Here is a 125,072-nt window from a genome sequence, read left to right as displayed (position 1 = left end):
CTGTGACCTAGAATGTGATCTATTCTAGAGATGGTTCCTTGGGCTAGCCTCAAACTTCCAGCAAGCTTCTTGCCTCAGCCTCCCAAGTGTTAGCATTACAAGCTTCATTTCACTGTGTAGCAAGAATGACCTTAAACTTCTGATCCTTCTGCTTCCAACTCCTGAGTGCTGGGCTAACAAGCATTCACAACCATGCCTTGTTTGTATGGTGCTAGGGATCAACCCAGGGCCTTGTGCTTGCCAGGCAAGCACTCTACCACCTCAGCTTCACCCCCAGTCCCTCGGGGGAGGGGGGGCGGGGGTGGACAAAAGACAAGTGTGTTCAGCCTGGGCTTCCTTGCAGCAGTGGGCTCAGGCTGCACTAGGTCATAGAGAAATTTCAAATGCATGTAAAATCTGAGGAAATAGCATTTGTAAGTGGAATAGAATAAAGCAGGCTTATAAACATCAGACCTAGAATAGCAGCCATGGCTACATAGAGTAACCCTGTTTCAAAAAAGAAATAAACAAATAAATATTTTTTTAAAAATGCCAGTGGCAGCCGGGCGGTGGTGGCACACACCTTTAATTCCAGCACTCGGGAGGCAGAGCCAGGCATATCTCTGTGAGTTCGAGGCCAGCCTGGGCTACCAAGTGAGTTCCACGAAAGAGCAAAGCTACACAGAGAAACCCTGTCTCGAAAAAAACCAAAAAAAAAAAAAAAAAATACAGTACTTTTGCCGGGTGGTGGTGGCGCACGCCTTTAATCCCAGCACTTGGGAGGCAGAGCCAGGCGGATCTCTGTGGGTTCGAGGCCAGCCTGGGCTACCAAGTGAGTTCCAGGAAAGGCGCAAAGCTACACAGAGAAACCCTGTCTCGAAAAACCAAAAAAAAAAAAAAAAAAAAAAAAAAAAAATGCCAGTGGCGACTCTTGGCACACATCTCTGACCACACTGGGTCTTGTGACCTGTGGAAGGAGCCCTTTTCCCAGGGGAGTCCCAGTTCCTCAGTCACAGTTGTGACCTTCCTCCATCCTCAGGCCCTTGGTGGTCTGAGACCTTGCACCACCAAATTTTAGCTCAAAACCATCTGCTCCTCCTCTCAGGCATGGTGAGATGTGTCAGATGCAAACACCAGCAAAGCAAAGGCATGGTGGTTCAAGTCCCAAGTGAGCGCGTGCCAAAGCAAGCCGAGGAAGACTCTAGAAGCGGTCTAACTCTGAAAGATACAAGCCGGAGAGGTTGAAGAGAGGGCTCTGTGGTTACAGCCACAAAAGCTTAATGACCCAAATTCGGATCCCCAGAAGACCACGTAAAGGACCGAATGGGTATGGCACTGCCTGTTATTCCAGCTTTGAAAGGCAAGAGACAAGAGATGTCCAGAACAAGCTGGCCTGAAAGACTAGGCTTCTCAACCAGCTCTGGGTTGGAGTGAGAGACCCTGCCTCAGTGAACAGGTGGAAGACTCAGGGAGGGTGATTCTTGACGTCCACCTCAGGCCTCCCCATGCCCGTGCACCCACACGTGCGAGTATCCTCACATGTCCACAAACCTGTGCGCACAGAAATTAATCTTAAAATTACAGAATGTTCAAGCTTTTGTCGAGAGATGCAGCGAGATAGGAGAGAAAGTGACAGAAGATTCTAGAAGCTAAGAAAAATGCACGCTGGAATAGAATGGTTTCCAGAGCAGTTAATACCAAACAGGGCAGTAAAGCTTAGCCTTAAAGAAAACTCTTCTTTGAGACAAGGTGTAGTTAATAAAGTTCAGACTGGCCTTGAACCCACGACCCTCTAGCCCCAGCCTCCCAAGGACTGAAATTACAGGTGCACGCAGCAGTCATTCTCTCGGTTTTCCTGCCCCTCACTCGTGAGCCCACTAGAACCTTATTTTTATTCTTACTGTGTGGTAGTTTGAATGCGATTTCCTCCCATAAGTTCATAGGAAGTGGCACTATTAGGAGCTGTGGCTTTGTTGGAGTAGGTGTGGCCTTGTTAGAGGAAGATAGAAGAAAGGAGCTGTGGAATTTGCCTCCATGACTAAGGAAATCAGCTGAGGCCAGGCTTGTGTCGGAGTGTCCCTGAATGGGGGCCTAGAGGAGCCATTGTGTGAAGCTGTGAAGGTGAAACCTGGATTGCCTTGGAAACCCCAAGATATTGGAGGTACTAAGGAGAGCTGCTAACAGAGAGTGGAACCAGCTCAAAACAAAGAAGTATGTTGCAGTCAACAAAGCTGAAAGGTGTTGGAGATTTGAAGAGCATTTTGACATCAGACATGGAGATGCAAAATTTGGAGTTTGCCCAGCTGGTTTTCAGCCTTGCTTTGGTCCAATATTCCCTCACTATGTTCTCTTTCCTATATTTTGGAATGGTAGTGTATATACTGTGGCATTATATGTTGGAAGTTTTGTTTTTTAAATTTTTATTTTATAGGGGATTACAGATAAGAGTTTGTATGAGTTTCAGAAGAGACTTTCAACTTTGGACTTTTAAACATTGTTGAGACTGTGATAGACTATGGGGACTTTTGAAGTTGAACTAAATTGCATTATGATATTGTTACAAGCTTACAGGAGCCAGGGAGTGGAATGTGGTAGTTTGAATGTAATTGGCCCCCACAATCTCAAGGAGTGGCACTATTAGGAGGTGTGGCTTTGTTGGAGTAGGTATGACTTTGGTGAAGTGGGTCACTGTGAAGGGGGGCTTTGAGGTCTCATATATGCTCAAGATACCACCCAGTGTCTCAGACCACTTCCTGTTGCCTGTGGGTCACGATGTAAAAACTCTCAGCTACCTCTCCAGCACCATGTCTGCTTGTATGCTGCCTTGCCATGACAGTAATGGACTAAAACTCTGAACTTTGGTAAGCAAGCCACCCCAATTAAATGTTTTCCTTTATAAGAGTTGCTGTGGTTATGGTGTCTCTTCACAGCAATAAAAACCCTAACTAAGACATACTGTATATTTTTTTTCTTTTTAAAAAAAATTATTGGCCGGGCGGTGGTGGCGCACGCCTTTAATCCCAGCACTCGGGAGGCAGAGCCAGGCGGATCTCTGTGAGTTCGAGGCCAGCCTGGACTACCAAGTGAGTTCCAGGAAAGGCGCAAAGCTACACAGAGAAACCCTGTCTCGAAAAAAAAAAAAAATTATTGGATGGGTGGTAGTGTAGCAAGCTTTCTGGTTGGACTATCTTTGGGCTACCAGCCTGCAAATAATGACCTGGAAATTTATTATTAATTATGAAAGCTTGGCCTTAGCTTAGGCTTTTTCCCAACTAGCTCTTATAACTTAATTAACCCATATTTTTTAATCTACATTCTGCCACATGGCTTGGTTACCTCTTCAAGTACACCACTTCTGACTTGCTCAGAGTCTGCTGGTAAAATCTTGAGCCTAGATTCCTCCTCCCATTTTCTCTCTCTCTCTCTCTCTCTCTCTCTCTCTCTCTCTCTCTCTCTCTCTGCCTGGAAGTCCTGCCTACTCTCTCATATTGACCAAATAGCTATTGACCATTTAGTTCTTGATCTACATAATGAGTTGCAAGACAGCCAGGGCTACACAGAGAAGCCCTGTCTCTAAAAACTAAGAACATGGCCCACAGATTCAACTAAGCAGGGCTCACAGGGGCTCATAGAGACTGAAGTAACAAACACAGACCTTGCATGGGTCTTAGCTAGGTCCTCTGCGTATGCATTATGGTTGTATAGCTTGGTGTTCTTGTGGGACTCCTAACAACGGGAGTGGGGGGAGTCTCTGGCTCTTTTGCCTACCCTTGGGATCCTTTTCCTCCTACTGGGTTGCCATGTTCAGCTGTGATATGAGAGTTTGTGCCTAGGCTTATTATATCTTACTAGGCCATGTTTGGTAGATAGCCCTGGGAGGCCTGCTGTTTTTTTGTTTTTTGTTTTTTAAGGAAAGCAGAGGAAGAGTTGATCTGGGGGAGAGGGAAATTGGGGTGAGGTACTGGGAAGAGTGGAGGGAAGGGATACTGTGGTTGGGATGTAATGTATGAGAGAAGAATAAAAGTTAAAAATGTTCATTTTTAAATTAAAAATATTATGTCTAAAGATTTGTTTATTTACTTTAAAATGTTTATTCATTTATTTTTGTTTAAGCTGCATTGTGGTGGATCTATGCTTGGCCCCCTCAACCCTATATCTAGGATCTCACAATGTAGGCTTGGTTGGCCTAGAACTCACAGAGATCTGCCTCTTGAACACAGAGATTAACGAAGTACTCCACCATATCCAGCTCTTTTTAATTTAATTTTACTTATATAATAATTGTTATTGTTTTTAATTATATATATATGTTTTGCCTGCATATGTGTCTGTGTACCACTTGTGTGCCTAGCACCCTCAGAGACCAGAAGAGGATATAAGGCCCCCCAGAACTAGAGTCACAGAGGATTGTGAGCCACCCTGTGGGTCCTGGAACAGAGTCCAGGTCCTGGGTCCTCAGCAAGAGCAGCCAGTGCTCTCAACTGCTCGGCCATCTCTTCAGCCCTTCCATTTTTTTTTTCATCCAAAGGAAAACTCAAGGACAATTTTGTTAGGATTTAAAAGAAAAGCCTCAGGGCAGGTGAGCTGTAAATCTCAGCAGAGGACCAGAGCACAGTTCCCAGCATCTTCACAGGGTAGCTCACAGCTACCTGTGACTCCAGCTCCAGAGGACCTAACGCCCCCTTCTGACCTGAGGGCACTTACACATATGTGAACACACACAGATAAAAAAAGTTTAAAAATCTTTAAAAAGAAACACATAGATATTTTAAAACCAAAAGCTCTGAGGACAGAGCTTCCTGCCTGTCACCTCTTTCCTCTGTCCCCACGGGCATCGTGACACGGAAGGCTCTGTCACCTGCTTTGCTTGAGCTGTCCACCGGACACAGCCCAGACTTACCTGAGGGAGCGTCCTTTGAGGGGTTGTCTCAATCAGTTGGCCTGTGGCATGTCTGTGGGAGCAGCTCAGTGGTAGACTATTCGCCTGGCACACACAAAGTCCTGGCCTTTGTCTCCTGCACCACACAAACCAGGCACTGGGAGGTGGTGGCAAAAGGGTCAGGAGTTCAAGGCCATTCTTGGCTACATATTGAGTTCCAGGCCAACCTGGACTACTAGAGACTGTCTCAAAAAAAAGTGGCATGGAGGGGCTGGAGCGGAGGGGCTGGAGCACTCATTTGCTGTTCTTGCAGAGGATCCAAGTTCAATTATTCCTAGCACCCACATGGTAGCTCACAATCATCTGTGTCCACTGTATTTATTTTTGTGCACATCCATGAGTGTGTGTGTAACGATTCTTTTTCTGTCCTGGTGGCCAGCTCCCAAATAATGACACGGAGACTTCTTATTAATTGTGAAAGTTCAGCCTATAGCTTAGGCTTGTTCCTAACTAGCTCTTATGACTTAAATTAACCCATTTATATTAATCTACATTCTATCACATGGTGTTATCTCTCTTCCATCTTGCACCTCTTCTTTCCTCTCTATGTCTCCTGGCATCTCCTCTGCACCTAGATTCTCCTCCTCTTCCTATCTCATCCCGGAAATCCCACCTACACCTCCTGCCTAGCTATTGGTCGTTCAGCTTTTTTTTTTCCCAAGATTTATTTATTTATTACGTATACAGTGTTCTGCCTGCACACCAGGAAAGAGCACCAGATCTTATTGTAAATGGTTGTGAGCCACCATGTGGTTGCTGGGAATTGAACTCAGGACCTCTTTCCTCTGTCCCCACGGGCATTGTGACAAGGAAGGCTGTCACCTGCTTTGCAGTCATTGCTCGTAACCTCTGAGCCATCTCTCCAGCCTAGGTCATTCAGCTTTTTATTACATCAAACACAGCACATACATCTTCACACAGTGTACAAATTTCCCCTTTTGTCTAAATAAAAAGGAAAGGTTTTAACTTTAACACAGTAAAACTATATACAATAAGAACAATTATCGGTGTGTGCAAACTTGTACAACCACTGTGGAAATCAGTATGATAGTTTCTCAGAAAATTGGGAATTGATCTACCTCAAGACCCAGGCATACCACTCTTGGGCATATACCCAAGGAATGCTCAATCATACCACAGGGACACATGCTCAACTATGTTCATATCAGCATTATTCATAACATCCAGAACCTGGAAACAACCTAGATACCCGTCAACTGAAGAATGGATTAAGGAAATGTGGTACATATACACAATGGAGTACTTACTACTCAGCAGAGAAAAACAATGACATCATGAAATTTGCAGGCAAATGAATGGAACTAGAAAATATCATCCTGAGTGAGGTAACCCAGACTCAGAAGGACAAACATGGTATGGACTCACTCATAAGTAGATACTAGATATAAAGCAAAGGACAACCAGACCGCAACCCACAGATCCAGGGAGGCTACCTAGCAGGGAGGACCCTAGGATGACTGTGGCTTATAATAAGTTTTGGTTTTGCCCAATCAGTGGGCAAGCTTTAGTGAAACATTTCACTATTAGGGTAAGAATTTGTACCATATCAAGCTGATGAAAGGATATGCTGGCTGTACTTTCAGGAGGGAAGGCTAAAATTTTTTTAGATTATGGATTAACCTATAGAAAAATGTCTGCTGTAAATCAAACAGTGAAGGGGAAGATGAATAGGAATCTCACTTACACAACTTAAGTAAAACCTAGCTCTCTGAACAGATGAAGATAGGTTTCTTCTGTATCCCAGAATCTAATCAATATTTATATGTATAATTCAGCTATTATTTGGCTTAAAAGGGCTTACTGAGAAATTTTATCATTTTTACTATTTTCTACAGAGAAAATATTTTCCAGTTTCAAATAACTCTGGACTTAAGAATTATAACCTGTTTTTATGTTAAAAAAATTTAAGTGGAAAATGCTGAAGGACTACTGAACTCAATATTGTATTTACATACCTATATCTGTATAGAATAATGATTATAAATGTTTGTTTAAAAAGGTGGAAAAAACCCAAAAAACAAAGAAGAAAAAAAACCATGATGTAGAGGGATCTAGCTTGAACAATGGACACCCACTTTCACCCACCACCACTTGCAGCAAATATGAAGCCCTCAGTGAATATTTTCAAATGAATGTAGGATGGTTCCATAATTAAATGAAGACTGCAGACAGATTTGCTTGTGTGTTTAGAGACAGGGTCTCCTGCAGCCCTGAGCCGGCCTGGAACTAGAGACCAAGTTTACCTTGGACTCCCTCTACCTCCTGAATTATGGGATTAAAGGTGTGTTTTTTTAAAAAAAGAACAATTATCAAGTAGGGATTACATTCACAATGACCAGTCCATTTGATTTGGCAAATTCAGAGAAACTACTCTGTTATCTATCCTATCTTGGTGAGTCCAAAGTTTGGTATCTAATTCACTTTCTATCCTAACTTGTATTACCAACCCAAAACTATCTTTTTAGACCTCTAAAACATTTTCTTAGATAAACAATTTAAGCTTCTATGTCTCTCAACCTTACACATTTTATACCTCTTTTGTGAGTTTCTTTTCTGAATCTGGTAACAAAGAAAACTGTAACTATAATTATCTCATCCTCAATTCCATCATAGACTCAAGAAGGATATAATATTGCCTGAGTAAACAGAAAGTGCAGCATAAACTACTTCTAAAACTATAGAAATGACAAAAACAGCTTGCTGCCTGAATAGTCATCCAAGGTTCCTCTGCAACGTTGGGACATCCATCTTTGGCCTACAGACCTACAATATCTGACAGACTTTTCTGTGAATCAGGAATTTTGAAGGACTGTCCTACCTTGTCTTGGCAAAGTTCTGCAGTTGTCGTGTGTGTGTGTGTGTGTGTGTGTGTGTGTGTGTGTGTGTGTGTGTCCTGCTCATCCAGTTTGAACAGCATACTGTCAGTAGTCCAGGCAAGGGCAGTTTCTTGCCCAAATGACTAGCTTTGCCACAATAAAAGCAAACTCCATATGGAGTTTCTTCCATGCCCATCATCCTCTTTTAAACTAAATTGATGCTGCCAGGAGCAGATGTGTCTCATCGTCATGAAAAGCCTTAGGTTATTAAGACATCTTAAATGCCATATTATGTAGGTCTCTGAAGTGTTTAAAGACCACCTGTCTTTCTAAAATATATCTCTGTTTAACCTTGAAAACATATGTAACATGACTGCAAGTTTGATTACTGTAGATGACTAACTGCTAACCTGTATTTCTTAATTATACGTTACATTTTTAAATAAGCTGCATAGGTACAATACCTTAAACAAGAGTAGAAATATATGTATAGTATGCCAAAATAACTTTAAATTTGTATCAGTATACAAAAATATCTTAAACAAGAGTAGAAACATATATAGAGTACAGTCTAAGGGGGGTGTGTGTGTGTGTGTGTGTGTGTGTGTGTGTGTGTGTGTGTCTTTTCCTTCTGAGCCATCTCACTGGCCTTGTCTTCATTTCCTGAAGTGGTGAAACTGAGGCTGACAAGGGACAGCACGCTGACACCCTAGCCTCTGCTCTGATGTCTTCACAAGTTTCTCTGGGACAGCAACCAAGGCCAACCTTCCCTTCACTGGGTGCTGGGGAGAAGGGACAGAGGAAACCAGAGTGGAGTCATTGACCTGAAGGTGGCCGGCAGGGAAGGGCACTGTCACAGGACGTCTGCACTCTCTGGTAGGAGCCCCAGGGAACAGGAAGAGCCCCATGGATTCCGAGTTCCTTTCCCCACGTCCATGGGCAGCCTTGGTTTTGTTATGCTTGTGACGTCTCCGCTGTCCTCATTGAACCTGGTGACGCTGGCTGAACAAATACTACCTCCACTATTGACTCAAAACGTGTACAGGGACTCAAAGTTCAAGTCCAGGGGCACCTGAGGCTTTGAGGGGGAGGGGGAAGCACCGAGTTCTGGGATTACAACATTCTTTATTATGGGACAGAGTTCCCTCAAAACTATGTCCCATAGCCAGGTTTCCAAAAATCGTATGCACTTGGATGGAAACCTGTTGGGCGCTGCCGATGGGAAAGGAGGCTGGGAAAACCGACCATGTAGCGGCTGTGCTCTTGGCAAGAGAGTAGGGGTTTTGAGGATTCCCTGTTGTCTGTCTATATTAAGTGGGATAATTAGGGTTAGGATGTGGCTTGGCCTACCATGTGTAAGACCTTGTCTATCAGCACTAGTACTGCAAAAAAAAAAAATAAATAACAAAATATGAGGGCTGTGGTAGCTCAGTGATAGAGTACCTGCCTAGCATGCATTAGTCTACTTAACTTATTCTTTTCATTGTCCTCAAACTTGATATGTGGCCAATGACAACCTTGAACTTCATGCTGGGATCACAAGTATGCATCCCCACATCTGCTTTATGTGGTGCAGGGGATGGAACCTGGGACTTCAAGCATGCTAGACAAGCACTCCAACACCGAGCTACATCATCAGCCCTGGTTTGTTTCTTCAGATTTTTTATTTTAAAAAAATATGTGTGGAAGGGTATGTACACATGAATGCAGGTGCCTGAGGAAGGCCAGAAGAGGGCCTCAGGTCTCCAGAAACTGGAGTTATAGGTGATTGTGACCCCCCTCTTGATATGGGTGCTGGGAATCAAGCTTCCTAGGCAAGAACAGTGTGACAATGACTCTTAGCTGTTCAGTCATTTTCTCCAACTCTGTTGTTGTTGTTGTTTGTTTGTTTTGATTTTTTGAGACAAGGTTTCTCTGTGTAGCAGTCCTGAATGTCCTGGAACTCACCTTGTAGACCAGGCTGGCCTTGAACTCACAGAGATCCGCCTGCCTCTGCCTCCCAAATGCTGGGATTAAAGGCATGCACCACCACCGCCCGGCTTTATTTTTATTTTATTTTATTTTATTATTTTGAGACAAGTTCATCTGTAGCCCAGGCTGACCTCCAATTCATATGTGATCCTCCTGCCTCAGTCTCCCAAGTGCTGGGATTATAAATGTGAGCCACCACAGAGGGCAAACGTGTCTGTCGTGAGCAGCTGGCACAGTCTATGTGATTAAAACTGAGGAAGAATGTTAAAAAAAAAAATAAGCAGAAGAGCTTGAGAAAAGTTGTTCTAGCTTTGGGGCCAGTCCCTGAGATATTTTCAGCGCTCAGGGAGTTTAGGTTAGGGCCCAAAGCTCTCCCGAAGCTCTCCCAGGGGCAGGAGTGCTCGCTCGCTGGCAGCTGGGGGGTGGGGGGTGGGGTCGGTTCGGAGCCGTGTTCTTTAAGCTTTTATTAATAGCCACCTCGGGAGCTACAGTCCCTAGGAGCAGAGTCATAGTGGGGGCAAAGGAAGGAAAATGAGGTTCCCATAGCATAAACCAGTTGCAGGCGGTTCTGACTCATTACAGTACCTCCCCAGGGCACAGGTACACTAAGTAAAAGGCGCCCGGGCGCTCCCATTGACGAAGTCCCCGCCCTGCTCCTGCCCCGCCTGGCCTGCAGGTGGCACCGAGGCGGCGGCAGGGAGGGCCCACGGTCAAGGCCACAGAGCCTCCCCGACAGACAGACAGGGCACAGGGCCAATCCAGACGGACGCAAGGGAGGAAGTGTCCTTGGGGAGGGGACTGGTTAGCGCTGGGGTTCTAGGGAGAGGAGGAAGGGCATTTAAGGTGAGTGTGACAGTCCACACTGTAAAGGAGCTTTACGTAGGGAGCGGCAAGAGGTGACGCTAGAGCCATCAGGGCAGATGCAACAGGTGCAGGGCCTGGACTCCTGCCTTCTAGGTCGGAGAAAAGCGGCCTTCTCCAGGCAAGCCTCAACAACAACAATAATAACAATAATGATAATAGTAATGCCAATGAAATTAAGAAGTTCTTCCCCCTTCACCACTTTCGGCCGGGTGGACGGGAGAAAGTGTTTCCAGATAGCACCTCGGTTGGTGCCACCCACATGTCACACTTGTCATATGCTTCCACGCCCAGAAACCGGTGCTCAGAGAAGGGTGCTTAAGAAGGCCCATGGCATGTGCATGTGGATGTCCCTAAATGTCCTTCGGAGGCCGGTTTAGTTAAGTCACAGCAGAACTGTGCAGCCAAGTGAAAGACCCCAGTCATCTCCGAGTCACTTCACATAAACTAAGTAAAACCGGCAAAGTTACATGCAGCAATCGCCTGGGCTTTTAAAACAATAGGGAGTTGGGGGCGCGGTGAGACACAGCCACGGTTAACCATAGTCGGGGGCGGGATCAAAGGGGAACTTTCATTTTCTCTTCTGAACCCTTCCGTAGCACCATAGGGAAAGATGGAGGCAAACAAGGCTCTTCCATGACCAGGCGTGCTTGACTTCAATCTTCTTTCTTCAGTGCATTTTTGGAGCGGTTGCTATAGCAGGGCCTGGACCCGCAGCCGGGGAGGGCGCCCCACCTGGCGGGTAGAGCGCCCTGCCTGGTCTGGCCCGGCTTCTTCGCAAGGCACCCGCAGAGCACCTGCCACCTTCTTGAGTGTTGCCAGGCGGTCCCTCTGCAGAGGGCCACTCTGCACCAGGTTCCAATCTCTTCTCTCCCGGCACCTATTAGTTCTAGGCGTCCAAAGAGTAATTCTATTCTATTGCTTTTTGGTGCTGAAATCGATGATCTTACACAGGACCGTGAGCTACACCCCAGATCCTAATTGTCATGTAAATGAGACTTTAAAAAAAAAAAACAGATGATTTTATACCTGGGAGCCTACGAGTGTGTTGGCCTCTGGAGTCAACCTGCCCTAGGATGACAAACATATGTCACTCAGGCTTGGGACTTGGGCTTCTTCACTCGGTGATGTTAGGCAAGCCATTCCATTCCTTTCTCCGCCAAGCTCCTGTCTTGTTTTTGTTTGGTTGGTTAGTTAGTGGGTGGGTTTAAAAGAAACAACAAAAAAACGAGATCGGAGCATGAACAGCAGGGGTGCAGAGAAGTTTATATGCCTGTGCGTATATATCGCGAGTGTAAGCCAGGCATGATGCAAAGAGTTTTTGTGGGCTAACCTAATGAGTTAGCCCCTTTTGCAGAAGAAGAAACAGGCTTGCAAGGTGAGGAATGTTGTCCTAGGACGGCTGTTGGCAAGCTCGGGTGCTAGCCTCAGTTTCCTCACGGGACTCCTCCCCGTAGCCCCGCCCCGTCCAGGCCCCGCCCCGTCCCGCCCGCGCCGCAGCCGGGCCCAGCTCAGCCAATCACCCGCGGCGCGCGTCCGTACGCTTGGCCTCGCCCGCCCGGACTCGGACTCGGCTCGCTCATTCCGCTGCCGGCGTCCTCAGACTCGGTAAGGCAGCGCTTGAGTAGCGCTGCGGCACCGCCCTGGGCCGGGCGCGCGGGTGTCACCTATGGGAGCGCGGAGGGGTCAGAGAGACTGTGCCCACAGGGTTCGCGGGAGCTGCGCGTTGGAGAGGCTGAGGGCACCCCCTCCCCCGCGAAGTGACCGGTCTGGGGATCCCCGGGTGGGAGGAAGGATGCTTGATCCCCGGACTGGGCAAGATGCCTTCGCCAGGGACGCGTGGGGCCTCGGCTCCTGGTGTCCCTCCCCACGGTGGAGTCTCTCTGCGCGTGGGTTTGGGGTCCTCAGTGCACCATGACGGATGCTCAGGATTAGGCATGACTCCTTGGTCCCTGTCCAGTAGGGACGTCAACTCCCTTTCCCGCCCCATCCCACTCCCCACTCCGCGGGTGGCTTGGAGCCAGCCCTTTTCCAGCCCCATCCCACTCGTCACTCTGCAGGTGGATTGGGCCCGGGGGTCCGCGAGGGTCGGGCGCGGCAGCCGGAAGGATGCTCGGCCTTGGGACTTGGCAGGTGGCCGGCGCCCCCTCCCCGCACGGGTCCCTGCAGTGCAGCCGTCGGGACACGCCCTTGGCGCAGAGACTCAAGTGTTGAGCACCCCTCACTCTCTGTTTTGCGCGGGGTTCAAGGGCAGGTGGGTGTCCAGAGACTGCCCAAGGTCGCGCAGGGACTGGAGCCCGGGAGGGTGGGGGTGTCACGTGACCCGGCCTGGGCGAACTTGGCCAGGGACAGCCCGACGGCGCGGTCTGGGCAGCCCCGAGATCCGCTTGGCTGTGTTCTACCAGCCGGTTTTTCTTCATCTTCATATTGTGAATCCGGGCCTGGCTTTCGTTAATGCCACAGAAAAGAGATGAATGCTCACTTTTTGAAGGAGTTAAAAAGTTCCTAGGGTGAACCAGGCTAGACAGAGATCAAGATCAGTACTCTCAACTCCGGCGGACTCGCAGCGCCTTTCTGTCCCGTGCATTCATATAGTTTTCCAAGAACAAATTTTAGTCGGAAACTGTTAACTTTGAAAGTTCGTAAATAAAATGAAAGTGAGTTTAGAAGCCTTTGGGAACGCGTATTTAGTTACAGCATTTCCTCGCACAGGCGTCTGGTTTCTGGTCATTCCTGATATTCAAGCATGTTTATCTCTGTCAAAACCACAAGCCAAATGAGTAAAATACAGCTTTGGCCTTTTATTTGTGCCAGCAAGCATACATTTCCCCCACCCCGTTTCTAGTCAGTCGACTCTGGGCTCAGTGAAGACATAAACCTGAGGACTTCGGTGCGGGGACAGTGCAGGGCAGTAGGCAGGACTGCACCATCCGCATTCAGTGTCTCGCTGGACTGTCTTTGCTGCAGCACCAAAGCTCTTTTGTCATGTAAATTACTATGTCGCCTTGTTAGATTTAACCTCACACTTGAATTTTCTCTTTTATCTATTACTTTTTTTTTTTCCTTTGAGATTGGGTCTCATGTAGCACAGGCTGGCCTCGAACCCCTTGATCTCCTTCCTGCCTTCCCCCCCCACCCCCAAGTGCTGTGATTTCAGGCGTGTACTACCACTCCCGGCTTTGAACTCCGTCTTAACCGTCTCTGGAATCAAACCCGGGTCAGGTTTTGTATCAAAATTGGCCGAAGCGGCTTCTTGCACAAGACAAAACCCTTTCGAGTTTGAGCTAGAAAGCCACCTGACTGCAGATGAGGGAGGGAAACGCCTCCCTCCCGCCGCTGCGCTTGGCCGGGACCCAGTGGTCACCGAACGGGCAGGCCTGGCTCTCCCGGGATTTGGGGGCGCTGGCCGGAGTTTACCCAACCTTGATTCCTCTTGCCCATTTTGCCCATTCATAAAAGCGCTGTAATTTTTACTTTTTTTTTTTTTTTTTTTTTTTTGGCTTGGGATTGTCGGTGAAACCTTTTGAGGCAGAGTGTCCGCAGGCTGTTTTGTTGCAAGCGACATCTGTTGTGGGACAAAGCGGTCGGTGGCCCGGGGCGGCGCTCTGGGATGGCAGCGGCGACGCGCGCCGGCTAGCTCCGGAAGGCCTGCGTGGGCTCGGCCGGTGGAACAGGATCCGAGCGCCCCGGACGCGCCAGCACGGGGGCGGGGCTCCCGTAACCTTTCCCCTACTTTTCTCAGCCGCCACGTGACCCCCGCCGCGGTGGGGGAAGGGGCGGGGCGGGAAGCCGCGGTTGCTAGTGCCCTTCCCTTCTCGAGCTCCTTGAACTTGCTGTCTTGGTCTCCAGGCGCCTAGAGGCCCGGGACGCTCCTGTACTTTGACCGTTTGCAGGTTTTGTTTTGTCGGAAAATATGTTTAGTCACTCTGCATAGATATTTACGGCTAGGCCAGAGTTTTATGGCTGGTGGAAGCCTGCACTTGAATTACGTTAGAATAAATGGTAGTCTAAGGTGAATCTCTTTTAAAAGTGTGTTTAGCAGATGTCCAGTTCCCTGAGGAGGGAGGATCGCTTGAATCCGGGAGTTGAGGGGACGGCTTGGGAACATGCAAAGATCCATCCCCAGAAAGAAAGGGGTGGGGGGATTGCTAAGCCAGAGGCGCGCCTAGCAGGCTGAAAAAAAGGATTACTGCACACTTGAATTAATGCCAATTTGAGCTTTTATTGCAAGAATTTTTGTTGTTAGGAAAATAAGCCTGCTGCCAAACCTGACGACCTGAGAGGGATTCAATCCCTGAATTTACAGAGTGAAAATTATCCCAACTTCCACACACGTGCTATAGTGTATAGTGTGTGTATGTTCCACTACCATAAATAAATGTGATACACATTTTTGTTTAAGTAAAAAGCAATACCATCATATTGTGCCAAGCTGAAAAGGCGAAAATAGGGGGTGCCATGTGATCGCTTTCCTACTTGGTAGCTGGTGCAGAGGCCACACCTGTGAGCAGTTTCTTTAGGACTGTGATGGTGTGTGCACCATATAGCACTTGGGAGGTGGGTAAAGGAGAGCAGGGTTTAAGGCCAGCTGCACTAGCAGGGCGTGGGATTCCTGAGTGGGATACGCAAGAACTTGCTTCTAAACCCAACCTAGGCTATGCAGAGTTTGGGTTTTGTTTTGTTTTGTTTTACCTAACATAAGGAGTAAGTTCTGCTTGTTGATTTCAAATATGTTACCTTTTGTACCCTTCACCTTGAACCCCATGCAAATATTGAGGCGGACATTGGGTCCCCGTAGGCTCTGGGCTAAGGCCAGCTTTGCCCTGTTTAGGTAACGTGGCAGCCAGTTTCCGAGAAATGCCCACCTTTGCCCTTTTTGTGCGAGTTGTTCTGACCTTCAGGAATGTTTTTCTGAAGTTAATAACAGAGGGCATGCTGCCCGTTGAGGGGCCCAACACCTGGGTAACTGCCACTTGGAAGGTTGGGAAACACGGTGGCTGCTGACCTTACCTCTGAGGAGTGTCAACCCATGTTGCACACAGACCCATTTAGATAAGAGGGAAGTTTGATATGGTTGAAAATATCTTTACTCCCATTGGGTTTTTTTTTTTGGGGGGGGGGGTGCTAAGGCAGGAAGATTGCCATGAATTCCAGGGCTATATAGCAGGACCTTCTCTCAAAAAAATAAAATTAAACAAAACAAACCCAAAACAGCAAAGCTAGGCTTAGCTATCCATGCCTATAATCCCAGCTCTTAGGAGATGGAGACAGAAATTTAGGAGTTCAAGATCAGCCTCAGTGACATACCCAGTTTGGGGCTAGCCTGGACTACATAACAAAACAAGGACATAAAAAATACTATGTTATGCACTGGTGTTGGTAGCTTGTGGCACTTAGGAATGCGGGATCATCTGGACTCTGTCCCCTTGTCCAAGTGTGGTCGGAGCTGAGTCTGTTACTTCTGCCCCTTAAGTCCCTCCAGAATTCAGCTTCCTCTCTGTCTCCCTGACCCTGTGCAGGCGTACATGTACTTGCTGAAGGAAGGACAGAGGTTGGGGCACCCTTCCCCCACTGGACTGATCCAACCTACTGATATTAAGAGGGTGGGGGTCCTTTGGGAGTTTCACTGGTTGTACCCTAGAAGTTCATGCCTGGGAGGCAGAGTTCAGAGGAATTGGTTGGGCCCCTGCCTCAGTGCCTCTTCCCCCATGCTCTGTACCTGATACCAGCATCCTACCCCCACCCCGGCCACTAGCTGCAGTGACCTCATCCACACCCACCTATATGGCTTCCTTTGGGGTTCCCTTGGCTTTGGGTTAAACCATAAATAGAGAACTCAGCATGCCTTGTTATGATGCCCTGAAGGGACATTCATATGCAAGGGACAGTGAGTGACTCCCTACACCTCTACCCACCTTGAAACAAGAGTCTCACTATGTAGTCCTGGCTAGCCTGAAACTCACTGTGTAGACCTTGCTATCTGGCTGACCTGGAACTTCTGATCCTCTTGCCTCGACCTCAGCCCTTTGTGAAACGGATTGGTTTATTAAAGCGTTCATCCCCAGCTTCCCAGCAGCTGCCCATGGACATGCTCTGAGGATGGCCTACCCCTGGAGATTTGTTGAGCACAGCCCATTCATTGTGTCCTGTGGGTCAGTGAAGGCATTCTGAGAAGAAATGAATGAACTGTCCAGGTTAGTCAGAAGAGAGGCTAAGTACCCTGTGCTGACATTGAGGCGTTGACGTAGGTGGGGTGTGGAGGAAAAGCGAGAACAGACATCTACTTTCTTGAGCACAGGCTCCTGCTGGGATGGCAGAGTGTGGCCTTGAATTAAAGAGCAGGTGCAGGCTGCCCACTCTGGTGTCCTTCAGTTAGTGGGAGCTGGGGTGTTGTGTAGTGCCTTGTGCTAATGAACAGTGTATAAGAGTGATGTTGGTCAGTGACAGATGGAGCTGGAAGTGAACCCACATCTGTGTCGTAGCCACTTTCTGAGCTAGGCCCAAGTCTCCTGTGTCACAGAGCAGGGCTCTTAGTGGTGACCCCCACCCCCGTTCATGCAGACTGAGACTGCCTGTGACAAGATGTGAGCATGCCTGGGTGTTCATTTCTTCCTCTGTAGCAGCTCTGATGCCTGCCCTCCTGTGTCCCCCGACTCCCATGAGACTCCACTAAGGAGTTAGAACTCAGTCTCAGCACTCAGGCAGCAGAGGCAGGCAGAGTTCTTAAGTTTGAGGCTGGCCTTGTCTTCTGTGAATGTGACCTATGCACAATCTTGAACTTCATGATGCTTAAAAAAGAAAAAAAGATTTATTATATTTTGTTTTTGAGACAGGGTCACACTTTGTAGTTCTAGCTGGCCTGGAATTCGCTATGTAGGCCATGCTGGTCTTGAACTCACAGAGATCCACCTGCCTCTGCTTCCCTAGTGCTGGGATTAAAGTGTGCCACCACACATGATTTTTTTTTAACTTTTTAAATTTGTGTGTGTGTGTGTGTGTGTGTGTGTGTGTGTGTGTGTGTGTGTGTGTGTGGTGTGTCTGCATATGTGCACATGAGTGCAGGTGCCTCTGGAGACATCAGCTGCCCTGGGGCAGGAGACAGGTGGTTTAAGCTGCCTGACGTGGGAGCTGGAAGCCAAGCTCGATCCTCTGAAGAGCAGCAAGTACTCTGAGCCTCCTTCAGCCTTGTCCCTGATAAGTGAAAACACTATAGAACGTGAATGTAGGAGGTTAAATTTGGATCTTTCCCTGGGGCTGATGGAGTGAAATACCATCTTCTCTGTGACTCTGGTGATTTCAGTGTGACCCCAGGCCCTTCACAGGACATTATTGCTAAGGTACAACATTCAGTAGATTGGATTGAGTCAACATGTTTTATTTTTCCTTCCATTTTATTTATTTATTTTGAGACTGGCTGCAAGGTCGTTTGGTGGGGTGTGGGATTCAGCACAGGGGAAGCCCTCAAGAGTGCAGGTCCAGGGGACCACAATTTGTACCCCGAGTCATCAGGGATGACTCAGTCTCAGCTTCCATGTCTTCAAATCCATCTTCCTTAAACTTGAAGCCCCACGCCTTTGAGATGTGGGTCCTCTGATGTCCAGGGAACTCAGCCCCTCAAAGGGGCTCATTCACACCTCCCTTACTCTGAAGCTTGATGAGCATGGACATGCTGACCTAGTCAATGTGAACCCTGGCCGCTGTGCCTGGGGACTTCTCAAAGGCATCCCACATACCTATCTGGAGCTGAGGTTGGGGACATCAGCGGCATGAATATCCGCCAGAAACCTGTTCCCAGGGTCTCTTAGGGCAACATATACATTTGACAAGCTTCTTTAGCTACCAGAAGGAGGGGTGCCATTTGCAGCCGTTGGGTGACAGCCCCACCATTCTTAAAGAAGTAGAGCTGGAGTCAGGAAAGGTATGTAAGTATAGGCTTAAGCTCAAGAGTTAGGAGGAGAGGCACTCAGTAGGAAGTGAGACAAGACACATCTGAGAGCATGGAGAGCTGCTGGGAGCCCTGTTTGCATCTAACTCTTTTTTTTTTTTTTGTGAGACTTATTTTCTGGAGATGGTGACCCATGCTATAATCCCAGGACTCTATAGGCAAAGGAAGGCAGCTCTCTGTGAGTTTGAAGCCAACTTGGTATGTACAGTTAGTTCCAGGCCAACCAGGGCTACATCATGAGGACTTGTCTTTAAAAAGGATTGATTTTATGTTGTGTGTGTGTGTGTGTGTGTGTGTGTGTGTGTGTGTGTGTGTGAACCACTTGAGTGCAGTGACCTCTGAGTCTAGAAGAGAAGGTTGAAGACACTAGAGCTGGAGTTAGAGGTGTGTGAGCTACCCCGCGTGGGTGCTGGAAACTGAACTCCAGTCTTCTGCAAGCAGCACACATTCTTAACCCCTAAGCCATGTCTCCAGACCCATTCTGGAGGGGGTCTGTGGCATGTGACCCCTGCCCCTGTAAATCGGGACATTTGTAGATCATGTGACTCCTGTAAATCGGGACATTTGTAGGAAGAGTTTCCAGATGTCAGGATTGCGGCTGGACAGGTTTTCCGGTTGTCGCTGTGTTCTGCGTTGCTCGTATTGCAGCTGTCGGGTTGCTGAGGGGACAAACATGCACAGGATGTGCAGGGCAGCCCCAGAGGTTATGGGACATTTGTGGGAACAGTGTCTTGGTATGAGAAGTTTTATCTTCTTGAGCTGATAGATGCTTGCCCCTTCCTGCAGTCAGAGCTCAGGCTGGCATTCTGTTCTGGCCATATTGGATCCAGGTGCTGTGTTTCAGAATGGTTGGGCTGTACTGTTAGCCTTGTCAACATGTGTTTCCTTTGTTGTTGAACAAATTTTACATGTATTTTTTGTGGTGTAGCAGGTGTGCACATGTGTGTGCACGTGTGTGTGCACGTGTGTGTGTGTGTGTGTGTGTGTGTGTGTATGCACAAGTGCATGCACTTCTGTGCCACCTGTAAGGAGGTCAGAGGACAGTTGGGGGGAATTGGTTCTCTCCATGTCCTGTGTGGGTCTCTTGAGGACTGAACTCATGTTGTCTGGCCTGGCAGCAAGAGGTTTCTCCTGCTGAACCGTCTCATTGGTCTCCTTTATTATTTTTATTGCTGTTTTGTTTTGTATTTTTTAAAAGATTTATTTACTTACTATGTATACAGTGTTCTGCCTGCGTGCCAGATCTCATTACAGATGGTTGTGAGCCACCATGTGGTTGCTGGGAATTGAACTCAGGACCTCTGGAAGAGCAGCCAGTGCTCTTAACCGCTGAGCCATCTCTCCAGCCCTTGTTTTGTATTTTTTGAGACAGAGTCTTTTTGTTTGTTTGTTTGTTTGTTTGTTTTGTTTTTCGAGACAGGGTTTCTCTGTGTAGCTTTGCGCCTTTCCTGGAACTCGCTTTGGAGACCAGGCTGGCCTCGAACTCACAGAGATCCACCTGGCTCTGCCTCCCGAGTGCTGGGATTAAAGGTGTGCGCCACCACCACCCGGCGAGACAGAGTCTTATATATGCATGCTGTCCTCAAACTCACTGTGTAGCTGAGGGCAGTCTTAAACTTCTGATCATTCTGCCACCACCTCTTGAGTGCTGGGATTTCAGGGGTGTGCCACCAACCCTGCTTTAGTGGTGTGCCACCAACCCTGCTTTAGTGGTGCTGGAGATGTGCAGTCACCAGGACTTCCGGCAGGCTAGGCCAGCACTCTGTCAGCTGAACCACATCCCCAGCCCTGGTTATTTTCTTTATAAAAGAGTATCCTTTGGTGGCTTTCCCTAAATCCATTTTGCCAAAGTCACATTTCTCTGATTACCAATTCTTAATGACATGGTGCAGTATAAAGCCTAAATCTGAGTTTCCTTTACTTTTACATTGCCTTTCTTTTTGAGACAGGGACTCACTATGTAGCTCTGGCTGGCTGGGAACTGGAGATAGAGACCAGGCTGGTCTCAAATGTACAGAGATCCTCCTGCCTCTGTCTCCTGGGATTACAGGTGAGCAGCACCACATTCAGCTTTTATTTATTTATTTATTTATTTATTTATTTATTTATTTATTTATTTATTTATTTTTTATTGAGATAGGGTCTCGGGTAGCCTAGGCTGGCTGTGTAACCAAGGATGCCTTTGACTTTATGATCCTCTTGCCTTCGCCTCCCAAGTGCCGGAGTTAGAAGTGTTCACCATCATGTCCAGCTTGAATTTTTACAGCGTGTGATAGGTGGGAGTTGTGTTGTTTCTGAGGGTGTAGGTTGAATGATGACTGAAAATTTATTTTTTTTACCATCGAAATACTAAGCAGGCTTGACACTGCTTACATTTTGAGATCAGATGGCATGGCCATAAACCTAAATTTGTTTTTCTAACCTGACCTGAACTGTTTTGTCTAGCCCATCAATGTGAGTGGCATATGGTGATGTGCCTTACTGTGGGAAGTCCACCTTTGGCCAACTTTTATAATGCTAGGGAATGCTCAGCCATGAATTCGAGGTACAGCTTTTCACCGTGAAGGTTCCTTGCTGTGTTTAATCTATGACCACACATGTCCCAAGTGAAAAAAGCTGTTGAAATCTGGTAGCCAAAGTGACAGAATTTCCAAGGTGGAGTCTTTGAAGGGGACAGAGGTTAGTGTCTTGGTCTGGAGATCGAATCCGTTCTCATAAGGCGCACTAAGTCAGTGCCTGGGGCCCTGCCTTCTCCTCTCCACATGCTCACTTCCACTCTTGTCCAGGCTCCCACCAGTCCAATGACTTCTCCTGTCAAAGGACATAGCATAATGCCCTCACCAGGAGGGAGTGACCCTGAATTCCCCAGCCTCTGGAACTGTGAGGCATGTAAATCTCTTTATAAAGTGCCCACCCTCGGCTGTTCTGTTACAACAACTGAAATGTGCTAAGATGTCCCTTTGTACCCCAAACCCACCAAAAGCACAAGGTACGCATGTCCCGTTCTAAAGTCACTTCCATCCCTGATACATCAGTCATACTGAGGTTTGTAAATCTCTTTTTTATTTTTGATGTGCATGCATTTGATATGTGCATGTAGTCCAGAGGCCCGCAGCCAGTGTGGTCTTCAATTATTCTCCAACCTTTTTGAGACAGAATTTCTCTGTGTAGCTCTGGCTGGCCTAGAACTTGCTCTGTAGATCAGGCTGGCCTCAAACCCACAGAGATCCACCTGCCACTGCCTCGTGAGTGCTGGGGTTAAAGGCATGTGCCACCAAGCTCAGCCTCTCCAAGTTGGAGCCATTTCTGTTTAGCAGAGCAAAGCATTCCTAGGAGTTACGGGTGATAAGAGACCCCACTAGCAGCAACTTTGGGGTCTGTCCAGGGGCAGGGCCCAGCGCGCATCAGCCTGGTGAGGGATGCTTGCCATGTTCCTAGATGCCCTACCTGGAATCCTGCTAAGCTGCCTCTTCCTGTGGGTAATGCTTTCTCTAAGGATTTCCAGCAGTTGTTTACTGCTAGGCGAGATGGACAGCTGGTGAGGGATTAGAGCTGGAGGCAGAGCTTGCTCTTGTGCACCGTGAATTGTGCAGTCCTGGTGGGCAGCTAGGCCACACTGATAGAGTTAGCGCTGGCCCATTTGTAATAACTGAATTTCCCTGCTGGCTGCCACCTATTATTTTGGGTACAGCAATGACCTAAGCCAATGTGTGTTGCAACTGCAGGAATCTTAAGCTGGCCTTTGCTGTCACAGCCACCACTGAGCTTTAGTAAGTAAGGACATGCCCGTTGGCGCTGGGCCTAGACGTGATTCCTGCTCTGCTGTTGGCTGGCTGTGACCTTAAGCAAGCTTCGGATGTCTAAGTCTTGTTTTCCTCGGTAGTGAATGGGGACAGTCATGGGTTCATTTCTTAGAGTTGTAGTGAGAATTTAATGAGTGGATAGAGGTAAAACAAATTGATAAGAAAATTATGGCAGGGGCCTAGTGTGATGGCCCATGCCTTTGATCCTACTTGGTAGGCAGAGGAAAGTTGATCTTTGTGAGTTCCAGGCCGGGCAGGGCTACACAGGCCCTGTCAAAAAAAACAAAAGAAAAAGGCAGGGGCCGAGGATACGGCTCAGTCAGTAAAGCACTTGCTGTGCAAGCCTGAGGACCTGAGTCTGGATCCCCAGCAGCCACCTAAAAAGCCAGGAGCAGTGGTGCACATCTGTCATTCGAACACTGGAGAGGCAGAGACAGGAAGATCCCTGGGGCCCACTGGCTAGCCAGCCTAGCCAAATTGGTGATCTCTGGGTTCAGTGAGAGACCCTGTCTCAAACAATAAGGTAGAGAGTGATAGACACCAATTTGGACACATGTATTCACACACATTAACACACACACACACACAATAGGCATTGTTTGGTGTGTGCCAGGTAGGTAGGCGAATGGGTATCCCACTTTTTCTTTGCCATGGAAAACATGAAACGAGCCTGCCTGCCATCTCTGCCGGTGTACTGTGAGTCACTGCTCTGCCTGTTATCCTTCCTACCTGTCTACCAGCCTATCTGACTCCCATCTGTGTACTGCGGAGCGTGTTGAAATACTCCCTGGAACACAGAACCTATTTGCATAATTCAGTTGCTCGGAAGCCTGTCATCCCTGGGCAAGTCTGACTGTTTGATTTATATGATGGACACGATTTCCACATTGCAGTTTCTCTGGCATGTGCCAGTTTCTGGCGGTGTGCTGGGCCTCTTGAACTTTCCCCTCCTTTCCTAGCTGGCTGCCTGCCTAAACTCCGCGGCCTCAGGGAACTACAGGGAGAGCGGGAGAGCGGGGATGCTAAGAGGGCCTGGTCTGGGAAGGGAAGTTGGTTGTCTCTCAGGGGTGGCAGCTTGGTGGCATGGCCAGTGTTAGGGCTCACGGGCTGACCTCAGAGGTGAGATGTTTTTGATGTAGAGGGGTTGGCTATGGAGAAAGCGAGCCCAGTGGGCACATCCCATCAACAAAGCACAGAGCCATTTATGTAGTGAAGGACTGGGGCTCGACCCAAGCCACGTTATTAAAATGAAGACAGTCTTAAGTCAGCAAGATGCCTCAATGGGTAGAGTGCTTTCTGTGCATGCCTCTGAGATCAGCCCCCAGATCCCATGTACACGTAGGAGTAGAGAAGCAGCTCCACAAAGTTGTCCTCTGGCCTCCACACATGCTCAGTAGCATGCACGCGCACACACACACACACACACACACACACACACACTAATAAATAAAACTTTAAAAATGAAGACAGTTTTGTCAGTGACAAGTGACATGCAGTCCACAGGGTCCTCAGGATTCAATCAAGAGCATAGTAAGATCGGTGTCTTGGAAAAGCTTTCAGCTTATTAGGGAATGATTAAACACAGCTTGGAAGGGGAAGCCCTCTACCAGAACTCACAGTTGAGTGACTGAGTGTGTCTTGAGGCATCACTGTGATTTGGGAATGTGAAGTCAGTAGCTGGTCAAAACCGGGCCCCGATGGAGGGGTGTGTTTAGCTAAATGTAATGAAAGGTGAGTACAGGAATGACCCAAGAGGGCTTGAAGAGATGGATCAGTCTGTAAAATGCTTGCCTTGCAAGCACAAGGACCTGAGAAAGGTCAGGCATGGCAGTGTATACTTGTAATCCCAGCTTTGGAGAGGTAGACACAGGAGTTTGCCACCAGCCAGCCTAGCCTAATTAGCGAGCCCCAGGTCAGTGAGAGAAAACAATGTTCGTGGCCCCTGAGGAACAACACCCAAGGTCGATCTATGGCTGACACATACACACACACACACACACACACACACACACACACACACACACATCACCCGAGGTCGATCTATGGCACACACACACAGGCACTCACGCACACACCAATCAGCAGCGGGTAAAGATTGGAACCATTGAGTCTAGTGCAGGTGGAGGTACAGAATCACAGGCTTGGAGGCAGATACACACCAGACCTGACATGTGAGGTTGGTGGTTTTCAGTGCAGGCATCCTGTTCTGCATTTTGGTGTGCCAGGAGCGGATTACAGTAAGGGCTTAGTGCTCTGATGCAGCCCTCCTTGGGAGTCCCTCCCCAGCAGTGGGGCTGGTATATAAATGGTGTAGGGCCTGAGTGTGGGGGCACCTGCACGTTCCCAGACAAGAAGGTTGGCAGGTGGGAGTGGGCAGTCACCACACTAACACTGTCACTTGGGGCAGGGGCAGGAGCCCAGGCTCCACACCCACTTCTCAGAAATACTTTTGTCCTCTCTCTGACACCAGATACCACAACTCAGCCCTACACCGTCAGGATTTTTTGCCTCTGGCATGGTGCATGCCTCTCTAGACATCTTCCTGGCACCTGGGAGGTTCCTGCCACAGCAGCCACCTGCAGTTTTGCCCTGAGCCAGTTTGAGGACACAGGGCAAGAAGCCACCTTGTGTTAGGAACAATCCCGGAGGGGCCTTTCCTTTGTGCCTGGCCAGACCTGCTTCTGGGGTAGGGCAGTCAGTGTGTTTACCTAGAGGGTGTGTCCCGGGTAAGTTTTTCTCCCTGGTTTAGAATTCTAGTCCAAAGGCTAACAGTAGGTAGGTGTGGTTTTGTATACTGTAACCCCAGTATGAGGATAGCCACGAGTTCAAGGCCAGCCTGGTGTAGATACAAGTTGTTCTTGCTGAACAACTTGGGAGGAACAGTGAATGGCAGAGGGGGAAGTCCAAGCCCTCTTTCCTCCCATCTATACACTTTCCTTTCCAGTATATGTTCTTGTGGCTGTCTTTGAACTTGGGACACAGGGGCATGCCCTGCGGTGCAGTTACTTCCCTGTGGTCCTGTGTGTAGACCTTGTGTCCAGGGACACTACCTCTCCACCCTGGGCTGCGATGGATCAGAGGAGCCCCACGTGGGCCAGCCCCCAGGGGAAATGTACAAAGCAGAGCTTCGCAGGACACTTGGGACATCTCTGTGAGTGGCAGTAGAACCTGGAGAATTGGGAGGAGCCGTGGAAGACTGGGTCTGTGCCCCGGCAAGGGAGGGTGTGGGTTTGGGGGGGGGGGGGGCGATGGTGGGCTGACATCCTCCGTGGGTTGTGTTGCCTGGATGAATAAAACACAAGAGGGGAAGCAGTTAAGGCAGGTGTGGTCCGTGCATGCCCCACTGAGGCAGGCCTAGTCGGAGAGAGGCAGATAGAGAGGGCGCAGCTCGAGAGAAGGTGGGCTGATGTCCAGTCTGCAGGTTTGGCCTTGAAGGTGGGCTTGTAACACCTGGTCATGTGTGTAACACCTGGTCATGTGCACGGGTTGTAGAGGTCTGCTCAGGGACGAGGCTGGCTGGCTCCCAAGGCCCAGAGAGCCAAGAAGAACCTTCCATCAGTGCAGACAGAGGTCAGGGGCTGGAGACCATAGCAGATGATGTGGTAGGCCAGGCTTGAGCCACTGGTGACCTGAGGCGGGAAGAAGGAGGGACTGGACGTGTGGGTAGTACTGGGAACCAGTGTTTTAGTGCACACTGTATGGAGACATGGCAGCGGCCTCCAGCCATCATGGAGGCCAGCCATGCCGTCTTTGCAGCAGCCTTGGAATGGAGGAGGAGGCTGCCCAGGGTCAGTGGCCTGTGTCCAGGCAGAGCTGGCCTGCCAGATAGAATGGCTGGGCCAGCTGGTCCTGAGGGCCATTTATATAGTACGTCAGGGTCCCCAGCTGCACAGACGCAAGGACACAGCCTTAGTGCCCGGGTTAGGCAGGGTGTGATGGCCGGAAGGGCTCCTGGGAAGGGAGAGCTGAGGGCAGGGTAGTGGGAGTCCTCAGTATCCGGGCTACGGTGCTTTGCAGAGAGCCACCTCGGGAACAGACTGGCCTTCTGTGGGCAGGGGGACACCAAAGCTGAATACACTTGGTGAAAGCGGGGGACCTGTGGGTGAGTCAGTCAGGGAGAGGCCTGTCCCCAGGCCTTGCATCTGAGACAGGAACACATTTCTAGAGAAAGAAGAAGGGCTCCTGGTGGGCAGAGAGTTTGAGCACGCTTCCTTATGAGGAGGCCAAGGTGAGGTGAGTGGGGCAGCCAGGCTCCGGGGAACTGAGGTGGGGACACAAGGGTCAATACGGCCATATCTGTAGACCACTTGTACACCAAGTCTTACATGTACAAACACACACACACACACACACACACACACACAGCACACACACGGTGTTAGGTAGCCTGTGGCTGCTCAGACATGAATGTGAAAGAGAAGCCCAGAGTTGCAGGGGAGATGTGGTGTGACAAGAGTGTCCTGTGTGTATGAAGGTCTGCCTGTGCCTCGTGTGTGCAGCGCCCTTGGAACCGAGAAGGCAGCACCGGATCCCCTGGAGTTGGAGTGAGCCACACCACTGGGGTCCTCTGTAAGAACAGTGTGCACCTGCCGCGCCACCTCTCCACTCCTTCCACGTTGTAGTCTTATTTTTTAAATATTTTTTATCATTCTAAATTGTGTGTCTATGTGTGGTTATGTGCGTGTGAATGAAGGTGTCCCCAAGTCCAGAGCTGTCCAGTCTCCCTGGAGCCAGAGTTACAGACAAGTTCTGAGACACTTGATGTGGGTGCTGGGAACAGAACTCTAGTCCTCTGCAAGAGCAGTGTGCATGTTCTTAACCACTGAGCCACCTCTCCAGTCCCCCCCCCCCCCCCCCGCTGTATTCTTAATTAAAAGGGCCAGATAGCCGTAAGTCTGTGTCACCAACCAGTCATTTCATTGCAGGGGCGGGTACATAGACGAGGTTCTGTACTCAGCTGTATGTGTTGTGTTTTATGACTTTGAACATTTGAGGGGGTGTTGGGTTATGGCCGAGATCATGGAGGCTTTGGGGGACACTTCCAAGGTCGTTGGATTTATGAATGTTTTGCTCTCCTCCATGGGACTTGGTATACCCCCCGCCCCTTCTCCTCAAGCATCGGTTGGTTTTTCATCCCTCCAGCTTCTCTGGTCACCCCTGCACAGCCGCTTTGGGCTGTCTGCGTGTTGGATGGCCCTGCCAGGTGCTCCCAGGACTCCCAGCCCCACAGACAGGTCCCCTCGCAGCCACTCTTGAGGGTGGACTTGCCTTTGGTGTTTTACAGAGAGCTCTTTATTCTCCCACAGTGGCTTCAAAAGGGAGGTGAGGAAGGACACAAGGGTGTCCAGCCCACAGCCTGTGGGGCACATGCAGCAGAGGATATGAAAATAGCCCGACATAAATCACAAAATTACACGTGTGTCACAGCACATGAGTAGAGGTCAGAGGAGTTGGCCGACCCTGTGGGTCCTGGGGTTGAACAGACAGGCTTGGCAGCAAACACCTTTGCCCACTGAGCATCTTGGCCCAGAATTTTTTTTTCTGTTTACTTTTTATTTTTTGTAACTTGATTTTTGTAGATAGTAATGTCCTGTTGAAAGTCAAAATATGGCTGGAGAGTTAGCTCAGAGGTTAAGAGCACTGGCTGCTCTTCCAGAGGTCCTGAGTTCAGTTCCCAGCAACCACATGATGGCTCACAACCATCTATAGTGAGATCTGGTGCCCTCTTCTGACGTGCAGGCAGAACACTGTATTCATAATAAATAAATCTTGAAGAAAAAAAAAAGTCAAAATGTGAGACACCCTGAGGAGAAAGGCCCTGTTTACCGGGAATACTGACTCAGCCAGGGGCGAGGAGGACCTCCCCCTATCTGGCCTGGGATCAGGTGGACTAAGTAGAGCTATGGTGACTGAGTTGGGACTCACTGTGACTGCTGTTTCTGGGGTGACAAAGCCTCCCAGAGACATCTGTGCCCACCTGAAAAGTAGGGAGCTGCAGGTGGCAGTCTCGGCCAGGTGTGGGGTGTGGTCTCCTGCCCAGGAAGAGGACGGCAGGACCAGCATGCAGCCCGTGAGGGGCCAGTATCAGCTCAAGACCAAGTTCTCAGCACAAAGGAGATTTATTTGCTCCAGAGGGACAAAGGGCGGGGAATCAGAGACAAAGACAGGAAACAGAGGACCAGGGAGAGGAGACAAGTGGGGAGAGGGGTACTTGTCCAAGGGGACAGGGCACACAAAGGGCCCATAGGCAAATGGCAGTTTATAAAGGTCAAAGGAGAAACCCTGTGTTAGGATGAGGTGTTTAATTTTGATTGGGCATGTTACTTAGGGGGGCTACAAGGGGGCTTTTGATTGCTGGACTTCAATACTTAGACAGCTGGACCTTGGTAGTCAGGCTCAGGAGGAGGACGTGACCAACTAAGGGAATAGACTTGCTTTAGGAGTGTAATCTAACAGTTTTTAGCAAGGCAGAGGGAATGGGGAGACGAACAAGGCCCGCCAGAGCCATGTTTGCCACGGCCGAGCTGGCCAGAGTCCCCTCAGCCTGACAAAAGGTGCAGTTCAGTCTTGTCAGGTCTCAGAGAGTGGTGTATGTAACAAAACTTGCCCTGGAGACACAACACACGGGTGTACTCACTCTCCCACAGCAGACCACCAAAATCCAACTTGGTGGACCAGTGGCTTTATTGGGGTGACTTAAGGAGCAGAAATGACTCAAAGACAGTTGTATCACCAATACTCACCCAGCATGGTGACAGTCCACAAAAGCTGGGAACCTGGAGCTCACTGTGCCTTTTCTAGGTGCCTCAGTTCTAAACTTCCAGTCAGCTTGGGTGATTTCCGCTTCTTGCAGGCAGCTGGTCTGGTCTCAGAGTCTTCCTTGCAGCTGGGCTCGTCTGGGCTCAACTGAGTCTTCAGAGCAGCTCTGTTGTGCTAGTCTCCGAGGGACTCTGAGCCTTTGTTGCTCACTCTGGCAGGGAGGAGCCTAGTGCATCTGGTCGGTTTCAGGGACTTCCTGAAGGTACTGTGAGTTGTTAACCTTCCCACTTAAGGAGCTTCCCTGCAGGATGGAATGTTTTGGAGGAAACTGTTACACAAGTGAGCATATGATGGGAGTGGGGGCTTCCGTTGCAGCAGCTGTCTCCCATTCTCCTTGGCTGCCTGCTTCATCCTCCTGTCTCTACTTCATCTCCTACAGGAGTCTGCTGTGCAGTACCTGGATGGAGCAGGTGCTTCCTGTCCCAGGAGGCAAGGGCACTCAGGACTTAGCACCCATGAGAGCTCTGGGACATGGAGGGGACAGCTGCATTAGATACATTAAGAGTTGTGGGGAGATCTCAGATGTGTGCAGAAAAAGAGCCTAACAGAAATGACCTGCATGTAGTCACTGTCTACTTTCCCTGGCTCTCAAGAAGCCTTTGCATGCCCCTCCCCATCCCTGTCCTCGGTGCCATGAAATCTGCAAGTGTGTGTGTGTGTGTGTGTGTGTGTGTGTGTGTGTGTGTATGTGTGTGTATGTGTGTGTGTGGTATTTATATTGTGTGTGTGTTGTGTGCATGTAGGCAAGAGTCTACCTTGGTTGTCATTCCTGTACCGCTCACCTTACTGGTTTTGAGGCACGGTCTCTCTTTGGCCTGGGCAGATACTTTGGCAGGCAGGCTGGCTAGTGAGTCCAAGGGATCCTCCTGTCTTTGCCTCCCCAGTCTGGGATTACGAGAGTGCTCCACCATGCCTGGCTTTTTATGTAGATTGAATTTAGGTTTTCGTATTGGTGCAGTGGGCACTTTACTGACTAAGCTGTCTGCAGATATTTGGTATCAACCCTACTATGTTAGATGATCTCTTAAAAAAAAGCATTTCCTTAGTTCTGGAGGGTGGCGTTCGTTCTGAATGGAACCTTGGTGGGTATGTTAGGGTCCTGGAGAAGTCCCACAAAGACTATTGCATGTACCAGGTCTCCTTGTCCTTGCTGTCAGGGGTGTTGGAGATTGATTGTCCTTTTTTTGAGGCTCTCTCAGAAAATGCTTATTTAGTCTCAGGAAACTGAAATTGAGGCCTGATCTCTTGAGAGAAGACTGAGCAACCTGTTATGGCGTCTGCTCAGTCCTCTCAGGGAACAGTGATCGGATGGGCTTCTAGATTCCAGTTGTGTATTTGGCCAGGGAAGGATTAGATGCTTGAGTGTTAACTAGACAACATTTGTGTTTTGTGAGAGGACGTTTTCTTTTCTTCAGTTTTTTTTTCTTTGTGAATGTGCATTTATTTATGCTCATATGTGTGCATGTGCATATGGAGGTCAGAGGTTAACTGCAAGCATTATTTCTTAGCAGCTGTCTACTTTTTTCACTTAAAAATTTTAGTTTATTATTACTGTATGTGTATGGTGTGTGTGTGTGTGTGTGTGTGTGTGTGTGTGTGTTTGAAGGGCAGAGGACAGCTTTTGGAAGTCAGTTCTTTCCTTTCCCCTTTTTTTCTTTAATTAAAAAAATGTTTAGGCCGGGCGGTGGTGGCGCACGCCTTTAATCCCAGCACTCGGGAGGCAGAGCCAGGCGGATCTCTATGAGTTCGAGGCCAGCCTGGTCTCCAAAGCGAGTTCCAGGAAAGGCGCAAAGCTACACAGAGAAACCCTGTCTCGAAAAACAAAAAAACAACAAAAAAAAATGTTTAGGATGTGTGTATTTATGTGTGTGTATACACCACATGAGTGCAGTGCCCACAGAGGCCAGAAGAGGGTATCAGATCTCCTGGAACTAGAGTTACAGGTGGTTGTGAGCTGCTTAATGTGGGTGTTGGGAACTGAACTTGAATCTTCTGAAAGAGCAGCAAGCAATCTTGCTCGCCAAGCCATCTCTCCAGCCTCTGAGATAGTATTTTTGAGGAACAGTCTCATTGAGGTGTGTCCTAACTAGTTTTATGTCAGTTTGACACCGACTAGAGTCATCTGAAAGGAAGGAACCTCAGTTGAGGAAGTGCCTCCATAAGGTCCAGTTGTAAGGCATTTTCTTAATTAGTGATTAATGCGGGAAGGCCCAGCCCACGGTGGGTGGTGCCATCCCTGGGCTGGTGGTCCTGGATTCTATAAGAAAGCAGGCTGAGCAAGCCTTGGGGAGCAAGCCAGTCATCAGCACTTCTCCATCAGCTGCTGCCTCCAGGTGCCTGCCCTGCTTTGAGTTCCTGTCAGGACTTCTTTGGATGATGAACAGTGATGTGGAAGTGTAAGCCAAACCCTCTCCTCCCCAGCTTGTTTTGGTCTTGGCATTTCATCACGGCAATAGTAACCCTGAGTAAGACAATGTATAATTCACATAAGCAGTTCACCTATCTGCTATTTTGGAGATTTTTAATTTATTCATAACAATGTGCCACTATCATTCTACTACTCAGTTTGGGAACATTTTTTTTTGTTTTGTTTTGTTTTGTTTTTCAAGACAGGGTTTCTCTGTGTAGCTTTGCGCCTTTCCTGGAACTCACTTGGTAGCCCAAGCTGGCCTCGAACTCACAGAGATCCGCCTGGCTCTGCCTCCCGAGTGCTGGGATTAAAGGCGTGCACCACCACCACCCAGCCAGTTTGGGAACATTTTTATCAACCCCCAAAGAAACACCCCTTCTTAGCCTTCATCCCCTTCCCAGGCTCTCTCAGTCGCTGGCAGCTCCGATCTTTCTATTTCTATAGATTTTTCTGTTCTGGACATTTTGTGTCAATGGAGTGAGATGACATTTGGCTTCTTGGGCTTCGTGTTGTGCTCTTGGCTTTTTTTTTTTTTTTTAATGAGACAGGATCTCATGTAGCTCAGGCTGACTTCTAGCTTGCTCTCAAGCCAAGGATGATTTCAACATCTGATCCCCCTGCTTCCCTGTCTCAAGTGCTGTGATGATAGGCATGTGCCACCATGCCTGGTTTATGTGGTACTGGGCTTGGAACCCTGGGCCTTGTGTATTCGAGGTGAACCCTCTGCACACTGAGCCATGTCCCCAGACCCTGATGTCATGGTTTCATCCATGTCGCCGCGTGTGTTGGTGCCACTTTGCTTGTTAGGACCGAGTCATGGTCTGATGTGTGAGTATGTCGCAGTTGGCCTACGCTTCTCCTCCTGTGGAGGGCCCTGGCTGAAGTCTCCTCTCCTGCCGTGGAACACCTGGCTGTTTTGTCATGAACGAGGCTGCTGTGGACATGCCTGTATAGGTTTTAGTGTGGACTTGTTCGAGTTATCCTGGCCAAGGAGAGGAGTTGCTGGGTTCCATGGCTTTTACATTTTTGCTTTGTTTTGTTGAGATACGGTCTTTTTGTGTAGCCCAGGTTGGCCTTGAACACACTGCCTTGAAGGAGCTTTATGCTTAGCCTGTCTTCTGGAATGACCTGACCCCGTCACATTTCTATGGCAGCAGTGGGTGAAGCACGTGATTTCTCAGTGTCCTCCACACCTGTCACTCACGGTTTGCATTCCAGCTGTTCCTGGGGTGGCTCTCCAGCACCTGTCACTCACGGTTTGCATTCCAGCTTTTCCTGGGGGTGGCACGTGCTGTGATTTGGTCTGTACTTCCTTCCTGGTGGCTTCTGGGAACACTCTGACCATCTGAAGTAGCCTGTGAAGCCAACATGGAGGCTGAGGCTGACTCATCTGGCACCAGTACCTGCTGCGTGGTTTAAAGCAGTGAACCTGCGTTGTGAACCGCTTTGCAAGCCCACAAAGCAGCCGGAATGCCTGCTATGGTGAACCTGTCAGAACAAACCAGGCCTTCATCAAGTTTAGGCAATCTTTTTGTCTCTTTGTAATGGGACTTCATGGAGACCAGACTGGTAACTCCCTGTGTAACCAAGGGTGACTTTGAACTCCTGACCCTCTTGCCTCTACCTTCCTGCTGCTGGGTTTCTAGGCTTGTGCCACCACACCTGGCAGGTTCAGGTGGTTCTGAACATTAAACTCAGGTCACGTGGCAGGGACATTTCACCCTGGAAAGGACACTGTAAGTATCCCCCGGCCTCATGATTGTCCTGAGACTAGGTTTAGTTTCTGGGCAAACCTGGGGTTCATGCCTTTGGATAGAATTGACTGCAGCACGGTGTTTAATCTGCTGTTGACAGCTCCTCGTGGGCTGTGGAGATGACTCAGTGGGTGAAGTGCTTGCTGAGCAGCTTGAGGACCTGAGTTTGAGCCCAGCATCCTGTAAAATGCTGAGTATAACAGCGCTGGGCCAGTAATTCCAGCTCTGGGCTTGGCAAATGGTAGGAACAGGATACGTGGACTCAGGGATCACGCTGCCTAGCCAGTCAGCACTCTCCAGGTCCGGTGAGACACCCCACCTCCAAACAATAAAGTTGAAGGTGACAGAGGAAGGTAGCTGGTGTTGAACTCAGGCCTTGATGCACAGATGGGTACAAACACCTGGGAAGATGTGTGCACACACATAGGCACAACAGAAAAGTTTACATCAAAATAGTCCCCTTGTGTTTTAAAATTTCATTAATGTATTTATTGAGTTTGTTTTTGTTTTTGCAACAAGGTCTGTCTGTAGCCCAGCCTGGAATTCAGTGTTTAACCCAGGCTGGTTTTGAACTTGAAACAATATGGCTGGTTCACCTTTGAGGTCATGTAAACAATTGGCAGGGTGGTGGCCAGTCACAGAATCCTGTTTGCCCAGATTGATGCCTGTGGTGTGGGGTTCGTGTCTGTACTACCAGCCTCATGAGTGCTGCAGATACGGGAAGCTTAACCTGGGGCTGGCTCTGTAGTCAATAGGGTACCTGCCTAGCATGCCCTGCCTTCATCCCGGGCAGTGGATAACGCAAGTACAGGGGCTCCTGTCTGTAATCCCAGCACTTCAGAAGCAGTGGAGGAGGATCTGAAGTTCAAGGGAATTCCAGATTCGAGCCTCCTCACCCCACCAGAGCTGCGTTCTGTGCCTCACTCAGGCTGTGTATGTGTCTGCCCAAGCACAGGTCAGTAGTCTTGTTGTTTTCTCAGGTGGGGTCTGTGCCTTCATCACGGCCAGGCCCTGTCACGGTTTTCAAGGACGTAAACACACTGGGGCGTAGCTTGGGCTCTAAGTTATCTTCAGTACCAGGTTGTGTTGTCCCCTCAACCTTTTAGAGGTCAGTACAGAGCCCAAAGGCCAGTTTCCAGTTGTGTTGCCCCCCAGCACTGTCCTCATGCTTCCCACATCCACCTGTCCCTGGCTGCTCCACCTAGGTGTCCTTTGTGACACTGACATTTCCAACGCAGCAGGTCCACAGGTGAATTGTCAGCTGCCTGCCCCCCTCCCCCAGGAAGTGGCTCCGCAGAGCACATAGTTCAAGGCTGGAGGGCCCCTTTTATCAGCATGTCCAGCCCATGGGACTCAGACCTGTTGAGTGGGTGTCGTCTTGTCTTCATCCCTGATGGCACCGCACTGGGCCAGGGCTGTCCGCTCTCCTCTCCAGGATGGTGTGCTGAGCTTCAGGGTCTCCTGTTCGGCACCTCATTTTCCTGCATCCTAACTGCCACGGAGGTTTGCCTTCTCTCTATGCCACAGGAGGGCAGAGGGGCCATTTCTACCAGGGTCTAAGTTCTCACCTCACTGGTACATGGGAAGCAGCCAGCAAATACTTGTTGAATGTACAAGTGATTGACAGTTGACAGGGTTTCATTCTGCAACTCAGGCTGATAGATCAATCTGGCCTCCAGCTTGTGGCAATCCTTCTGCCTCATCCTCCTGAGGTCCATGCCACCACACCTAGCTTTGGTTAGTATCTTTGAACTGTATTGATATATATTGATTAAAATTGTTTTTGCATTGCTGGGGATGGAACCCAGGGCCTCACAGATGTTAAACAAATGTTCTACTATTGAGCTACATCCCCAATTCTACTTGTTAATGTCATGTAGCCCAGGCTAGCCTCTAGCTTTCAGTATAGCCAAGGATAACTTTGAGCTCCGGATCTTCTTGCCTCCATCTCCTGAGTGCTGGGATTACAGGCATGTGCCACCACACACAGTATTGTGCATCGTACTCAAGGCTTGTGCAAGCTCAGTGGGCACTCTCTACCTGAGCTACAGCCCCAGAACCCTGTTTGCTGGGTTTTTTTTAATACACATTATTTGGGCTGGAGAGATAGCTCAGTGGTTAAGAGCACTAGCTGCTCTTCCAAAGGACCTGAATTCAATTTCCAGCACCCACATGGCAGCTCATAGCTGTCTGTAACTCCAGTTCCAGGGGGTCCAACACTTTCATACAGGCAAACCAATGTACATGAAATAAGAATAAATAAATCATTTAAAAAATACACATTTAAAATTTGGGGGTTTTGTCTGAGTGTTTTGCCTGCATGCATGTATGTGTACCATATGCATGCAGTGCCTAGGGAAGCCAGAAGAGGGTGTAGGATCCTTCAGAACTGGAGTTACAGATGGTTGTGAGTCACCATTTAAATGCTAGGAACCAAACACAGGTCCTCTGTAAGAGCAGTAAGTGCTCTTAACCGCTGAACCATCTCTCTAGTCCTGTTACCTGTTGGTTTTGACAGGTTTATCAGACCTTGTGGGCCTCAGTGGGAAAGTTATTATGTGATGAGAGCACACCCATAAATTAGATCTTATTATGGTTCTGAATAGTTTTTACCATATATAGTTTTTACTTAGTGCTTTGTAACAAACAGCTTTGGACAACAGAGGGGTTGCACACCTTCAGAAGAGGGGACTCCTCAGGCAGCTGCTGGAGGAATGAGGGAACCAAGAAGGGAGGAGGTGACATTTCTGTTGAGTGTGAGAGTGGGTTGAAAGCTGTTGGCTTAGACAGACCACAGGAGTAAGTGAAGAAGTGAGGGGAAGAGCACATTGTAGATCCCTCTTGTTTTATTATGTATGCGTATTAGATTGTTCTATGTGTATGTGCATGTGAGTGCAGTACCCACAGAGGCCAGATGAGGGCATCAGATCTCTTGGAGCTGGAGTTACAGGCAGTAGCGAGCTGCTTGACTTGAGTTCTAGGAATAGAACACCAGGCCTCTGCAGGAGCAGGAAACACTCTTCCTGGCCATCTCTCCAGCCTAGCTCCTCTTTGTGTGTTATGTGTGTGGCTAGTCACTGAGACAGATTCTGGAGATTTCTAAGATTTCATGTAGTGCATGGGACAGGGCAAACTAGTGCAGAGGAGACCATGTTTTGTGCAGGAACAACTAAGGCCTGATACATGGATGCCTTAGGCCAGTTTGACTTTAGGAATGGCCTCAGAGGATCAGGACCAGTTAGGGTTTGTGCAGCTTGTGGGATGTTAGTGGAGTCTTTTTTTTCCCCTAAGTTTTTTGTTTTGTTTTGTTTTGTTATGTTTGAGACAATTTCTCTGTGTGTAGCCCTGGCTGTCCTGGAACTCACTCTGTAGACCAGGCTGGTCTTGAACTCAGAAATCCTCCTGCCTCTGCCTCTTGAGTGCTGGGATTAAAGGCATGTGCCACCACCACAACCCAGTGTAAAAAGTATTTTTATTTATTCTGGGGGGCAGGGGGCGGGGGCAGGGCGTGCGCACCACAGTGTGTATGTGAAAGCCAGAGGACAGCTTTGTGGGATTGGCCCTCTCCTTCCACCTTTACTTGGGTTCTGGGGTTGAATTCACATTGTCAGTCTTTGGAGGGAAGGGCTTTTCCAACTGAGCCATCTCACCACCCGTCTGGAGTCTTTGTAGCACTCTCTGAAGTTGGAGGGGTAGTAGTCCTGCCTGAAGGTCAGGGTTCAGGGCTGCTGGGGACTCTCTTGTTGCTACTTCCGGTGTTTTCATGACAGTTCTGGGGATGGGCTGTAAGAATAGTCATCTCTGCCGTGCAGGTCAATCCATGGCTGCCAGTGTCCTTTGTCATGCTGGCTGAGGATGCCTTTTGGGGGCATGGTTCTGTGGGATGGGCAGAGGGCGTGGGATGGTGGTGACATGGGCCCACACCATCACCCTAGGCCTGTATGGATCTGGACAGGTGAGAAGTGTGGAGTGAGGAACAGCACTGTATCTGCTGGAGACGCGTGTGGGTCTGTTAAGGCACAGGGTTAAATTTGGAGGACCTCCTTCTACTGGAGGCATGTCCCTGGTTTCTGTCAGGCTGGTGTCAGGCTTCTCTAAGCCATCTCTGTCCCTGCTCCAGGTGCCTATTCAAGATGGCAGAGGCTCATCAAGCTGTGGCCTTCCAGTTCACTGTCACCCCCGATGGCATCGACCTCCGCCTGAGCCATGAAGCCCTCAAACAGATATGCTTGTCGGGACTGCATTCCTGGAAGAAGAAGTTCATCCGATTCAAGGTTGGTTGGCTGGTCTCTGCAGTGCTTGCTGGGATTCAAGGTTGGTTGGCTGGTCTCCGCAGTGCTTGCTGGGATGTCCAGTGTATCTCCTTGGGTCCCACTGAGGACGAAATTGTGTCTTCAGTGGGTCTCTGAGAGAGCAGAGGTCTCCATGCTGGCTAAGGCTTGTGGGGGACACTTACATAGAATGGGCTCATAGCTCCTTATTGTTGGGTTTTTAGAGGTTTTTTAGTTTATTTTTATTTAATGTTCTTTGGTATTTTGCCTGCCTATGGGAGGGTATCAGATACCCTGGGACTGGAGTTACAGACAGGTGTGAGCACATGTACCGCATGTGTGTGTCTGGTGCCCAAGGAGGTCAGAAGAGGGTGTTGGATCCCCTGGAACTGGAGTTGCAGATGGCTGTGAGCCATCAAGTGGGTGCTGGAAAATGAACTTGGGTTCTCTGTGTGGGGCCAGGGCTGGAATCCAGAGCCTTGCCCATGATGGGCAAGTGATGAATTGCTGAGTTATAACCCCAGCCCAATTTTACTTCTTTTAAAAATCCCAGAAAGAGTAAATGCAGGTTTGGAGCAGTTGCAAACAGCCCCTCGTCACCAGGGCCTGCTCCTCCAGCCTGCTGGGTACCTCAGAGGAAGGTGCCACTGCCAGAAGCTGGGGCTGTGGCAGATGCGTCTCCAGGACCAGGCACAGCACAGGTGTCCCTGGGTCTCAGTGGCAGCTTCTGGGGCTCAGTGACTAATGTTCTGTGAACCAGGGTGCAGGAAGGTACTACCTACAGGAAAACCCAAGTCTGAGAGCTGGCCAAACTTACACAGGGTGAGCAGTATAGGGTAAGTGGCACGTGGCTGAACCCCAATACCTTTTTCGTGGAAGGCAGTGCCTTCACTCTGAGGAGGAGGGCTGGCCAGGGCCACCACTGCTGCAAGGACCTTGGCTTCCATGTGGATTCAGAACCAGGAGGTTCAGTGGGCAAGAGCCCAGCCTCACTTTTACTTATACTTTTTCTTGTTTTTTTGAGACAGGGTTTGTCTGTGTGGCTCTGGCTGTCCTGGAACTCACTCTGTAGACTAGGCTGGCCTTGAACTCAGAGATCTCCCTGCATCTGCCTTCCCAGTGCTGGGATTAAAGGCATGTGCCACAATGGCTGCTTATTTACTTGTTTTTAACTCTAATGAATTACTTACTTACTTATTTATGCTCGTATTTTTGAGATAGGGTCTCATTCTAGCCCAAGCTGGCCTTGAATTTAAGACAGTCATCCTGCCTCAGCCTCCAAAGTGCTGGGATGACAGGGGTAACATCATACTGGCCTCTGAGAACCTTTTGGTTTTTGTGACACAGGATCTCATGTAATCCAGGGTGGCCTCCAACAGAGTGTGTAGTGAGGGATAGTTTTGAATTCCTGCCCCTCCTGCCCCTACCTCCTGAGTGTGGAGATCACAGGTATAGGATTTTATTATTCTTAAAAAAAATTTTTTTGTTTTATTTTTAAATTATATATATCACTGTGCATCTGTGTATGGGTGGGTGTATGTTAGTTGCAGGTACCTGCAGAGACCAGAGGCATTGAATCCCCTGGAGCTGGAGTTACTGGTTGTTACTAGTTACCTGACATGGATGTTGGGAATCGAACTCAGGTCCTCTGCAAGTACAAGTGCCGCTAACTACCTAGCCATCTCTAGCTCCAAGAATGTGCTTTTAATTGAAAGAGTTTTCTTCTTTGTTTTGTTTGCCTATGTGTATGATGTGTGTGTGTGTGTGTGTGTGTGTGTGTGTGTGTGTGTGTGTGTGTGCGCGCACTTGGAGGCCCAACCTTTACATTGTGTGTCTTCATCTATAGCTCTCTACTTCATATATTCAGACAGTCTCACTGAAATCTGAACTTACTGATTCTGGCTGGTCTAGAGCCTGGCTGATCTAGAGCCTGGCTGGTCTAGAGCCTGGCTGGTCTAGAGCCTGGCTGGTCTAGAGCCTGGCTGGTCTAGAGCCTGGCTGGTCTAGAGCCTGGCTGGTCTAGAGCCTGCTGGTCTAGAGCCTGGCTGGTCTAGAGCCTGCTGGTCTAGAGCCTGGCTGGTCTAGAGCCTGGCTGGTCTAGAGCCTGGCTGGTCTAGCTAGCCAGCTTGCCTCTGGAGTGCTGGGTTACAGGGGGCACCGTTCCTGTCTAGCTTTTACGTTATTCTAGAACTCCGAATGCCGGTCCTTCCTCCAGCTTGTGGCGAGTGCTTTACCCAGTGAGCTCTCTCCCCAGCCTTGTTTTACTTTTTTGAGATCGAATCTGACCCCGTAACCCAGGCTGGTCTGTAACTTAAGGCAGTTTTCCTGTTCGCCTCTCAGGTGCTGGGAAGACATGTGAGTCCCCACACCTTGCTCGGAGAATTGTTGTTCTTGTTGTTGTTATTATTATTGTTGAGTTAGGGTCTCACTGTATAGCTCTGGCTACCCTGAAACTCACTATGGAGACCAGGCTGGCCTCAAACTCACAGAGCTCTGTCTGCCTCTGCTTCCCAAGTGCTGGGGCTAAATGTGTGTATCTATTAAGAATTAATTTATTATGCTGGGCATGGTGGTCCACCCCTCTAATCCCAGCATTCAGGAGGCAGAGGCCAGCCTGGTATACACAGTGAGTTCCAGTACAGCCAGAGCTATTTTAAAAAAATAAAACACAAAAACAGCAACAAAATAGATTAATGTACTATAAGTTTCAAACAGCCAACAGAGAAGAGAGAAGACAGCACTCCGCATCGCTTTTCTGCCCGTTTCCAGAGCCAGCAAAGTCTGGCCAGCTCTGATTCACACAAGCCTTCTCCCACTAACCTCTTTTTTCAGAGAGAGGGTTTCTCCGTAGCCTTGGCTGTCCTGGAACTCACTCTGTACACCAGGCTGGAGATCCGCCTGCCTCTGCCTCCCAAGTGCTGGGATGAAAGGTGTGTGTCACCACCACCCAGCTAACCCCTTTTTGTTAGACAGATTTTTGAGTTGGGTGGGCGAGACTGCAGCCCAGCCCGATGACCTGACTTTGACCCAAAGTCCCCAAGATGGAAGGTGAGAACTGACCCTCACAAGGTGTCTCTGACCTCCACATGTGCACCATGGTGTCCTTTTATCCACCCGTGTACAATAAATACATGTAAAGGAAAACTTTAATTTAAACTTAATTCTGCTGGGTAAGGGTTATTTTACAGCAATCCCAGTGGTGTGAGGGCTCCTGTAAGCACATCTTGATTTGGACAGTGCAAAGAGAATTTGGGAGCTGGGCTCCCTGACTGCCAGACAGTGGCAGACTGGGAGTGGGACCTTATGGTGCCCAGGCTGTTAGTCCTGATATGAGACCTGTGTGGTAAGTCAGGCCTAGTGATCCTGCTGACCAGGGGTCCCTCTGGGGAATCTCCCAGGGTACACTGGGGCTCAGAAGTTGGGAAAGAAGAAACTGCATAAAGGTGAGGCGGTCGTGGCTTCAGGAAGAGTCTCAGCTACTGGGTACTTGGTCCTTGGTGGCCCGTATGCCACACCTTCTCCCTGCTGCCTGCTGTCCCAGCTGCCTGTTGCCACAGGGCTGCTGCAGGGCAGGGACGGTGGCCTCGAGAGGGTGCTGCTTACAGCTCATGTATCTTTCCAGAATGGCATCATCACTGGTGTGTTCCCGGCGAGTCCCTCCAGCTGGCTTATCGTGGTGGTGGGTGTGATATCATCCATGCATGCCAAAGTGGACCCCTCCCTGGGCATGATCGCAAAGATCAATCGGACCCTGGACACCACGTGAGTAATCCCCCCTCCCAATCTTGGTAGGAAGATGACAGTACCCTGTAGACTGTCCTTGCTTTGGGATCTTCACTATTCTGACCCGGTGTTAAGTCCCTTGGAAGTCTTTAGACACAGATGCCCTGGAGATATGGCTAAGAATGGCAGGGGCCTGGGGTACCTGCCTTCCACAAGGTGTCTGTCTCCCTAAGGTCAAGCTGTGGCAGTAGGTGGAGCCCATGGTGGCCTCAGAGGGCATCTCTGCCCCAGAAGATGGCTTCCAGTGTGGCCGTTCCACCGGAATTAGTCTATCCAGTGATCTGGTCCCCTGAACTGACTGTCATTGGTTGTTTAGGGACACTTCAGCCCTTGGCCCCTTTCGAGTAGCTTAGATCCCCCAGGGAGGTCCTTTATACCTTGACTTTGAGTTTTAGTGTATTCTGGGAACTTGAAAGTAGTTGTCATCCTGTTTAGAGGCAAGGCCTGGCCAGCTTCGGGCTTTCCTTTCCTTTTTTAATTTTTTTTTTTTTTTTTGGTTTTTTCAAGACAGGGTTTCTCTTTGTAGCTTTGCGCCTTTCCTGGATCTCGCTCTGTAGACCAGGCTGGCCTCGAACTCACAGAGATCCGCCTGCCTCTGCCTCCCGAGTGCTGGGATTAAAGGCGTGCGCCACCACCGCCCGGCTAATTTTTTTTTTTAAGATAGGGTCTCACTGTATAGCTCCAGCTGGCCTGGCTCTGTAGACCAGGCTGACCTTGAACTCACAGAGATCTACCTGCCTTTGTCTCCCAAGAGTTGGGATTAAAAGTGTGCCCCACCACACCCAACATTTTTTTTAAGTTTATTTATTCATTTTTATGTATGTGAGTATTTTGCCTGCATGTATGTATGTATGTGTACCATGTGTGCCTGGTGCCCTCAGAGGCCAGAGGAAGCCGTTGGATCCCTTGAAACAGGAGTTACAGGCAGTTGTAGCTGCCTCATATGGGTGTTGGGAACTGAACTCGGGTCCTCTGCAAGAGTAACAAGTGCTCTTAACCATTGAACCATCTCTCCAGTCCCATAAGACTTGGCTTTAAAAAGGGGTCCTTTGGCCGGGCGGTGGTGGCGCACGCCTTTAATCCCAGCACTCGGGAGGCAGAGCCAGGCGGATCTCTGTGAGTTCGAGGCCAGCCTGGTCTCCAAAGCGAGTTCCAGGAAAGGCGCAAAGCTACACAGAGAAACCCTGTCTCGAAAAAAACCAAAAAAAAAAAAAAAAAAAAAAAAAAAAAAAGGGTCCTTTGTATCTGGGGCCTCCTGCTGGATGCTGGACCTGCCCTAGAAGGTAGCTAGGGAACATTCTATGCACTTCTCGCCTTTTCTGGGATGGCATAGAGGCCTGGGCCTCGTGCATGCCAGCCTAACTTAGCACTGAACCACACCTCGGTCTCAGGTCACCTCTGGTGGCAGTTATTCCAGGCAGCTTCCAACAGGTCCCTGACACCATCCAGGATGAAGGATGTTAGACCCTCTCAGTGTGGAATGACTGGACACAGGACACCATGCCTCGGTTACCTTGTGCGTTATGACTCCTGCATTTAGACACATTTTTTTTTCTTTTGTTTTTTCTGAGACAGGGTCTTAAGTATCCCAGGCTGGTCTCAAGCTGCTATGTAACATAGGATGACCTTGAACTCTTAATGACCTTAACCCTCCTGCCTCTCCTGGGACTGCAGGCATTTACTACCACACTGGGTTCAAACGGGTTGTTTCAGAGTTGTCCTGTGCCGTGTGTCCTTCACAACATGTCCGTCAGTGGGTTTGTAACTGAGGAGAAATAGCCACAAGGTCCTTGCTACATACTTGGCTTTGTTTTCTGGCCAGGAGTGGTGAAGGCTCAGTACAGTGTTGAGGGTCAGGGCTAAACTCATCCGAGAGAGTGTGAGTTCAGTACAGTGTTGAGGGTCAGGGCTAAACTCATCCGAGAGAGTGTGAGTTCAGTACAGTGTTGAGGGTCAGGGCTAAACTCATCCGAGAGAGTGTGAGTTCAGTACAGTGTTGAGGGTCAGGGCTAAACTCATCCGAGAGAGTGTGAGTTCAGTACAGTGTTGAGGGTCAGGGTCAGGGCTAAACTCATCGAGAGTGTGAGTTCAGTACAGTGTTGAGGGTCAGGGTCAGGGCTAAACTCATCTGAGTGTGAGTTCAGTACAGTGTTGAGGGTCAGGGTCAGGGCTAAACTCATCGAGAGTGTGAGTTCAGTACAGTGTTGAGGGTCAGGGTCAGGGTCAGGGCTAAACTCATCCGAGAGAGTGTGAGTTCAGTACAGTGTTGAGGGTCAGGGTGTGAGTTCAGTACAGTGTTGAGGGTCAAGGCTAAACTCCCCTGAGAGTGTGAGTTCAGTACAGTGTTGAGGGTCAGGGCTAAACTCATCCGAGAGAGTGTGAATTCAGTACAGTGTTGAGGGTCAGGGTGTGAGTTCAGTACAGTGTTGAGGGTCAGGGTCAGGGTCAGGGCTAAACTCATCCGAGAGAGTGTGAGTTCAGTACAGTGTTGAGGGTCAGGGTGTGAGTTCAGTACAGTGTTGAGGGTCAGGGTCAGGGCTAAACTCCTCTGAGAGTGTGAGTTCAGTACAGTGTTGAGGGTCAGGGCTAAACTCCTCTGAGAGTGTGAGTTCAGTACAGTGTTGAGGGTCAGGGCTAAACTCATCCGAGTGTGAGTTCAGTACAGTGTTGAGGGTCAGGGCTAAACTCATCGAGAGTGTGAGTTCAGCGCCTTTGGAGGCAGTTGAGGGTGTTGGGCCCCCTGGAACTGGGGTTACAGGTTGTTATGAGCCACTTGACCACGTATGCTGGGAACAGACCTTGAACTCAGGTCCTCTGGAAGACCAGCAAGTCCTCTAACCACTGTGCCGTCTCTCCAGCCCAGCTCTGGACCTTTCTGATCTTGCTTTCCTGGTTGTTCCGATGTAGAGACTGTACACTAGAAAGGATTGCAAAAGCCAACTGACAAAAGAGTGACCCCAGGGGACGCTCACAGCTGGAGGAGGTGGTTTCTGCTGACTCAAAGCCATGCACAGATTTAACCCAACAGTGTGGGTGTGTTTAGGACAGCTTGGGTAGGTGCTCCGGAATCCTGGGCCTCCATGCCCTGCCCTCTGATTGAGACACCCAGGAGTTACAGGGAAGCCAGCCAACTCCTCAGCCTCCAGCCCTCCAGGCAGCATTGGTCATGCCTTTGTAAGCAACCGCAGGAGACCAGATAGAAATGCCCGTTCAGGCATCCTGCCAAGTGCCTTGTCTGCCTGGGGCCTGGAGCATCCGTGGGGGCTAGGTTATCCGAAGCAGCTGGTCACTGCAGACTGGACCTGTGCTGTCCTCCTCTAGGTCCTGAGAGGTGAGGGAAGCCCTGCCAGCAGCTCGGCGTGCTGCCCTGTGTGTTGAGCAGGGCCAACAGTTCTGCTTTGCTCTTAACATGGGCTGTGCCTCAAAGCCGGATTGCACACAGCCATGCCAGCTACTAAAACCTTGTTTAATCTCAGTCTTTATAAGATTTGTTTCTTTGTCCCTCGGGATCTATTTTCGTCAACTGGGTCATCTCTGACCCAAATTTAGAAAGGCCAGGTGAAGGGTCAGAGTCCTGCAGCCTGGAAGGGTGTTCTGGAACCATCTTCCCATTGAGGATGGAGTTCCTGTGTCCCTAGGCTGTGATTCTGTTTGATTAGATCTGAAAAGAAGATGAAAGAGGTTAGAGACATAGCTGAACTTTGGATTGCTTCTTTATTTTTTTTTTTTCTATTTTGGTTTTTGAGACTGGATCTCTCTATGTAGCCCGAGATATCATGAAACTTGCTGTGTAGACCAGGCTAGCCTTGCAAACTTAGAGAAATCTGTCTGCCTCTGCCTCTGCATGCCACACCATGCCCAGCTTGGATTATTTTAAAAATTTTATTCTATGTGTATGCGTGTTTGACCTGCATGTATGTCTACGTACCATATGTGTACCTGGTGCCTTCGGAGGTCAAAAGAGGGCGTCAGATCCCCTGGAACTAGAATTGAAAATGGAACCCAGGCCCTCTGGAAGAGCAGCTCTTAACTGCTGAGCCATCCCTCCAGCCCCTTGAATGCTAGGTTTGACCAACTATGGGAAAATACATTTACCTCAGAAGAAACTTGTCTCAGTTACTATTACATGATGTTAAGTTAATGTTTTCTAAGATCAGAACTTTTATGGTTCTGTATGCAATTGTTTTGATTGTTTGGGGACTCTTAGTTTTTTTAAATAGACTACCTTTTATTCATTCCTTGACAGTTCCATACATGTCAGCAGTGTATCTTGATCGCATCCGTTCCAACTCTCCACACCCACTCTTTTTTTTTCAATCCACTGAGTCTAAATAGTGCCCCTGCTGGAGTGTCCACTGATCCAGCTGGCTGGACGTTGGTCCACGGCCTCAGTGAGTCCTCGTGTGCAGCAGTATCGTATCCAGAAGACAGCGTTTCTCAGCCCTCCTCCCCACCCTCCTGCTTTGCGTAATTTCACCCCTTCTTCCTTGATGTCTCTTGAGCCTTGAAGAGGAGGGGGCTAGTTTTTATTTTTGCCACTGTTTTTTAATTTCCAAAACAACTAAAAATAACCCCACAAAAATAGCTGTATTTTTGCCTTGGTTTTTCTTTCATAATCAGTGACCTTGTTTTTTTAAGTATTTAAGATCTTTTAAGTTTTTTTTAATTAGCTTTATTTTTATTTACGTGTATTTTTTTTTTTTTTTTTTTTTTTTTTGGTTTTTCGAGACAGGGTTTCTCTGTGTAGCTTTGCGCCTTTCCTGGATCTTGCTCTGTAGACCAGGCTGGCCTCGAACTCACAAAGATCCGCCTGCCTCTGCCTCCTGAGTGCTGGGATTAAAGGCGTGCGCCACCACTGCCCGGCTATTTACGTGTATTTTTTTGTTTTTGTTTTTGAGGCAAGGTATGTAGACCAGGCTGATCTTGAATTCACAGAGATCCACCTGCCTTTGCCTCCAGGGTGCTGAGACAAACAACATCTAAATATATTTGAGGACTGGGGGTGTGGCTCAGGGGTTGAGACCCTGCTTAGCATGCATGAAGCCCTGAGTTCAGTTGTGGGCATAGCAAAACACCAAGCGATGGCGAGGGAAAGCGTTATAATCAGAAGAAAATGGGCCGGGATCTCTGTGAGCAGCAGGTGGCAGTCCCCACCCACGGGAAGCAGTTGCCATTGTGAGCAGGTCTCCGCCCCCCCCCCCGGGGGGGCCTCTCCACTGTTCCCCTGAGACTGAGACTGGAGGGAATTGTGTTGTTCAGGATTGCTCAGGTCACTAGCAGGTCTCCGGCCTCTTCCTTGGGGATGGAAGGCTCACTGTGCTGCCCAGGCTGGTCTGCGGCCTCTGCTTCCAGAGCCCCAGGACAAGAGGCCACTCTGCTGCACCCAGCCAAGGCTGGCCCATTTTGAGAGGGTTAGAGACTGCCACAAGCACTAGGAGAGTTGGTGGGTCCCTCAGGCTTCCTTTTCTAATGACCCCAGCTCTGCTTTGGGGCGCTGCAGCCTACTCTCTCCTGTCCCTGGAAAGGTGCTTGGCCCCACTGCTTGGAGGTAGTTGCCGTGGCTACCTTCCCACACTGACGCCTTAGCTACCTGTCTGGTCCATCCCCACAGTGGCCGCATGTCAAGCCAGACGAAGAACATCGTGAGTGGCATCCTCTTCGGCACAGGGCTCTGGGTAGCGGTCATCATGACCATGCGCTACTCACTGAAGGTGCTGCTCTCCTACCATGGCTGGATGTTCGCAGAACACGGCAAAATGAGCCGGAGCACCAGGATCTGGATGGTAACTACCTGCCGCTAGCTAGGGGACCCGCGGTGCTGACATCACTAGAGGAGGACCCTTGCCTTGTTAGACCTCTCCTCCTTTGCTCCTTGCTGTGTGACCTGTCCCCAGACTCTGGCTGTGGGAGAGCTGCAGCTCACCTTGACGATCACGTGGAGCTGAGGGCTGCTTGCTAATGGTTTCTGGGAGTTCTGCCATCTCTGTTCACCTCTGTTCAGCCTGTAGTTCAGGCTGGACACTGAGACTACATGCCACCCGCCAGGTCTTTGTAGCCTTGGGGCCACTTTGCCGTCAGACGCTTTTGCTGGCCAGATCACCTGATTTACCCTAACCTTTCAGTGCTCTCCATTTCACCCTGACCCTAAGGCCGCGCTCCCTCATTAAAGGAAGAGGCTTATGCCGTATGCACGAGAGCTGTCAGGTTTTAACTAGTTGTGCAGGGTTTTTGTTTGTTTGTTTATTGTTTTTTGGTTTTTGAGACGAGGTCTCAGGTCACCCTGGCTGGCCTTGAATTTACTATGTAGCCAAGGATGACCTTGAGTTTCTGGTTCTCCTGACTCCAGCTCAGGCATGAACCACCATGTCTGGTTTTTTATGAGATGCTGGTGATCAAACCCAGAGTTTTGTGGTAGCTTAACTTGGTGAGCTGTCTGCCCACTGAGCCATATCCAGAGCCAGCTAGTTGTCTTTATAAGCTCAGTTTTCTGGCGTGGGGGTGAGGGGTGGCTGTCCAGAGTGGAGATCACTCCTGGGGCCTCCTCTTTGGCATCCAACACCCCCTCCACTGTGTGGCTGTTACATGTGCCCCCACCCACACACGGCCACCACTCTCGGCTTCTGGTCTTGAGTTCTGTTTTTTGGGTTTTTTTTTTTTTGTTTTGTTTTACGTGAATGTTTTTTTATTTTTTATTTATTTATTTTTTTTATTTTTTGGTTTTTTCAAGACAGGGTTTCTCTGTGTAGCTTTGCGCCTTTCCTGGTACTCGCTTTGGAGACCAGGCTGGCCTCGAACTCACAGAGATCCACCTGCCTCTGCCTCCTGAGTGCTGGGATTAAAGGCATGTGCCACCACCGCCCATTCACGTGAATGTTTTTATAAGTAGAATGCTTAATACCATAATAATGTTATACAAATTTAATATACGTAAGTATAAAGTATCTAACAAAAATCTTTTTTTTTTTGAGTTTTGTTTTTTTATAAAGAAACTAATTTTCTGCTCCCAAGGTTTGTAGATGATTTTAATGAATTTGGTTCTAGTGAAATTGTCTTTTGAATTGCTTCTCTCTGGGGCTCCTTCTTGGTGTGTTGGAGGAATGGATCAGCTTGACCTTGACCTACAGGCCAGCATACTCTCCATCACCTCCACTTGTGATCGTCTCCTCCAGGGCCCCCTTGCTATCCACCACACACTCCACTCTTTCCCAAACCAGCTTCCACCTTGTCTGTGAGTTTTCTAATGTCTAGAGTAACAGAACTTAACACCTAGGTAGAGACAGTTCCCCACGGGCTTAAACGGCCCTCGTGGCTGATGTTGAGCTGAGTCCCAGCACTCTTGAGCTCTGAGAATCATCACTGTCTACACCTTGAACCCTTAGAGATGCCCTGGTTTCTGTCAGCAGGAGACAGCTGCCTTCTTTTTTTTTTTTTTTGGTGTTTCAAGACAGGGTTTCTCTGTGTAGTTTTGGTGCCTGTCCTAGATCTCGCTCTGTAGACCAGGCTGGCCTCGAACTCACAGAGATCCACCTGGCTCTGTCTCCCGAGTAAAGGCGTGCGCCACCACCGCCCAGCCAGCTGCCTTCTATATACCTGGCCTGCATCAGCCTTTGTGGAGGCTGTGGGAGGTGGCTCACTCTCCATGCTGCTTGGCCGGATGGGCAGGGATACACTGCCACTCCTGGGGGTGTCTTGAGGACTAGGTGCCTCAGCTGACCTTATTTCCTATATCCAGAGCCTGCACCAGCCTCAAACCAAGAACCTTCTAGGAGAAGGCTGTCAGCTTCAGGGCTCCTAGCCAGGGGTGGCAGTCGGCAGCCACACCTGAAGCCGCTACCAGACCTGGTTTTTGTTCAGCCCAGTTTTTAACCTGATGTTGTAGGTCACCATAGATACTCAGCAGGTCACATGCAGGTGAACCCTGGCTTTGACTCTTTAACACAGCCTCCTCTTTGAAATGTAACTTGTATCTTCAGGCTATGGTCAAGGTCTTCTCAGGCCGAAAGCCCATGCTGTACAGCTTCCAGACATCTCTGCCGCGCCTGCCTGTCCCAGCCGTCAAAGACACTGTGAGCAGGGTAGGTATGACTCACCCTTGTGCTGAGATGCCCGAGTCCTTTAGATTGATATGTCTGTCTAATTGTTACTGTAAATTATAGTCCTTACTCTTTATTAGTTCTCAGCAGCCTCTCCTGTAGGGTTAGTGTAATAATGCCACCCCATCTCAGAGTCCTTGCATTGGCTAGACAAGACCATTGAGCCAAGGCTGCAGCCCTTTGATACATAGTTTCTGCGTACAAGGTCTTGATAGGTAACGCACACTGACCTTGAACTCTTAAATTTTCTTTTAAGATTTGTTTTTTTTTTTTTGCTTTATGTGTATGAGTGTTTGACTTTGTGTAGATATGTACACTGTATGCATACACTATATATATGTATGCAGTGCTCAAAGAGGCCAGAAGAGAGTGTTGGATCCCTTGGAGCTGGAGTTACAAACAATTGTGAACCACTAAGTGGGTGCTGGCAATAGAACCCCGGTCCTCTGCAAGAGCAGCCAGTGCTCTTAACTGCCAAGCTATCCCTCCAGCCCCATGACCTTGAACTCTTGATCCTCTTAGTCTCCTGATGCTGGGATGGTAGACATGCTTTACCATACATGGCTTGATGTTGTTTTTCTCTGGCACATTAATCACATCTTCAATGTTTAAATTTGCCATATCCCACCTGTTGGGGAATGTTTACTTTTTAATCTTATTGAGATGCAGTTTAACACCATAGGATTCCCTTGTGCATGGCTCAGTAGTTTGAGTGCATCCATTATTTTTAACTGTGGCAAATACATACAACACCCACATTTATTATTTTTTTATTTTATTTTATTTATTTATTTATTTTTGGTTTTTCGAGACAGGTTTCTATGTGTAGCTTTGCGCCTTTCCTGGGACTCACTTGGTAGCCCAGGCTGGCCTTGAACTCACAGAGATCCGCCTGACTCTGCCTCCCGAGTGCTGGGATTAAAGGCGTGTGCCACCACCGCCCGGCTATTATTTTTTTAAAGGCTGGACATGGTGACATATGCCATTAATCCCAGCACTCGGGAGGCAGAGATGGTCAGATGTCTGTGAGTTTGAGGCCAGCCTGGTCTGCATATTAGTTCTAGACCAGCCAGGGCTACACAGTGAAACCCTGTCTCAAAAAAAAAAAAAATTGGAGGAGGAAAATGGGTTAAGGGGATGGTTTAGTCAGTAAAATGCTTGTCTTGCAAGCACAAAATCCTGAATTTGATTCATCAGAACCAATATAAAAATACCCGGTTTGTGGCACACATTTGTAATCCCAGTACTGGGAAGTGGAGACAGGAGGATCCCTGTGACTCACTGCCCAGTGTGACTAGCCTGATTGCTAAACTCCAGGCTGCTGAAAGACCCACTTCCAAGGGGGTGGATGGTGTTTGTAAGGATGGCACCGAGGGCCTGTGTCTTCCAAATTCCTCCACACATGTGTGCATATCCTTGCATGTGCATGCATGCACGCATACACACACACACAGAAACATTTTAACTGTTTCAAGTGTAAGTTCATTAGCACTAATTATATCTAGGACATTGTGCAATTGTGACCACCAAGGATTGTCAAGCCTTTTTATGGCCTCAAGCAGAAACTGTAGCCATTAGGCAATAGCTCATATGCTGCCTGCCCCGGGTCTGCCAACCTCTATTCCACTTTCTGTTTCTAGTTTTGCCGAGTCAGGGAATATTACCTGACTGGGGTTATGTAATGTGTGACTCTTGTGGGGTTCCCCCCACACACTAGCATTTATTTTTCTTTGAGGCAGGATCTTACTGTGTACCTCAGGATAGCCTCAAACTTGTAATCCTCCTGACTTAGCTTCCCCAAGAAGGGTGATTTTAAGACTCCTCTCTGTCCCAGCATGCTTCTTCCCTTTTTGTGGCTGATAACGCTCATTGTGTGGGTAGATCCTGTGGGCTGTGTTGTAAGCAGGGAAGCTGGGGATGTCCATGCAGATGTTCTTATCTGGCTGTCTGTTGCTGCTTCTTGATAGCAGGTGTCCACAGGTGGGATTTTGTGTCACAGAGTAGCAGAGAGTGGTTCTGTGTTGAACCTGACCTGCTGTAAAACAGCCATACCTTGATGTGTTCCAGCCTGCAATTCGAGAGGACACCCATGTTTTTGTGCCTCCTGCCCGATTTTCAGAACTGTAAATCGAAAACATCTTGGCTTCCGGGTTTGGATCCTGGCTTAGTGATTTAGTCCCTGTTGACCTTGGCAGGTTTCTTTCCATCTCTGTTCTCCCGGAATGGGAAGAATGAGACTTCGCATCCCAGCCACCTGGCTGCTGTGGTGCGGTGCTCACGCCAGAGTGTCCAGAGCCCCTGTCCGCCTTTTGAGACAGGATCTCACATTGCTCAGACTGGTCTTGAACTCCCTAGACTTTCCTGTGTAGCTGAGGATGACCCTGAACTTGTGATTCTTCTGCCTCTACCCCTGAGTGCTGGGGTTGCAGGCTGATCCTACTATACTCAGTTTTATGCAGTGCTGGGGCCCAAATCCAGGACTCCGTGTGTGCTCGGCAGGTGATCTGCCAAAGCCCGGGAGAGTGCAACATTTCTGTTCCGTCAGTGTTAGGCTTGGAGTAAGCCTCAGACCGCAGCAGCTGGCCCTGCGGAGGAACGGCCCCTCCTCTCATTGTGCAAAACAGGTCCTAGAGAGCACTGCTGTCCCCAAGCTGGAGTTTTTTATTGGTTTGTTTGTTTTGAGACAGGGTCTCACTATGTAGCCTTGGTTGGCCTGGAACTTTCCATGTAGACCAGTCTGGCCTTGAACTCTCAGAGATTCCCCCTACCTCTACCTCCTAAGTGCTGGATTATAGGTATTGTACGTCACACACAGCTCCAAACCAGGTTTTGTTTCCTGACTAATCAGATCTGATGGCAGTTCTGCTTCCTGGAACTCACTCAGGTACAGGTTCTTTGGGGGAGCTTTTGGGGTTCTTAGAAAAAGTCTTGCTTAGCCAGGCATGGGGGCACATACCTGTCATCCTAGCACTTGGGAGATAGAAGGAGGAGGAGGATCAGGAGTTCAAGGCCAGCCTCAGCTACGTAGTGAGTTTGAGTCCAAATTAGGCTCCATGAGACCCTGTCTCGAAAAAAGAGAAGAGGAAAGATGGTGTGTGAGATATCCCTGTGTGTTTTACCTCCAAACATGTTCAAGGTGTGCGCCTGTCGGTCTCTCTGAACCAAGCATCTAGACCCTGGAACCTTGGTCCTGTCCTGCTCTGCCTGGGCACCTGCCTGACCCTCACTGGGCTGTGAGGGCTGTCCCACCCATCTTAGGACACCATCTCAGGTCATCATTGAAGTAATGGCCAAATAGTGGTTGAGAGCTGTCTTGATAGCTCCTCCATGAGGAAGCAGTGACCTTGATTGTCACTCACCTGCCCTGAAGGGGGTTGTCTTGTCTGTAGAGAGGGCAGGCCGGCCTAGGGAAGCTTTCCCAACCTTTTCTACACGGTCTGACTTTTCTGAGGTGTGTGAAGGGGTCCGTGGCTCAGGGGTGGTATCTAACTCAGCCCGTGTTTTCTCCCTCCAGTACTTGGAATCTGTGAGGCCATTGATGAAGGAAGGAGACTTCCAGCGCATGACTACGCTGGCCCAGGATTTCGCTGTCAATCTTGGACCCAAATTGCAGTGGTATTTGAAGCTAAAATCCTGGTGGGCCACAAATTATGTAAGTATTTCTGCACCTGAATCTTTCCTCATAGATCTTTTCTCAATGAGATATTTTGGTGTGGAGGGGCTCACGGAGTTCTCACTGTAGCTGAGGGCAGCCGTACTCATCCCTGAGAAGTGTGCGCAGAGCTGCTGGCAGCCTTTCCCTCATGCAGAGGCTCCTTAGTAGCCTTTACACCCCACTCAGGGCAGGGAGCTGCTTTGCACATGAGCCTCTAGTCCTCACCCGGCAGGCCACTAAAGGCTGTTCCTCCTGTGGTGGCCCAGCCACCTCACCTCCTTCTCTGGTACCTTTTGCATCCAAGAGTATCCCCTCTGAGTTCCTGGTCAGGGTTCAGAGGATGCTGACAGGGGTAACTATGGGAACGGCTAAGCTACATGTGGTGTTGGGCGGGGCAAGAGGGCATGCTGGGGGTGTGACACCAAGATGGGGAGTCCAGATGTAAGGAATAGCTTTTGTGGAAGGTAAAGGCTTGAAAATAACTATTAGCCAGACACAGTGGTACAGGCCTGTAATCCCAGCACTCAGAAGGCAGAGGCAGGAGGATTGTGGGCTCAAGACTAATCAGGACTGCACAGTGAGACCTTATCTCAAGAAAAGCTCTTAAATTTACAAAAGTATTTTTATTTATGTGTATGTGCATAGGTGAGTTCCTATGTATTACATGCATGTAGATGCCAATGGGAACCAGAGGGCATTGGATCCCCTGGAACTGGGTGGTTATGAGCTTCCCAACATGGGTTCTGGGAACCCAACTTGGGTCCTCTGCAAGAGCAGGACACACTCTTAACTCCTGAGCCATCTCTCTAGTCCCTCAAAAAAAGCTTATAAGCACTGGTGAGGAAGCTCAGCTGATGGAGGCCTTGCCTATGGTGTACAATGCCCTGGGTTCAATGCCCAGCATTGCACCTGGTTGGTGGCACACCCATGCATTCTCAGGGCTTGGGAGATAGTTGCAGGAAGATCAAAGTTCGAGGTCATCTGTGGTTATATAGAGTTCAGGATGGGCCTGGAATGCATCAGACCCTGCTTCAAAAACCAAAACAAAACAAGGGGCCACAGAGATGGCTCAGCGGTGAAGAGTGCCTGTCATTCTTGCAGAGGACCTGGGTTCGAGTCCCAGCACCCACTTGGTGGCTCACAATCATCTGTAACTCCAGTGCCAGGGGATCCAACATCCTCTTCTGGCCTCAGTAGGTAGCAGGCACATGCATGGTGCACAGACATATATGCAGGCAAAACACATACATGAAAAATAAATCTTAGCCAGGTGTGGTGGCGCATGCCTTTAGTCCCAGCACTTGGGAGGCAGAGACAGGTAGATTTCTGAGTTCGAGGCCAGCCTGGTCTACAGAGTGAGTTCCAGGACAACCAGGGCTGCACAGAGAAACCCTGTCTCAAAAAAGAAAATAAAAAAATTTTAAAACCACAAATAATAAATAGACAAAAGCAAACAGAGAAAGTAGGCCAAAAGAAACAGAGAAAAGGATCAGACAGAACCAGCAGAGGGTACCAGACACAGGCACTGTGCCCAGGAGAGCAGGACTCCACAAGACTCCCAGGCTATGAGTGGCCGCCATGTTCTGATTTTAATCATAGGCCAGCTGGACTTCTGTGTACCTAGACTCTCGTGCATACCCTTTCCCAGGTGTGTACCTCAACATAGTGCTCAAATCAGCATGGGTTGTGAATGGGCAGCTCAGGGTGGCATTGTGACAGTCACTCTGGAGAGTAACCATGCTGACCTCTGGCTTATCGCTGTAGCTCTGGGACAGACCCAGGCATCAGGAAGAGGAAGATTGATGATCATTGGGGAGATGTGGGCTCATTTGTGTTTTTTTGTTTTTTTTTGTTTTTCTGCAATGCTGGGGATGGGACCCAAGGCCTGGTAAATATCGGGCAAGCATGTAACATTGTACCCCACTCTCAGCCAGGGCACTTTGGCAGTTACTCTTGTTTGGAGACACAGTCTCATGTGGCTCCCAGGCTAGCCTCAAACTTGCTACACAGCGGTCTTGAATTTGCTATAACCTGGAACTCCTGATCCCCCTGCCTGTGTGTGTACCACTGTACAGTTTTGTGCCCAGTTCTGTGCCATGCTAGGGGTGAAGCGTTCTAGCAGCTGAGCTACATCCCCAGCTCTGATACTTTTTTTTTTTTAAAGTGAGTGCCAAATGATATTCTACTGTCTAGCCAGGTCTCCCCTTAAGACCAATGTGTTTCTCAACTCGTGTCCTGTCTGCTTAAGACAGCTTTGTTTTGGAGCAGGACTCCTCTGTGCACATCTAGAGCAGGCTGGTCCTGGGAGGGCAGCTGCATGGCTGCTGCTCAGGACTCTGTCTTGTTTGTGTCTGCACCATAGGTGAGCGACTGGTGGGAGGAATATATCTACCTGCGAGGCCGAGGGCCGCTCATGGTCAACAGCAACTACTATGCCATGGTGAGTTGGTCTTCCGTGACGGCTGCAGCCAAGGTGTGTGCATTATGCTGGGCAGCCCTGCTGGCCGCCTGGGGAGGCTTGGGGTGGATTCCTCTCCTCTTGCTCCTGCTTCTGTTTTCCACAGCTTCATGTTGCTGTGAAGCTCCGACCTGGGGCCTGTGTGTTAGATCCCCTGTGCCTGTGGGGTCCCTGCCCTCCACCCAACAGCACAAACACCTTTGTATTGCAAAGTGCACCTTCATGACAAACAGCACTTGCTTAGTAAGCCCAGGCTGGCCTTGAACCTGTGGTAGAAAAGGTGTACACCACCATGCCCAGCAAAATCCTGCTGGCATTTATAGCCCAGGAACAGATGGAGGCTGGGGTTAGAATAGATCGAATAACAAATTTAGAGCCTGTTGTGGTGGCTCATGCCTGTCAGGCCAGCACTGGGGAGTTGGAGACAGGGGGATCAGGAGTTCAGGGTCATCCTTGGCTACACATGGAGTTCAAGGCCCTCCTTGGGACTGAAGAGATGGCAATTTAAGAGCACTTGCTGCTCTTCCAAAGGACCCAAGTTCGGTTCCCAGCATTCATGTCAGGTGGTTCAGAACCATCTGTTACTCCAGTTGCAGGGGATCTGGTACCCTCTTCTGGTCTCGCTGGGCACCTGCACACACATGTACACTTAATCACAAACAGACACAGACACACATAGACACATAAAGAAAAAACAAATCCAATCTGCCAAAAAACACAATGGACTTAAAGCAATAACAAAACTGTCCAAATATGGGGACACCATATAACAATTTGTTAAGCTGTAAAGTCGGCATAGTGACACATGCCTTTAATCCTAGCTCTCAGGAACCTGAGAGCATAATATAACCTGGTCTCAAAACACCAGAACCTAAAACAAATATAAAAAGTGGTTGTAACTGAGCATAGCTGTAGGAACACCTTGGTGTCATGGAGGGAGGGCCTCCACCAAGTGTACAAATCACCATGCCATCCCCATGAACACTCTCTGCTGTCACCTCCCTCACAGGAGATGCTGTACATCACCCCCACCCACATTCAGGCGGCAAGAGCCGGCAACACTATCCACGCCATGCTGCTGTATCGTCGCAAGCTGGACCGTGAGGAACTCAAACCCGTAAGGAAACTTCCCTTTAAAACGTTCTTTTGGGAGGCTAGAGAGGTGGGCTCAGGTGATAATAAGGTGCTGGCTTTGAGAAGAGCATGAGGAGCTAGCAGAGTGACACCCAGCCAGGCGCATTGGTGCATGATGGGAATCCCAGCACTGGGGACCAGAGATAGGCAAATAGCTGGGGCTCTCTAATGGACCTAACCAGGGAGCCCCAGGTTCAGTGAGAGACCCTGTGAAGGCTGAGCACATGTGTTCAGTTCCTGGGGGAAGAGAGAACCAACTCCTGCACATGTGTGTGACACGCTGGTGAACTGCTCAGGAGAACTGTTTCTTTCATAACCTCGGGTGGCTTAAGTGTTTATCTGGAAAGAACTTCAGTACCCTGGCACAGCTCAGCAAGTCCCTCAGGTACTACCCCAGGGGACAGCTGGAGATGATGAAGTCAGACTGGGCAGTATGCACAGGAAATAGCATTTTAATCAACTCCATTTAAAGTTTTCCTGGGGGATTTTTGCCTGTTGGTTTAAAATACATTTTTATTACAGATTCGTCTTCTGGGATCCACAATTCCGCTCTGCTCTGCCCAGTGGGAGCGACTCTTTAATACCTCCCGCATACCTGGGGAGGAGACAGGTGGGTGGTGCTCACCAGGGGCTCCCCTGGGACCCAGCGTTTGGCACTCTGCTGCTCAGAACCAGGAAACACTGGGGGACATTGAGGGCAGGATGATCTGCAGGGTCTTTCCTGAGAGCTTCCATTTCTGAATGATCCTCCTCTTGGAATCCTTGTTTTCTGTCATTGATAATGGTTTGGGAACAGGATCTCATGTGTTCCAGGATGGCCTAAAACAGTATATAGTTGAGGATGACCTTGAGTTTCTGATCCTCTTGCCTCCCAATGGGATTACAGGCATGTGTCACTGTTGGGAGTATTTGGTGTGAGAATGGAACCCTGGGCTTCATACACACTGGACAGGTGTACTACCAACTGAACCCCAGCTCCGGCCTGGATTCCCGTTGTCTTTACTAGGTCTAGACAATGGGTCAGTTCCAGATTTTAATATTTCTTCAGAGTTTTATTCACTGGACATTTTCCCCAGACCTGCTGAAATATTCCCTTACTTTGGCCCACATGCAGGATTTGCTATAAAATACCCACGCCCAAGGAGCTGGATCATGGCCCAGCTTCTTGCTGTTGGCCTCCTGGCCCAGGCAACGTGGTCATATAATCTGCCTTCCAACCTAAGACATTCTTGGAAAAGATAGGGCGGGAGAATGGATACCAGCTGGTACCATGCAGGCCTGCAGGGTTCAAGTGCACAGTATCAGTCACTTTTTAGCACTGTGACAAAATACCCGAGCAAAACCACTTAGGAGAGGAATGATTAGTCTGCCTCATGGTTCCAGGTCCATTGTTTCTGGGCTGTGGGAAGGCAAAGCATCATGGGGTGCAGGGCACATGAGGGAGCAAAGTGCTTACCTTCTGTCAGCCAGGACACAGAGCTCGAGAAGGGGACTGGAGTCAAGGATACTCTTCAGGGCTGGCAAAACGGCTCAGCACGTCACTGTGCCTGTCCCCAAGCCTGATACTTGTGTTTGATCCCAGGAACCCTTGTGGTAGAAGGAGAGAACCGACTCCCACAAGTTGTCCTCTGCCCTGTGCATGCGTACTGTGGCATGCCTGTCCTCACATGCTTGCGCACCCACACAAGATAAGTGAATAAATGTAATTTTTAAAAATTTGAAAGGCCCTTCAAAGATGCACACTACAGAGGACATCTTGAGGAAGTTGGTTCTTTTCTTCACCGTGCGGGGTCAGGCTAGGCAGCAAATGCCTTCACCAGCTGAGCCGTCTCGCCAGCTCTGTCATGGTCTTTAATAGTAGTGATGATAAATATTAAAATCTGGGTAATGCTGGGTGTGGTGGAGCACAACGCCTTTGATCGCAGCACTCAGGAGGTGGAGGCCAGTGGATCTCTGTGAATTTGAGCCCAACCTGGTGTACATAGTGAGTTCTAGGTCAGCTAAGGCTACTTAGTGAAACCCCGTCTCAAACAAAAACAACAAATAACTCATTAAAATATAGTGTGCCTGGTGGGGTCATATACACCACATGCTAGTGCTCGGGGCCATGCTGCTTAGTTGTCCAATCTGTTTGCTTTCTTTTTTTTGAGACAGTCTCATGTTCGAGAACCCCCTATGTAGACCAGGCTGGCCTTGAACTCAGAGATCCACCTGCCTCTGGCTCCCAAGTGCAGGGATTAAAGGCATGCACTGCCGTAACCAGCCTTTTGTTGTTAATTCTTTTTAAGTTTTTTCACTGTGTTTATGTGTGTATGATTGTGGGAGGGAGGCACACAGCCACACTCCAGCACTCCTGTGCAGCTCAGATGACTGTGCTGTGGGGCTGGCTCCCTGCTCTTGCCTTTACGTGGGTTCTGGGGATCAGACTCACACCACTAGGCTTGTGCTGCAAGGGATTTTACCCACAAGTCATCTCCCTGTCCCCCTGTTTTTTTGTTTTGCTTTTGTTTTTGTTTTTGAGACAGGGACTTATGTAGCCCAGGCTAGCCTCTAACTTGTATGTAGCTGAGGCTGGCCTTGAACTACTGATCCTCCCAGGTGGTGCACCATCATAATGCCTGGCTGAAGGATTTCCTATTTTTAAGATTTATTTTTTCTTTTTATTTTTATGTATGTCCGTGTCTCTCTAAATATGTGTATGAAGTGGCCAGAAGAGGGCACCAGATGCCCTGGAGCTAGACTTAAAGGTGGTTGTGAACCACCTGATGTGGGTATTGTGAACTGAACTCTGGTCCTGTGGAAGAGCAGCAAATGCTCTTAACTACTGAGCCATCCCCCCAGCCCCTGAAACAGCTTTTATGTTGGAGTTTTCCACTTTCTTCATCAGAACATTTTCCAGGGTACCCTCTTATGTAACTACGTAGCTTGGGTGCTTATAACTCATAAGCTCTGTGAGAACTGGGTGTTCATTCATGAGGAGAATGCTATATTATTTTCTGTTGGGATAAAACACCTGTCCAAAGCAACTTCTAGAAGGAAGGGTTTGTCTGGGGCTGGCAGTTCCAGAGGGATAGAGCCCATCCCCATATCCAGGGGAGCATGGCAGCAGGCAGGCATGGTGCTAGAGCAGCAGCTGAGAGCTCACATCCTGATCCACCACAGGAAGCAGAGAAAAGAGCGCTGGGGATGGTAGGAGGCCTTAAGCCCATCCCAAAGGACATTCCTAACCCTTCCCCAATAGCCACCGTAGGGACCAAGTATCCAAATGCCTGTGACTTATGGGAGACATATCATTCAAACCATCACGTGTGCCAACCATGTTTCACAGATGCTCGTTAAGCCAAAGGAGTGACTCAGTCTAGAATCAAGGGCCACACACCTATAATCCTAGCACTCAGGAGGTAGAGGCCGGAGGATCGTTCAAGGCCGTCCTTGGTTTTCTATATAGGAAGTTTGAGTCCAGCCTGGGCTACATGAGATCCTCTCTCTCAAAAAGCCAAACGAACACTCAGATCTGAGGCTCCCACCAAGGCCTTCTAACTCCTCTCTCTTTGTGTCCTCACTACCTCAGACACCATCCAACACATCAAGGACAGCCGGCACATTGTTGTGTACCACAGGGGGCGCTACTTCAAGGTCTGGCTCTACCATGATGGGAGGCTGCTGAGGCCCCGAGAGCTGGAGCAACAGATGCAGCATATCCTGGATGACCCCTCAGAGCCTCAGCCCGGGGAAACCAAGCTGGCCGCCCTCACTGCTTCAGACAGGTATGTGGCCTTGCAAACCCTTCCTGAGTCTGGGCTTCATAGTGCTCTGAGGAGCTCTTCCTCATGAGGTCCGTCCCCACTGATGCTAGCAGTGGCACCTAGTGTTGCTTCAGGATGTCTAATCTCACCGCTAGATGGTAGGTCACAAGGGCAGCTGAATTCAGCACATGACAGCAGGTGTGTGTGGGCAGGGAGGGCCACCCAAGGGCACATGGTAGAAGTGAAGGCATAGCCTTTTCACGTGGCTGTGGACACACTTGTTAATGGCCTCAGACTTGCTATGTGGCTGAGGCTGTTCTTAAACTCAGGGTCCGCCTGCCTCCACCTCCTACGTGCTTGGATTGAAGTCCTGTACCACTACATCCAGCTAACTTCCTTTGTTTCTTGATTTCTTTTTCTGAGGCAAGTGCTCTGCCACTGAGCTAGCCCCCAGCCAGGGAGACTTGCTTTGTGTGTGTGTGTGTGTGTGTGTGTGTGTGTGTGTGTGTGTGTGTGTGTGTGTGTATGTGTAGTGTATGTGCATGTGTGTCAACGCTAGGTATCTTCATATTATTTTTTTTGAAGACAAGGTTGTGCTCAGAACCTGGAGCTCACTGATTGGCTATTCTGGCAAACCAATGAGCTCTAGGGATCTTCTTGGCTCCACCTTCTCAGTTCTAGGATGTTAGGTGAATTGGCCACAGATCCTTATACCACTGAGCAGTCCCTCCCCCCACCCCCACCCCCAGTGAGCCTGTCTTTAAGGCCAGCTCCAAGAGAGCAAAGGGATCAGGTAAGAGTCTGACTCACGGGGAAAGAGAACCTGCCCTGTGCCCTGCTTGAGCAGAGTAAGGAGCAGGTGGAACAAGAGAGTGGGGAGGAGATTTTGCTCTATGAGGTCAAAAGTACCGACATTTTACAAAAGACCATCTTCCTCAGAGCCCCAGAGCTGCTCTCAAAACTGCTGCAGGAGCCAAGGCCAGGGGCCAAACGCTTTAAGAAGCAGTTGCTCCAGGCGCTCGGGAGAAACAGGCTGTGTGTTGTTTGACATTTGGAGCCTGGGCCTGAGAAGGAAAACCAGTTTCATCTCGTGCCTTGAGGGCTGGGTGCCCTGGGGACCTGTGGCATTTGTGGGTGTTGACACCAAAGGTTGTCAGAGAGTGGGGTGGAGATGGGCAGTGGAGGTACAATAGAGGGCCTGGAGGCTGAGGACTGAGTGAGGGACCCAGGAGCAATGGGAGGAAGCTACTGCAGAGGGTCTTTGAAGGGACATGGGCCTCACACCGAATTCAGCAGGGTGGTAGGCACAGGATGATCATCTTAGGAGTATCATGTGACCTGTGTTCAGGGGCCAGATGGCTTCACTCCTTCCTGCTCCAAAGTAGTTGTGGCCTGTTCTCTGTGCCTCGGGTTTCCTCATCTGAAAGATGGGTCTAAGGTGCTGAAGAGATCAGTGGACTCATGCTTGAGAGAGGCTCAGGGCAGAGCCTGGCTCCAGGGCCAGGTCCTTTGACATTTGTTGTGGTTTCTGCTGGGGGATGTTTGGGGCAGGGAAGGGTGCCCCTCCCTAGTAGCTGCAGAAACAGGCTGGACTGCATTCTGAGTATTTATTGATTTAATCCGAATCCCATGCCCAGTCAAGTGTGTGTGTGCGTGCATGCTCTTGCACACACAATTAGGGTATTGTTCCTCAGGCACTGGCCATCCACATTGATTTTGGAGACAGGGTCTCTCACCAGCCTGGAGCATGCCAGTTTGGGTGGCCTGGCTAGCCAGTGAGCCCTGAGGAGCCCGACTTTCTCCTCAGACCTGGGATTGGGAGCATGTCCCACCACACCTGGCTCTTTTATGAGGGCTCGGGGTGAAATTCGGGTTCTCGTGCTAACAAGCAAGCGCCGTTGTCCACCGAGCCGTCGGCCCACCCAGGGCGGCCGTCTCTAGATGCACTTCCCTCTTCCACAGAGTGCCCTGGGCAAAGTGTCGGCAGACCTATTTTGCACGTGGGAAAAATAAGCAGTCCCTGGATGCGGTGGAAAAGGCAGCATTCTTTGTGACTTTGGACGAATCGGAGCAGGGTTACAGGAAGGAGGACCCAGAGACATCCGTAGACAGCTACGCCAAATCTCTGCTGCACGGCAGATGTTTTGACAGGTACCGCCTCCCTTTAATCTCCAAGTTGATGGGGGGTGTGGGAGATGTTCCTGGGTGTGCTTTGGAGCGGCCTCCTGGAGCCTGACCCCACCCCAAGGGTTGTACTGTGAAGGGATGAGCATCAAAACACAACTCTGCTTCCCTCCACCCACACTCCCGCGCACAGCCCAGGCCCGATGGATTTGAGATCGCTTCCTTTGCTTGCCCCACCACCTTTCTTAACTGTGTGTCACTGGGCTCCCAGCAGAAGGTGGCACACAGGGCAGAGGGGGGTCAGTCCCAGGAGCTAGTGCTGACCTTGGTTGTGGTTGTGCAGCAGCTGTGGTCCTGCCCGCCCTCCTGGATCCCCTTTCCAGAGTGGTAAAGTGAGGAGGTGCCTCCAGGCCTGGCTGGAGAAGCCATGTGCTAGTCCCAGTGTTACAGTAGTCTGCACTGCTCTGGTCCCAGGACACACAGGTTGCGTTTTATCTCTGGTATAAGAAGATATGAATGACTCTGTGTCCTGTGTGTCCCTTTATTATCACCTTGCTGGGGTGTAGAAACCTAGAAAACTGTCAGGGGTGGGGAGAAGCCATTGGTCCATGCAGAAAGAAACACACAGTTTTTGGGTTTTGGTGTTGATGTAACCCTGGAAGCCCATGATCACGTTTTCTTCTGTAGGTGGTTTGACAAGTCCCTCACATTTGTTGTCTTCAAAAACAGCAAGATAGGAATGAACGCAGAGCACTCCTGGGCGGACGCGCCCATTGTGGGCCATCTGTGGGAGGTGAGCCACGCTGTTCTTACCTATTGCTGGATGTGGAAGGTGCTTTGGGAAACCCACCCAGACCTACTTGAACTTGGCTGTATTTGTCTAATCCTCTGGTCCATGACCAAATACCTGATAGGAAGGAAGGAGAGATTTCTTTTAGCTTAGGCTTTGAGAGGGCATACCCCAGTGTGGCAGTGGCATGTGGGGGCTGCTTGCTCACTTCCTAGTACACCAGGAAGCAGACACCAGACAGGAAGCAGGGCCCTGGCTGTGGACCTCAAGGCCTGCTCCCAGTAGCGCACTTCTACTGAAGTTCATAACACCCAAAATAGCATCACCAGCTGGGGACCAGGTGTTAAAACACACGGGCCTGTGGGGGACTTCTTACATTCACACCACAGCACAGCGTTCTTCACTGGTGTTGGTACCACACAGGGAGTTAAAGGCATTTGAGCCTTGTTTCCTGTAACTTATGTTCCTTGAGTATAGGCACATGTGATGTCTCTTGATGCAGCTGAAGTCACACTGTGGTTCTCAGCTCATGCAGCTTGATCTGAAATAATAAACTTACTGCTAGACTTCCTGGTTTTCCCGTTTACCCTAGTTTGAGGGCAAACAGAAAGATGCATATTAAAATCTGGCTGTGTGAGTGTGGGGATGGGGTGGGGGGGGTGGGAGGGGGCGGGGTTTGCCCAGGATAAAACCCAGGACCTCACACATGCTAGGCAGGTGCACTCCACACCAAGGCAACAATCCCAGCCATTATTTTAGAGACCAGGTCTCACTAAATTAAACATGTTAGACTTGAACTCACTCTGTTGCCAGGTTGGCCTCAGACCTGGAATCCTCCTGCCTCAACCTGTTGAGTGTCAGAGATTATAAGCAGTACCATCAGGTCTGGCTTAAAGTCTTAGCTTATAAAATGGTGGTGTACCAGTGGCCAGAGAGATGCTAGCAGGGCAAAGCACTTGCCACGAAGGCCTGATGATCTGAGTTCAATCCCTGAAGCCACATGAAGGTAGAAGGGGAATGCCTCGTGTGTGTACTCGCACACATCAGAATAATAAAATTAATAATTAAATTAAAAAATTTAAGGTGATGTATCTTACTGAAAACTTATTTTGTGTGTGTGTGGGGGGTGTTTAGACAGGGTTTCTCTGTATATCAACAGCCCTAACTGTCCTGGAACTCACTATGTAGACCAGGCTAGCCTCAAACTCACAGAGATCCTCCTGTCTCTGCCTCCCAAGTGCTGAGATTAAAAGTGTACACCAGGCGGATCTCTGTGAGTTCGAGGCCAGCCTGGTCTCCAAAGCGAGTTCCAGGAAAGGCGCAAAGCTACACAGAGAAACCCTGTCTCGAAAAACCAAAAAAAAAAAAACAAAACAAAAGTGTACACTGGGCTGGAGAGATGGCTCAGAGGTTAAGAGCACTGGCTCCTCTTCCAGAGGTCATGAGTTCAATTCCCAGCAACCACATGGTGGCTCACAACCATCTATAATGAGATCTGGTGCCATCTTCTGGCCTGCAGGGATGCAGGTGGAACACTTTATACATAATTTTTAAAAAATCTTAAAAAAAGCCGGGCGGTGGTGGCGCACGCCTTTAATCCCAGCACTCGGGAGGCAGAGCCAGGTGGATCTCTGTGAGTTCGAGGCCAGCCTGGGCTACCAAGTGAGTTCCAGGACAGGCGCAAAGCTACACAGAGAAACCCTGTCTCGAAAAACCAAAAAAAAAAAAAAAAAAATCTTAAAAAAAATAAAAGAGGGAAAATATGGCTTGGATCTTCAGGTGGATCTCTGTGAGTTCGAGGCCAGCCTCGTCTACAGAGTGAGTTCCAGGACAGCCAAGGCTACACTGAGAAATCCTGTCTCAAGGGGGAAAAAAAAGCGTGTGCCAGCTTTTTAAAACACTTTTTAATGATTTATTTATTGTTATTTTATGTACATTGGTGTTTTGCCTAAATGTATGTTTGTGTGAGGGTGCCAGGTCTCCTGGAACGAGAGTTACAGGCAATTGTGAGCTGCAGGTGGATGCTAGGAATTGAACCTATGTCCTTTGGAAGAGCAGCCAGAGCTCTTAACCTCTGAGCCATCCCTCCAGCCCCAACTGAAAACATTTAATTACTAAAATAACCTAAAATTACTTTAAGACTTAAAGATCTCTGCCCTCCTTTTTCCCAACCCAGCTTTCAGAAATACCGAGTTGGGTGTGGTGACATGTGACTGTCACCCAAGTACCCAGGAGGCTGAGGCAGGAGGATCAGGAGCTTGAGGACAGCTTGAACTATAAAACAAAACCCTTCTCAAAACGGAGAGGCAAAGAGAAAGCAAAGGAGAACGTCCTTCTGCTTCTCAGTCAGGCTCTGTGTTCCAGAAATCGGAAACACTTTAAATGCTAACACAACTCTCAACAAAGTTTAAAGTTTTGGAAGATTTTAGATTTCAGACTAGGCATGCTCTCTTCCTTCCTCTCTCCAGGGTCTCACCATTTAACCCAGGTCAAATTCCAATTCACAGCAATCCTCCTGCCTCAGCCTCCAGAGTGCTCCTGGGATCACAGTTGTACGCTGCCACACCCAAAAGTGCTGTGCCTGGGATTTCTTTTCTTGTGGTGCAAAATCAACTGCAGAGTCTTCCTGCTCATGCATGAGCTCTGCCCTCTTTCTGGAGGGGAGAGGTCTTCTTTAGGACTAGCTGACCCTACTCCCCTCCCCGCACTTCTCCAAAGCATCCCCCTTCCCTCGAGGTTAGTGGCACCTGTCTCACCTTCTCGCATCTCTCAGGAGCTCTGACCTCTGCCTGGAGTCTTGGCAAAGTCCCAGCTGCTGCTGATTCATCAACGGAAGCTTTCCCACATGGAAAAGCCTGGAAAGGGAGAACCAGGCACTGGGAGCTTTAAGACACCAGTGCACTTCTAACACACAGACTCCAAATGGCAATGTGCAAGGGCTTATGTCCCTGCCAGGCCCTGAGCTGATGCCAGCAGAAATGTGGACTCGGTCAGCCCGGATGTACATGTGTGCAGATGCCTCATTTCCATTCGCCCCCAGACACTGCAGCTCACACACATACCCCTGGGAAGCTCTGCACAACCCAACAGTATAGGCCAGGACATCCCGGGGACTTTGCAGATAACACTTGCACAGAGCTGTCTGGCTGTCACTGGCTGTCGGAGGTCTGTGGGGCCCAGGCAGCTTGCAGCACACAGCACAGTTGTCAAGGGTAAACATAAGAGGACAAATGGTGGCACATGCCTATAATTCCAGCACCTAGGAGGCTGAGACAGGAGGATTACTGAAAACTTGGGTAATCAGGGCCACATATAAAACAGACAACACAAACATCCAAAAGCATAGAAAAAGAAGAAAGAGAAGTCGGTTAAGATATCCACCCGGTCTGGCTGATTCTAAGGTTTATTGTGTGCATATGAGTACAGAACATGCAGCAACCAAAAGGCAGATCCCTTGGAGCTGGAGTTACAGGTGACTGTGAGCTGGGAACCAATCCCCAAACTCCTGTCAGAGCAGCAAGCCGACTCTTATCGGCTGAGTTGCTGAGTCATCTCCAACCCCTCGGCTAATATTTTAAAGTAAGTCTGTCAAGATAAGGTTAAGGAGGTGAAGCCTTAGGCCAAGGATACAAGTGGAATCAGAGTTTAGTTTTCTGTCCACCAGATGGAATGATGGGGCCTCTTAAATGGAGCCCAGGTGCCTGGGAGAGTGCCGGGGACCCAGCTTTCATCCTGGAGGCTCAGTGTCACGTTGCCACGGGGCTGATTCTGAGATGTGAAGCCTGGTAGAGGCAGACACAGCTGAGGCAGCATCCTGGGGAAAGCCTGTACTCCCCTGGTATTGCAGAGAACACAGAAAGGCTGTGCAGGTGGACACTGGCTATGCAGAGGATGTGACCTGCAGTGACGTTGGAACCGTTTTACCCTCCCTGACCTCTAGAAACCACATGTCAGCTGTCTGGGAGCTTCCCAGTCTCTGCCCTTTTGGGCTTTTAAGATTTGTGTGTATGTGTGTTGAACTGAAATGGGCACCCACCACCCAGCTGGTGGGCACTGGGGAAGGTGCTGCCCTACTCCCAAGACTGGTCCCAGGTGTGTCCTGTGCTGAGCATGGAGGAGATACTGTGCTCACTAGAGTTTTCATTCTCTGTTTCTTTCCCCTCAGTATGTCATGGCCACCGACGTCTTCCAGCTGGGCTACACAGAGGACGGACATTGTAGAGGAGACACCAACCCCAGTATTCCCAAACCCACCAGGCTCCAGTGGGATATCCCAGGAGAGGTAAGCCTGCTGATCCAGAGCATCCTCACCTGGGTCGGAAGGCTGTTTTCCCATGGTGTTCCTGAAGCGGTCCTGAGCTCTGTTGACAGGCAAGCGCTCTTCCAAACAGTGGGAAAGCTGTTTGCCCAGAGCTGGAGAAGGGGCCTGGGCTGCTGAGGGAAACGGGGCTTCAGTTTTCGGCTCCCGGATGAGATTTCAGCTGTGAAGTCACTGAGCTTCTGTAAATTCCCTGCAAATAAGGATAAAAACATAAATCATAGCTGAGTAGTGCACACCTTTAATCCCGGCACTCAGGAGGCAGAGGCAGGCAGATCTCTGTGAGCTCGAGGGCAGCCTGATCTACTAAGCAAGTTCCAGGACAGCTAGAGTTACACAAAGAAACCCTGTTTTGAAAAAAACAAACAAACAAACAAAAAAAAAACCTAAGTCATGTTGACTTGAAATCCTCTAAGTGGTTTTTTAAATTTTTACTTTTTTGAAACAGAATCTCATGTAGCCCAGGCTAGACTGTAGCTTGCTCTGTACCTGAGGGCAGCCTTGATCCTCTACTGGGATGACAGGTGTTCACCACACCGTGGGTTTTCTGGTTCTGGTGATGGCACCCAGGACTTCATGCAAGCTAGGCAAGCTCTCTACCTAATGAGCTACATCCTCCAGCTCCCAGATTGGTAATTTATAATAGTTAAAACTTAACACATTATTTGCTCCCCATAGATATTTTGGGGCTATGTTAGGGTGGCTTACTTCTGTCCTCCCTGCCCCTGTGGCTGAGGCAGGAGAACCACTATCACCTTGTCTCAAAAAGCAACAGAAGATTCGGAACTGCAGTTTACATGTGTGAGATTTTAGAAGCATAAATAATATTATTTTTAAAGGACAGTAAGGAGATTTTTTTTTATAGGAGCCCTGGGAAGAAGGGAGGTTAGGGTTGGAAAATCCTAGCCTGTAGGAATTTCTGGAGCCTGAGAAGTACTTTCTCATGTGGTAAAGTTCTAGACCCAGTGCTCTCAGGTCCCAGGGCTGTATGGGATCCATGGAGAAACCTGACCTTGGGGCCGGGGCTGACCAATCACTGGGTCTCCCCAGCACACCTTACGTTACAGCAGTGTTGGGTTCTCGGCAGAACTGAGAGGGCGATGCGGGTATTTCCTGGGTACCACACAGCCTGCCCTGCTCAGCATCCCTAGCAGAGTGGTCTGCCTGTGAAGCGTCCTGGCTAATCACCAGATTCCTGTTTACACCGGGTCATCTGGGTGGCATAGGTTGTGTAGGCTTGGACCGTCATGTGTGTCCTGTGTCTGCTGGCACACATCAGACAGCAGTCACTGCTTTAAACACCCCATGGCCTCCCCCTGCCGCCACCCCCCCCCTCCCCGCCTCCTGGCCGCTGGCAAACACTGATCCCTTTAAAAAGTAATATTATTTATGCTTCTAGAATTTCACACGTGTAAACAATATATTTTGATTATATCCAATCCTCCCTCCTCCCTCCAACTCCCCCCGGTCCTCCTTGACACATCTTCCTCCCAACCTCATGGCCTATTTTAAATTTTTACTTTTAATTATATGGGTCTATGCCCTTGTGGGTTATGTGTATGTGTGTGAGGTGCCCTTGGAGGCCAGAAGAGTCAGATCCTCTGGAGCTGGAGTCACAAGTAGCTGTGAGTCACCTGACACGGATGCTGGGAACGGAACTCGGGTCCTCTGCAAGAGCAGTACACACTCTTTAGCTTCTGAGCCACCGCTCCAGATTCTCTATAAAATAACAACAGCCCACTGAGTCCACTAGTGCTCCCCGTGTGCTCGTGGGTGTGGACTGGCCACCAGAGCAGGGAACCTCCCATTGGCCTCACCCCTAAAGAAAAAGGACAGCTCCACTCCGAGCAGCCAAGAAGTCCTCAGCTCGAGGTGGGGCCTTATGAGCCCCTCTCCCATCCGTGCTAGTGGTAACTGGCTTGCTGGGTGCAGGCGGCCACAGCTGCTGTGAGTTCATGAGCATAGCCGTCCTGTCGAGTCCAGAAGATGCGTTCATGGCCCCTTTTATGGAATATCTTCCTTAAAATGAGCTTGCTTTGTGCAACAGACCCACAGCTTGGAGCTACCTTCAGTGTCTGTTGGGAGAAGTCTGTCCCTGGGGAGACACAGAGTCTGCCCCTCTAAGACCCCAATGGCAAATCAAAGTATGGTCCCACCAAGGTCGGAGTTTATTGAGCTTGCTCACGGAGCCTGGGTGAAGGTTGCTTCCAGGAACGTGTGGCCCCAAGAGCAGCTGTGCCAGAAGAAGAAGGTCTGACTCAGCGCGGGTGATGGCTCCCCCATTGCCCCGTAGATGGAGTTCTACTTTCTGGTACCCTTCCGTCACCCACATAGTCTAGCATCTTCCAAGGTGACAAAGGCCACTTATGGTTGGGGCAGAATCAGATACAAATGGCTACAAGAAATGTGAGGGCACGCTGGCTATGACATCTGTCACCTAAGTGATCTCCAGTGTTAATTCTTCAGATCTGGCTGGCTAGGCAGGTGTCCCCTTCCTTCATTACTACTCCTTGTTAGTCCCTCCTGAAGCTGCCCACCTCGTCAAAGAAAACCTTCTCCTTAAAGAGCAGGGCCATCGTCCTATCAGAGGCAGAGAGTAGCTGCCCTCTCTAGACCCTCCAAACAAGGACCTGGGCGTGGGGGAGGGGCTGCCTTAGAAGTTTCTTCCACATAATCCTAGCTGCTGTGATGATGTTGCCTGTGATGAGTTTGAAGGACTGTTCTGCTGCACTCTAGGACAGTCTCAAGGGCAGCAGGAGCTGTGGCTCCTGACTGGGTCTCTCCAGAGGTGAGGTAGAGATGCTGTGCCTTTGCCTCACTGGGGCTTCCAGGTCGCCTTTCCAAAAAAACCCCAGAGAAGGTGAAGTGCACATCTCCAAACTTGGCCCTGTCGTGCTCCCCGCTGAGCAGAACCTGCTTCTTTCTCCACAGTGTCAGGAGGTCATAGAGGCTTCCCTGAGCAGTGCCAGTCTCCTGGCAAATGATGTGGACCTGCATTCCTTCCCATTTGACACCTTTGGCAAAGGGTTGATCAAGAAGTGCCGGACGAGCCCCGATGCCTTCATCCAGCTGGCGCTGCAGCTGGCACATTACAAGGTAAGAGAGGAGCTGGGCTCACTGTGGGCACGGTGGGGTCCTACACACGCGTCTGGGCTGTTTCCCTAGTGGGCAGAGGGAGTATAAAGCCTAGCATGGAGGGCAGCTGATACCAAACATCAGCCCAGTAGGTCTCTGAGGTACTGAGGCGTGGAAGGTCACACTGAAGATCACCCTTGGTTTACATCCTTCTCATGTAGTAGCTTCTATCGTAGACAAGAGACAGTTTGAGACATACACAAATGAAGAGTTAAACCTTATAATAGGGGCTGGAGAGATGGGCCAGCCTTTGCAGAGGATCCATTCAGTTGTCGGCAGCCCCGCCTGCAGACTCCCCTTGCTTCAACAGCTGTTGGTACCTCCCATCCCGCCTTCCACAGGTGGCCCCAGGTGACCCTTCTGTCCCATCCTGAAAACAGGCTTTTCTCTTAGGGACTTCTTCCTGCATCTGTCAGCTCCCAGGGCTACCCTCTTGTCCATGGCCACACTGATTGAACGCCTCTTCATCCCCCTGGTCCTGCCCTCCTGCCCCTGTCCTCCCCTGTGTCTCTCAGACCTTCTCATGGCCATGACCTTGCTGTGTGCCTTGTCCTTCCTAAGCGTATTCACAAGCATTCACATCAGCTTGGAGGGCTTTCGTCGGGGTGTGGATGGCCTTAGTCGTGTCTAGGAACAGAAACCAGGACCATCCAGGGGGCTGGAGAGATGGCTCAGCAGTTTAGAGCACTGGCTGCCCTTCCAGAGGACCAGGGTTCAACTTCTAGCACTCACATGGCAGCTCACAACCATCTGTAACTCCAGTCCTCGGGGATCTAATGCCCTCTTCTGGCCTCTGGACGCCAGGCACATACATGTTGCTCAGATGTACATGCAGGCAAAACACCCACACACATACAGTTAAAATTTAAATAAAGTGGGGACAGACTCCCAGCTCCCCAGCCCCATTCCAGGCCACTTCTCCCTGTGGATGTAGATGGTCACTGCAGCCTGTCAGCCTTGAGCTGTGTCTCCTTCCTTTCTAGGACATGGGAAAGTTCTGCCTCACGTACGAAGCCTCCATGACGCGACTCTTCCGAGAGGGTAGGACAGAGACCGTACGCTCCTGCACTACAGAGTCCTGCAACTTCGTGATGGCCATGATGGACCCCATGAAAACGGTGAGGCCATGGTGGCAGAGCACGGCACAGTGCGTGCTTTCCCAGAAGACCCGAGAACGCCGGTCCTGAGGCTCTCTAGCCCTTCCATATGCACCCTTCCTCCTCCCCCATCTACCCCTCCACTCACACCTCCTCCCCCTGCTCCTCTCCCCCAGCTCCTCATGCTTTTTCCTTTGCAAAGGAACAGAAAGCATGAAGAAGTTCAGGAGGGACACATACAGAGTGTTGTCCACTGAGCTTTTGGGAATGAGATTATGTACTGAGAACGTTCATGTGAGAGTGGGCATAGCATAGGAACAGGAAGCACGACACCGTCACGGGTGTCAGTGGACTTTGGCCCTAGGGTCTTCTGAGCCCGTTGCTCGCTCTACCCGACAAAGCTGGGACTTCCTGTGCTCTGCCTCGTGGGAGCCCTGTAGTAGCTTTGTGAAGGGTAGACTCAGGTGAATTCAGTTCACTGTTGGCCCCAGCTCACACATGGCCACATGCAGATCTGTGCCCAGGTCCCCAAGCCCCCGGATAGGTGCTTACCACCAACAGACAATAGGCTGGCTGCAAGAGAGCCCCGCGGAGGGCTCTCTTTCCTCTAGGGAAAAAAAGTGGCAAGTGACTCGATCTGTCACTAGAATCCTCAGTATGCTCCTGCGAGGCCGGGTCTGTCATCGGAGGGTCAGTGCCTAGACATATCTCCATATAAAGGGCACATGGTGCTCAGATGATGTTCTAATGTCCAGAAGAACCCAAAGCAGCCTGTGTGTATGTGTTTGTGGTGGGTGTGGGTGTAAGTGTATGCATGTGTATATGTATGTGTGGTGTGTATATATGAGTGTGAATGGAGGCCAGAAGTCAATGTTGGTGTCTTCCTCCTTATTCTGCACCTTGTATTTTGAGACAAGGTCTCTCACTGAATCTGGAGCTTGCTCTTTTGGCTAGACTGACTGGTCAGCAAGGCCTGAGGAATGAGCTGGGGTTCTCATGTTTCTGTGCAGCAAGCATTCCATTCGGGTCACATTGAAGCCCTCACAGTACTGTTTTAGCAGAATTGCCAACGAGGGTTAGTACTCATCTTCTGTGACAAAATAAACTGAGGGACAGCTGGGGTAGAGCTCCAGGTTTAACAAGAACTCTAACAGCTTTAGAGGTCCACATTTGGCTAGTTCACAGGGGTATGTTCACAGCAGACACCCCCACACACACAGGATGCCTCTCCAACAACCAGCCTGCCCCAGCAGCCCTTCTGAGGCAAGAATCTGGGAAGGGATAGTGGGCCGGTGGGGCTCTGTGAAGACACTTGGTCACGAAACCCTGGCACATCCCCACAGCCTTTTGCAGACCACTGAAGAGAAAGTGGCCCGGTGCACAACAGAACCGTGCAAAGCATGCCCTTGTCCTGTTGACCCTTAGGCAGAGCAGAGGCTCAAGCTGTTCAAGATAGCTTGTGAGAAGCACCAGCACCTATACCGCCTCGCCATGACGGGCGCCGGCATCGACCGCCACCTCTTCTGCCTCTACGTGGTGTCCAAGTATCTCGCAGTTGACTCCCCTTTCCTGAAGGAGGTAAGCCACCTGCCCCAGGCTGCACACTCAGCCTGCTTGTCGGGAACACATCTTAGTGCTCCAGCCGTGCACATCAGCATGGGTGAGAAGGCAATAGGCCTGTGGAGATGCAAGCTGCAGCTTTGGTAACGTGCTTCTTCAGCAGCTCGGAAAGGCTGGCGTGGGCCTTCCTGACAGCAACAGCAGGAGCTGAGTGCTAGTAAAATATGGGAAGGAATTAGGAAGAGATGAGCACTGAGTATCTGTCACCTTTGTTCTCTTTGTATGTGAACCTGTGTGCACTCACGTGAGCAAGTGTACGCACACATGTGGATGGCACAAGAGGACATCAGATATCTTCCGTCGTCACCCTCCACCTTATTCCCTTGAGAACCGAACGTCCAGGGTCAGCTCACCTTGCCAATTTTTTGGCAAGACTGGCAGTCAGCAATGCCCTCTAGTACTGTTTCCACCCACACCCGGCACTGGGGTTGCTGGCATTGGTACTGCTCCGTTTTGTTGTTTCTCCCGTGGATGCTGGGGATCCAAACTCAGGTCTTCCTGCTTGTGCAGAAAACATTCTTACCCACTGAGCCATTTCCCCAGCCCTTCATTTTTGTTCTTTTTTAAAATTATTTTGTGTGTATGGCTGTTTTACCTGCATGTATGTCTGTGTACCATGCTTGGTGTTTGTGGAGGGCATCAGGTCCCCTGGAACTGGAGTTACAGATGGTTGTGAGCAGCCCTGTGGGTGCTGGGAAGAGAGGAAAAGCAGCCAGTGCTTTCAACCTCTGAGCCCATCTCTCCAGTCATCTATTTTTGGGGGTTGAGGCATGGTCTCACTGTGTAGCCCTGGCTACCCTAGAACTCAATATGTAGACCAGGCTGCCCTCAGACTCACAGAGATCCACTTGCCTCTGCCTCCCAAGTGCTGGCATCAAAGATGTATACTACCATGCCTGGCTTCATCTTTGATCTTAATATTTGTGAGTTTAAAAAAATGTAAAGTTTAAGATAGTGTCACCATTGGTCAAGCTGTTCTCAAATTCCTGTGTTCAAATGATTCTTCTGCCTCAGCAACCTAAGATAGCCCGGACTAAAATCATGTGCCACTACATCCAGATTTCTAAAAAAGTTTTTTTGTTGTTGGGATTGTTTTTTGGGGTTGTTGGGTTTTTTTTGTTTTGAAACCAAGTCTCTATGGCCTCAAACACACCACGTAGCCGACGTAGCCTTGAACTGCAACCTCCCTCCACCTCCGAAGTGTTCAGCCTGGCTTTCCTGTCTTCTTGAGACAGGATCTCACTTTGTCGTCTAGGCTAGCCTTAACTAGCAATCTTCTTGCCTCTGCCTCCTGAATGCTGGGAGTATAGTTACACATCACCATACTGGCTTTTAATGGTGGCCGAATATAGTAACTAGCTTAAAAAATCCGTGAAAATCTAGAGGTGGGCTCTTAGAGACTGTCCCAGATCCCACTGACTGTCCTCCACCTCCTAAGTGAGAGGTGCTTTGGTCAAGGGGAGGACCCCCTGCTCACACACTTTAATCTTTGTTCGGCCCTTGGGCTCTTTTCCTTGTCTCCCTGTTAGGGTTCCTCAGGCTGCTGTCACAAAACACTCAGACCACTTGCCACTTGGGGAGGGATGGAGTTATCTGGCTTACACTTCCAGGGCACAGCATCCCTGAGGGAAGTCTGGGCTGGAATGTAAGCAGGAACTCAAAGCAGAAACCATGGAAGAATGCTCCTTGCTGGCTGTGCACAGGCTCACATTTGGTTAACTTTCTTTAAAAATATTTTTTTAAGCCGGGCGGTGGTGGCGCACGCCTTTAATCCCAGCACTCGGGAGGCAGAGCCAGGCGGATCTCTGTGAGTTCGAGGCCAGCCTGGACTACCAAGTGAGTTCCAGGAAAGGCGCAAAGCTACACAGAGAAACCCTGTCTCGGAAGAAAAAAATATATATATTTTTTTACATCTATTAGTGTTTTGCCTGTATGTATATATATATGTATGTGCATCACGTGTGTGCAGTGCCCAGAGGGATGTCTGGAGTAATAGATGGTTGTGAACCACCATGTGGGTGCTAGCAATCAAACCCGGGTCCTCTGCAGGAACAAGTGCTCTTAACCACTGAACCATCTCTCCAGCTCTGTCCAGCTAGCTTCCTTATACAGGACACCCTGTCTAGGGAACAGAGCCACCTACAGTGAGCTGGACCTTCCTGCATCAGTTAGGACAGTCTTCCACAGACACCTTCACAAGCCAAGCTGACACAATTACTCCGCTGAGAATACTTTATGTGCCGCCCCCCTCCCAACCAGGTGATTCTCAGCTGTGTCCAGTTGATAGGCGATGCTCACTAGGAGGAAGGGGTGGGAAAGTGTCATTTGGATGTTTCTTGCTTTGTCACAGGTTTTGTCTGAACCATGGAGGTTATCCACAAGCCAGACTCCTCAGCAGCAAGTGGAGCTGTTCGACTTTGAGAAACACCCCGAATATGTGTCCTGTGGAGGTGGCTTTGGACCAGTAAGTACAGCCAGGCCTATCCACTAACTTCAAGCCCATCCATTGCCCTCAGGCTGGCCTTGAACCCCTCACTACATATCCAGGCTGGCCTTGAACCCACTGCTTCAGCCTCTCCAGTGCTGGGATTCCAGCGGTGAGCCCCCACTGCTGCCCAGTTTTATATTGAGAACAGGAAGTCCCCATCACATGACCTCATTTCCTAGTGATAAAATGACCTTTCTCTCTCTGCAGGTTGCTGATGATGGCTATGGTGTTTCGTACATTATTGTGGGAGAGAATTTCATCCACTTCCACATTTCTTCCAAGTTCTCTAGCCCTCAGACAGTGAGTATATTGGGAACTCCTTTTTCCAGAAATGGGGTAATTTCCTTTGTGGAGGGAGCACATCTTTAACAGAAACATTAATTCAGGTTTATTAGCTTAGGTATTTTCACATAGATGAATTTTACTCATTTGAAAGGTGTATGTTTATTTCGTTTATCTACCTTTGCTGGTAGCAGTGGTCTTAAGTGTGTGTATGTGTCTGTATGTGTTTCTGTCATTCTGTTTTAAACAACTCTGTAAACAAGTTCTGGCCTCACATGAACTTGGTGCCGTCTGAGGAGCCCCGGGGGAACCTCTGTAGCATCAGCCCTTATGCAGCCAGTTCTACAAAAGCTTCTAGGCTGCCAACCCCCACCATCGACCCAGAGTCCGTGAGAGTGTGGTTCAGGAAGCCAGGTGTGAGGTGCACACCTGTAATCCTAGCACTACTTAGAAAGCTGAGGCATGAGGGTTGAGAGTTCCAAGATAGCCTGGGATAGAGCAGAGTGATAGGGAGGCCTCAGATCTGACCCATCCACCTACATAGCAGGTCACCTATGGGCTGTCCCCCACTGAATGCTCAGGATGCTTTTCTCATCCCTTCAGTCATTCCTGCAGAGCTCAGAGAGTAGGAAGACAGGAGGCTGGACTAACCCAGGACAGAAGATAATGGGAGACCCTCTGCATTCCATTTTAATTCTTGGTGTGTGTGCGTGTGCGTGCATGCGCACATGTGCACACATGGGTGCAGAGAGCACTCAGTAACTATCCTATCAGTCTCTTTATTCCCTGGAGACAGGGTCTCTCTCTGGACTTGGAGCTCAGTTTGGGCCTAGGCTGTTTGATTAGCAGGTTTTCAGAAATCTCGCTGCCTCTGCCCCCATCCCCAGCTGGGTTAGACGTAGGTAAGGCCACGTTTGGTTTTTATGTGGGTGCTGGGGATTCAAACTCACGTCCTCAGGTTTGCACAAGCATTTTGTCCACTGAACCATCTCCCCAGCTCCTTTCATTTGGCTTTTGAAGATAGTCTTGCTATAGCCCAGGATGGGCTTGAACTTGATGTAGTCCATGCTCCTGCCTCATCCTCTCAGTTGCTGGGATTTGCCCGGCTGCTGATGTGGTGTTCTGCTGTTTCCCTCAGGACTCACACCGCTTTGGGAAGCACCTGAAACAAGCCATGATGGACATCATCACCTTGTTTGGCCTCTCCATCAACTCTAAGAAGTAACCCTCCTGAGGCACGTGGAAGGAAAACAGACTCTTGTGATACAAACCAAATGAAGAATAGGCGTCGCTCCTGATCGTAGGACAGGCAGAAAATTGCTCTTCTAAAACTCAGTTTTCCTTCCAGAAGGTTTACCGTCTGTCTCCCTAGAACAACAGTAGGCTCCACCGTGTGAAGTGTGACCCTACGACATCCAGAGATGCCCTGGCTCCAGGAATATTGGGCACAGTCCCCTGAAGTCTTTTGAATCGGCTCCTACTGGATGAAGGGATTAGAATGCTGGTGGATTCCTGGATTATTGGGGTTGCAGCTTCACACGTGTTGGAGGTGACAAGACTTCCTTGGGGTAACCTATAAATACCTGGGACTGGAGGGTGCCTGACTCCACCCAGGCGGTGCAGACGTCACCTTGTGCAAGAGTGTCTCCGGAGCCAGCGGAGGTAACAGCTGTAGCTAACACACACGTAATGCACTAATGGAATGCCTGGGCTTGGGATTAAGGTTTTGCTGCGGGTGCCAGGCGTCATTCCTTTGGGAGTCCGCATCTGAATCTCCACATTACCAGGAAGCAGAACACCATTTCCTCAGTGTCACCACCCTCACGGGTCTCCAAAACCCAGTGCCTTAAAGACGGAAGCCCCTTGGGAAGTGGGGCATTAGGAAGACTTATCTGTCAAGTCTTTGGGTGGATATGTGAGGATGTTGCTTCCCCTCACGATTTCCTACATAGGGAAGTAAGCACTTCCCCTCCCCCCAGAAGACCAGGTCCCTGGTGAAGGCAGTGATGCTGGAGTCTCATTACCAGTTCCATTAAAAGCCACAAAACAACAGGCATGTGTCAGCAGAGGGGAGGGACTTGGTAGTCAAAGGCTCCATAGCTGGAAGCCAGCCGGAGAGTGTGGCTTGCTATGCTTGGCAGCTGGTGGCAAGGGGAGTAGGACCTTGGTCACTGAGTCAGGCATAGAACTGACACAGGCAGCCTCACAGGCAGCAGGAGACGAACACCCTGGACATCAATGGAATTACCTTCTAATCCCACCCAGTCAGAGAGGAGGCCTGCTCTCAATTCCATAGAAGACGAGGTCATTTTGGTGACAGACTCAGGGGTCTCAAGTGATGGGTGCTTTGTACCTAAATGCCATCCCTCAATGGGAGTGCCTTTCTTGAAAGCGCCTGATGGACCGCAAGGCAATCCCACACTAAGTCTGTGTGGTATTATGTAAACTTAAGAATAATGGATCCCTCCCCCCATCGCCATCCTGTCCTGACAAGCTTAGCTATCGGTGTTTTCAATCATGTATTTATTTTTCTGAAAACTTCAGTGTGCCCTCCGGCCTGGCTCAATCCCTGCCCCTGTGCTCGCACTAGCACGAGAGTGAGGGCGGGGTGACCAGAGTGCCCAGAGGTGCTGGTGAGCAGCTTATGCATGTCTTATGCATATACATGTATAAATTTTGTAATCTAAAATAATCACACCTAAAAGGGCCAAAGATTTGTTTCCTCTTAAAAACAAGAAAACAAAAGGCAACATAAATGCAAGAGCAGAAACAAACCTAAGTCAGAGCCACCTAAGGGTCGCTGTTCATGACCACTGACCAACCTGGGTTACCCCGAGGAGCCCTGCTAGTGCCCAAGCGTCACATTCCTCACTCGGGTTTCCAGTGTCCTTGCTGCTCCTGAGCAGTTACCAATGCAATTCCATATTCCTTACAAGGCAGAAGGGTGGGCTTTCACTGTGTGTGTCGAAAGGAGGAGGTAAGACTATTATGTATTTAATTTAATGTTGAACAAAACGTAGTCTTACTGTAGCTGGTTTGAATTCGGTATCCTAACCTGTCCATTGCCTGTAAATACCATATGCTGTCTGGATATAAATCTTAGAAATGCATGTGTGAATGAGTGTAGCTGACCATTAATAAAACATTAATCCCTTCTACTACAGCATTTGTCCCTGTCTCCTTCGTCATACTAATCATTGGGGTTATATGACGAGTCCTGGCTTCTGAGCATGGCTTCCGGCAGTGTGGGGGACAGCACTGTTCATGTACTTGACTCAGGAGCAGCGTGCAGTGGAGCCCGCCTCTGTCAATTCTCCAACCACTCCTTTGTGAGTGCCTCGCACCACAGCAGGTGCTTAGTGACACATGTTACATGAATGATGGCTGTTTCCTCTTCTCAGAACGTGTAATTGTGTGCCTGTGTGGCATATGCTCGTGTGTACAGCTGTGTGGGTACATGCAGAGGCCAAAGGCGTCCTCCATCGCTCTCTGCCTCCTTCCTTTGAGACAGGGAACCTGGGCTTGCATTTCTTGGCTATGCTAGCAGCCAGCAAAGCCCCAGCAGTCCTGACTCTGCCCCGCCTCAGTGATGGGGTTACGGGCGGGCACACCTGGTCTTCGTGTTGTCTGTGTCTTGCCTCCTGAGCCATCTCTCAGTCCAGCACTGAGTTTCTTCCGCAGGCTTTCCTGAACATCTGCTGTAGGCACTGAGAATGCAGACCCGACTCCCCACCTCCAGTTCTGGGTGTCAGCTCCAGTCCAAGACAGCCAACTGAAGGATGTTAAGTATTGTAACTCCAGTGAAGGCTGGGTATGATGGCATAGACCCTGAATCCCAGTACTAGGAAGGAAGGAAGGAAGGAAGGAAGGAAGGAAGGAAGGAAGGAAGGAAGGAAGGAAGGAAGGAAGGAAGGAAGGGAGAAAGAAAGAATTTAATTGAGATCAGTAGTGTACAAATGTAATCCCAGCACTCAGGAAGGCTGAGGCAGGAGGACTACTTCAAGTTGGAAAGCAACCTGGACTAAATAGTACCAGGCCAACCAGAGCCACACAAGAAGACCCTGTCTCAGAAAAACTAAAACGGCTGGTGAGCTGGTTCAGTGGGTAAAGGCTTGCTGCCAAGCCTGACATCCTGAGTCTGACCCCTGTCTTAGGGTTTCTGTTGCGGCGACCAAACACCATGACCAAAAAAGCAAGTTGGGGAGGAAAGGGTTTATTAGGCTTACACTTCAGCATTGCTGTTCATCACTGAAGGAAGTCAGGGCGGGAACTCAAACAGGGCAGGTTCCTGGAAGCAGGAGCTGATGCAGAGGCCATGGAGGGGTTCTGCTTACTGGCTGGCCTCCATGGCTTGCTCAGCCCACCTTCTTATAGAACCCAGGACCAGTAGCCTAGGGATGGCACCACCCACCATGGGCTGGAACCTCCCCCATTGATCACTAATTGAGAAAATGCCTTACAGCTGGATCTCGAGGTATTTCCTCAACTGAGGCTCCTTCCTCTGATGACTCTACCTGGTGTCAAGTTGACACACAAAAAAAAACAGCCAAGGCCAGGTGGTGGTGGTGCACGCCTTTAATCCCAGCACTTGGGAGGCAGAGCCAGGCAGATCCCTATGAGTTCGAGGCCAGCCTGGTCTACAGAGTGAGATCCAGGACAGGCAGCAAAGCTACACAGAGAAACCCTGTCTCAAAAAACCAAACCAAAACAACAACAACAAAAACAGCCAATACAATCTCAGAATCCACACAGTAGAAGGTAAGAATCAACTCTCCACTCTGGAAAGTTTTCCTCTCCTTCAGAGCCATGGTGTGTCTACACATGTACACACACATACACGATAACTGTAAATAAAAAAACCTGAAAGCAGGGGCTGGAGAGATGGCTCAGAGGTTAAGAGCACTGGCTGTTCTTCCAGAGGTCCTGAGTTCAATTCCCAGCACCCATATGGTGGCTCACAACCATCTGTAATGAGATCTGGCTCCCTCTTCTGGCAGACATGCAGATACATGCAGGGATACATGCAGACAGAACACTGTATACATAATAAATAAATAAATAAACCTAAAAAAAAAAACTGAAAGCAAAGACTTATGGTACAGGACTTTAATTCCAGCTGCTAGGGAGGCTGAGACAAAGTAACAAGTTCAAAGGCAGAGTGTTTGCCTACCATGCAGGAGACCCTAAATTCAATCTCCCATACTACACACATAAATAAATAATGAATAGATAAATAGGCTGGAAGATGACTCTGAGGTTAAGAGCATTTGCTGTTCTTGCAGAGATCCAAACTCACTTTCCAGCACGCATATGGTGACTTACAACCACCTATAACTAAAGTTCCAGGGGATCAAACACCCTTTTCTGGGCTCCTCAGGCACTACACACACACACTCACACTCAAAATAATCTTGGAGAGACAGAGATCAGATGTCAAGCTAGGAGGCCCACTTAGCACTGCTTCAAATTCCTTGGAATCAGTTATGATTTTAACCTCAACTCTTGGGAGGCAGAGGCAGGTGAATCTCTGTGAGTTCCAGGCAGCCTGCGCTACCTAGTGAGATCCTGACTTAAAACAAAAACCGATGGAAATGATGTAAATACAGTACTCACGTATGAAATTTTCAAAAGTTAAAAAAAAAAAAGAACCACCACCTTGGGAGCCTCAGTTTCCCCACTGGGGGCAGGAGTGGTGGTTGATCCCTGGAGAGCGGGGATCAACCACCATCCAAGCCTCCATCCAAGCACACAGAAAGGCTGCACTACAGGCCCTGCCCACCAGCCACAGCCCAGGCCTCGCCCATCATGCTCGGGCCCCGCCCACCACGGTCCAGAGCCCACCCTCCACGGCAAGGCCCCGCCCACCACAGGCCCCACCTACCACAACCCAGGCTGCTGTCAGCTTGGCCGAGGCCCCACCCACCACAGCCCTGGCCCCGCCCCGTCCCTAACGGTCAACGGTCCGCACATCCTCTCAGGGTCGAGGCCAGCTGGGCGACCGGGTCGGGTCGCTGTTCTCGGGTCCCCACGACCATGGAGGACGCTCTGCTCGGAGCCATGACGGGCCCCGAAGACGAGCTGGGCGCCGAGCTGTTCGGGCCTGAGCGCGGGTTTACGGACGGGTTGGCGCTGAGCCCCGCGGCGGGTGCGGCCGAGCGGGATGAGCTGCCTGTGCTGGCCGACGCCTACCTGGGCGCCACCGAGCCGGGGGAACAGCTGCTGCGCGCGCTCAGCCCCTCGCCGGGCGCCGAGGTACCGGCCGCCCTGCTCGGCGACTTCCCGGGGCTGCCTGAGCTCCGCAACCCAGACGACGCCGCGCCGCCATCCGCCTACAGCGTGCACGTGCTGTCGTCGTTACTTCCCGGTGCGCGCGGGCCCGCGCTGTTGCCGCTGAGCGCAGGAGTGCGCGTGATCCCAGTAAGCGCCGGCAGGGGGCGCCGTCGCGCCGTGTCTCCGCGTGCAAACCCCGGGGTCTTGTCCCAGACCGCAGGCTCACAGGGAGTCCGGGCGATGCGCCGCCCCGCCCCGCGAGAGTGCCTCTCGAGCACCCCTCAGTTTCCCTGTCCGGTCTTTCCCCCTGCAGGTGGCTGTGCCCCACTAGAAGAGTTTATAACTGTTGCCATCACAGTAGGTGTTTGTATTGGACACCTGCTTAGCATCACATGGCCAGGGAATCATTCATTTCTGGTCGGTTGGACTTGTGTGTTCCCACCCCGCCCGGGCGGGGCGGGGGGGTGGAGCCCAGGGCCTTTTGTGTACTCTGCAGATTGTCTTCAGCCTAGTCCTATAGGTTTGGGTTTATTCATACATACTTGTTCACACCAAAGACTTTAATTTATTGAGGAGTTGATTAATTGATGATTTTTCCTCCTCTGTAAAATAAGGGATGGTTCTTCAAACCTATGTAATGGAGTCTGAATGAATGCTACTTCTCAGTCAGCTACTATTCCTTGAAATTGCTATGTAGCTGAGAATGACCTTGAACCCCTGATTCTCCTGCCTGTACCTCCTGAGTGCTGGGCTTACACTCACCTTTATACAATGCTGGGGATCAAACCCAGGACCCAGTTCATGCTAGCCAAGCACTTCCAACTGAGCCACATCCCCAGCCCTTCTGCTTTCTTGCCAAAATGAAGGAATCAGCTCTTTAAAGGAAGCCCAGCACATGTGTTAACCCCCAATAAAACCCAGCTTGGGAAAGAAAATGGGTTCCTCGTCCAGTCAAGTATATCAGGTCCAGAGTAAGCTCTCACGGGATAGTTTTTGAATTGCTGTGGAGATGACAGGAGCCTGGCTTTGTAGAGCATAAGTCACAGCTGCTGGAGCTCAGGGTCCAAAAATCCTGTTCCCTGCCTAATTTAATTGAAAGTTCCCCACAGGAACTTTAGCCCAGCCTTACCCTGAGGCAGAGGCCTGCTCCTGAGTGTCCAGTGGTTCCAGATGCCAGCAGCCCCCTTTACCATTAGTGGAAGCTTACCGGGCACCTTGTGTCTGATGGTCCTGAGCCCTGTTCCCTCCCCTAAGAGTGGAAGAGGGGAGGCAGTGAGCCAGAGGGGAAGAGGGGAGGGGGAAGAGCCAGAGGGGAAGTGGGGAGGGGGATGAGCCAGAGGGGAAGAGGGGAGGGGGAGGAGCCAGAGGGGAAGAGGGGAGGGGGAGGAGCCAGAGGGGAAGAGGGGAGGCAGTGAGCCAGAGGGGAAGAGGGGAGGCAGTGAGCAGAGGGGAAGAGGGGAGGCAGTGAGCAGAGGGGAAGAGGGAAGGCAGTGAGCAGAGGGGAGGGGGAGGAGCCAGAGGGGAAGAGGGGAGGCAGTGAGCCAGAAGGGAAGAGGGGAGGCAGTGAGCAGAGGGGAAGGGGGGAGGCAGTGAGCAGAGGGGAGGGGGATGAGCCAGAGGGGAAGAGGGGAGGGGGAGGAGCCAGAGGGGAAGAGGGGAGGGGGAGGAGCCAGAGGGGAAGAGGGGAGGCAGTGAGCCAGAGGGGAAGAGGGGAGGCAGTGAGCCAGAGGGGAAGAGGGGAGGGGGAGGAGCCAGAGGGGAAGAGGGGAGAGGGAGGAGCCAGAGGGGAAGAGGGGAGGCAGTGAGCAGAGGGGAAGAGGGGAGGCAGTGAGCAGAGGGGAAGAGGGGAGGCAGTGAGCAGAGGGGAAGAGGGGAGGGGGAGGAGCCAGAGGGGAAGAGGGGAGGCAGTGAGCAGAGGGGAAGAGGGGAGGGGGAGGAGCCAGAGGGGAAGAGGGGAGGCAGTGAGCAGAGGGGAAGAGGGGAGGGGGAGGAGCCAGAGGGGAAGAGGGGAGGCAGTGAGCAGAGGGGAAGAGGGGAGGGGGAGGATCCAGAGGGGAAGAGGGGAGGGGGAGGAGCCAGAGGGGAAGAGGGGAGGCAGTGAGCAGAGGGGAAGACAAGGTCTCCTTCAGTGTAATCCAGGGTTAACAGATCAGTGAGTGACAAAACAGAGACTGAGCTTTTTGAAAATTTTTAAAGATTTTTTTTAAAATATGTGTTTGTCTATGTGTAGGCACACTGTGTGCATGCAGAGCCCATGGAGGCCAGAAGATAGTGCCAGATGCCCTGAAAGTGGAGTTACCACAGTTGTGAGCCACCATGTGGGTGCTGGGAACTGAACCCAGGTCCTCTACAAGAGCAAAAAGTGCTCTGAACCGATGAGCCGTCTCTCAGGTCTCTCTTTGAACTGTTGGAGACTATGTCCTAACTCATTACTTTAAAAAAAAAAAAAAAAAAAAAAGATAGGACATGGGAGGTGTCTTTACCCTTTAAACAGATGGAATTGTTGTTTCTATTCTATTAACTATTCAGAGGGAATCACATCTTTTTTGTAGACCTTTTGTTTGTTTTTTGTATTTATTTTACAATTTAATTTAATTTTACATATCAGCCACGGATTCCCCTGTCCTTCCTCCTCCTGGCCTCATCCCTGCCCTCCCCCCAACCCTCCCCCATTCCCATCTCCTCCAGGGCAAGGACTCCCCTGGGGATTCAGCTCAGCCTGGGATTCAGTCGAGGCAGGTCCAGTCCCCTCCTCCCTTTACCCAGGCTGAGCAAAGTGTCCCTGCATAGGCCTCAGGTTCCAAACAGCCAACTCATGCACTAAGAACAGGTCCCGGTCCCACTGCCTGGGGGCCTCCCAAACAGTTCAAGCTAATCGACTGTCTCACTTATCCAGAGGGCCTGATCCAGTTGGAGGCTCCTCAGCTATTGGTTCATAGTTCATGTGTTTCCACTAGTTTGGCTATTTGTCCCTGTGCTTTTTCCAATCATGGTCTCGACAACTCTCGCTCATACAATCCCTCCTCTTTCTGGCCAACTGGACTCCCGGAGCTCCACCTGGGGTCTGGCCATGGATTGTTTTGGTTTTTTGAGGTCATTTCCTGCAGCCCAGACTGGCCCTGAGCTCTGTATATGGTGATCTTAGACTCCTGCTCCTCTGTGCTTCTAGCTCAAAGGGGCTAGGATTCCAGGTGTAGGCAGCCCACCTGGCTCTCTCTGTGGGAATCCCTTCCCTACAAGTCCCTACATTTAGGTTCAGTCTCGGAAACTGAGTCTGGGTTTCTGCTATGAAACAAATGATTCTGATATTTGGTGATGATGGAGAGGCCAGCAATTGTGTGTTTGTGGGTCCAGGGAAGTCATGTCAGTGAGACTCCAGTGAACTAATTCTGGCGAGTTCCCAAGGCAGCAAGCACACACAAAAAGTAAGTTTTCTGCATTTCCATAAAATTTGAAATGTCTGAGTAAGGCTGTCACTCAAAATCTAGCTGCGCTTTGTCTTCTAAGGTTGGGACCACTCAAATTTGACGTAAATTTTGTGATCGTTGAGACCTTTCAGCTTTTAAATCCCATTGCTTCTTAGTAAATGTAATTTTGTCTTGTTTATTTTATAATTAGATTTATTCATTTGTGTGTGGCTGCAAGCGCCACAGGACACACGTGGTAGTCAAAGGACAAGTTACAGGAATTGATTCTCTACCACGTGTGTCCTGGGGATCAAACTCGAGTTGTGAGGCTGCTCTTACCTACTAAGCCATCTTCCTGGTCCCATTTATTTATTTCTGATGCAGTCCTCTCCACACCCTGGGACTGATGACTGTCCTCAGAGGCCTCTGTCCTGGGGCTGCTCAGCTGGCATATTCCCTTTCTTTCTCACAGGGAAAAATGGTTGCAGAAGAGGGCCAGCGCTTTGCTTTGACTTGAGTGTTCTGTGTGCTAACACTGCAGCACATGGCCCTGTGCACTCTGTCACGGCCACTACTTTTCCAGGTTGAGATCAAGGAAGCAGGTGGCAGTGTACCAGGCAGCAGCCCCGAAGATGCAGCCTTCCAGACCCCTCTGGCTCAGGAATCCTGCTGCAAGTTCCCATCATCCCAGGAGGCGGAGGAAGCTTCCAGCTGCCCCCGGAAGAAAGACTCCAGCCCCATGGTAACTGTGGGGAAAAAAAGACATCACTCAGCCTGTCAAAGACCCCTGTCCTCTGTCACTCACCTGCTAAGTCCGCGTTCAGTGCTTGTCCATCCACAAAGGTGGAGAGTAAACTTGAGCCCTCCACCTTTCACCTTTCACCCCCAAGATTCTCATCTCCACCCCACCTCAGAAAATCAAATAATGATTAGGACATTACTGTGTCCCATAGGGGAGTCGCTATAAGTCACACTGTCCATGTAGAGTCCAGAGTTAGGAACTGAGGTGGGACTAGGGACAGCCTAGGTTTGCAGTGTTAGCTGGCCCAAGGCTGCCCTTCTGCAGCCTTCCTGCCTGCCTCCAGGTTACCAGCAACACTAGTGTGTAGGGTGTGGGGAGTGTACCTGTGTGATGTCATTTCCTTCCCCCCAGCTCTGCAGGCAGCCCTTCTCTGCCTGTCTTAGCCCTAGGTGTTGCGTGGTGTGCTTCTAGAACTGCTCAGGGGACATCAGGGAGTCACCAGTGCTTCAGCCGAGCTTGGGCTACACACGCAGTGCGCCCTCAGAGCCTTCAGCAGCTCCAGATGAGGCCTGATCAAAGGCAGACTGTGCCCCAGAAATACTGGAAATAATGTCCTTGTGAAACCCGTCTTTGGGGTGCAAACACTGATACGCCTCTGTGTCCGAGACTTATATGAAACCCCAGGTTCTGATGGCAGAGCTTTCCCATGACCTTAGAGAAGCCATAGGACAAAGGACTCTGACTCCCTCTACACTGTAGGGTGGCACCTGCAATCTCTTCCTGGGGTGTGAGCCATTCCCAGCCGAGTGCACGCTGGAACGTGGCTGCATCACCCTCTGAATACAGCGGTGCAGGGTGCTGGCCTCTCCAGTGTCAGGATGACATGAGCGTTTGCCCTGGAGCCCGCTTTTCCTCTTCTAGCAGGTCAATGGGTGCTATTCAGATGACCTCGGTCCTTTGTGCCTGTTTGAGTGCTCCTGCCCCAGTGTCCACACCACACCCTAGAGCAGCTGGGTGTGCGGGGCGCTGCATCCCCCAGCATCTGGATTGGTGGCCCTGATGTGCAGCTGTCCGTGGCTTGCTGAAGATCCGCAGTCAGAACCCAGATGGGGTCTGGCAGTGTTTGTCAGACCCCGTAAGCTCAGCACGGTTTCTCAGGAGTTTCCAGTCACTGACTTTACCTTTCTAACTGGATTTAGGGGAAATAAAGTCAATGGGCATAAAACCACCTGTTAGACAGCGGCCTGGTTCTGTGGCAGGAAAGAACACACAGCAAATTAAAGCTAATTCTACAGATGTGCTCAGCCCCCAAGGGTCTCAGAGTGGGAAATTGGGGTTCAGGAGACAGCCTAATCCCTGTTCACAAGGCTGTGGATTGAAGGTCATCAGGAGGGAACCCCTGTCCACAGGCATGTAGTCCTTCAGAGGATGCAGGAGCAACTTGAGTGTGTGGAAACATCATAGGAATGCATGGGGTGTAGGTTAGGGACAGCAGTTATTGTAGAGGAAGACGGAGAACACACCCACCTTCTCCCTCCGCCCACTTAAACCCCAGGGGGGAGTCCTCAGATTTCCTCTGTTCCTGCTCCAAACTGGAGTCCCTCCCCCCTCTCCTTGTCATTTCAGGTGATCTGTCAGCTGAAAGGAGGTGCCCAGATGCTCTGCATAGACAACTGTGGCACGCGGGGGCTCAAAGCGCTCCATCTGCTTCCTCAGTATGACGACCAGAACAGTTTCCCACAGTCAGGTACCACAGCACAAACGCCGCCCCGGCCCACACTGGAGGTGGGGAGGGATGGGGCAGCAGAGGAATCTGTTAGGCTTTGTATCAAAGAATGTGAGGGGCTAGAAAGAGGTTTTCAGTAGCTGGCAGGCCAACCTAGGCTACTCACCCAGCCCAGTGAGAGACCCTGCCTCAAAGAAAGAAAAAATGAAGAACAGCATCTGAGGTTGTCCTCTAGCCTCCACATACAAGTGCACACATGAGCACCATAGCCCCACAGCCACGCACACACGTGTGCATGCACACACACACACACACACACACACACACACACACACACACAGCGCGTGGGGGGAGAGGGAGAGAGAGAGTGTAAAACAGGCCATTAGTGTATTAAATGAGTTTTTGGACAAACCTGGACAATACAAGTCAGAGAATGGAACAAAATCAACCACCACAGCCTAATCTGTCCAGACCACATTAAGCCTTCTTGTCTGGCTCCTTCCACTGCCTTGCCTTCTAGCAAGTGGCAGCTCTCTTCAGGGTGGCCCTGCTTCGTTCCTGCAGTCAGGGCAGAGGTGGCTTACCTGAAACATCAGCCTGCCTGATGACTGGAGGCCGGGCTGCTCACATGTGCTCTAAATTACTGGTGCTTTAATGGAAACAGCGTGTGGTCAGTAAGGCTGATCCTCTGCCTTCATCGTCAGGAGTGACCTGATAGTCACCCAGCCAACTCCTCCCATGACACCCTAATCAACAAATGACCCCAAAGGCCCTCCCCTGCTGCTTGTAGCACACCTGTGGCCTCCAGTCTGTCTCACTGAAAGGATACAGAGGCCCAGGGCAGGAAGTAGATGCAGGCTGGAGGGCTGCAGGGAGGAGGAGGAGGAGGACACACTAGCCCTGTGGGGCTATACCCTGATGGAGCCTTTGGACCAAAGTACAAGTGGTTTCATCTAGAGAGCTTAGAAAGCATTGGTATCCTAACAAGTTAGGCAATGAAGAGAAAAGGAGATGCATCAGTTGAAAGTCATGGATCCAACAGTTTGGATCCAAAATGGATCCAATCAGGTGGTGGTGGCGCATGCCTTTAATCCCAGCACTTGGGAGGCAGAGCCAGGCAGATCTCTGTGAGTTCGAGGCCAGCCTGGACTACAGAGCGAGATCCAGGAAAGGTGCAAAGCTCCACAGAGAAACCCTGTCTCGAAAAACCAAAAAAAAAAAAAAAAGGATCCAAATCACTAGGCTTCCATTGAAAGTGTAAAATGACTCAAGGTGTCCAGTAAATTCACTGTGTCATGTAAGGATGCCTTGGCACATGGTGTTAGAAGCTGGGTGTTAACATTTTTTCAGTATAGTAGACCTCTGTAATGCTCAGGCCAGCAGCTTTATGATTTAAAAAAACAGCTAAGACTATAAAAGTTTAAAAATTACAATAACCCAGCTGGGTGGTGGTGGCGGCAGCGCACTTCTTTAATCCCAGCACTCGGGAGGCAGAGGCAGGTGGATCTCTGTGAGTTGGAGGCCAGCCTGGGCTACAGAGTAAGTTCCAGGAAAGGTTCCAAAGCTACACAGAGAAACCCTGTCTCAAAAACACACAAAAAATTATAATGACCCAAAAGGGTCTATAGAAAAATCACAAACCCCAGGGGTAGTGATGCATGTGTGTAATCCAGCACTGGAGGGTGGAGACAGGAGGACCAGGAGCTCAAGGACCACATACATGGTGAGCTGAGTACGGGCTCTCTGAGACCCTGTCTGAAAGCAAGGGGTAGGAGAGATGGCTTAGCAGTCATGAGCACTTGCTGCTCATCTGGAGGCCCCAGCTCATGTGGCTCACAAACTGCCTGTAACCCTGCACTCAGAGATCAGACACCCTCTTCTGACCTCTGTGGGCATCTGCATATACTCACACATACCCACAGATGCATAAATAAAAAATTAAAGACACTGACTAAATCAGGATATGTTAGATGGCCTTGCCCGTGGAGCCCACTTCGCAATGCTTGCTGTCAGTTCACGTCAGTTGTTTTCCTACAGACCTCCCTAAGCCAATGGCCGCTGTAGTGGGAAGATTGCTGCCGGCGCCAGCAGAATTAAATCGCTTCACACAGGTGAGTCCTTTCGTTCCAGACACTGATGTCGTCTCCTGGCAGTGTACTTGCTGCATGTACTTCTGAGGTTCTCCAGGTTAGTGAGAGCCAGGCCTCATGACACATGCCTGGAATCTCAGAAGTTGGGGAGTGGAGATGTGAGGATCAGGAGTTCAAGGTCATCCTCATCTGTATAGCAAGTTCAAGACCAGCCAGGGTTACATAGAACCTCGTCTTAAAAAACAACATCATATTTGTCCCTTCACACCTGTGTCAGCCCCTAGACAGAAGACCAGCAACAGGGCCGTGAGGGTCTGGAGACTGTGGAAAAGGGCAACAGTCACAGCGTTAGCCAGGAGTCCCTTAGGTTCCCGTGGCTGGCCCTCCACCTGAACAGCGCAAGATCGGAGGGATGTGCTAGCAAAGGTGTGGGGAGGAATAGAGGGTGCCATCTGAGGTTGACAGCCAGGGGTGTTTTTGGACAGGTAGGCAAGGTATGGGTATAGGGATGGAGTCCAGCTCCAAAGTCTAAAAAATAAATGAACAGTGTTTGCCAGTGAGACTTAAGGTCTCTGTTATTCTGAGAATCTAATACTTTGGGAACACTTCTAGTCTGTGGACATTTGTGACTAATTGTGTTTTTAACTACTTGTTTGTGGACACAAAGTGCTCCAGTGACAGTGTCAGCAGCCTCCAAGTGACAGCTGTACACACTGCTCCCTATCTTGTCCTTGCAGCCCTGGGCCCCACCCCACCCTGACTGTTCTCATCAGCCCCATGGTCAGAGACTTTGAACTCAGGGGCCCTGGGCCTGGCCCTGGCCAAAGCTATAAGGTGGTCTCAGCCTATAGGCTCCAAGTCGGTGAGCTTGCTGTGGCTATGAGGCCTGGCCATGGGATTGTGACTCCACCTGTAGGGACTGCTGCTGGCCCTTTACACACACTCTGAAGAGACCATTATTGCTTTTGCCTCCATGCAGGTTGATAATGGAGCTCTTCCATCGACTGTCAATGGAGCTGCCTTCCCCTCAGGACCCGCTATGCAGGGGCCACCCAAAATAGCTCTGGCTGGGTAAGGGTTAAAATGGGAAGCAGCCACTGCCTGTAATGTAAGGACCCAAGACGCTGTGTGTAAGATGCACTTCCTGCTGCACTGTAGAATTAGCTTTGCTGGAAGATCAGGGTCATCTCCCCTCCCCAGCAAGGCCACTGACCTTCCTGTGGGTACATCAGTGATGGCCCTGGCTTCTCCTCCACTCTCTGCTGTCCTGTGCATGTCCCAGGGTCCCCTGGCTGTTTGTAGCTCTGTCATGGTTTTTCCTGTACTCAGGTAGTGCCACACTGTTTCTTCTTGGCAGTCACTGATCCAGGTCTCATAGGGGCAGCTGCTTATGTGGATGACCTTTGCCCCATCATTTCACAGAGCAAGAAGGGGCCTCTCATTGGGCTGAGGGCCTCTTCCTCTTTGGGACACACTCTGAAATGGGGGCTGGTTTGTAAATGAGTGTATATAGTTTACAAAGCAGGGTTTTTTGTTTGTTTGTTTTAGGGGGTTTCTTTGTTTTGAGACAGGGTCTCTCTGTAGCCCTGGCTGGCCTGGAACTCACAGAAATCCACCTGCCTCTGCCTCCAAGTGCTTGAAGTGACAGGCCTGGTCTCATGCAGCTCAAACGGACTTCAAACTTGCTATGAAGCAAAGACTGGCCTTGAACTCCTGATCCTCCTGCCTCCCTCTCCTGAGAGTTGGGGTGACAGGCCTGTACTCCCTCTTCTTCTCCATGTTAGGACACTGGGTCATTTGGATTGTGTTCTGTGGCTGCTTTTTCCTGTGGATTTCATCAGTGGGGAGTTTAGGTGAAGGAATTCTTTGCAGTTTGGCGTGAATGAGCTTCCCCAGAGAGTGTCTTCACTTCTCCCCGGAGCTGTTGCTCCCAAATTATACTCTCCAGCTCCAGGGTCTGCTGCCTATAGAGGGAACATGGAACAGGACATCCAGGCATGTCCTTGAACACTCTTACCTCTTCATAAGCACCAGGGCAGGATGACCCAGAAAGCATTGCCCTCAGCCACCCTGGAGCAATGTAGATCTAGAGTGGCTGCTGGCAGGTACCACAGGCAGCAGGTGCTTTGCTGACACAAAGGAACACTACATTCAAGTGGTGGCTTCCATGAGGTTCCCCCAGGTAACAATGGGAGTAGACTGATGGCAGATGATGCCAGTACCTTGTACAAGAATCCCTAGATGAGCATGGTGCAGGAACCTGAAACCAGGGAGAGCACCATGCCCAGCTTCTCCTTGCCGCCACTGAGGTTGCTATGCCAACTTGACTTGACATGACAGGTCAGGGCTGGTGGCAGAGGGGAGCAGTGCTGCCCAAAAGGAGAAGCCACACTCTGGGAAGAAGGGGTGGCAGCTTGGTAGTCCCCTCACTGCTGTGCCAGGAGGATGAGAGGAGAGCAGAGGGAGTGGCAGCTTGGTAGTCCCCTCACTGCTGTGCCAGGGGGATGAGAGGAGAGCAGAGGGCAGGGAGCGAGATGATGACAGCATGTCCTCCGGGAAATGGTGCTGATCTGCAGACTGCTGTGTTATAACCAATGCCTTTACTAGTTTGTCCTTCTCCTGTGTTAGTCGTAAGACATCACACTCCTGCCTCCAATTCTCATTTTCATATGAGAAGTCCAGAGGAAGCCCCTAAACTGGGTCACCTGTCCTCGTATGCCTGTGCTTATCTCAGGCTGCCTGTGCCTGAGGACTCAGTGAGCCTTTCCTTCACAGATACTGCGACTGCTTCACCAGCGGAGACTTCTGCAACAGCTGCAGCTGCACCAACCTCCGCCATGAGCTCGAGCGCTTCAAAGCCATTAAGGTAATGCACTTGACAGAGCTTTACCGGTGAATGGTCTCCAGAGTCCCATTCAGGCAGAAGCCCAGACGGATGCAGTGACCCGGGCTCCAGTGATACCCAGCAGCTGGGGGCGCTTCGGGGCTACAGCCGAGTCTGGGAGGCTCTGACTCAAGAGCACAGAGTCTGTCTTGGCTCGGGGCTCATAACTCTGGGTAGCGCTGTGCAGGGAGGTACAGTGTATCACCTGTGGGTGGGAAGCACTTGGTTGGGCCTCATAGACTTTAAACTTTGATTCCTTTAGCTTCAGGTGCAAGGGGATCTAGGCTTTCTCAAGGGGCAATGAAGCTGCAGGCTGACTGCAAGATCCTGCTGCATCCATGCCTTCCTGTGGGCCCAAGGACCAGGGAATGGGAGGGGTAGCTAGGCTGGGCCTGGCAACTTCTCCAGGGAGACACTTCCAGGGGCCTCAGGAGCCATCAGCTGAAGCCCGAGGGTATCCTGTTCAATGGAACAAAATGACCCTGAGCCTTGAATCTGTCTGGTTTGTTTTTCCCGAGAACAATTTCATTCCTCCTCTTGAGTTGCAGGTACATCATTTAGAACTATTAGCAATTCTGAGATGGCCAGGCTCAGAGGAGAAAGAAGAAATGGCCATGCCCCGAGCTTCATGCCCCCCCCAGATTCATGCCCCGAGCTTCATGCCCCCCCCAGATTCATGCCCCGAGCTTCATGCCCCCCCCAGATTCATGCCCCGAGCTTCATGCCCACCCCAGATCCATGCCCCGAGCTTCATGCCCCCCCCCAGATCCATGCCCCGAGCTTCATGCCCACCCCAGATTCATGCCCCGAGCTTCATGCCCCCCCCAGATCCATGCCCCGAGCTTCATGCCCCCCCCAGATCCATGCCCCGAGCTTCATGCCCCCCCCAGATCCATGCCCCGAGCTTCATGCCCCCCCCAGATCCATGCCCCGAGCTTCATGCCCCCCCAGATTCATGCCCCAAGCTTCATGCCTCCTCCCAGATTCATGCCTCCAAGCTTCATGCCCCCTCCCAGATTCATGCCCCGAGCTTCATGCCCCCAAGTTTTATGGCAGTCGATCGTCACTTCTTATTTAGCAGTGAGTGTAATCTGTTACTGTGAGTTTAGGGTTCTCATGTGCCAGAGATGGAAACATGGCTTGATACAGCTGCTCTGAGAAATGATTAGCAGACGTTCTGCGGCTGCATGTTTGTCTAGATGTCACCCAACCTTAACACACAGCCAATGGAAATTAGAGGAAACCCTCACAGAGACTTGCCAAGCAAGTTCCCAGCAGCTTCATTCATAATAGACAAAACCTGCCATAAGCCCACAGCCCATCAGTGGAGGGATAGAGCAACTGCCAGCTGGGTGTACAGAATGCCTCTCATCAGAGGGAAAGACCAGTGGTTCCCTCCAGTGAAGGAGTCATGTTGGCCTCACCCTTGTTCTGAGCTGGTACACATCGTCTACCTGATGACCCCACATCTTTAAGCTCCCAAGTTTGCCTGCAGGATGAAATGAGAGACACCATGCAGCACAGAAAGATGGCTGGGTGTTGGTGTGAGCTCTTCTATGCCATGGCCTCACCTGCCTCAAGCAAAGATGCGAGGCATGCTGGGAGAGTGCCCTGGTCTACAGTGCACATACCTAGCTATCAAATGCAGAGAAAGGGCTCAGGGCTTTATCACAGAAGTGTCCTGAGGCCCCAGCTACCTCAGTGGCTACCCTGTGTGGCCTTCTCTTGCATGGGGCCTTGCTTCTGGCTCCCACACATTTCCTGATGTTCCCATATTCTCTCTTAGGCATGTCTTGATAGAAATCCTGAGGCTTTCCAACCGAAAATGGGGAAAGGCCGGCTGGGCGTTTCGAAGCTGAGACACAGCAAAGGGTGTAACTGTAAGCGCTCAGGCTGCCTGAAGAACTACTGTGAGTGCTATGAGGCAAGTGGCAGCTGCTGGAACAGTGCAAACGTCCAAACGGCTTTGTGGTTAGATGTTTACTGTGATGTAAAAAGGGACTCACAGTCCCTGTCCTTCCTTCCCGAGTGTGATGGTAGGTGCTGTCAATCTGACAGTCTGGAGTCACCTGGGAAACAGGCCTCTGAGTGTGCCTGTGGGGATAACTTGAGGTGGGAGGAAAGACCTGCCTACTGTGGGTGGCACCACTCCCTGGCTCGGGTCCTGGACTGTGTGCATGGAGAGAGGGAGCTGAGCAGCAGCGGCGGCAGCAGCATTCATCACTCTTGGCTTCCTGATTGTGGATCCCATGTGACCAGCTCCTGTCGTCTTGACTACCTCTCCATGCTGGAGAAAGGAAGCCCTTCTCCTTCCAGTTGTTTTTGTTCAGGGTATTTTTATCACAGCAACAGGAAACAAAACTAGACACTATTCTGCTTTTATAGGTGGGTCTCATATAGTTCAGGCTGGTCTGGAACACAATCCAGACCAAGGATGGTGACCTTGAATTTCTGATCCTACAGCCTCCACCTCGAGAGCATTCACTACTACTGCCATGCCTGATGCTCTCCCTGGTGAAGCCTCTGGGATTCATCTGACTAATCTGATCAAGCAGATGGGCAAAAGCAGATGTGAGTGCTGGGTGGCTTGTGGGGGGGAGCCCTGATTTCAACAAAGCATTTTTCTATCATCAGGCCAAAATCATGTGTTCTTCGATTTGCAAATGCATTGCTTGCAAAAACTATGAAGAAAGCCCAGAACGAAAAATGCTGATGAACACACCCCACTATATGGAGGCCGGGGATTTTGAGGGCAACCACCATCTGTCCCCAGCCATGTTCTCAGGACCTCCAAAACTGAGAAAAACTAGGTAGGTGCTCTGAACAATTAGACTGGGGTGATTCCAAAGGAGGTTTAGAGACCACATCTGCGTTAGCTGGAGTGTGCAGGTCAGGAGGGACAGGAAGATGGAAGCCCACTGTGCTGGGCGTACACACACACACACACACACACACACACACACACACACACACGCACACACGCACGCACGCACGCACACACGCACGCACGGCTTCTTAGCTTGCCCTTTCTTTCCCTTTACCCTGTCTGTGTGTCCCTGTTTGTACTTACAGGCTCTGCCCACACTGTTAGCAGGACTAGTGGTATTCTGATGTCTCTGAATGAGGTCAGAGACCTGCTCGATCTGGAACAAATGGATGCTGGGTCCTACCCCTCCCTTCCAGCTTAGCTTCCCTTCCTCTTCTCTTTCCTCCTCCCCGCCCATTTGCTAGGCTAAGGATGGAACCCAGGACCTCCCTCTTGCTAGGCAAGCACTTTCTCACGCCTGACCTTTCTTTACTGTGGACAGCAGCACAGATGTGTCTTGGACACATGCCGAACTCTTAGCTGAAGGGACTGTGGTTGGATGTCTTCCGATGAGTAGTTCTGAAGCCACACTAATCTTAGTCTCCCAGAGGCTGAGACATCCTTTGATCATATTAGACTTGATTTACCTCTTTAAAAATATTCTTTCCAAGCCGGGCAGTGGTGGCGCACGCCTTTAATCCCAGCACTCGGGAGGCAGAGGCAGGCGGATCTCTGTGAGTTCGAGGCCAGCCTGGGCTACCAAGTGAGTTCCAGGAGAGGCGCAAAGCTACACAAAGAAACCCTGTCTCGAAAAACCAAAAAAAAAAAAAAAAAAAAAAAAAAAAAAAAAAAAATTCTTTCCATGGGTTGGGAAAGGTGGCTCTATACGTAAAGTGCCTGCTGTATAATCATGAGGACCTGAGTTCAAATCCCAGCTCCCATAAAAAGTTAGGCTTGATGGCCTGTGCTGGTAATCCCAGTACTGGGGGTGGAGACAAGATCCCTGGGGCTCACTGGCTAGCCAGGCAAGCCAGTGAGTGAGCTCTCGGTCAACCAATGAGAGAGACTATCCTGAAAAATAGGGTGGACCTTCTGGGGAGACCACTCAGTGGTCAAGCCTTGCTGTGCAAACTGTGAAGCCTGGGTAGCTGTGGCAGGTGCCTGTAATCCCAATGCGTGGGAGGCAAGGACAGGGGATCCTGACTCAATGATATGTATTTGTCTCAAAGTACAAAGTGTAAAAATGATCAAGGAAGACACCCAGTGTCAACCTCTGGCCTCCACATGTGCATGCAGTTACACACGTCTATACACACGCACCATACACCACACATGTGCACACTGCACACACACTGCAAAACCTAACCAACCAAAGGAAGAACATTCCTTTAAATGCCATGCAGTTGGTCACCCAGGTGTCACAAATGAACTGTTCATTCTGCAAAGCCAAACTCAGGCTTATTTGGTTAAAGACGTGAGATGTACTCTCACCAAGCCTGCACCCTCCGTGACACTCTCCTCCTCCTGGGGCCAGCCTCCTCTGAGGTTGTCTGAGGGTGTCACTGTGAGCCCCACTCATAGGTGCCTGGGTAAGTCTCCCTGTTCCAGAGCTCAGAGAGGAAATGGCCAGCCCTAAACAGAGCAGACCAGGCCAAGTCTCTTCAGGGTGTCCAGGGTGAGGTGACCGCATGGTATGCCCACAGGTGTGACAGCGGAGTCTCAGTCACACAGCACTTTGCAGCTCTCAATGCCCTGCAGGAAGGTCCTGCAGACCTCAGGCTGGCTGCCACACTGCCAGCTCTCCTCTGCTGACTTATCAGGGAGCCGAGAGCAGCTGCAGACGGTCTGGAAGTCCTCCATGGCCGAGCCCTGTGTGACCTGGGCCTTTGCCGCTGAAGCACATGAGCCTCTAGGTCTGTCGATAGCCATGACACTGAGCAGGGTCCCTGGGCTGCTCTCCCAAGGCCGGCCTTCACACCTTCTTCTGTTTAGTTCTTTATTCCTGGTGTGTTAAGACAGCATCTCTCCCTCTGGCCCAAGCTGGGGCACAGACCTGGGCCAGTGGGCTTGGCACAAACAAAGACCTTTTATTAGCAGAAAGGGACATGCTCCTTTTTAAAAATTGTGTTTGGGGAATTTCATGCATGTGTAGAATGTGTTGTGATAGTCCCCCTCTTGCTCTCTTTTCCCTCACCCCATCCTGCTGACCCTCTTCTTCTGAACTGGTCCTCCTCCTCGTGTGTGTGTGTGTGTGTGTGTGTGTGTGTGTGTGTGTGTGTGTGTGTGTGACTAACTTTTTGTGTTTAATTAGGGCTTCTCACCTGTGAAGGGGATGTGGTTATTTACTGGGACATGGACTATTTACCAGTGGCTACATCCCTGAAGAAAATGTCCCTTTTCCTCCAGCAGCTATTAACTGCCAATCACTCCTCAGAGAGGGCTGGGGCCTCATGAGCCCCTCCCCCACCCATGCTAGGCTATTGAAAGACCCAGTCCTATGCAGGATCTTCTGAGATGTTTCCTGGGCCTTGAAGGGAAGGTGATGTAGGTGTCCCTTCTAGAGGCCATTGATCCTTGAACTAGAGTGATCGGGCACTGCCCTGCTGAATGGGGAAGGCACTGAGTGGCTGTGTCTCTCATCAGGCAGACCTTCTCCTGTATCTCCTGGGAAGTAGTGGAGGCCACATGTGCCTGCCTGCTGGCTCAGGGCGAGGAGGCAGAGCAGGAGCGCTGCTCCCCAAGCTTGGCCGAGCAGATGGTCCTGGAGGAATTCGGAAGGTGCCTGTCACAGATTCTCCACATCGAGTTCAAGTCCAAAGGGCTGAAAATTGAGTAGAGTGCAAGCTGGTAAAGGGGAATGCCTGTGCCAGCCTCAGCTTTGGGGAGTCTGCACCTAGGAAGGTGGTGCCAAGGGACAAGCAGGAAGCCCTGCAACATGGCCAGGCCAGCCAGCCATGAGGGCTGAGCCATCCCTCTGCTCAAGGCACCCTGAAGTGCAGGCAGGCAGAACTGCCCCGGGGGTGGACACTGGCCCTCCTGTCCCTGGGGAGGCTCTCTGGGCCCCCGCCCCCGCCCTACATAAGACGAGGGTGGCTTTCTGGTTGTTGTTACGTGTTCACTTTTCAAGCCGCTTAGTGGTTTCCCCATTCAAGTTGTTATGAGCCTGCTTCAAGTCTCCGAGAACGAGGCTGTGCAGGTCAGGTGGCCAGAGGGGTCTCCCAGGCCAGCCCGTGACAGCAGGGTGCGGGAGGGGGTCAGGTGACCAGAGGGGTCTCCCAGGCCAGGCCATGACAGCAGGGTGCAGGAGGGGGTCAGGTGGCCAGAGGGGTCTCCCAGGCCAGGCCATGACAGCAGGGTGCGGGAGGGGGTCAGGTGGCCAGAGGGGTCTCCCAGGCCAGGCCGTGACAGCAGGGTGCGGGAGGGGGTCAGGTGGCCAGAGGGGTCTCCCAGGCCAGGCCATGACAGCAGGGTGCGGGAGGGGGTCAGGTGGGAGCTAGTTTCTTGTGAAGTTCTGCTTGAATTGAGAAAATGCTCTCCTGTCCAAGCCTCACTCCTTAATCACTGCTGCACTGTGGCCTGCAAAACAGTCTAGTGACCAGCCTGCCGACCCCAGCAGGTGAGGTGGCTTAGTGTGCCCATGGTTTGCATTCTGTTGTGAGAGTGAACCTTCTAGGTTCCCAGTTGGACCTAGGTTAGTAGCTGAAAATACATTTGTCTCAATGGCCACTCTGGACTCCAGCGAGACCTTGTCTTCTCATGAGTCTGTGTTCTCTAACAGCACTGCACTTGATCACTTTGAGAGTGTTAGGAAACCAGGCACAGACAGGAGAGGGGCAGGAGGCGGGCTGCCTCGGGGAGCCAGGAGCTCGCTGACAGGAAGGAAAGGACTGGAGACGGCCCAGCCAGGAAAGTGCTGAACAAGCATGAGGACCTGAGGGCCATTCCCAGAATCCGGGTTAAAAACAAACACCCCCCACCCTCACTGCAGCCATATAAAGAAACAAAACCAGACACAGACTTAAACCCCAGCACTGGGGAAGCAGAGACAGGAGGCTCCCTGGGGTCACTGGCCAGCCAGCATAGCCTAACTGGCAAACTCCAGGCAGAAGAGACCCTAGCTAAAAAGGGAGCTCCTGAGGACTGATGCCCATACGCATGTGCCCTTGTACAGACATATATGCGCAAACACACCGTGAAGGAAAGATCTAGAGAAGTCAGAAGATGATGTGTGGGGAGCGGGACGGGGTAGACAACTGTTCACTGCTGACCCGGATGCTGGGCAGCCAGGGCTACAGGAACACTCCTGGAGGCCTGGTACCAATGGCCTCGCAGGAACATAGAGCTCAGGAGGCTCTGATGAGCTGGTCAGCTCCCCACAACTAGAGCAACAGCTTTTTATTAGGGTGCCCCCACTACTGGAGCCAGAAGAGAAGGCTGCTGCATGACAAGGTGGCCCTGCCAGACTCCTGGACCATGTGCCAACGTTGCCAGGCATTAGGAGGGACATGTGGGAGGGCTGAGGTGAGGCGAGCCTGGAGGACTGGGGGTGGGGCACATGATGTCACAGCCCTGGACAGGAGGGAGCAAGGCTAGAAGGATGCCACAAGGGCAGGCTTCAGGCTGGGGCGCTGAGGACCAGCCCAGGCGTCACCCTTCTGGGGATTCTTCGGCAGCACGATGTGGCCCACAGACCCCCTGACACTGGGCAGGGCCTGGTGTTCTGTCTTGTGTAAGTCTCAGGGTCCAGATGCCTGCTCAGGTCAGTTAAGTGTGAAGAGGAGGAGTGAGAGGAGCTGGAGAGAGGGCTCGGTGGTTAAGAACACGGGCTGCCCTTCCAGAGGACCTGGGTTTGGGTCCTAGCAGCCCTGTGGGTGACTCCAGGTGAGACCCAGCTGACAGCCTGTCCTACAGCGGGGAGACACACAAGGCCAGGCTCCACTCAGTCTAGCTCGGGGGGGGGGGGGGGGGACCTGGCTCTGTCACCCGTGGTCATCTTTGGCCACCTGCATTGTCTGCTTCTGGCTCAGAGCCAGTTCTCTCTGTCGCCACAGCCGCTGCTCCAGGGTGGCGAGGTACCCATTTGTGCCTCTGTTCATGCCAGCAGCACGCTAGACAGCTCCAGCAGACTGAGCGGAGCACCCAGATCACCGTTCCGGGCACAGGACTTGCTGACAGGTGTTCTTCAGTCCATGTGGAATTCAGGCTTCAATCTCACCTAAGGCATGGGTGGATGTCTACCGCTACCCTCTAAAACACACTGGTGGGGAGCCACAGAGATGGTTCAGCAGGTAAAGGCACCTACTGCCAAGCCTGTTGATCTGAGTTCAATCCCCAAGGTGCACATGAGCATGTGCACACAAATACACAGGATAAATAACCACACTGGAGGTGGACTGCAGCCTAGAAGAAGCAGACAGTCCCAGATACTTGCTAGTCTTTATTGTGTCACACAATATATTTACTCCAATCAAAACATCTTAATTATAACAACACAGGATCAAAGTGGAGAACAGAGGGTTTGCTTGAGGAGTTGGCAGAAGATTCTTCTAGAGTGACTTTCAGTTACAGCACAGGACATAGGTGCCCTGTGGGCATGGTCTCAGGACTGCTCTAGGTCTTCTGAGGAGGTGGCCAAAGGGAGGCCAGGCAGGCTGTCGAGGGCCCCGGCCTCTGAATAAGGAAGAATAGCAGTTGGGTAGTTAGCTTAGAGAAAATCACATGGCAGCACCCAGGGAGAGGGGCGAGTTCTCACTGTGGGGACCCTGAATTGGAGACCGCATCCGTGTGGGCTGTCCACTCTTCAAAGAGGGTAGGCCATTAGAGTTGTGACGCTAGTGCCTAAGAATACTGTGTCACAAGATCACAACCAAATGGAACCCCCTGGCAGAGCCAAGGCGCCCTCTGCAGCAGTCACACAGACATCTGCAGAAAGCCCTAGAAGCTCCCTAGAGGCCTGGGGACCTGGAGTCTAGGCGCTAACACTATCAGCTCTCCCACTCTCCCTGCCCGGATGGTTGGTTTTCCTTTTTTAAGGGCTGTGTGTGTGTTTTCAGACCTTCTGAAACTGGAGTTTCAAGTGGTTGTGAGCCACCTGACCTAGGTTCTTGGAACTGAACTGGGGTCCTTTGGAAGAGCAGCAAATGCTCTCAGGTACTGGGCTATATCTCTAGGTGTCACTCCCCTGCCCCACCACTGTACCCCTATAGGTTTTAATCCCCTGCCCTTCTTCTCTTGGAAGGGCAGTGGCGTGGCAGAAAGCTGAGTGAGGCAACAGCTCCCAGAGTCAACCTGCCAGGTCCTGTGCTAGCAGAATATGACTTCTCATGGCCTCTCAGAACCTGGCTTGAGGCATACCATGCCCTAAAAAGCACTGTGCCAACAATATGGGGCCCCCAAAGCTCCTGTCCCTTCTTAGTAGTGACATCAGCCTGTTGATGTTGTCAGCCCCAGCACAGGACGTTTGAGTGTGCTGTGCCTCAGTCCTAACACAGGGCAGAGTAGGGTGATGGATGTCTCCCTGTGGCATTCCATGAAACCCATTTTCACTCTTTCCTGCCAGTGCTGGGGATGCCCTGCAGCCCAAGATGCCATTTTAGGTGGAAAATACTCCCATACCTTTAAGGTGCAGGAAACTCAGGAACTCCATTATGGTGCGCACGATGTTGCTCTCAGGCAGGGGCCCATCGACGCTTCCTAGACATTGGAAAAGAACAGTGTTCATGCCTGTTTTCTCATCACCCTTCTATTACCCATCAGAGGCCAGAGCAGCTGGCTGAGAGCCTGGGGGCATCCTAGGCCATCCAGGGCCTCTCTAGAGAAGTGGAGGGGCCCTGGGCCCGTTCTTCCGGGACCTCATGGCCAGCACCCTTATTGTAGCTGCTCCATGACTTTGTTCCCTGGTCCTGGCACTTGAGAGGTATGTGAGGCCGTAGGCTCTCAGGTCCTGCCTGGCCAGGACAGTTTCAGGTAGGTGTGGCCACCATCCCTCATATGCACCTGGGAGTCCCGGGAATGATGGGATGTACATCCAGGGACTCGGGCCTTACCTGGTCTCCCTTCCTCTGCTTCCAGTTGTAGCTCCCGCTTGCCTGTGAGGCCATGCTTGTCGCTAAATGATCTGTGGTTGTCAATGGCATCTGTTTGCAGACCAGAGAGGGAGAGCCTGCTGTCAGTGTGGCTTATCCCATTTCCACCCCCAGGGGAGGACCACACACAGCTGGACCACCAGCATAAAGCAACGTGGAAGCCCCAGAAGAGGGAAGCATTGTCTCCAGGGTCCCTGGGTGAGGGTGGTGATCACTGGGAACTAGGACTCCAGTGGGAAAAGGGAGGCTGATGACATGGAGGGGTGGGCACGGAGGTACGGAGGCAGGGGTCTGATACAGGGGTCTGAAACAGAAATAGGTGCCAGATACAGCTGGGAACACAGAGGAGCTGGCTGGCCCCAGAGACAGGAGCTGGCTCCCAGGACAATACCTCCCACAGAGATAACAGAATCTGGGTCTCTGCATCCCTGGAGACTAGGGACACTAGAGATGTCTAAAACATGCCAAGGACCACTCCCATGCAGGGGGATTAGAGCCAGGTAAGGTGGGGGTGAGGAGTGGGGGTGCAGAGAGCTGACTGTGGCTGTGGCAGAGAGATCCCTAAGAGGAAAGGTCAGAATCCCTAAGAGATAAGGAAAGGAAAGACAGCTGATGAGTGTTGAGAAATGGCACAGAGGCTGGAGGGGCAGCTTAGGAGACAAAATCGGTGACAGGGTGAGGCTCAGGGCTTCTGGCCTCTTAACCCACTTGCCAAGCTTGGCAAAAAGGCCAGTGAGTTCATTTCAACAGAGCCAGCGCTCAGGGCTAAGTTTGTGGAGTAAGTCGCGTCATCTCAGAACTCCTGCCTGAAGCACTGACGTCCCAGCAGCTCTGGCCATCAGAATTTGCCACACCTCAGTGACATCAAAAGTATCCGACACCTGGCTAGTCCACAGTGCACCTGCTGACCTACCTGGATGGCTACATGAACTTGGCAGTGGGAACAAGTTTTCTACTCTAATTCAAAGTTTTCTGATAACGTTTTCAATATTCTAAAGCGACAAGGGTCATTGCCAGACTCATACCTGCAAGGACCCTGGGTACCAGTCTGCAGGCCACTCCACAGACCTGAGCTAGGAGAGCTTCCCAGGAATCTGGTGACTATGTGGACCCTGCACAGGGCCCAGGCGGGTTTGGTCAACCCTGTGCCTTGTTTCTCAAAGGATGAGCACAAATCTGCACCGTGAACACATGGCCTCAGGCAGACTCAGGCTGAGAAGCACCAGCCTCACTCCACTGTCCCTTCCAGTCTGGTGAACTGAGGAGAGGGAGTAGATGGGGGATATCTACCCATGTGTCAGAGAACAGTGACTGGGTATTTAAGATGGACAGGCATCTCAGACCCAGCTGTGAATGGAAGTTTGAAAGCCACAACAGCCAAGCAACTAACCAGGCAGCACTCAGGAGGGAGCCAGTGTCTTCCAGCCCAGTCCCCTCCTTTGGGATAATTCACCTCTGAAGGCATGAATGCAAGTCACAGATATCCAGGACACAGACCACGGTCCAGGCGGCCGTCGGGGCAGGGGGAGCAGACACAAGACACCTCTGTCTGCAAGCCCTTGCCCTCTGTGGCTGCCTGTCACTGCAGAACTGCCTTTGCCCCCTGGTGATTCTGCAGCCCCAATCAAAATCCCTGTCTCAGGTGGTCACAGGTAACAAAGCATTCACACCACACAGAAACATGAACTCGAAGAAGACCAGTCGTCAGTCTCCGTCCCTCACAGGGTGACGCATTGAGATGTGATTGATGTGTCATCGACACAACTGGGGTGATCTGCCCCACCCCACTCTGTGCAAAGTCCCCAGATTCTAACCCTCCCCAGCCATGAATGCAGAGAAAGTACTAGTGACAGAGTGGGACCTGTGTGGAAGGGACAAGACTAGAGTTACTGTAAGGTGCGGGGGTGACAGGAACAGGTTTGAGCAAGAAAGTAACCAGCTCAGGTGGTCTTGAGGTGGGCTGTCTGGCTACCTTAGTTTGCCAGAGTCCCCTACCAGAGCTCAGAGGGAAGCTTCAGGATGCCAGGAAGTGGAAGAGGGTGTTAGTGAGACCCAGGGACTCAGGGAGAGGCGCAGTCAGAACTCCAAGGAGACCTGGAAGACTCGCTCAGAAAATCTGAACAAAGTCCCATGGAGGGGCAAGTCAGTAGAAGAAACTTTTAGAAGGAACAGGTGCTGGGGTTAAACGTGCAGAGCAGTGATGGGCGGTCCCTGGTTTGCCCAGGTGCTGTGGAGCGCTGAGTGGGGCAGGGCGACTTTCGGAAGTGGAAGGGAAAGGAGGTTCAGGCCAGAGCAGGCTCCGAGGCTCTGCCCAGATGAAGCAAGGAGGCTAGGCACTGGGGTTCCCAGGAGGCTGGTGTGGATGATATCAGGAGACCCCAGGAATGAGCTCATCTGCTATGAGTAAGAGTGGAGTGGAAGCCTGGAGGGGTAAGGCCTTTCTGGAAATGGGAGGGCCCCTCCTTCCCCGACACAGCAGGTGTTTTAAGTCGCAGCGGGTTAGGCTAATGGAAACCCACAGTTCCCACAGCCACATGAGAATGCCCCCTGCTTTTCATCTGAGAGTAAATTGGCTATGAGAACAGTGCCTGACTCCCATAGTCACGTCAGGACCCACACGCAGCCTCTGCACCCCAGCCTACTGCAACCCAGCCCTACATCACTCACGTGGGCCCAGAAGGTAGCCAGCGCTGTTCAGGGTCCAGCCTCTCTTCTCCTTTGCCTAAAATAGAATAACACAGGTCAGACAGCCTAGGTCCCTAGGCTGAGGAGCAGAGCATATTGTGCCTGGGCATCCAGGCTGCCCAGAGGGACAGCATTTGACCTGAACACACTGTTGTGTGCACTAATTTGGGGTCCACTAATGTTCAAACTAGAGCAGGGCTCAGCTGATAACGCCTAGTATCCAGTGACAGATTTACTCTGGAGCAGCCTCAGGGCTGAGGGCTGTGCCTCCAGCACTCCCAATCTCCAGGGGCGGTTAGTCTATTTACCACAGGCTGGCCAACAAATGAGAGCCTTTTCCTTGCTGTCTTGTTGAGACAGCACCGTGTGTAGCCCAGGTTGGCCTAAAATTCGCTATGTAGGGGGAGGCAGGCCTTGAACTTTTGATCCTCCTGCCTCTGTACCTCCCTCCTGAGTGCTGGGATTACAAGCCTGGGCCTCTACACCTGACTAAGAATGGAGCCATTGTGAGCCTGTCAGTGTCCCGCTGGCCCTCACCCCTTCTCCTGGGACCCTCCCCCACCCTCCAGCAGCTGCAGGGAAATGCCATCCCCCACCCCTGCTGTGGGGAGAATGAACCGTCCTTTGCTCCTGGCTGATCCTCACGTCTGACCCCCTTAGTCCTCTTTGGTGGTGGTCGTCCTCAGCACTTACTGGCATCCCAAGCCCCAGAGTGGCTGACAGGGTCACAGCCAATAGGAGCCAAGCTAGCAGGAGGACGCCGCGTCTGGCCATCTGGAAGAGAAGTGGACGAGTTGACACCATCTGAGCAGCCCCGCTCACGCACATGTCTGGGGGCCACTCGGACTGCGGACAGGAATGTCGTCGGGGTGGGAGGAGAAGCGGGGAGACAGGGACAGAGCTGTGAGAGGGACAGGGGCAGGGGCAGGGACGGGGCGGCCAGCCACCCGAGGACTCGGGTCTGGCACTCCTCAGTGGGGCGCGGGTACCTTGAGCAGCGGTGGGAACCGGGCGTGGCTGGTCGGTGCAGAGCCGGGGTGTCTCGGTCCGGGCGTGGCGTGGCGGATGGGCGGGTCGCTCACCGCATGGCGCAGCGCAGCAGCGTGAGGAAGCGCGCGAGGATCCCTCGACGTGTCCGCAGCAGGAGCGGCGCTGCCACCGCTATTTATGCCCCGCGGGAGCTGCCGCGTCACCCGCTCAGCGCCGCCTCCCACGAGTCCCAAGGGCCGCAGTGACCGGAATCCGCTCCCGGGGAGCAGGAGGGGACCACCCCCAACCCAGACCGTCACCCGGGCCATCCCTACATCAAAGAGCCCCTCCCCACTGTTCCACCCCGGTGCTCAAACAAGAGTGACTCTTACACCCCCATCCTGAGGCAAGCGGGCGAGGAGTCTTCCTCTCCCTCTTAGGGCTGGGATGGAAGGACCACACACAGCCCAAGCGAGGCCAGTCACAGTCGGGGCACCTCCTGAGAAACCGAGTTCCCAGGTCCTGCTCCCCACCTGGATGTGACTGCAGCTTCACCACCCTGGGCCCAGCGACCTCCACCCCTGTTTTGCTGAAGCGGGAGGGGGCAGCCATTCAGGGGTTTGGGCAGAGCAGAGGATGGCTGGCCGCTGCTGGGCACTCTTCCTCCTGCACCCCAGCACACTCCTTGGAACCCCCTATCCTGAGCGCCCTGTGAGTGGGCTCTGTTGGAGCTGCAGTTGAGTCCTGCGGAGCCCAGGACCACATTCTTGCCAAAGGGCAGGCAGTGGGGCAGAGCTGCCCTCACCCCGGGAGTTTAGCCACCTGTGCTGAGAAGCACACGGGCCTGGCCACACACCCTGCAATCACATCTCAGAACAGACACAGGGGGAGCAACTCCGGACTCCCAAAGTGTAAGATATTTCAAGCAGGTGCAGCCCCATGATGACTGTCACTGCCCTTGAGGTCACCTGGCTCAGAAGTGGACCCCACTGGCATTGTCAGCCAGTTCCTGAGACGCCCGTAAGCTCAAGAGAAGAGTTCTGCTGTCTGCTTAACACGGATCCTTTGCTGGAGCAACCAGCAGAGTGTTCACATGAAATAGGGTCACTCGGGATAACCCAGATGTGAGGCCTATCCTGGTGAACCCTGGCCTGACCCTGGGCAGAAGAATTCCCCTCTCCCTATAACCCCACCAGGGACCCTGTACTGAGCGGACTATGGGGCAAATGGTGTTTGTCAATTCCACATTCCAGGTGTCCGGGTGTCGCCACACTAAGGAAGCTGTGCAGCCTTGGGCCACCCCTGAAAGTGTCCACTGACTCACATGGACAAGGCTGTATAGTGCTGGAACACTCTGGATCAGTGTGCCTGGGCGTGTGTGGCATGACACACACGTGGAAGTCAAGGGACAACTTTGCAAAGTTAGCTCTCTCATATTTATGTGGTTCTGGATCTCCAGGCTTGTACTGAGTGCCTTTGCCCACTAAGCCATCCTGCTGGCTCTCCTTTTAACAAAATGATACTTTTGTCTTCAATCACCCCTTGTCTTGCAAATGTTCAAACCAATAGGTGAACAACACCCCTCTGCCCATATCTCCCAAGGTCTCCAGGGAAATGCGACCTCAGGCAGGCTAGAGTCTGAACACCTAGCATCAGGCCCTGCGGAAGTCTCAACAAAGAGAGAGATGTGCCTCTCATGTTGGCTTCTGGCTGAGATCTCTGCCAGCTGAACAGAAGATAGAGCCGCAGTGTGTCTCCCTGATCAGAAGCAGCCAGGGTAGAGGAGGAGCAGACCAAGCGAGTGTCTGCCCCCAAACCAATGAGAACATCTTAAAAGACCGGAAGCCAGGCACAGTAGCAACAGCCTGCAACTCAGCTGCCTGGGCTAAGACAGGATAGTGTCTTAAGCCTAGAAGTTCAAGGCCAGCCTGAGCAATGTGGTCAGATCCTATCTCAAAACAAAAACAAGCCGGGCAGTGGTGGCGCACGCCTTTAATCCCAGCACTCGGGAGGCAGAGCCAGGCGGATCTCTGTGAGTTCGAGGCCAGCCTGGACTACCAAGTGAGTCCCAGGAAAGGCGCAAAGCTACACAGAGAAACCCTGTCTCGAAAAACAAAACAAAACAAAACAAAAAAACCAAAAAACAAGAGCAGCCAAGACCACCTGCTGACCATCTCTCCATTGTGTGTCACAGGGAAACCACATGGCCCTAAACAAATACTTGAGTGTTATGAACTCATTTAAGGAGGTTACAGCAAGCTGGGGCAGTGTCCGCACCTGTAACCTCAGCATTGGGAAGGCTGAGAGGCAGGCGTTTGAAGGTCCTTCTCCACTGCACAGTGAGCTGGAGGCCAGCTTGGAATAAATTAGGCCCTGTCTAAAAAACCAGAGGAAAGGAAGGAAGAAAGGAAGCTATGTGGAAAACTTGGGCCAGACTCAAAGCCCACCCTTCAACAGCACTCCCTCCAGGGTGCTTCCACCACTGGGGGTGGCCCCTGCAGTCACTAGTCCCCATTTTGGTGGGGTGACAGGGTTTCTGTCCAACTCTCAGAGTGTGGCTGGCACCTTCGGGGGAGACACTGGGAGGTGGGAACAGGACAGGGCTGTGGCTTCCCACATCACTAACAGACTTGCTGCTACAAATGAGCACAGGGTGCAGAATAACAGGTGCCCGCTTCCTGGTACACGCTGTGCTGGAACCCACGGCCATATTCTAATGGGCTCCTCACCCAGCAATGACCCAATGGAGTCATTGTCAACTTGTCATTTTCAAGGCGGCCCAGCATGTGGCTAGCAAAATGGATCACCATTAGAGTAATGGACACGAAATACAAAGCGTCATTTTCCCTCCTATAAGTCCAGACTTTCTCAGAAGCTCTCCTTGCCGCTGCCACCAAGAAAAAGCACTCAAACCTGAACAGCAAAGAGAGCTGGGGGCTCAGGGACAGTGCCCTGCATGGGAATGTGTCACCAGTGCCCTGGTACTGCAGCTGTGGCCCTGAAACCATCAACAGAGGGGCCTGCCCCCAGGGGGATTCCAGTCCGGTGCAGACCTAAATATTCATGAGAAGGTCTGTGAATTCAGGGAGCCAGATCTAACTGGCAGGCAGGTCTGTCTGGCTGAAGAGCCAGGGCACCGCACATTCCAAGTGGAGGACAGCACGTGGGTACGCCTCTTTTCAGTCTTCCTTTTCTTCCTTCCCCTGCCTGGAACGTGAGCGTGAGGGCTGGAGGGAAGAAACCATTCTGGAGCCCAAGGTGATGGATGTTAGCCAGACTGAGGGAGCTGTGGTTGTGGGTACTGGAAACTGGGTCCCGTGCTGCCCACCTGCAGGCATGCTTCAGAACCAAGTTCACCTTTTATTCAAGCCTATGTCATTTGGAGTTTGGCAGTGGATGCATTTGGAGCGCCTGTGATCAGCATCTCCCACAAAACATCCACCGGAAGTCTGATGGATAAATGAGCACATAGACACAATGGAAGGACAAATCATCGCCGTCCTTTCTGGTCGTGCTGGGAAATGGACTCGTGAAAGGAGAGTCTGGGAAGAGCCGCCAGCCTGAGAAGCCGCCAGACTGAGAAGCACCCCCACACCCCACTGTGATCTCAGTGTGACTAGAAAAGCAACCAAGGGAATGGCCAGGTAATGGAACACTGGTTGACCTTCACCCTGAAGACGCCTGTGCCCTCGACTCTCTTCCCGTGGTTTCTACCGGCCCCATTCCTTCCACCTGACCCGGTAACACCGTGGCCATTGGGAAAAAAAAAAATCCCCAGACTTAATTCTCGGGGGAAAAACAGTAGATGGGGCTAGGGTTGTGGTTCAGGAGTAGACCACACGTTTAGAATCTTCCAGTGAGGGGCTGAGAGTGTGGATCAGTGGTAGAGTCCCCATCAGGCACTCACAAGCCACATACATAAAACATTAAAACAAAACATCACCTTGGGAAAGATTTAAATAAAGTGACATGTCAACAGACAGAAGTGTGTCATCCTGTGAGTGAGTCCCTGTACTCAGTTGTCCAGCCTAACTCTGTGACAGGGTTTCAAAACACACGTGAAAGTTTATTAACATCCTTCATATAAAAATAGTGGGCACTTTCCTCAGGGGTTAGGAGGGCTGGAGGGCCAGCATGCAATTCGAGGAGGAGGGAAGCTTGGGAACATTTGAGGATGTTCAGTTAACAAGTTCTATGTTTTCTGAAGTGTTTACATTTTTATTTATATTTTTATGTGTATAAGGTTTCTTGCCTGAGTGTATGTGTGCCAAGTGCATGCAGTACCTACAGAGGCCAGAAGGTGAAGTCAGAGCCCCTGGAACGTGATTGTGAGCAGCCACAGGGATACTGGGAATCAAACCTGAGTACAGCCTGTGCTCTTAACTGCTGAACATCTCTCCAGCCAAAGTTGTTATCTATCTTAATTCTGGAATGTTCATTTAATTTTTATTTAATTTACTATTAATGGTGTGTGTGTGTGCACGCGTGTGCGCATGCGTGCGTCCGTGTATGTGTATGTGTATGTGTGTGTATACAGGTGAGTGTGCATGTGGAGGCCTGTGGTGCTCCCCAGGAGCTGTCCACTATTGCTTAATTTTGTTTTGTCTTGAGACTTGGTCCCTCAGTGGGATCTGGAGCTTGCAAATGAGACTCTGCTGACTAGACCCTGAGGCCCAAGGATTCGCCCGACTGCCTCCCCAGCAATGGAATCACAAGTGTGCATCGTTTACCAGGGTTTTCACACAGCTGTTGGGGACGGAATGCAGGTCACATGACGACCACTGACTACATCCTCTCCCCAGCCCCTATTAGCATACATCAATTATGCATAATAATGGGTTTCATTATGATATGTTCATATGTGCATATAATGTATCTTGATTGTATTTGCCTCCCATTAGAGAATTCTGTCCTTAAGAAGCTTCTGGAAGATGGCATGCCCACTTTTAAATTTTACAGGCCTAGGGGCACCCAGCCATGGCGGGGGCAAGTGGTGATGTCCTTTGTGTGGCCTATGAGGTACTAGATGGGCACCATGGCTCTGAGGTTGAGAGGAGAGGGACATGGGACACAGAAGGACCTGGTGAGCACTGTGGTCTGCTTCAGGTGGGGCTTCAAGGCAACGCCACTTTCTTGTGAAACCCCGCCCAGCATGGTTACCTCACACAGTAACTTTGTCCACTGGCCTCCCCCATGGGGAGGGTTGAGCTGCCCTGCCCTCCCTGGGAAGAGTAGAGATGGTCAGGCACACTCCTGGCAGGCTGAGATTCCACCTGTACCCTGGGTGACTCACCCAGCTCAGCGTGGAGGAAAGAGCTGCTGCTGACCAGGCCACTGCCCACGGTGAGGGCTGAGGGAGCCTGTGACTCAGAACCAGCCCTGGCCAGCTGCACCTGTTTCCTGGCCCTGACTCAGACAGACCCAGAGCATTGTCCAGACCAGACGGGGCCCATCTGGCTTTCGGGATGTGAAATCTCGGGAGGACCAATTGGCTGTGGGGGACATTCCACCTCTGCCTGAGCTGTGCAAAAGAGTCATCACAGTTTTGCTTCTGTATCAAAGGGACCCACTTCAAAGAACTTCAAAAACCTGTGTCACCAGCCCTCATTCAGAGTGACATCCATTTCCTTAAGCATCCACGTCTTCTGCCACTGCCGCCCAAAGGTGTCAGTGTTGAGGGCAGCTTCTGAAGCCTTCCAGCAGCTGCTTTTCTTCTCGGCACCTACTTCGTTTTTCCCCAATGGTTTCTGGGGTTTCCACCTCGTCTCTTCACGTCCCTGCATGTCCAGAACCTCAAGGGCCGAGTAGCAGCTTCCTCTGGGGACAGCAGCATCTGCCAGCCTCCTCCCAGCTGAGCTTTGTGAACAGACGTTCTCACTAGAGTCACAGGGACCACTGTGTTTGTGACTAGGATAAGAGAGCCCTACTGAGGCAGTCCCCATGCTCATCTATCCAGCCCTCCTCAGGGGACCCCCATCTGCTCACACCGTCTCCAGGCAGCAGACACACCCTCACAGCTCCATGCTCTTTCTCTCGTCCTGTCTACAATCCTTCCTGTTCCATAAGCAATCATGCCCATTTCCTAGGGTGGAGGGGGTTACGGGACACGGAGTTTCCAGTGTCAAGTCCAAGGCAATCTGAGACTCTAGTGGGTACCCTCCACGTCTACACTAGCCGCTCCTCCCCTCAGCTTGGGAAATCTGCCTTGCCCAAGTCTCTCCCACGGGGTGCACCTGTGTCTTGACTCTCCCTCCCCACCCCGCTGCTCCTGTCCTGGGCACCCCAAGCGCCCCTTTCTCTGAGTCTTTCCTGTAACACTGCTCACCTCGCTGATCCCTGCATGGCTCAGGCCTGGCCAGGCACATACAAACATAAAAAGTGTAGCTAAACTGGAAATTCAGATAGACAGTTTTAATTTTTTGTCTTATTTTTTAAAAAGATTTATTTATTTTCTTTTTATGTGCAAGATATTGTGCTTGAGTGTATGTATATACACCACATGTTTGCAGTGTCCATGGAGGCCAAAAAAGGGCATGGGATCCCCTGGAACTGGAATTACGAACAGTTATGAGCCACCACGTGGGTAAAGGGAATTGAATCCAGGTCCTCCGGAGGAGCAGCCCTGTCTCCAGCCCCTAAAAAAACCTCCTTACCCTTATTTAAGTTCACAAAACACCCCTGGAAAGGTCAGAGGACAATTTTCAAGAGTTGATTCTCTCCTTTCACCCAGGAATTAAACTCAGGTCACCAGGCTTGGCAGCAAGTGCCTGTCCTGGCTGAGCCATCTCAGTCACTCAACAAAGAGTACTTTTGAGCGTGTGCTCCATGCGATACTCAGGACATATCATCCACAAGAGTTTGTTCTAATGGTCTGAAGTCTAAATGTAACTGGATGCCCCACATTTCTGCCTGTCCCCAGGTGCCAGAGCAAGTGGAAGGTGGGAGTCCAAAAACTGAACTCCAGGGCTGGGGAGACGGCTCAGAGGTTAAGAACACTGGTTGCTTTTGCAGAGGACCCAGGTTCGATTCCCATCGTCTACATGACAGCTCACAACTGTCTGTGACTTCAGCTCCAGGGGATTCAAAGCTCTCTTCTGGCCTCTGTGACCAGATGCATGTGGTACACAGATGTAAGTGCAGACAAAATACCCACACATGCAAACAAGTAAATTAGTTTATTAAAAAAACAAAACAAAACAAAAAACCCCTGAGCTTTCAAGCCAGGTGTGATGGCCCAGACATGGTGGCACACACCTTTGATGCCTTTTTGTTTGCTTGCTTGTTTTTCAAGACAGGGTTTCTCTGTGGCTGTCCTGGAACTCACTCTGTACACCTGGCCTCAAGCTCACAGAGATCCGCCTGCCTCTGCCTCCTGAGTGCTGGCATTAAAGGCGTGTGCCACCACCACCGCCTAGCACCTTCGACCCTTTCCAAGAGGAGGAAGCAGACAGAGCTCTGTGCATTTAAGGCCAGTGTGATTTACATGGCATGTTTGAGGCCAGTCAGGGCTGCTTAATGAGACCCTAAGAAAAAGCAAACCAACCAACTAATGAACATAACCAACTAAGCCACCTCCGTGGGTTAGTAGGAGCCATAGAAGATGATGCGTCCTGTTGGGGTCTATTTTTTTTTTTAACATAAATCTGGCAGAAAAAAAATGGACATAAGCGTTAATTAAGAGGAAGTCCAGTTGATGGGCCTTGGTGCCTAGGGCCATCTCCCCTGTGATACACAAACATGCATTGTGACCTGGGGGGGGGAATTAGATTGCCAAACTCGGTTATTCCATTTGAAGAGTCGGACTGAACTCAAAAGGAAAGGACATGGCCAATTACTGTCTCCAGGGACAGCTCTTTCCGGGGAGGCCAGCTGTCCTACAAGCTGCCCGGATGGCAGCCCCTGCCCGACAGCTGGCCTTGGCCCGTGCCATCGCCAGGGAAACTCAGTCTGCTGGATATGGGCGTGAGTGCAGAGGAGGTTACAGGGACTTTTCTCAGGAAATGACACTCAGGGACAGCTGTCAAACCTGCCCAGATGCCCTGGGCCACTGTTCTGGTCCCTGCTCAGCACCCATGAATGAACCCCCACTGTTTTGTATAACAGATTGTTCCCAAACTGCGTGGCAAGTGCTAGGAGCCCGTGTCCACCACCCAGTGCAGCACCACGGGGGGTCCTGTAGCTTTTGACTCAAATAGTTGGTGTGATTTGGTGCTGGCTGGAGGCATGGGGCACCACAGGGGACAGTGGTTGTGTCTTCAGGGCCAGCTTTTTGATTTTCCTCCTTGTGGTTGCTTGGGCTTCCTCACAGTATGGCGGCTGAGTGCCAAGTCGGAGGATGTGAAAGACGGCCCTCCACAGGCCAGGCCTGATTATGAATCACCTCTCTTCTGTCGTATTGGGCAAAGCGGCCATAGGCTCAGGCTGCATGTGTGTGGTGAGGACCAGCCCTTCTCACAGCAACACTCAGGTCCCTTTAAACTTCTGAAACACATATCTGACCCTTCTTTTTCCTGGAGACCTCAGGAGCTATGATCTGCATTGGTCAAGTTCAAACGTTTTTCAGCATCCAAGGCTCTCCAGGTCTGACGTGAACCCATCTTCCTACCTCACTGGATGCTTTGACCTTCTCCCTCCTCAACCTTTGGTCTGCACCCCTGAGATGCCAATGGTATGCTTGCTCTTATTCTAGAAGCATCTGTCTTTCTCGCCACTGGGAATGGAACTAATGGCATCATGTTGACTTGAATTGTTTTTCTTTAAACTAGTCACCTGACCAAGAGAACGGTAGATATCGACTGGCTAGGCTCAGCACTGGGGTCAGTCCTGGTCAGTCCCACCAGTGCCACAATGGCATGCTTCCAGAAGGAAGCTGCTTCCCCAGTCTGCAGTGTCTAGGAGGGAAGTGGAGGTGAGTGGAGAGATGGGCCGGGGGACCAGAGCCTTTGGTTCCGTGCTCTGTGAATCTGTGGAACAGCAAGAGGGGCCCGTGGATGTGGTCGCACATACCTGGGTCCGCAGTGGCCTTCAGAGACAGGCTGGCTGGTGCCCCAGGGGACAAAGTCCAGCATCACCAGTGCTCACAGGGTGCATGAAGGTAAGCGGCATCTAGTCTGGCTCGGAGAACCAGGACGTGTGTTTCAGGGCCTGACAGCTAGAGCAAGGTAGGAGCCTCAGTGGTGCTCTGAGCCCTAATGAGGCGTTTCTCCAAAGATGAAAGGCCAGCCTGGGCTGTCCAGCCTGCCCGACTCCAGGAGAGTGGCTTTCATGTCATGTCCTCTTTAATCTGGGGAGCTGCTCCCAATGGGCCTAAGTGGCTGGCTGGTTCTGTCTATACAGGCTCAGTCCACAGAGCCCTGGCAGGCTCTGGCTGTCCCGCATGGCCTCTGTCCCTTCTGGGCTTCTTCTGAGGAGGGGTTACAGATGCTTCTCACTCACCCTTGGGTGACTCTAATGCCTTTCCTCACCGCTTGCTGCCTGGTTCTTTGGAACCTTCAGGATCAGGCAACTGCCCTTGTAGTTCATGGATCCTCAGGAGAAAAGATCCTGCGCTAGCCAGGACACTCCCAGGGGCCTTCACGCCCCCTGTAACACACCCTATGGGTCACCCAGCATGCCTTTCTCCTCATCCTAGTTTCAGACTAGAAAGTGGGGCTCAGGGAGGTACCAGCCATCCCAAAGCCACACCCTGGACAGGGAGAAGGCTTGGCCCTACTGGGGAAAGGTTAACTTGAGACCCATGGACAAGAGGAAGGCCTGGGCCGGGCTGAGGTCCCTCCCTGACCTACCCTCACCCTCGTAGTGTGGATTACAGAGATGCTGCACTGGGGGGAGGGGCTGGGGGTTGTTGGCATTTTCAGAAGGGACAATGAGCTTGCCAGGTTTCTGTACAGGAGACGGGCTTGATCCCAGGTGGGAACCAGACATGGGCTAGTTTAGCTGGGTGAATGCAGACAGTTCCAAAAGATGCTACCCACAGGCTAGAGGTGTGTGTGAGGTCTTGGGGGGACGGCCCCCTAGGCCCTCCTACTGTTCTCCATGGGGGAGAACAGTCTATGTCAGCAGGGGCGGGCTTTTAGGGGAGCTGGTTCGGGCTTTGATTTCTGCTCTGTGGTCCACTGAGCTGTGAACAGTCCACACGTGGCCTGCTGCCTTGCCTTCCCTCGCCCCCCCCCCTCCCCCGTCAACTTCAGAAGTGTTTATATCGTCCCTGCCCAGCCCCAGGGGTGGGGACCGCCACCATCCAGGCCGACAGGGAAACTGGCTCTAAGTCAGGTCCCCAAAATCACAGACCCAAGTCCACCCTGAGACAGGGACATTAAGAACGTCTCTCACGTCTGTGTGCCTGGTGCCCATGGAGGCCAGAAGAGGACATCAGATCTCCTGAGACGGGATTACAGATGGGTGGGAGCCACCGTGTTGGTGCGGGGACTTCTCTACAAGAGCAGCCGGTGTTCTTAACCATTGAGCCGTCTCTGCAGCCCCCCCCAACCCCCCCAAAACCAGTATCTTTTGTTGCTTTGGACCTATTGTCTTCCAAATGGGTGAGCTTGGTGCCCCCCAGAGCTGGGAAACTGTCTGTGACTTGATAAGTGGCCGCACCCCATCTCAGCCCATCACAAGACAACCTGCAGATAACAGATCCACACTTAAACTCTTAATGTGACAAGGGACAGAACTAAGCAGCGTTTAGCACCTCTCTCTAAGAGTTCAGCAGTGAAGACGGCTGCTGGCATTTTTGTCCGATTAACCAAGAAGAGATTTCGAATTACCTTCAGAAATCCCCTTTCCCAAGACACAGTGTTCTTTAAAAATAGAGTGGGATGCCCCAGCGAAGTGGAAGGAAGAGAGACAGGTACCAGCTGTGGAGCCCTGTGGGCTGTAGGAACCCTGGAGCTTCACTCCCGCAGGCTATGAGGTCCCACAGGCTGGGCTGGCTGAAGTAGAGAAGCCCTAAAGGCCACCTTGGCCACTGGTGAAGAGCAGACTGCCAAAGGGCACAATGTGGCCTACCCACTCATACTAGGTGCCCAAGAAGAGCACAGGAAGTCAAGTTCATAGAGCCCCAGGGCAGGTGGGCTCTGCCCGCTCAGGGACAGGCAACAGTTGCTCACGGGCAGAGCTGTGACTGAGTCAGCGGTGCTGGCCCCAAAGCCTACAGTCTATGAACAGATGCGGTGGCAGAGACCAGTCTGTCTCTGGGAAGGGAAGGTTGAGTCGTCTAAGGAAGTGTATTTCCAAAGCTTCCAGAGCAGGAGAGATGTCTGAGTGGGTAAAGGTGCCTGGTACCAAGCCTGACGACCTGAGTTCGATCCCCCAGGACCACATGGTGGAAGGAGAGAATCAGCTCTGCCCTCCACACATGTTCCATGGCATGTGCACACACATACACAGTACACACACACGCCTCTCCATGCCATTGCTCTCTCACACACGTGTTAGGCATTTATGCACACTCAATACCGGCAGACACACACCTGCACACATCACAAGCACAGGCACTTGGTCATTTGGCCCAGTAACGTGAGGGTTGCTAGTTAGGAAACCACAGTTCATAGGGATGCGGTGTGCCATGCTCCATGGCCCCTGAGCCCTCCCTGGCTGCTGATGCCCATCTGCAGCAGGGCCTGCTCTCACCCTGTCCACCCTCCTGGGCCCAGCTGCTCACATAAGCTCTGCCCTAACTGGACTTCTGAGGAAATTAAGGACAGCTCTGATGAGAGACAGCGGAGCCACGTGTGTGGCTCTGCAGGCTGGAGGGCGCTGCAGGTCTGGGGACTGAGTGCCAAGGGGTCCCCTGGACAGAAGGGAAGGTTCAGTTTTCTCTGGTCTCTGGTTCTGCTCTTAGAAATGGGGATGAGAAGCCGGGCGGTGGTGGCGCACGCCTTTAATCCCAGCACTCGGGAGGCAGAGCCAGGCGGATCTCTGTGAGTTCGAGGCCAGCCTGGGCTACAGAGCGAGTTCCAGGAAAGGCGCAAAGCTACACAGAGAAAACCTGTCTCGAAAAACAAAAACAAACAAACAAACAAAAAAAGAAATGGGGATGAGAATTAGGGGAACTGCCGTCATGTGTGTGGCCAGGTCATCCCGGGCTAAATGGCTGCGGTAGTCGGAAGTGGCTAGGAATTGACTTATGCGTGACGCTAGCAGGTGAACTGGCGTTCTCTCTCTCTCTCTCTCTCTCTCTCTCTCTCTCTCTCTCTCTCTCTCTCCCCATTGTTTTTTTTTATTTTTTAAATTATATTTATTTTCTTATTTTAAAGATTTTTTTAACTTTTAGTTTGGTTTGTGTTTATTTATTTTATGTTATGTGTATGGGTGTTCTGCCTGTGTGTGTGTATCTGTGCACTGTGTGGAGTCGGCAGAGGGTGTCGGTTCCCCTAGAACTAGAGTTACAGATGGTTGTGAGCAGCAGTGTGGGTGCTGGGAATTGAACTCAGGTTCTTTGGAAGAGCAGCCGGTGCTCGTAACCACTCAGTTGCCTCTCTAGACTATTGGTCTGTTTGTGCACGCCTGTGCTGCCGTGGACATGTTGAAGTCAAGCGACAGCTTGTGGGAGTCAGTTCTCCTCACAACATGTGGGTTCTGGGGACTAAAGTCAGGTCGTCACCCTCGGTGCAGCTGTTCTCGCCCACTGAGACTCCTGGGATGTACCACCATAAGGAAGCAGAGAATGGCCCCACACCTCGGTTCTGTGGGTACCCAGGACAGCCCACAGCAGGCAAGAGACAGAGCAACCCCACACCATGGCCTGTGGGCGACCAGGCAGCCTGTCCTGTCCTGACAGGAGCTGAGCTGGCAGCATTAGCCACGATCCTCACATCTGCACCACAACTGTCATCTGAACACCCGGCCATCACAGTGACCTAGAAATAGACACGACTCTGAGGAGCTGGAGAGCACCATCAGAGGGTCGCAGTGTCCTCCTGCTTCTCCTGACAGCCATGGGCTTATGTAACCATCAAAGCCCATTTTCGATATTAAGTGACGCAGCTGCCCTCGCTGGCCACTGTGAATGACTCTGGCATTCTCCCAGCCTTACCGAGCCGCACCAGCCCTGTCAGCATCACAGAGATTTTGGAAACCGAGCTTGGAAATTTGTAAAAAGACTTTTTTTGGTCAAACTACTTTTGGGGAGGTTTATAAAGAATCAATATTTTGAGGATGAATATCTCCCACTAACTCCCTTGTCAGCGTTTCCTGTAGCTCAGTCTGGCCTCCAGCTTGCTCTGTAGCTAAGAATGGCCCTCACGGCCCAGGGACTTGAGAAATACTTAATAACAGTACGTTTCTAAGCACAGGTCATTTGTTTTTTGAACCGAACAAATTCGGTTCCTCCAACAAAGCAAGGCTTTCTTTTCTTCTCACTGGCCATTCCCACCCCACCCCATCGGTGTTTTCTTTAAAACAGCGGTCCCTCAGACAACACCAACCACCAAGCCTGATGACCTGAGTTCAATCCCCACAGCGCACATGGCGAAAGGAGAGAACCACTTCCCACACATGTGCCAAGGTGTGTGCCTGCCTTCCCTCCAGATAAATAAATAAAAACATATCCAAATTTGTATTGAAAGGAGAAAAGGGTGTTAACTCTAAGAATCACAGGGAGAAAACACCAAATCCATGATTGTCCAATTAAAGCAAGTTGTATTTTGGGGTGCACCCGGGTCTGTCCAGCCAGTAGTCTCTCTCTAAGTGGGGATTTGAGAGAGCAGCCTCTGACAGCCCCTTGGGGTCCTTTTTATAGAGAGATAAAGTGTTTACAGGGGCTAGGGAGTTGGCTGTTATAGGTCGCTAGAAAATAAACAAAAGGAAAGGAAGAAGGCTAAGGACAGACATCATGGGAAAGGTTCGCAAGTTTAGTGTAGGTTGAGAAACCTGTTTTGCGGTTTACCTCAGATCTAAGAAAAAGGAACTTATTCTTAATTACAAATAGAAACCTTAGCTTGCGAGGACTTAAGACGGGACAAACAGGAACTTATTCTTTTTTTTTTTTTTTTTTTTTTTTTTTTTTTTTTGGTTTTTCGAGACAGGGTTTCTCTGTGTAGCTTTGCGCCTTTCCTGGAACTCACTTGGTAGCCCAGGCTGGCCTCGAACTCACAGAGATCCGCCTGGCTCTGCCTCCCGAGTGCTGGGATTAAAGGCGTGCGCCACCACCGCCCGGCAGGAACTTATTCTTTAACTACAAACAGAAACCTTAACCTGCAACGTGTATTGGTCCTGTCTTGGCCTCACACCAGGAAGAAAATGGCAGTAGGCGGGGCTGCAGTTCCGGAGGTGAGTTTACCTGAGTTCCGCTGGCAGAGGACTGGAACTCCAGTCCTAGGGCGTCCAACAGCCTCCTCTGATCACTGAGAACACCCAAACACACATGCAAGAGCACATACACACACACCAATCACACACACACACACACCAAACACACACATACACACACACACCAAACACATACACACCAAACACACACACACACCAAACACACACACACACCAAATACATACACACCAAACACACACACACACACACACACACACTAAACACACACACACACCAAACACACACACACACCAAACACACACACACCAAACACACACACACCAAACACACACACACCAAACACACGCACATCAAACACACACACACACCAAACACACACACACACCAAGCACACACACAAATACATAAATGAAAATAAAATAAATCTAAAAACTAAGAGTCCTTGGTAGACCCCAGGTGATGATGACAAAATTGAGGGGGGCTGGACACCGGGAGACGTGGGGTGCTCAGCCTCATAGCAGGATCCAAGCTGAGGACAGTAGTGCTCACCTACTGATTGTTCTGGAAACTGAATTTGCTCTAATAAGGAAGCATGGTTTGATTTTGTGCTGTTTACTGCTAAGCAAGCCTCAAGAGATTTTAAATAAAGATAATTTCCTGACTATCAACGTCTTAGGACTCAGGCTTCCCTTCAAGTCAGATTTCTCTCTCAGTATTCTCTCTAAAGCTGTGTAAACAACCTGGGGTGACACCACAGGCCTCTCTGCCCAGTACTTGGGAAGGGGAGGCAAGAGTTTTGTGAGTTCAAAGCCAGCCTAGGCTACATAGAGAGATGCCATCTCAAACTTTTTTTCAAGATTTATTTTATTTTATGTGTATTGGCTTTTCACATGCAGGTATGTGTACCATGTGCATGGCTGATGCCCTTGGAAGCCCAAAGGGCAACAGATCCCCTGGCACTGGAGTTACAGACAGTTATGAGCTGCCATGTGGGTGCTGGGGATTGAACTCAAGTCCTCTGGAAGAGCAGCCAATGTTCTTACCCACTGAGCCATCACTCCAGTCCCTCCTCATCTCAAACTTAATTAAGCAAAATAAAAATGATGAATTAGGTATGGTAGTGCATGCCTGTAACCCTAACACTCAGGAGGCTTGCCAGTTCAAGGCCAGCCTAAGCTACATATGGAGCCCCTGTGTCAAGAAAGGGGGTTGGAAAGAGATGGCTCGGTGGGTAAGAGGGTTTGCTGTGCCACCAAGAGGACCTAAGTTCAAATCCTCAACAGTCACAGAGAGAGCGGGGCGTGGGAGCTGGAGAGATGGCTCAGTGGGTAAGAACACTTGTCCTTGCAGAGGACCTGGGTTCAATTCCCAGAACCCACAAGGTGGCTGACAGCCATCTCTAGCTCCAGTCCAAGGGATCTGACGCCCTCTTCTGACCTCCAGGGACACCAGGCATGCACGTGCACATATGTACATGCAGGCAAAACATCCATGCACATTAAAAAGGAAAAAAGCTGGACATGGCTATGTACAAGCCTTTAACCCCAGTGGCATGGGGATTGGAGACAGGAGGATTGCTGGGGCTTGCTGGCTGCCAGCCAAGTTCAGTGAGAGACCCTGACTCAAAGGAACAAGGTGGAGAGTGACGGAGCAGGACACACACACACACACACACACACACACACACACACACACACACACACACACGTGTGCTGGCTCACTCTGGTAATCTTAACAGTGAGGAAGCAGAGGCAGAGGAAGGATCCAGAGTTTAAAGCCTCAGCTACATAGTGAGTCTTGGTTACATGAGACCAAAGCATAAAATTCAAATGAAAGGGAAATAAGTCAAAACTGGCCCACAGGGTGAATCTGTACAGCTCAGCAGGAAGGTCACTTGCGCCATCACAGACAGGCCGCAGGACAGCAGTGGCATTTGGATATTTGGTCTTGGCTGGTGTGTGTGTGCCTGAGTGAGAGGTTCTGTGTGTAAGGTGTGTCTGTGGGTGCTCCTGTAACGTCACTGTGTGCACAGTGTGACTGTGGGCCGTGTGCACCTGCCTGGGTGGTTCTAGCGACCCTCACCTCATGTCACTCCCCTGCCCCCGGCCAGCCTTTCAGAGGCAATAAGGACTCCACCAAGGGAAGACAGAGCCCTGGGTGAGGCCCGAGGTGGGCCTCGACGTTGTCACACAGGTCAAGAGTGGCTGTCCTCTCTGTCTCTCCTGGTGGTGGCACTCTGCTCACCGTCCCAGCTGTGGCCTGGCCCTGGGCACTCACCACCCTGCACAGTGTCCTGGCCCTTGACTCAGACTCCACCCAGGCCCCATCCTCCTCTCCCATTTCAGCCACGCTGGCAGCCGGCTGACCCCAGCCGCTGTGCAGACACTGCCTGTAAATCAGATTTGATTTATTAGGTTATTTCTGCCCTTTACAGAGAACGTCACCGTGCCTGGCAGCCTTCTTGATTGAATGACCCACCAGAAATGAACTTTCCTTAAAGTAAAAGCCCCACAGCCCCCAGGGAGGTGACAGTTTGGCCTCCAGAGCCTGTGCCTGCTTCTGCTCACCAGAGAATGCTGCCCCACCCACAGGCCACGCTGCTTCTCTTGGTGCAGGTTACTCACTTGGTCATGCATGGTGGACGAGATAGGTCCCTTGGGCTCAGAACACAACAAAGAAGAGCCAAGGCCACCATGGGAGTTCCCATTCCCCTGTCAGAGAGCTGGGTCTCTGGAGAGCTGAGCCTTGAGTTAACTGAGCCTGTCCGTTCTCAGAATCAGTTGCTGGGCGTGGGTTCTGATGGATGGGGATACTGAGGGTCTGTGAACGGCCTGCAGAGATCTAGTGGCACTCGGAAGAGAGCCACTCTCAGGTGTTTGGGGGGCCTTTAGGCTCTGAGATGGCTTGCAGAGCCTCACCCCATCAACGCAGCACAAGAAAGGGGTTGTGGTGGTGGTTTGAATGAGAATGGCCACTGTCTTAGTCGCTGTTCTATGTGAAGAGATACCATGGCCATAGCAAAAAAAAAAAAAAAAAAAAAAAAAAAAAAGCACATTTAACTGGGGCTTGCTTACAGTTTTAAAAGGTTAGTCCATTATCATCATGGCAGGGAGCATGGCAAGCAGACAGGTGTGATGCTGGAGAAGTAGCTGAGAGATACATCCTGATCTGCAAGCAAGAGGGGAGAGAGTGAACACCTGGGCCTCACATGAGCTTTTGAAACCTCAAATCCCACCCCCAGTGACACACTTCCTCCAATAAGTCCACACCTCCTAATCCTTCTAATCCTTTCAAACAGTTCTGCTTCCTGGTGCCTAAGCATTCAAGTATATGAGCCTATGAGGCCATTTTTATTCAAACCACCATATTCAAACAGTCCCCATTAGGTTCATATGTTTGAATACTTTGTCCCCAGTTGGTGGGACTTTTGGGAAAAGATTAGGAGGTGTGGCTTTGTTGGAGTAGATGTGTCACTGGGAGCTGGCTTTGCGGTTTCAAAAAACTTAAGCCATTCCCAGGTGAGCTCTGCTTTCCACTGTGGATCCAGATGTGAGAGCTCAGCTGTTCCTCTGCCGTCATGGACACTAACCTCTGAGACCGTGAGACCGTCTTTTGTAAATTGCTTTGTCACAGCGTTAGAAAGGGAGCTAGGGCGGCAGTGGCGCAGGCCTTTAATCCCAGCACTTGGGAGGCAGAGGCCAGCCTGGTCTACAGAACGAGATCCAGGACAGGCTCCAAAACTACACAGAGAAACCCTGTCTCGAGAAAAAAAAAAGGAAGGGAGGTAGGACAGAAGAGTGGGTATGGGCTGGGCCGTTGCTG

General features: G+C 50.8%; 3 protein-coding genes and 1 pseudogene across 4 annotated transcripts; 2 read left to right on the top strand and 2 right to left on the bottom strand.

Annotated features, from left to right (window-relative positions):
• Nucleotides 1–12,092: 12,092 nt before the first annotated feature.
• Cpt1a (carnitine palmitoyltransferase 1A) lies at nucleotides 12,093–79,475 on the top strand. Of its 2 annotated transcripts, none has more exons than XM_052712248.1 (19): nucleotides 12,093–12,195; nucleotides 37,439–37,592; nucleotides 41,212–41,351; nucleotides 46,984–47,155; nucleotides 49,346–49,447; nucleotides 52,980–53,117; nucleotides 55,483–55,560; nucleotides 56,588–56,695; nucleotides 57,235–57,322; nucleotides 60,284–60,479; nucleotides 62,421–62,609; nucleotides 63,270–63,375; nucleotides 67,538–67,654; nucleotides 70,622–70,786; nucleotides 71,809–71,943; nucleotides 73,348–73,500; nucleotides 75,893–76,006; nucleotides 76,238–76,330; nucleotides 77,451–79,475. In XM_052712248.1, exons 2-19 carry the CDS (start codon nucleotides 37,452–37,454, stop codon nucleotides 77,535–77,537), a joined length of 2,322 nt encoding a protein of 773 aa, XP_052568208.1. In that variant the 5' UTR covers nucleotides 12,093–12,195; nucleotides 37,439–37,451; the 3' UTR covers nucleotides 77,538–79,475. The 2 variants fall into 2 exon arrangements, with proteins under 2 accessions (XP_052568208.1, XP_052568207.1); XM_052712247.1 differs by lacking the exon at nucleotides 12,093–12,195 and adding an exon at nucleotides 12,713–12,841.
• LOC128095826 (uncharacterized) lies at nucleotides 18,371–18,471 on the bottom strand (annotated as a pseudogene).
• A 2,798-nt stretch (nucleotides 79,476–82,273) lies between the features above and the next one.
• Tesmin (testis expressed metallothionein like protein) lies at nucleotides 82,274–99,449 on the top strand. The gene is made up of 9 exons (XM_052713714.1): nucleotides 82,274–82,729; nucleotides 86,573–86,731; nucleotides 88,358–88,478; nucleotides 90,495–90,568; nucleotides 91,527–91,618; nucleotides 93,323–93,413; nucleotides 95,218–95,355; nucleotides 96,066–96,241; nucleotides 98,881–99,449. Exons 1-9 carry the CDS (start codon nucleotides 82,346–82,348, stop codon nucleotides 99,071–99,073), a joined length of 1,428 nt encoding a protein of 475 aa, XP_052569674.1. The 5' UTR covers nucleotides 82,274–82,345; the 3' UTR covers nucleotides 99,074–99,449.
• A 2,229-nt stretch (nucleotides 99,450–101,678) lies between these two features.
• On the bottom strand, nucleotides 101,679–107,132 carry Gal (galanin and GMAP prepropeptide). Its single transcript, XM_052713038.1, has 6 exons — nucleotides 106,997–107,132; nucleotides 106,701–106,781; nucleotides 105,990–106,044; nucleotides 103,284–103,373; nucleotides 102,853–102,930; nucleotides 101,679–101,907 (listed from the first exon to the last, which is right to left on the bottom strand). Exons 2-6 carry the CDS (start codon nucleotides 106,779–106,781, stop codon nucleotides 101,837–101,839), a joined length of 375 nt encoding a protein of 124 aa, XP_052568998.1. The 5' UTR covers nucleotides 106,997–107,132; the 3' UTR covers nucleotides 101,679–101,836.
• Between the last annotated feature and the right edge of the window lie 17,940 nt (nucleotides 107,133–125,072).

Source organism: Peromyscus californicus, unplaced genomic scaffold (assembly GCF_007827085.1).
Source record: "Peromyscus californicus insignis strain IS unplaced genomic scaffold, ASM782708v3 Scaffold_4__1_contigs__length_199733344, whole genome shotgun sequence".
In the NCBI taxonomy this organism is placed as follows: Eukaryota; Metazoa; Chordata; class Mammalia; order Rodentia; family Cricetidae; genus Peromyscus; species Peromyscus californicus.
Note: the sequence above shows the minus strand (reverse complement) of the source record. Positions and strands in the feature narration are given on the sequence as shown.

Coding starts and splice junctions, on each gene's coding strand:
- Cpt1a (XM_052712248.1), top strand. CDS start 37,452: ATGGCAGAGGCTCATCAAGCTGTGGCCTTCCAGTTCACTGTCACCCCC. Junction 55,561..56,587: donor ACAGCAACTACTATGCCATG/GTGAGTTGGTCT, acceptor CCTCCCTCACAG/GAGATGCTGTACATCACCCC. Junction 76,007..76,237: donor GTGGAGGTGGCTTTGGACCA/GTAAGTACAGCC, acceptor CTCTCTCTGCAG/GTTGCTGATGATGGCTATGG.
- Gal (XM_052713038.1), bottom strand. CDS start 106,781: ATGGCCAGACGCGGCGTCCTCCTGCTAGCTTGGCTCCTATTGGCTGTG. Junction 106,045..106,700: donor CTCTGGGGCTTGGGATGCCA/GTAAGTGCTGAG, acceptor ATTCTATTTTAG/GCAAAGGAGAAGAGAGGCTG. Junction 103,374..105,989: donor TGGCTACCTTCTGGGCCCAC/GTGAGTGATGTA, acceptor GTCTGCAAACAG/ATGCCATTGACAACCACAGA.
- Tesmin (XM_052713714.1), top strand. CDS start 82,346: ATGGAGGACGCTCTGCTCGGAGCCATGACGGGCCCCGAAGACGAGCTG. Junction 86,732..88,357: donor AGAAAGACTCCAGCCCCATG/GTAACTGTGGGG, acceptor TTGTCATTTCAG/GTGATCTGTCAGCTGAAAGG. Junction 96,242..98,880: donor CCAAAACTGAGAAAAACTAG/GTAGGTGCTCTG, acceptor GTCTCTCATCAG/GCAGACCTTCTCCTGTATCT.